Consider the following 144,179-nt stretch of genomic DNA (forward strand, 5'->3'; position numbering starts at 1 on the left):
TGCCACTGTCTCCTTTCCTTATGAAGCTAGGCTTCACAAAAATTTAGGGAGATTCGAGCCCACACGAAGGCTTATCAGCAGTTATTCTCCAGAGAACTACACGCAACTGGAACAGGGAAAGGGGACAGAGACACTGGTGCGCAAAGCACCGACGCCACACACCATACGTCTGTAGAGTATAGCTGTAGACAGACTCATGCAAGGAAATGGAACAGCTCCGTGATCAGCAGTTGCAAAACAAAGTTTTGAATAGCACGGAGTAGAAAAAATGGATATTAAGCTGTGGCTGATTCTGGAGGGCACTTGCGAGACACACACAAGGTAAAAGTAAAGGTGAAGTTACATTGATGACAAGCAAACGGATTAAAGTAATTAAATAAAAAAAACTCACTGAGGATGCAACTATGGTGAAACATGTTTGAGTGATAAAATAAAACAATAATTTGTGTACTTGAAGAAAAAGGGACCCACCCTTCATTCTTTATTATTTAACGTATGATTTTAAGTGTTAGGAAATAGATTCTGAAAACGTTTCAGTTTTTAAATCCGGTCAATACGAATTAATGAAAATCAAATATTTGTGGCCCCTGGATGCCGTTACGTACGTAAATTTCCACTGGGACTGGATGACCGGGACAGTATTTCATCCGTTTTGTATTACGGATAAGTTATTGCTATTTTCCTTCAGCTACATAACTGCTGACATTTAGAGCTTATGTTTTTTGCCACAAATAATTAAAACGGTGTAAGCTACGATTGCAGTGTTCAGCAGAGTTTCAGGGAGCAATATATGGTACGAATAAATTAGAATAGTTTTGAAGGGCCATGTCATGGACTACGCGGCCCCTCCCGCCCGACGTTCCAGTCCTTCCTCGGGCATGGGTTAAAATCAAATGGCTCTGAGCACTATGGGACTTAACATCTGAGGTCATCAGTCCCATCGACTTAGAACTACTTAAACCTAACTAACCTAAGGAGATCACACACATCCATGCACGAAGTAGGATTCGAACCTGCGACCGTAGTGGTCGCGCGTTTCCGGGCTGAAGCGCCTAGAACCGCTAGGGCATGGGTGTGTGTGCTGATCTTAGCATAAGTTAGTTTAAGTAGTGTGTACGTCTATGGACCGATGACCTCAGCAGTTTCGTCCCTTAGGTATTCACACACATTTGAACATTTAGAAGAGTTTTAAATTTAATTTCATTTATTTACGAATGTTTGTCTCACTACTGATTACAATATACTAGGCTATACGCTTTAGACGTATGGGTATAGTCCTGTTGGGAAATTCCTTATACAGAAAATAGTCGGAAATATATTCCACTGCCCACATCTCGTGGTCGTGCGGTAGCGTTCTCGCTTCCCACGCACGGGTTCCCGGGTTCGATTCCCGGCGGGGTCAGGGATTTTCTCTGCCTCGTGATGGCTGGGTGTTGTGTGCTGTCCTTAGGTTAGTTAGGTTTAAGTAGTTCTAAGTTCTAGGGGACTGATGACCATAGATGTTAAGTCCCATAGTGCTCAGAGCCATTTGAACCATTTATATTCCACTATCGCCCTCCACGTTAGTTACAAAATAGTTGAATAAAATGTCCTTCACCCAGTTCTGGCTTCTGCTAGTAACTATCAAATGAACCGTACAAGTACACAGTCCTGTCCTCCTGTCCTTCTATGAAAGTACACTTAAGAATTTGTGTATTCGTTTTTCTGTGAGTTGTGGTTCCTGCACTTGGCAGGGCAGGTGTTTCCAGTATCTGGTTACGTCACTTGCAGACCAGAGACACCACAGATTTTCGGAAGCGACCAGCTAAGGGCAGAATATCGGTGGAGGCGGATTTCCGGAACCACCAAGGACACTTAACAGTCCTCCCTAGGGGAAGCCAGCAGAGACTGCGCAGCAAACGCTGCCTCAGGAGAGACAGGAACAAGCAAGGTTCAGTCATCAGAATTTCATACAGTCAAAGATTAAAAAGTAATAGCAAAAGTAAACAGAGCGGGAGAGGGAGGAGGGAAAAGGGCAGCCTTTAATTGGCTGGTGCCTCTTAAGAAGTGCTGACGTAACAGAACGTGCAACGTGTAAAGTGCACAGGATTCTCGCTCAGTTCTCTAGTAGTGGTGGAGAAGCTCACTTCTAGTGGAGACTTCGTTGTATTGACTTCTTAAGTAGACTTGCTGTGCTGAAAGGAGACTGGTACACCGTCTTGTGAGTCGGCAGCTAAAACTCGCTTCTACCCATAACTCATTAAACACATTTATGTTTCTGTTATACTTGTGAAGTAATTGAGGAGAGAAATACTAGGAGCCGCATATGTTAAAAGCAGAGTTTATTAGATGTCTTGGCATTTGCTCTGTAAGGACTTTAATAACGTGTATGTAATAATGTACTTAATCACGCATTTTACTGAAGTGTTTACACTCCTAGGGACCAGATTAATACGTGTTGCAATGTAATTTTCATATTTTCAGCCAACTTCCTCTCGCTGCCTGTCGGTCGTTGAGTATAGGTCCGACATAGATACAAGCAGATGAAATAAGGATATTCTCATACAAGTAACGTTCGTTTACGAAATAATAGGTTTTTATTTAAAAATTCACCGAAACACCCTGTTCTTAATTCTGAATAATCGTATGCTTTACTTCAAATACATTACCTATACAGAAATTTGTTGATTGTGTAGCAAAACAGTAGCATTGGTATCTTCCCCTAAATACACTCCTGGAAATGGAAAAAAGAACACATTGACACCGGTGTGTCAGACCCACCATACTTGCTCCGGACACTGCGAGAGGGCTGTACAAGCAATTATCACACGCACGGCACAGCGGACACACCAGGAACCGCGGTGTTGGCCGTCGAATGGCGCTAGCTGCGCAGCATTTGTGCACCGCCGCCGTCAGTGTCAGCCAGTTTGCCGTGGCATACGGAGCTCCATCGCAGTCTTTAACACTGGTAGCATGCCGCGACAGCGTGGACGTGAACCGTATGAGCAGTTGACGGACTTTGAGCGAGGGCGTATAGTGGGCATGCGGGAGGCCGGGTGGACGTACCGCCGAATTGCTCAACACGTGGGGCGTGAGGTCTCCACAGTACGTCGATGTTGTCGCCAGTGGTCGGCGAAAGGTGCACGTGCCCGTCGACCTGGGACCGGACCGCAGCGACGCACGGATGCACGCCAAGACCGTAGGATCCTACGCAGTGCCGTAGGGGACCGCACCGCCACTTCCCAGCAAATTAGGGACACTGTTGCTCCTGGGGTATCGGCGAGGACCATTCGCAACCGTCTCCATGAAGCTGGGCTACGGTCCCGCACACCGTAAGGCCGTCTCCCGCTCACGCCCCAACATCGTGCAGCCCGCCTCCAGTGGTGTCGCGACAGGCGTGAATGGAGGGACGAATGGAGACGTGTCGTCTTCAGCGATGAGAGTCGCTTCTGCCTTGGTGCCAATGATGGTCGTATGCGTGTTTGGCGCCGTGCAGGTGAGCGCCACAATCAGGACTGCATACGACCGAGGCACACAGGGCCAACACCCGGCATCATGGTGTGGGGAGCGATCTCCTACACTGGCCGTACACCACTGGTGATCGTCGAGGGGACACTGAATAGTGCACGGTACATCCAAACCGTCATCGAACCCATCGTTCTACCATTCCTAGACCGGCAAGGGAAGTTGCTGTTCCAACAGGACAATGCACGTCCGCATGTATCCCGTGCCACCCAACGTGCTCTAGAAGGTGTAAGTCAACTACCCTGGCCAGCAAGATCTCCGGATCTGTCCCCCATTGAGCATGTTTGGGACTGGATGAAGCGTCGTCTCACGTGGTCTGCACGTCCAGCACGAACGCTGGTCCAACTGAGGCGCCAGGTGGAAATGGCATGGCAAGCCGTTCCACAGGACTACATCCAGCATCTCTACGATCGTCTCCATGGGAGAATAGCAGCCTGCATTGCTGCGAAAGGTGGATATACACTGTACTAGTGCCGACATTGTGCATGCTCTGTTGCCTGTGTCTATGTGCCTGTGGTTCTGTCAGTGTGATCATGTGATGTATCTGACCCGAGGAATGTGTCAATAAGGTTTCCCCTTCCTGGGACAATGAATTCACGGTGTTCTTATTTCAATTTCCAGGAGTGTATGAGCTTCGTCACACCCATGTAAAAGTCTGTTGGGAACCAGTTACAATTATCTGACCGATGCAGTCGTTACAGTGCAGTATTTTCAGGTGTGTATGAACAGGTGGTCCGGGGAGGGAGTTTTGTCTTTGTGTTGGTTCCTATTTCACCTAGTAACATAACGTAAAAAGTTTTTGGTTTCGCCAGAACCAGCAGCCATTTCTATGGTCATTCGAACTTCTTGTAGCTATGTTGGAGTATTTAAGCTAGGTTTGAACGACGACCTCGAACTGACGATAGCGCAAATTGTGCGAATCGGTTAGATCCTTTTGCAAAAGATTTTAATTCTTCTGACATTAAAGCTCAACTAATGAGGCCCATTTGTATGAGCTCTGTTCAGATAATAGTCGAGGGGCATGAAAGCGAAACATTGATTGAGAAGGAAGTGAGACAGAGTTATAACTGATCTGCGATATTATTCAATCTGTACATTGAGCAAGCGGTACAGGGAAAAAAATGGAGTGGGAATTAAAATCCATGGAGAAGAAACAAAAACTTTGAGGTTTTCCGACGACATTGTAATTCTGTCAGAGACAGCAAAGGACCTGGAAGAGCAATTGAACGAACGGAATGGACAGTGTCTTAAAAGGAGGATATAAGATGAACATCAACAAACCCAAATGAGGATAATGGAATGTAGTCGAATTAAATCAGGTGATGCTGAGGAAATCATATTAGGAAATGAGACACTTAAAGTAGTAGATATTTTTTGCTATTTGGAGATCAAAGTAACTGATGATGACCGAAGTAGAGAGGTTATAAAATGTAGACTGGAAATGGCAAGGGAAGCGTTTCTGCGAAAGAGAAATTTGTTAACATCGAGTATAGGTTTAAGTGACTGGAAGTCTTTTCTGAAAGTATTTGTATGGAGTGTAGCCATATGGACGATAAATAGTTTAGACAAGAAGAGAATAGAAGGTTTCGAAATGTGGTGCTACAGAAAAATGCTGAAAATTAGATGGGTAGATCACGTAACTAGTGAGGAGGTACTGAATATAATAGGGTAGAAGAGGAAGTTGTTACACTTCACTAGAAGAAAGGATCGGTTGCTAGGACTCGTTCTGAGGCATCAAGGGATCACCAATTTAGTATTGGAGGGCAGCGTGGAGGGTAAAAATTGTGGAGGTGGATCAAGAGATGAATACGCTGTTGCAGTAGTTATTCGGAGATGAGGAGGCTTGTACATGACAGAGTAGCGTAGAGAGCTGCATGAAACCAGTCTCTGGACTGAAGACCACAACAAAGATAGTTCGGATTTTAAGTGTAATAACAATCACCATCAAAATAACTTAGTACTGAGGCAAGACTGATGAATTTTTGTCCACCGGTGTACCAGACCTTGCCTTACGATAAATTTTTATCGTTTAGAAAAAATATTGCTTCACATGCATTTTACTTGCAAAAAAACACATTTTTCCTGAGAGTTTTTTGCGAGTGCCATTTCTGTACTTAAAATTTGTAGGAGTCAGTTCACGCTTTCCACGAAGGTAGATAAATAGGTAAAGCCAAAATAATTCTTTTTTATCCACTTACCTTTATCCGTTGTCAGGGTACGATAGTTTAAAGTCGAGCTATATGTAGCACGTGAAATTTGTTATTGTGTGAGTTGAGTGCGCGGAAACCGTTGAAAGTGTATCAAACAAAAACAAAAATGCAGACTTACGATATAATTAAGAACTGTATTTCAAAAATCTAGATTTGTTCAGATTTTTCCTGCACAAAGCACTTTTAAATGAGTTTTTACGCAGGCCAATTCTGTGTCTCAAGCTTGGAGGAATCGGTACAAATTTTATAAGAAGGTACACATACACATGTAACTAATGACGGCCACTATACAGGGCTATTACAAATGATTGAAGCGATTTCACAAATTCACTGTAGCTCCATTCATTGACATATGGTCACGACACATTACAGATACGTAGAAAAACTCATAAAGTTTTGTTCGGCTGAAGCCGCACTTCAGGTTTCTGCCGCCAGAGCACTCGAGAGCGCAGTGAGACAAAATGGCGACAGGAGCTGCGAAAGCGTATGTCGTGCCTGAAATGCACTCACGTCAGTCAGTCATAACAGTGCAACGACACTTCAGGACGAAGTTCAACAAATATCCACCAACTGCTAACTCCATTCGGCGGTCGTATGCGCAGTTTAAAGCTTCTGGATGCCTCTGTAAGGGGAAATCAAACGGGTCGGCCTGCAATGAGCGAAGAAACGGTTGAACGCGTGCGGCCAAGTTTCACGCGTAGCCCGCGGAAGTCGACGAATAAAGCAAGCAGGGAGCTAAACGTACCACAGTATGGTGCTCCACCGCACTTCCATCATGATGTTCGGCATTTCTTAAACAGGAGATTGGAAAACCGATGGATCGGTCGTGGTGGAGATCATGATCAGCAATTCATGTCATGGCCTCCACGCTCTCCCGACTTAACCCCATGCGATTTCTTTCTGTGGGGTTATGTGAAAGAGTCAGTGTTTAAACATCCTCTACCAAGAAACATGCCAGAACTGCGAGCTCGCATCAACGATGCTTTCGAAGTCATTGATGGGGACATGCGGCGCCGAGTGTGGGAGGAACTTGATTATCGGCTTGATGTCTGCCGTATCACTAAAGGGGCACATATCGAACATTTGAGAATGCCTAAAAAAACTTTTTGAGTTTTTGTATGTGTGTGCAAAGCATTGTGAAAATATCTCAAATAATAAAGTTATTGTAGAGCTGTGAAATCGCTTCAATCATTTGTAATAACCCTGTATAGCTGCCTGAAATTGCAAGGCACGTAAATCCTGTTCCACGCGAATTCCAGGTGCTGACACGATTTAAAATGATTTACATGAAAATAAAAAAAATGTGTTCTCACCGTAAGTATAAGAGCCTTTTGCAAATATCTTTAATCGTTCGTGTTTCACTTGGGGAAAAAACGCGCGTTTGAACATGAAACTGTATTTCGTTGAAACACATTTCCTTTAAACTCTGCGTTTGGGTGTTAATTTAAAAAACTGGTTATAACAGTTCATTACAATTTCGTTGTTTATACGTTAAAGTTTTTATGCACCAGTGACTTAAAGATAGAAAAATATTAGGATATACAAAACAATGCATGTACCAAACCAGCCCTGCTTCAGTAGAAGCACTTCAGTGGTGTTGTGCTTGATTTGTTACCGGTGTGTTCCAACATCACTTGAGTATTACTTGAATGCTGCTTAAACTCAAATGGGACTCTCTGAAAGGAAAACGTTGTTGTTTTCGAGGAACGCTATATATATAGTATATAAAGAATTTGTATTTGAAGTTGACTGCAGATCGATTCTACTGCCGCCAACATACATTTCCCGTAAGGACCGCGAAGAGAAGATACGAGAAAATGGGGCGCAAATGGAGGCATATAGACAGTGGATTTCCCCTCCCTCTTTTTGCGAGTGGTATAGGAAACGAACTGACCAGTAGTGATATGGACTACCCTCCGCCGCGCACCATGCAGTGGCTTTCAGAGTATATATGCAGATGTAGGTATTATTTGGTCGAGCATTTAAGGCTTCATCGATGGCCATGCAGAAAATTAACCTCACACCAGAATCGCTGTAAAAAATAATTTTCACAAGAAAGTTCAACTTAAAACTTCCTGGCAGATTAAAACTGTGTGCCGGACCGAGAGTCGAACTCGGCACCTTTGCCTTTCGCGGGCAAGGTTCGCAGGAGAGCTTCTGTAAAGTTTGGAAGGTAGGAGACCAGGTACTGCCAGAAGTAAAGCTATGAGGACGGGGCGTGAGTCGTGCTTGGGTAGCTCACAGCCAGCCGGCACGGTAGCTCAGCGTGTTGGGTCACAGGGTTTAGCGACCCTCTGTAATACAAAAACTGAGTGAACGGATCAAAACCTGAACGGGTGTCATAGGACGTCCGCCACAAACAAATTCAATAGCCGGCACGGTAGCTCAGCGTGTTCGGTCACAGGGTTTAGCGACCCTCTGTAATACAAAAACTGAGTGAACGGATCAAAACCTGAACGGGTGTCATAGGACGTCCGCCACAAACAAATTCAATAGCCGGCACGGTAGCTCAGCGTGTTCGGTCAGAGAGCCGGTTGGCCTCTGTAATAAAAACAAACTGAGTGGAAGGATCAACCACCGAACTTGAACAGGATGTCTTGCGACGTCCGCAACGACCAAACACAACGATCAATAACGAACAAAATGCAAAAAAAAAAAAACAACAAACAATATAGAACAAAATGAGATAAAAAAAAGAAAGAGGTAGAGCACTTGCCCGCAAAAGGCATAGGTCCCGAGTTCGAGTTCTCGGTCCGGCACACAGTTTTAATCTGCCAGGAAGTATCATATCAGCTCACACTCCGCTGCAGAGAGAAAATCTCATTCAAGGTCAACTTATTTTAATTGTTACAAACCATTCACCAGCCAAGTTCGCATAAAGTATTTATTTATTTCTTTAAGACAACCGGTTTCAACAGACTTTGATGGCATCTGCAGGTCTTAAAGATCTTTTTGTTTTAAAACTTGTTCGGTTTACGCTGAACCTCACGCACAAGATGTCAAATGGATAAAAATCTTGTGCATGAGTTTCGGCGTGAAATGAACACGTTTTACAACAAAAAGGTTTTTAAGAGCTGAACGTGACAGTAAAGTCTGTTAGAACCGGTTGTCTTAAATAAAGAAATATTTTATGCTGTCTTGGCTTCCGAACGGTTTTCAAGAATTAAAACAGATCGGCCTTCTGTACTCTGAGAATGAGCATATTCTAACTCATTTGCAATTAACAGAAATTGTTTTACTACGTTATTGCAAAATTTCGTGCCAAAATAGTTTTTCTAACACCGGTTGCTTAATTGTAAATTTTTATTATTTCATTCTTTAAATAAGTAAAGACAAGAATTTTAAGATGGGAGATAATAAGAAGATGGAGGCTTTTTGATAGTTTATTATTTGTTGCGCGAATTGTTCATCGTTCACGTAGTCCATGGTTCAATACAGGGCCACGTTTTCTCCTCTTTCATTTCAGATGCAACATTCCATTTACCACATCACTCAGAAAATTTTCAATTTTCAAATCGACATGTAAGTTAGTTTTAACCACTGATCGGTTGAGTTCTGTGTAAGAAGGGCATGTTTTGAGCCATCTGTTTGTTGATCAACAGATTTAAACCTTAACTAGTTATATGATCAAATGAATATGTCAGTTATCAAATTTATTAAAATGTCAATTGGTTCCATTTTTGTCTTAGACACTTCTTTCTGCTGAACGTCAGATCTTCGTATGTTGAAGAGCCAGCCTACCCTAGTGCATTGTTGCCTGAACTTCGTGATTCATTATAAAGATGCTTTCGCATTTTATAATAGCGGAATGAAAATTTGACTTTGTATTATTTCATACTATTACATCACGTGGTTGGTCACCTGGCTCTTATGGGTTATTTTGCAACTTCTTTTCAGAAGCACAATAATTGTACATGTATAAAATGCATGTTTGATCATTACCTGTTTTTATTTTAAACCCAATCAACAACCGGTTTCAGTTTTGGACCATCTTCACGGATACTATCCCAAGGTACAAATAATTTTATGTAGTATATAGGAAATGTTAACAGTTCATTTTCAAAGAAGTGCAAAATAACATCAACACGTACAGAATTAAAATGGTTTAAGGCAACACATTACATTTTTTATTCCTTAAATAATGTGTAGAGCATGTCATGAAGATCAACATACGACACAGGACTGTGTCCTAGATTGGTATTCGTGACATGCTCTACACATGATTTAAGTAATGACAAATGTAACGTGGTGGCTTAAACCATTTTAATTCAGTAAGTATTCAAGTTATTTTGCACTTCTTTGAAAAATATCTGTTAACATTTCCTATATATTAGATATAATTTTTGTATCTTTCGATAGTATTGTTCAAGACTGAAACCGGTTGACACTTGGGTTTAAAAAAAAAGAACAGGTGATGGTCAAGCATGCATTTCATACGCTACACGATGGCTTTTGATATTCACCTTCCACAATTGTTTCAAATAATTATACGGTGTCATGCTGCTGCTAAATTGGCGAAAGTGCTATGCCGTCCAAACCCCATTTGACGAATAGCTTTTTGTTTCTAACAGTAGTGTTTCGATACGGAGAGTTTCGCACAATTTCCTAAGTTTCGAAGATGCTGCTTAATATGAACCAAGTGGCAACATATTTTTCTTGAATAACCGTTCTATTTTTTTTCCATTGTCTGTTTACCTATGTAATACAGTCATGTCGTAAGTTTATCTACGTAATGTAAACTATTTACGTACATTAATATCATAAATTTCACGGAATAAAAATATTTCGTTCTGACTCGTACTTACGTTTGCTGCTATTTTGTGCACTGTTCTGAAAATTACTGTTTGTTTTTCTCATATTTGTGTATGCAACCTCATCGCATAAGAATAAAATGTGTGTAAATTTAAAACAAAAGTAAGAAACCATGAAATATTAAACAAAATAAAAAATTAAAAGTAACAAAATTACAAATATAGCAAAAAACCAAAAAATGAAAAGAAATTAAAAAAAATAGGAAACTAAACAAAACGCTTCAAGCGTGTATGCGTCCTTGACGTGGTTGGGAGGCTTGTGTGGTCTGAAGACGCAGCACGCTATATTGGACAACTTGAAACACGCCAGTTAGCCACAGAGGAGCAACACTAACATTGCCCAACTCAAGCAACATAGTTCGATAGACAATAAAAAAAACCTATACCGGATCAGTCGTCTCCAAATCAATAAATATCTACATCGGATATCAAGCTACGGAAGCTTAATGTCAAAAATATGCTAGAGTAAAAGTTGGCAACCAGAATGAAAAATGCTCCTATCATAGCACAAAAAAGGTGAATATGTCCTGGGCAGTGTTAGGGATAGAACGTAAGGGAATTAGTTTTCCGACGTGTCTGGCAGCTTCAAAGACATTTAAATCAAATCATCTTTACATATACGCCCTTTCCCACTAGTTCAATCTGCTTCCCCAACCCAGTCAGCTCTCTTAACTGCGAGGTGGTGGCACCCATGCATCTCGTAACTTACAGCTAAAGTCTCTGATCCTGTGCCCAAAGTCCAGAGGATTCGGCAGCCATGGTAAACAGTGTGTAATGTTTTGTGGCTGAAGAGCTTAGATGCAAGAGTTAAAAAGAGTTTTTCTGTGGGGATGAAATTCTTGGCAGTGGATTTGTTCTTTGGGGGGGGGGGGGCTGCTGAAACATTCTCCCTCCCTCCCCCCCCTCTAATCTCAATATCACCCCTATTACATGTATGGTGAGGGGTGTAACAATAGATGGACATAAGCGTATCTGTTTCAAGAGAGTGGGATGCATCTACAATAGGAATTATTCGAAATTGGGGGTGCTTCTGTTATACGAAATATCCCAAACGGAGGATGCGTGCATTCAAAACTTTAAAGACACGTTTTCTCATTCTGCACGACATGACAGGTGCCATGTTTGATGACATGATGGCGTGTGTGTCATATTGTACGATATGGCAGCATGTATCATCTTACTTTACATGCCACCATACATTGTGCCACAAGACAAGGGTACTAATCACAACAAGAAAAAAAGCGCATGTACTTCAAGATGTTTTGGCTTAAATTTCTCCGAATTGCCAGATAAATCGGAAAGCTAATATTCTTCTTACATATTCCTAACACTGCCCGGGACATATTCGCCTTTTTCTGCTGTATAGGAGTATATTTCATTATGGCCACTATTTCACTCATTTCGCTGGTGCTGCAACAATGATGACTGATGTTTTGCGACATTTTGGCGGGCAGCGCTTTTTCAAGTTCTGGGGATGCGAAGGCACCTGGGAGCTGCTGCTGCAGTGTGCTGAAGCCGGCCGGAGTGGCCGTGCGGTTATAGGCGCTACAATCTGCAACCGCGTGACCGCTACGGTCGCAGGTTCGAATCCTGCCTCGGGCATGGATGTGTGTGATGTCCATAGGTTAGTTAGGTTTAAGTAGTTCTAAGTTCTAGGGGACTGATGACCACAGTAGTTAAGTCCCATAGTGCTCAGAGCCATTTAAACCATTTTGCAGTGTGTTGATTGCGGACCTGGTGGCGTTTCCACGTTACAGCTTTCCCGATCCACCAGCTCTCGTTCGTCTGTGCTCTCCCTTCCCAATAGTGTAGTACCTTTTCGCTTTTTTTTTCTTGAAACATTACAAAATAATCGAGTGGTAGTAAACATCTCTATTACAAAAATATTCAGATGACTGTTTCAATCATAAATAACAATCTACTATACCCACAATACGTTATATATTATCATTTGGTAGCTCGTTGCTCAGTACCAAGACAGTTAAAGCAATGTTATTGAAATTAGGGCGTTACAGGATCTTTGTCCCTTTATCATACTTCTGTCCTCTATGTGTGGGTAATGTGTCCCGAAAGACTTGCAAAATGTTATTCCTCGTTCCAGGACTAATGTTTTCTACATTGGATTTTTTTCAGTTCAAAGCGTCATAAATTTGAAATTAGGGAAAACAGGTAAGGGTGGGTATTATACCTAATTGCTCGATGTGGAACAGATTCACACTCCCAAATAAATCGCAAACTAATTACTGTGTTTTGACAGCTGCTGTAGGGAAACTGGCAAGCGGCGGAAAGAGAATATGGTCAGAGGAGAAGGCTACGCACTGTGGTATTAAGGCGATATTTCACGGCAAACAGCCAGCGCAGAAATGAATTATGTGTCTGCTCAGGAGCAGGGATATCAGGACGCATTTACACATCCCATTCGTGCCCTCTGCTATTCCTGATCAGAATATTCGTTCTTCCGACGACAGCTGCTAAAATATCGCAACATTCGTGATTTAGAAATGTGCCATGAAAACGTGTTCCATCTCGTGCACAAAATAATCGGTGTCAGTTTCGTTCTATAAATCTCCTGCCAGCTATTCTGTGACCTGATAGCATTTCTAAGGTTTGTCCACGATGCCAACCGCCTCAGATATATTTCTACCATTTTCTATCTTTATAAGAGATGAAATCTGTTGTGCTGGCTATATACTTAAAACAGCCAGTTTACTATAACTTTTCAAACAGCCATACACACCTTGATATCAGATCCAGTTATAAATTATTATCCTTACGTACCACGAACTGGTATTGTAATTTAGGTCGTATTTATCACTGGAATCATTTCCGTAAAGTACCCCTAGAACGTAAAACTACTTAAACCTAACTAAACGAAGGACATCACACTCATCCATGCCCGAGGCAGGATTCGAACCTGCGACCGTAGCAGTCGCGCGGATCCGGACTGAAGCTCCTAGAACCGCTCGGCCACCACGGCCGGCCATAAAGTACATTATCTTACAATTTTTCATCTGTTGTATTATTCCCTCTATTGAAATTTCCGTATTATATTTACTATAATTTCATTATCGCGTGTTTTATGTTGACCTGCTGTAATTTGTGATCTTCATCTTTCAAAAAGCTAAGCCTTGTGTCTATGGCTTCAGCACTCTCTCTTCTTAAATTTTCCTGTAGGTGATACGCATGAGATATCCAAATACACCATTACTGCGAAAGCTTCCCGTTGTTTCCCAGATACCCATGCGGTTGTCCTTGGTGCCCCATTCTCCTTCAGAGATACCGTAGTTTGTGATCCCAAGGGCATGTGAGTATCACGCCTCTACAACACTCTTTCGCCCTCCGAGTAGACAGTTGGGACTTGACAGCTGTTGACCCATTCAATAGACACTCGGTTCCCATCTACATTTTCTGTCTGAAGCATTACAAAAGGACTCGTAGGTTGGGCTTTTGCCATCAGTGAGGATGAAATCGTAAGGCATTCCTCATGCATCTCCAGTGCCTTTGGTGAGAAATTTCTGATCATATGTCTACACTTTTCTTGTGAGGTCATAGTGAGTCTCTGTAAGACAGCCTTCTTTGGCGAGAAGGCCGAAGAATGACAACTGTGATTTTAGTGCCTGCCAGAACGTTAGTTTTGGTCCTATTTCTTATCTTGCCTTACCCGTCTCATGTTTCGACTGCTTATTTTTAGTATATTTAGTGTTTATTATACGGAAGGTTTTCCTCTGCTCTGCGTTTCCGATACATAGTCACTATCTGGGTGCCACGTTTGTCTACACGCTGAGCTCACATTCATAGCATATATTTTACATACATTTTTGCAGACAACATCGACACTAGTCTTCAATGGTATGATACGCAATGCGTGGCCCGTAGGAAATATTTCTTCATGATTTTAATTTGTGTTAGGAGCGTCTTCGGTCTAACACTTTTGTTTATGTACGTACCTCTGACGTTACTGAACGCGAGATAGTAGCGAACATGACATGTTATTATCGTGAAGGTAAATGCTTTTACAGTGGAATAAACTTAATATATTCCATTAGTTATACGTATTTAGAGTTTTTTTTTTTTACTAAAGTTATCTTACTTGTCGCGCGTGTGTAAGCTGTGATGTCGTCCGAAGAGCGAGATGCGGTACCTCTCAACGCAACCGCAAGAGAAGGTAGCCGCTAGAAGGTACGTCAAAGAATAAACCAGACGCGTGTAGCCACGCCCAGAAACGTTTCGCTACGCTGCCGTATAGGCTCGCCTACTTACGGCCGAGCGCGACACACGACCGCTCTGCCCAAGTCCGGGACCATCGTGTGAGAAGACGTCACGGTATTCTAGTAGACCAGTTAATGGGATCAATTTTTTGAGCAGCACTAAACGTGAAAGTTATTGTAAAATCTGTTCTAAGTGAGAGAATTGTATTCCGTCTGTATCAAGTGATACGTTAATGTTCGGAGAAAAGTTGTAAACACTCAAGACATTCCTGTGGAAATGAATTGTATGCAGATAAGTAATTCATCTTATCTGTTTTGTAAGAAAGCGAACTATATTTTTTGTGTTGTAGTATCTATTCGGTCTCCTCACGGAGAACACCAAAGAACCCACTGTTGTAGCAATGACTGTCTTGTAGAACATAAACTGTGGGAGTTCTCACAGGGAAGTAATTAGTGCGTTTCATTGAGGGAGCTGTAGGAAATGCTTTCACTGCAGGTGTGGGGGAGCTGAGACCCTCTCTAGGAGCTACGAAATATATGGGAGAAGTAGACCGATAGCATGACGTAAGAGCAAGAAAGGAGGATCTGTGTTCAAATGGTTCTGAGCACTACGGGACTTCACATCTGTGGTCATCAGTCCCCTAGAACATAGAACTACTTAAACCTAACTAACCTAAGGACATCACACACATCCATGCCCGAGGCAGGATTCGAACCTGCGACCGTTCACCTCAACACATTGACATCTAACTAAATTATTTAACAGTTACATTGCAAACCCATACACAGTCCCTCATACACTTACACTAGGAATAACTTATCTGAAGCCTAAAGCTCAAGCAGACACAGCAAACCCAGCAAAATATCGCCCCATAACATGCCTACCAACAATATACAAAATATTAACTTCAGTCATTACACAGAAATTAGTGACACATACAACACAGAACAAAATTATAAATGAAGAACAAAAAGACTGTTGCAAAGGAGCACGAGGATGTAAAGAGCAACTGATAATAGATGCAGAGGTGACATATCAAACTAAAACTAAACAAAGGTCGCTACACTATGCATACATTGATTACCAAAAAGCTTTTGATAGTGTACCCAATCATGGTTACTACAAATATTGGAAATGTACAATGTAGATCCTAAATTGATACAGTTCCTAAAGATAGTAATGAAAAATTGGAAAACGACACTTAATATCCAAACAAATTCAAATAATATCACATCACAGCCAATACAGATTAAGCGTGGAATATACCAAGGAGACTCATTAAGTCCTTTCTGGTTCTGCCTTGCTCTGAACGCACTATCCAACATGCTAAATAATACAAATTATGTATACAATATTACTGGAATATACCAACACAAAATCAGACATTTGCTATACATGGATGATCTAAAACTACTGGCAGCAACAAATCAACAACTCAATCAATTACTAAAGATAACGGAAGTATTCAGCAATGATATAAATATGGCTTTTGGAACAGACAAATGTAAGAAAAATAGCATAGTCAAGGGAAAACATACTAAACAAGAATATTACATATTGGATATCCACAGCGACTGCATAGAAGCGATGGAAAAAACAGATGCCTATAAATATCTAGGATACAGACAAAAAATAGTAATAGATAATACAAATATTGAAGGAGAACTAAAAGAAAAATATAGACAAAGACTAACAAAAACATTGAAAACAGAATTGACAGCAAGAAACAAGACAAAAGCTATAAATACCTATGCTATACCAATATTGACCTACTCATTTGGAGTAGTGAAATGGAGTAACACAGACCTAGAAGCACTCAATACACTTACACGATCACAATGCCACAAATATAGAATACATCACATACATTCAGCAACAGAGAAATTCACATTAAGCAGAAAGGAAGGAGGAAGGGGATTTATCGACATAAAAAGCCTACATTATGGACAGGTAGACAATTTAAGAAAATTCTTTCTAGAACGAGCAGAAACTAGCGAAACACACAAAGAAATCACTCATATAAATACATCAGCTACACCATTGCAATTTCATAACCACTTCTACAACCCTTTATATCACATAACATCAACAGATACAAAGAAAGTAAATTGGAAAAAGAAAACACTACATGGCAAGCACCCATATCATCTAACACAGCCACACATAGATCAAGACACATCCAACACATGGCTAAGAAAAAACAATATATACAGTGAGATGGAAGGATTCATGACTGCAATAATGGATCAAACAATAAACACCAGATGTTACAGAAAGCATATTATTAAAGATCCCAATACCACAACAGAAAAATGCAGACTTTGCAAACAACAAATAAAAACGGTAGATCACATCACAAGTGGATGTACAATACTAGCAAATACAGAATACCCCAGAAGACATGACAATGTAGCAGAACTAATACATCAACATCTTGCCATTCAACATAAACTAATAAAACAACACGTTCGCACATACAAGTATGCACCACAAAATGTACTGGAGAATGATGAATACAAATTATACTGGAACAGGACCATTATAACCGATAAAACAACACCACATAACAAACATAACATCTTACTCACCAATAAAAAGAAGAAATTAACACAACTAATCGAAATATCCATAGCCAATACAACAAATCTACAGAAGAAAACAGGAGAAAAAATTGAAAAATACATGCAACTGGCTGAGGAAGTCAAGGACATATGGCATCAAGATAAAGTTGGCATTATACCAATTATATTATCAAGTCATACCACACAATATCTACCAGTACATCAACGCAATACAGCTACATCCAAACGTATATATACAACTACAGAAATCTGTAATTATTGATACATGTTCAATCACCCAAAAGTTCCTAAATGCAATGTAACATATACCACACAGTTAAAAGGAAGTCACGCTTGATCAAGGTCCACGTCACTTTCCATTTTTAACCAGACATAACGCCTGAGAAAGGATTATAGTAGTAATAATAATAATAATAATAATAATAATTTAATTTATATACATATTATATAATCAGTTAAAAGTAATAGGAGAAAATATTTGAAATACTGCAATATTGTTCTCCGTCTTTGACGTGTGACTGGAAATTATTTCTGAGGTCACTCCAGAAAGCCATGGAGAACATACTGACCATAGTTCCCAGTCTGCAAGTCCACATTCTTGTCCAGACCACTGAAAGATATATTTCTATTCTCTATGTGCTCAGCTGGATCAGGGCTATGATTATAAATGAAGATTTTGAGTTCTAATTGATAGATATATCTGGTAATGTTTCACACGCCCAACATTGTAATATTCAGTATGTTAATATTGACAATAAATCTCTGTATCTTAAACAGCACTACCAACAATTTAGAGGCGACCTCTACGGTAAGTTCCTATTAAATTGTCTTTCGCCCTGACTTCTGATAATCAAAATAACTGCTCGCCACAGAACAGGAAAATAATTGTCACCAGTTGCGACGCGGATTTTGTTAACATTACAGGAGGCACACTAACAGTTACTTCGGCGAAATCTAACGATGTAGGATGGTGTACAGTCCTCACTTTCTATTATTACTGAAAATAAGAGTTAGTAACAGCCTGTCTCTGATGTCGTCCGAGGCAGCGAGCACTCCGTGGTTTGACTGAGGCTAATCGTACAGTGGCTGGGTGCGAACTGAAGCCTAGTCTTGCCTCTGGGGCCGTATTTATACGAGGGTTGGACCTTAAATACAGCAACTATTTATTCACAACCGATACAAAAGAGTTACATGTTTGCACCTGTTACTGTCCTTCAAAGTATTCACGAGCGTCGTGTATAACCCGTTGCCAGAGATGTACGAGGGCAGTTCAATAAGTAATGCAACACATTTTTTTCTCGGTCAATTTTGGTTGAAAAAACCGGAAATTTCTTGTGGAATATTTTCGAACATTCCCGCTTCGTCTCGTATAGTTTCATTGACTTCCGACAGGTGGCAGCGCTGTACGGAGCTGTTAAAATGGCGTCTGTAACGGATGTGCGTTGCAAACAACGGGCAGTGATCGAGTTTGGAAAACCAGGGCATCTCAGATATTCATAGGCGCTTGCAGAATGTCTACGGTGATCTGGCAGTGGACAAAAGCACGGTGAGTCGTTGGGCAAAGCGTGTGTCATCATCGCCGCAAGGTCAAGCAAGACTGTCTGATCTCCCGCGTGCGGGCCGGCCGTGCACAGCTGTGACTCCTCCAATGGCGGAGCGTGCGAACACACTCGTTCGAGATGATCGACGGATCACCGTCAAACAACTCAGTGCTCAACTTGACATCTCTGTTGGTAGTGCTGTCACAATTGTTCACCAGTTGGGATATTCAAAGGTTTGTTCCCGCTGGGTCCCTCGTTGTCTAACCGAACACCATAAAGAGCAAAGGCGAACCATCTGTGTGGAATTGCTTGCTCGTCATGTGGCTGAGGGTGACAATTTCTTGTCAAAGATTGTTACAGGCGATGAAACATGGGTTCATCACTTCGAACCTGAAACAAAACGGCAATCAATGGAGTGGCGCCACACCCACTCACCTACCAAGAAAAAGTTTAAAGCCATACCCTCAGCCGGTAAAGTCATGGTTACAGTCTTCTGGGACGCTGAAGGGGTTATTCTGTTCGATGTCCTTCCCCATGGTCAAACGATCAACTCTGAAGTGTATTGTGCTACTCTTCAGAAATTGAAGAAACGACTTCAGCGTGTTCGTAGGCACAAAAATCTGAACGAACTTCTCCTTCTTCATGACAACACAAGACCTCACACAAGTCTTCGCACCCGAGAGGAGCTCACAAAACTTCAGTGGACTGTTATTCCTGATGCACCCTACAGCCCCGATCTCGCACCATTGGATTTCCATATGTTTGGCCCAATGAAGGACGCAATCCGTGGGAGGCACTACGCGGATGGTGAAGAAGTTATTGATGCAGTACGACGTTGGCTCCGACATCTACCAGTGGAATGGTACCGTGCAGGCATACAGGCCCTCATTTCAAGGTGGCGTAAGGCCGTAGCATTGAATGGAGATTACGTTGAAAAATAGTGTTGTGTAGCTAAAAGATTGGGGAATAACCTGGTGTATTTCAATGCTGAATAAAACAACCCCTGTTTCAGAAAAAAAATGTGTTGCATTACTTATTGAACTGCCCTCGTAAAAGGCGTAGTATACCGTTAAAAGAGCCTGTTCTGTTGATGGTGCGAATGGAGCGGTCTACTGTCTGCCGAATCTCTGGAACAGTTCTGAAGCGAATGCCTCTAAGTGGTTCCTTCATCATCAGGATTAAATCAAAGTCACAAGGACTTAAGTCCAGCGAGTATGGTGGATGGTACAGTACTTCCCAGTCCCAACGACCGAACAGAGCAGCCACACCTTGCGCTGTATGCTCCCGAGCATTGTCGTGCAAAATGATGGATGAGTTGCGCAGAAAGTGTCGCCGCTTCTTTCGCAAAGCATTATGGGTCGCCCCAAAAGTCGAAAGTGCGTCAGAGCCCAAGTATGGTGAAAGTTATGGTGATTCTCGTGTACGACTGTGATGGTGTTATCCTAACGCACTACCACCACGTTCCTCCACGGCAGACCGTCAGTGCTCAGTATAACTGTTCGTTTTTAGAGCATCACCTGCGACCAGCTATGCGAAAGAGGCGGCGACACTTTCTGCGCAACTCATCCATCATTTTGCACGACAATGCGCGGGCATATGTAGCGCAACCTGTAGCTGCTCTGTTCGGTAGATGGGACTGGGAAGTACTGTACCATCCACCATACTCGCCGGACGTAAGTCCTTGTGACTTTGATTTGATTCCGAAGATGAAGGAACCACTTGGTGGCATTCACTTCAGAAATGTTCCAGAGATTCGACAGGCAGTAGACCACTCCAATCGCACCATCAACAGAACAGGCTCTGCTAACGGTTTACTACGCCTTCTACATCGCTGGCAATGGGTTCTATACGATGCTGGTGACTACTTTGAAGGACAGTTACAGGTGCAGACATGTAACTGTTTTGTATCGGTTGTGAATAAAGAGTAGCCACTATTTATTTTCCAACCCCCGTATATGTAGCGCAGCGGGCGGACAAGGGAACACCTGCTGTCATCCGCTCTATGCCCACGGTAGCAGCCTCTAAACGGCCGCTTTCTCGAACACAATACATATTACAACAGCGTTGTGTATTTAATTTTTGTATGCATGTGGGTAAGTCTGTTAAAATCACAGAAAAAGTTTTAGCACGCCTGCACTTAAATTTTGCCGTCTAGAATTTTCAGTCAGGCCTGGAAACTAGTTAATGCTCTATTATTTAATAGGTTTCATTATGTGCTGTAATCAAAACTTTCTGGCATTAATGTAACAGATAGTAAAACTACTTCAAATAAGGACTTTTTAGTTCCAAATGTAGTTTTTGCAAATTATTCGAAGACTATTAGAGGTAGCTCAATGGGGTTACATAATTAATGTTTTTATATTGAACCGAAGCTTCAAACAAATTTTCATATTTCTAATTCTGATATTTAACACATTCAATTTTTCTTAATAACGCGGATTTTGACTAAAATATTTCTTTAATCACGTTGAGACTTGTACCAGTTAATTTTGACATACATCTGCACAATGTGAACTGTTTTTGGGTTTCTTGATTTATTACTTACCGTCACTTATTTTTTCTTAAAACGATGTACTTAGAGAAAAATATTGACCTGATAATTTGGAGACTTGACAGTTTGCAAATTAATATACTAAAGCACATGCTAACAAAATTTGGAAAAGCAACTTGAACTTTGAATTCCATTCTTAAATTAGGGTGCAATACTCGTGTGCTACGCACACACGCGTTGTGGTGACGTGACGCTACCAGTAGTGAACTGGGTTAATCCCGGTAGACTCACTCGCCTTTGTATCTTTCAAATAATACAGCGCTTGTTTCGCCACATTACGGTCATGTGAATGTACAGGCTGCTACTACAGAACTACGTAAATGGATGTGGATACTGTCTTTCTAGTAGAAGTGGCACTCATTATAGAGGTACCGAACATCTGAAACCAAATAGTGTAGATAAAGGTTTTAAACTGTCATCTGTTGAACTAACAAAGCTAGATGTGATTCACGGAGAAGTGACGAATGATTGTCGTAACGACTCCAAGTTAGGAAATGTCACAGACTAAAGTGCCGGGTCCCAGGCTGGGCCAGAGTTGTCCAGAAGCAGCGGTACAGAGGGACTCCACAGTGGCGGCCGTGTGATGGTTCCGGAAGGTACGTCCCTCTTATCCTGTCGATGGAACTAAAGCTCAAATTTCCGGACTCGCTGTGACATTCCGCAGAAAATCCAAGATGCATATTGCATTTTGTCTGCACTCTGGTCTATGACGCGCACAATCTGACAAAACTACGACAATACGCCAACCATAGAAATGTGACACGGCCTTTTAAGATTACCTCCAAAAATCCCATAAATGGTACGTCGGAAAATTCAAGCAGATGTTTCATAAAAAGATTTCATTACAGAAGCAACTGCAGAAAGACAAAGTAACATTTAAACAAGACATAAATTCGAAGAAAAAAGCCTAATTTCTCATTATATAGCACTACCGCACCCACAAGTGACGTAGGTTATCTATTATAATGGTAATTAAATTTATTCCAGCTCCGCCCTGTCCCTATGATGTCTGATTGAAATGCTTACCATATAAGACAGTAAACGAAGCAATGGATACTGCTTCGGATCTGTGCCTGATGGTGTGGTAGCTTTCACTTTCGTAGTGATGGAAACAACTACTAACCGTTGCGTACTACCAGCGTCGCCATTCAAGCTTTAACAACCAGACGGTAATATTGGAATGTGATACTATGAATGTTTTAGTAGGTATTACGAAAATGCTCCATGATTTCGAATGGGAATCACTGCAGGAATGAAGACGTTCTTTTCGCTAAGCATTAATAAGATATTTTAGAGAACCGGCATTGGTGACATACTCAAGACCGGACCGACTGCCACTAGCGTACATCTCGTGAAGACAGTATAAGAGAAATCAGGGATCGCAGAGAAGCATACAGACAGTCCTTCTCCCCTTGCACCATTTGCATGGTACAAGGTAGACACCACCATGCTCCATATGGTAGCTTATGATGCATGTTGCAAGTGCTACTGTGAGAGGAATTCGTGGTGGGCTGCATCAAATAAAAAAAAAGTGTATGTATGTAGAAGGAAATGTAGAAATGATATAGGTAATCCGCATTAACGTAGACGTAGTTCATAGCTGTGATGGTGCTTTCGATTATTACTAAAGCCCAAATGAATCTCCTCCATGGCATAATAATGCCCTCAGAGGTCTGCGTCTTGTTGCACTGTGCGTGTTTCGAGCTTGCGATCGCCTGGATGGCAGCATATCAACACAACAGTCGACATGGTGCACCAAGAAAGGTAATTCATCCAATTAGGCAACAGTTTCTGTTGACCCATAATCCAGACTCGATGTTTCGATGGCCAATGCTGTCGTAACTGACGATGAAGTTTGGCTACTTGGAAACATGGAGCGGTCAACTGCTGCAGAGGCCGATGTTCAACGGTGTGCACTGAAACACTTGTGGCAATATTGGCTCATACTCAGCCCTCAGCTCGTTCACAGATCACCGCCTGTCCTTTGCGGGGTGGGTGAGTCATGTACCTGCACGTCACGCCATGGGCCTGCACGACGGATACCTTAGAGCCAGTTCGTGGTTTCACAGTTCTTCAACCACAATCCATGAGAGACTACGACAAAAGTAAACGAACAGTCCACCGTCTTTTCATTTTCCGACATACTTGCTCCCAGGGGTTTGGCCATAAAAATATGTCCTCTGCTAAAGTCATTTATCTCTTTGCACTTCCCGATTTACGACTCTTATCGTCGCTAAAGAAATTCCTCAATCCTCTGCTCGGTTTGTGTAATTTCCTTACCACATCACGTTTCCACCACGCCACCAGGTGGCACAAAATTTCGTGGTTGTTGGTGGCCGTAATGTTTTGTACTAACCGTGTACACTGAGGTGCCCTAAGTCATGGGATACCTTCTAATATCGTGTCAGATCTCCTTTTTCCCAGTATAACGAAGCAAACCCACATACCAAGGACTCAGCAACCCGTTGGAAGCCCGCTGAAAAAAAAATTTTGAGCTCTGATGCCTCTATAGCTGTCCATAATTCCGAAAGTGTTGCCGACGCAAGATTGTGTGCAAGTACTGACCTCTCGATTATGTCATGAATCTTTGATAGGGCTCATTTTGGGGGACATGGGTGGCCAGATCATTCACTCGAACTCTCCCGAGCATTCGTCAAACCAATTTCGAACAATTGTGACCCTGTGATATCGTTGTTTAGGAACAGGAAGTACACGAATGCAAATGGTCTCCAAGTAGCCAGATATAACCATTTCCATTCAATGATAGGTTCAGGTGGACAAACGTTTCCTGTCAATGATAGGTTCAGGTGGGCCAGTCTGTTCCATGTAAAGACAGCCCACACCATCATAGAGCAACCACCTGCTAGCACAGTACCTTGTTGACAAATTGGGTCCATGGCTTCGTGCGGTCTGCGCCATTCTCAGACCCTGTCATCAGCTCTTACGAACTGAAATCGAGACTCATCTGACCAGGCCACGATTTTCCAGTCGTCTAGGGCCGAACCAATATGCTCACGAGCCCAGGAGAGGCGCTGCAGGCGATGTCGAGATGTTAGCAAAGGCACCGGCGTCGGTCGTTTGTCGCCGTAGCGCATTAACGCCAAATTTCGCCGCATTGTCCTAATGGATACGCTAGTCGTACGTCCCACATTGATTTCTGCGGTATTTCACGCAGTGTTGCTTATCTGATAGCACCGACAATTCTACGCAACGCCGCTGGACTCAGTCGCTAAGTGAAGGCCGTCGGTCATTACGTTGTCTGTGGTATTCTCGGAATACTCTTCACTCTATGGATCTTGGAATATGGAATTTCCTAAGGATTTCCAAAATGGAATGTTCCATGCGTCCAGATCCAATACCAATTCACGTTCAAAGTCTGCTAATTCCCGTAGTGCGGCCTTAATGAAGTTGTAAACATTTTTCCATTAATGACCGAATACAAATGACAGCTCCGCTAACGCACTGCCCTTTTATTCCTTATGTAAGCGATACTGTCGCCATAAGTATTGTGCTTATAGCTATACCATGTCTTTTGTCACAACTGTATTTTACGAAATTGTCAATACTAATGAAAAGTTTTTTATAGGTACAAGACTGCAGTTATAGGTGTCCAGGGGCACGAAAAGAAACAATAGTTGAGAAGCGAGTGAAACAAGATTGTGGCTTATCTCCAATGTTTCACAGGCCGCCCCCCCCCCCCCCCCCCCCATATAATAACTTTATTGGGTTACTGGACACTTTTCAAGAAGCTCTCGATAAGTCAGTTGTTTCCCGTAGACACTGTGAGATGCAGTTGTATGTACTGGACTTATCTTGGTATACCCTAATTTTGTTTTACAGTGACGCTTCAGTTTCAGAATTTTAGAACGAAATTAACGTTATTAGTTTAGAGTATAATGTTTCGCATGGGCACCAAGGTTTCTGATTTTATTTTTTCGTGAATAACACATTGTCTATAGATGGATTCGCTACCACGTTGGTTCACATTTTATCAAGTTTTTTCAATCTCACTGCTTTAGATAAATTAAATGAGCATCTAAGGCGGTTCTGGAGTTATAAATTTCCCCATTATTTGTGGACTGTGTTATACGGTCAGCCACATTGCCGTGTGATGCTGCGATAGTTCAAATGTTTCAAATGGCTCTGAGCACTACGGGACTTAACATCTGAGGTCCTCAGTCCCCTAGAACTAAGAACTACTTAAACATAACTAACCTAAGGACATCACACAAATCCACGCCCGAGGCAGGATCCGAACCTGCGACCATAGCGGTCACGCGGCTCCAGACTGAAGTGCCTAGAACCGCACGGCCACACCGGCCGGCTGCTGCGATGACGTCTTCTGCTTTAGTAGTCTATCGTAAGTGTTCACGAATTCACTGTCTGCAATGCGTTTTATTTTCATTTAGATTTTAATTTTGATGCTAAATTGTCGAGTTTCAAACTTAATGTGTTTGTCAGTGGTCTAACCAGTGTGCGGACATTTGTCACACCGGACATTTGCCACGATTTTACCTGCTCCGAAGGGTCTCCCCCCCCCCCCCTCCTGCTCACCCGCCCGCCCGCCCAGTTTGCTTTCGAAGTTCCTAACGTGACCATCAGTATGGAAGTTATTACAACGAACAATGGCAGGCCTCCTGCTCATTACAAAGGTTACGCGTATCTTAAACAGAGGGAATCTAAAGAAGGTGTTGTTACATGTATGTGCTTACGCCGAAAAGCGGATCATTGCAAGGGAAAGCTGCTTTCGAGGAACGGAGAAGTGTTGAACATATTAGAACATCTGTGTGGACCTCCTGACGACGCAGCTCTGAAAGTGAGAAAGCAAGTGGAAAGGGCGAAGAGAAGGTCTCGAGAAGAAACTACACAGTTATCGGAGATATACGTGGTTGAAATGGGAAATGTAATTCAGAATCTATGAAGAGAACCATGCGTCGTCGATTGAGTCAAGCGCGGGGGAACCAATAAGAGCCTAAGAACTCTTATGAAATTGATCTTCATGTGATCTTCATGAAGATCTATTAAAATGGGAGATGGCAGTAGTTTTCTTCTGGAAGACGATACATTAGAGGGTAGAATAATGATTTTTAGTGGAAGCAAAGGAAAAGAAAGTTTAAAAACATGTTCCCAATTTTTTATGAAGGAACATTTAAGAGCTGCAGCAAGCAGTTCGCACAAATCTACACCGTACACGTAGACTCAGGAGGCCCGATTAAAGAAACAAACATTCTTCCTACTGTTTTCGCGCTGCTCCCTAATAAGAAGAAAGACACATATGGTTTTTTTTCGGTTTCGTCTGATAAAACAGGCAGTCCCTGTGTGGTTTCCTAAACAAGTAAAGGTCGACGTTGAGGCAGCTGCGATATCGGCCATTCGTCAAGTTTTTCCCACAATTGAAATAAATGGATTCTACTTCCATATGAAGAAGCGTTTATGGAGAAGAATCCGAGTTCTCGGTCTAACTGAGGAGTACCGCCAGAACGAGAATTCAAGATTTCATGTCAGCATATGCGCAGCGCTGGCGTTCGTAAAACCGGAGGACGTATGCAATGGATGGATTGAGATTCATGCAGAAGCTCCTGATAACGGAAGGTTCTCTCAATTTTTTGACTACTTTGTGAATAACTGGCTAGAGGATGAGGATATCGCAATAGAAATGTGTGCCTGTTACCGAAAAAGGCACCGAACGACGAATGCTGTTGAAGGGTGGCACAACACAATAAATAGTATTATTGGAAACCCTCACCCTAGAATCAACTAGTTGGTGAAGTGCTTGAAAAAGGAAGCAGAGCTCACAAACTGCATGTACATGAAATTGGAAATGAATCTTGAAGGTAAGAAGAGGAAGAAGAAGTACTTGAAGCTGGACGACAGGATAGAGAGAATCGTAAAGAATTATGAAGAGACTGGCAACATTAGACCTTGCTTGAAATCCATTGCCCATATTCAGAAACTGAACTAAAATACGTTAAAAATAATGTATTAAAAACTATAAAGGCCACTGAGTCATCTCAGATTACTGAGTTAAAATTATTAAAAAATTGAAGCAGCATTATCGGAGCTATATTAAGTTGTAATTGTAAATAGAGTGTATATTAGTTCAGCGTGTTTAGGCTGATTTTACACACGCCAGAATGGTAAATGGTCATTTTAGTCACGTTAAGATAACTTTTTTCTACCTTCCAATATTATGGCCATACTATTAAATAATTGTGAGTTCTAAAATTATTTTCTGGAGCTTCAGAGTCGCAACTATCACCTAAAATATCGTGGTTTGTTAAACTGATAGTATACGCTTTTGTAAAAGAAAATGGGAACTGAACCTTTGAATTGCACCTAAAATTAACATCCCAAAAATTATCTGATCCTAAGGTTGACAATTTTGGCACCTCAGATACTTTATATTTAAGTTTAGCTGCAAACATTTAGAGTAAATGTAAATCTACTTAAGTACATTTAGATATAGTCCTTTAAAAATTAAAATTTCTTACTAAATCGTTGACTATCTTTAAATAGGCCAGTAAAAGCAAGGAGCTTACTACTGAAAATTAATTGTTACTGAAGAACATCAGAAACAAATGTATTAGACCTACTTTTCTTATACATTAGAGACTTCTTGAAAGGATATTTGATCATTTCCTCTTTCACTGACAGTCCAGGCACCTCAGCAACATTAGTTATTTCATAGTGTAATTTGAGTTGCTTTGCAATACCAGGGATATCTACTTCTAAATTATGTTTGCAGCTGTTCTCATTTCGAATTCTGGAATATTTACTTCGTCTTCTCTGGTGAAGGAATTTCGGAAAATGCATTTAGTAACTTCACTTTAGTGGCACTGACATCAGTAACATTACCGTCGCCTTTCCGCTGGTTTTCTTAACATGGGACCAAAATCTCTTTGGATTTTTCGCCACATTTCTAGGGCGAGTTTCGTTGTGGAAACTATTAAATGCATCTCGCATTGTAATCCTGACCAAATTTACAGCCTCAGTAAAACTTCACTAATCTTGGATATTTTGCGTTCGTGTAAATTATACATGCCTTTTTCGGTGCTCCTGCAGCAGCTTTCTGTCGTGTTTTGTGTACCATGGGGGATCAGTTCCGTCTCTTATTAATTTATTTGGTTTGAATATCTCGAGTGCTGTCGATACTATTTCTTTGAACGTAAGCCACAAATGGTCTTCATTTACATAGTTTGGAAGGATTGGGGACTATCTCTTAGAAAGACGTCAACTTAATTTTTAGCTGCTTTTATAAATAGATATATTTCGCGTTTAGTTTTGGTGAATTTCTTCATTACGGAAGTGAGTCTCGCTTACGACTGTGTGTTCACTAATCCCTGTATCCGTCGTAATGCTCAGGATTATTTGTGGCTAAGAGGTCACGTGTGTTTTCGTAACCATTTACAATTTGAATGGCCTCTTTAACTAATTGTTAAAAATAATTTTTAAAAAAGCATTTAGAACAATTACGGAAGTTGTTTTCTATTTACAATAGGGTATGAAAATGTATTTTTGTCAACATACGGAAGGTAAATTGAAGTCACTGCCAGCTGTAATTGTATGAGTAGGGTACCTATTTGTGATGAGCTCAAGTTTTCTTTGAACTGTTCAGCAACTGTTTCATCTGAGACAGAGGGTCGGTAAAAGGAACCAGTTATTAATTTATTCCGGTTGCCGAATATAACCTCTGCTCATACTAAGTCACAGGAACTGTCTGCTTCAATGTCTATTGTGAACTTGAACACACATTACATTATTTTTCCTTAAGTTGTCCTTGTTGTTTCTGTTGTAGTGCAGATAATTACAATTACGGCTTTTCCCTCCAGAACATACGATGCTTTCTCTGTGACCCTGTAAATACCAGAGCTAAATAATGTAGAACAACAACGTACGTTACAAGCGTAGCATTCTGTATTACTTCATTTCCTTATTTCTGACATTTTAAAGTTGTACTTCGACTTTAGATGACATGTCAATTATAGATGTTCTTATCTCTATTTAGTGAACGTGTTTTCAGTTATGTTTTGAACTTTGTCCCACTACACTTTATTAACTAATGTTTTAAGAGAGTAAATTAATATGGAGTATGTCGTTCTTCTTTTAAAACATTCACATACCCATTTATTCTTTCCTTATTGTCTTTTGGGTATGCAATTGTAGTAATTAAAGTAAGTACAAATGCAGTGGTCAAAGAGAAATGAATAGCGTACATTCGAATTATCGTTACATCGTTCCTTTCTTCTTGCTCCCATGGCGATAGACTGTTTCTATCGCAATCAGTAAGCGTGAAAGGAAGCTACCGTACAGACAGATGGATCTATATTTATACTTGGCAGAACTAATCACATATTGACATAATCGTCGGTATTGCTTTCGTTTACCAAAAGTTATAAATATTTCGATTTCGAAAAAAAAGCTCTGTATTTGGCCAATATGTCGAAGAAGAAGGTCCCTTACGTAGTGGTTGTATCGAGTAAGATGTGGAGACGGCGGTTTGAAAGCGGACAGAAGAAGTACGAGGAAGGGCGTCCCCTACCTGAGGGATCGCTACCTGGCGAAGGGGCAAGTATGGCAAATGACCGGCATTCGTCTAACCCGTATTCATTAGATAACGGTGAATTGGCTATTTGTATTCACTATGGAATTGTGCTGAATTTCTTCATTAAGTGAATACCTACTCGTATTGTTGAATTTTATCTCTTTTCCTTTTTATTTTAACGTATTTCATGTTATTCTTACGTGATTACTTTCTGAGGACAGAAGTTTTCATCTAGTCACTTCGAGCGCTGTAGCTTTTAGCATTAGATTTTTCTCTTTCTCGTACATGGAACGACTACCTGTACATTAAACGAAATTTTGCCTTAGGTCTTTTAGCGATTCATTAGATGATTATTTCTGCTTGCCCAAAAGCTCACCAGATTATGCTGGAGCGTACTATAGCTTTCGGTAATCGATTGTTCCTTTTCTTTGAGACCGATGACCATGCAGTTTGTCGCCCCCCCCCCCCCTCTTTTAAACCAAGCAACCAACATTTCCTTTGAAGCAGCATGTGCAGCGGGCTTCCGATAACATTTTATTTTTGTTAATTTAACGAAATTTCGCGGGTTTCATATCTTCATATTGTACTGACTTTCTTACCTGCCCACTCTGCAGTAGTTTCAGTAGATACAGTGCTGCCGAATTTTCTGTCTTGCAAACTCTATTTTTGCATGGGAGATCGAGTGATTGATTCTGCATTTAATCTTTTCCCTTAAGAATGAAAGTGTTTTCTTCTCCACTCCCACATTGCAGTGCAATGGTCTCAGCTTCCGTTTGAAATAAACGAGAGTACATTACCCATAATTGTATGTTTCTGGTTCATCTTATGCCGATCGCAGAACATTGCCTTGTGTAGAGTATTGACTGCCTTAAATCGTTTTCGGTTTCTGTTGACACTAAAATAAATTAGAGTTATGAAATTCTTACACAAACACGAGTTGTTCTAACTTGCAAGCCTCATCCCATATTGATCCAACCAGATGATATTAATGTATAGAGTACTTGGCTCAAATTTAAAGATAAAAAGTCGTCTTTTAGCCTAAATTACATCCGGATGTTGATAAAGCTTGTGTTATGGAAAACTGAATTTTTCCCCCACAAGATGAATGGATATATAAAAGTGTCTGAAATGTTAGCTCCGAAATAAAGTTGAATTAAATGAGAATAAGGAATGAACATGTTTCACTAAGCCATGGAGCTCAGGGTAAATTAAATTCTGTAACCAGCAACAAACAGTTGTCTTTCAACACATCAAGGATAATGTTGTTGTTGCCGTCTTCAGTCCTGAGACTGGTTTGATGCAGCTCTCCAAGCTACTCTATCCTGTGCAAACTTCTTCATCTCCCAGTACCTACTCAACCTACATCCTTCTGAATCTGTTTACTGTATTCATCTCTTGGTCTCCCTCTACGATTTGTACCCTCCACGCTCCCCTCCAATACTAAATTGGTGATCCCTTGATGCCTCAGAATATGTCCTACACCGATCCATTCTTCTAGTCAAGCTACGCCACAAACTTCTCCCCAATCCTATTCAGTACCTCATCCTATTCAGTACCTCATTAATAACAGCTACACGTAACGTTCCTTACAGCATTGGTTGGTTTCACACCCTACCAAGTGCGATAACTTGTGCACTGCGCTCTGTCTTAGCGATTGCTTTAGCAGTTTTTTTTTGTGCTCTTCGTGAGCTGGTTAACATTGTGGTGCTGTTGTTTTTTGTACTCGTATTTTTATACGCAAGTGACATACGGCTGTAAATAGGAATATGAAGAAAGGTAGGAAGATATTTCTGATTAGGAAGAGCGACAAGAAACAGATTTCAGACTACCTTGGTGGTCAACACGAAAACATCATTTCCAACGCTGACAATTCTGAGCATTCGGACAAAGTTCAAGAGTACCGTGTACTATGCTTCAGACAGGTATGTGCCGAACAAAGTTACGAGGGATGGGAAATACCAGCCGTGGCTCGTCGAAAGCAAAGAGAGCTTCACTGCAAGTTTAAACGTAGCCAAAATCTCACAGACAAACAAAACTTGAACAAAGCCAAAATTAGCGCAAGGACAGCCATCCGTGAAGGGTCGAAAGAAATCGAAAGTAAAATACTATCGACCGAGGTGACAGAATATCCTAGGAAGTTTTTGTCATATGTTAAATCAGTAACAGGATCGAAGCCATCTATCCGCTCTCTAACCACAGTGGCAACAAAACGGAGGGTGACAGAGAGAAGGTCGAAATGGTAAACATCTTTTTCCAAAACTGTTTTACCGAGGAAGATCACACTGCCATTCCCCCTTTAAATCGTCGCAGGACCGCCTAAATGTCAGATATCGAAGTAAGTGACAGTGGGGTAGAAGACCAACTGAAATCAATAGGCTGAGAAAAGACCGCTGTGCCAGACAGGATACCACTACGATTCTAAATAAAGTATGTAAAAGAACTTGTCCCAGTTGTAGAAATATCAGTTACGTGATCTACCTATCTAATCTTCAGCATTCTTCGGTAGCACCACGTTTCGATAGCTTCTATTCTCTTCTTGTCCAAACTATTTATCGTCTATGTTTCACTTCCATACATGGCTACACTCCATACAAACTTTCAGAAACGACTTCCTGACGCTTAAATCTATACTCGATGTTAACAAATTTCTCTTCTTCAGAAACGCTTTCCTTGCCATTGCCAGTCAACATTTTATATCCTCTCTACTTCGACCATCATCAGTTATTTTGCCCCCCAAATAGCAAAACTCCTTTACTACTTTAAGTGTCTCATTTCCTAATCTAATTCCCTCAGCATCACCCGATTTAATTCGACTGCATTCCATTATCCTCGTTTTGCTTTTGTTGATGTTCATCTTATATGTTCCTTTCAAGACACTATCCATTCCGTTCAGCTGCTCTTCCAAGTCCTCTGCTGTCTCTGAGAGAATTACAATGTCATCGGCGAACTCAAAGTTTTTATTTCTTCTCCATGGATTTTAAGAATGGTTCAAATGGCTCTGAGCGCCATGGGACTTAACATCTGTGGTCATCAGTCCCGTAGAACGTAGAACTACTTAAACCTAACTAACATAAGGACATCACACAAATCCATGCCCGAGGCAGGACTCGAACCTGCGACCGTAGCGGTCACGCGGTTCCAGACTGAAACGCCTAGAACCGCACGGCCACAACGTCCGGCTGGATTTTAATACTTGCTCCGAATTTTTCTTTTGTTTCCTTCACTGCTTGCTCAATAAACAGATTGAATTACACCAGGGAGAGGCTACAACCCTGTCTCACTCCCTTCCCAACCACTGCTTCCCTTTCGTGTCTCTCGACTCTTATAACTGCCATCTGGTTTCTAAACACATTGTAAATAGCCTTTCGTTCCCCGTATTTTACCCCTGCCACCTTCAGAATTTGAAAGAGAGTATTCCAGTCAACATTGTCAAAAGCTTTCTTTTCCTATCCTTATTGTATTTTCTAAGATAAGTCGTAAGGTCAGTATTGCCTCACGTGTTCCAATATTTCTACGGAATCCACTCTGATCTTTCCCGACGTCGGTTTCTACTAGTTTTTCCATTTGTCTGTAAAGAATTCGCGTTAGTATTTTGCAGCTGTGTCTTATTAAACTGATAGTTCGGTAATTTTCGCATCTGTCAACACCTGCTTTCTTTGGAATTGGAATTATTATATTCTTCTGGAAGTCTGAGGGCATTTCGCCTGCCTCATATATCTTCCTCACCAGATGGTAGAGTTTTGTCAGGACTGGCTCTCCCAAGGCTGTCAGTAGGTCTAATGGAATGTTGTCTACTGCCGGCGAATTGTTTCGACTCAGGTCTTTCAGTGCTCTGTCAAACTCTTCACGCAGCATCTTATCTCCTATTTCATCTTGATCCACATCCTCTTACATTTCCATAATAGTGTCCTCAAGTAAATCGCCCTTGTATAGACCCTTTATATACTCCTTCCACATTTCTGCTTTCCCTTGTTTCCTTAGAACTGGGTTTCCATCTGAACTCTTGATATTCATACAAGTGGTTCTCTTTTCTCCAAAGGTCTCTTAATTGTCCTGTAGACAGTATCTATCTAACCCCTACTGAGATAAGCCTCTACATCCTTAGATTTTTCCTCTATCCATCCCTGCTTAGCCATTTTGCACTTCCTGTCGATCGCATTTGTGAGACGTAAGTATTCCTTTTTGCCTGCTTTTTATATTTTCTCCTTTCATCAATTAAATTCAATATTTCTTCTGTTACACAAGGATTTCAATTAGCCCTCGTCTTTTTACCTACTTGATCCTCTGCTGCCTTCACTAAATCATCCCTCAAAGCTACCCGTTTTTCTTGTGTTGTATTTCTTTCCCCATTCTTGTCAATTGTCCCCTTACGCACTTCCTGAAACTCTGTACAGCCTCTGGTTTAGTCAGTTTATCCAGGTCCCATCTCCTTATATTCCCACCTTTTTGCAGTTTCTTCAGTTTTAATCTACAGTTCATAACCAATAGATTGTGGTCAGAGTCCTCAACTGCCCCTGTAAATGTCCTACAACTTAAAACCTGGTTCCTAAATCTCTGTCTTACCATTATATAATCTATCTGAAACCTGTCAGTATCTCCAGGCTTCTTCCATGTATACAACCTTCTTTTATGATTTTTGAACCAAGTGTTAGCTATGATTAAGTTGTGTTCTGTGCAAAATTCTACCAGGCAGTTTCCTCTTTCATTTCTTCCCCCCAATTCATATTCACCTACTACGTTTCCTTTTCTCCCTTTTCCTACTATCGAATTCCAATCACCCACGACTATTAAATTTTCATCTCCCTTCACTATGTGGATAATTTCTTTTATTTCATCATACATTTCTTCAACTTCTTCGTCATCTACAGAGCTAGTTGGCATATAAACTTGTACCACTGTAGTAGGTGTGGGCTTCGTGTCTATCTTGGCCACAATAAGTCGTTCACTATGCTGTTTGTTGTAGCTTACCCGGACTCCTATTTTTTTATTCATTATTAAATCTACTCCGGCATTACCCCTATTTGATGTCGTATTTATAACCCTGTATTCGCCTGAGCAAAGGTCGTATTTTTCCTGCCACCGAACTTCACTAATTCCCACAATATCTAACTGTAACCTATCCATTTCCCTTTTTAAATTTTCTAACCTACCCAACTGAACGCAAAAGTTTGAGTCTCGTAGACACTTGGAGATCAATGACGTTGCAAGCATTTGTCTGTTACCTAACCAAGAGCCGTTCCTGGATAGCTCAGCAGAAAAGAGCAATCCTAGCTATAGACGAGGACCCGGATTCGAATCTTGGTCTATCAGAAAGTTGGAATCTATTCGCGTGTTCGAATAAAAAAAAAAGAGAACTGAGTAGTGTGGTATTCTTTTCGATTATATCTGAACTATGCAATGGAAAAGTATCTCCATTATAGAACTAAGTTTTTCGTATGCATGGATTCATTTGAAATTTAGAAAATATTCAAATGCCGTTTTTTTTCATTTGTTGAGAAGTCTATCGCTGTATGTGTAGTGTATGAGTGAGAAGTAAATGAGCTGATCTGTACTAAAATATACTCTGTCACTTAAGATACTTGATGAACATGAAATGTGACTGAATAGATCGTTCAGTGAATAAATGAATGAAAAGGATTCGGCAGTTTTCTGAAGGAAAGAGCACAATAGTTGGTCTGTTGTGCCCTGTCTCGTCTGTCTGGGTTGCTTACAAATTAGAGTCGTGTTGACACACGTGGCTCTTGTGCTACGTCACGAGACGAGGATTTGTGTAGCACTCACGCAACAAAAGGCTGCTTGGGCCGCCTTTGAAATCCGTACGAAGCCGGAAAGAGAGTAGCGAACATGCGGCCGGTGGCTTGTCTCTGTCACTTCGCAGAGCAGCCCCACACAAAGCAAGATGCTCGATAAGAAGCGGCAGAGCAAACACGAAATGATATATTGTGCCCTCGACCTCTTAAAGCGGCCGCCCTGCGTCCGTTGCTCACTCCATAGCCCGCCAGCATGGCGCTGCCAAGAGGGAAAGGTAAGATTGTCGAACTGTTTTTGCACCGCTTAATTAACAGGTTAATTATGTGTATTTTTGTGAATTCGATGACGCACTGAGTAACTGACAGTGCCCGTATGAGACAGTGAGTGATGCTCCATCCAGTGAACAGCAAATGCTCCTCATAGCAACTGCAGTTACGTAAGAGAATATTATCAATAGGCCGACGTATTATACACCACACTCCCATACACTAGGGACTTAGTGTGGAACTAACGTGCACGATCTATGACTTGTACACAAAAACGTGTTATGTAAGCCTGAAATTACGCTCCTGGAAATTGAAATAAGAACACCGTGAATTCATTGTCCCAGGAAGGGGAAACTTTATTGACACATTCCTGGGGTCAGATACATCACATGATCACACTGACAGAACCACAGGCACATAGACACAGGCAACAGAGCATGCACAATGTCGGCACTAGTACAGTGTATATCCACCTTTCGCAGCAATGCAGGCTGCTATTCTCCCATGGAGACGATCGTAGAGATGCTGGATGTAGTCCTGTGGAACGGCTTGCCATGCCATTTCCACCTGGCGCCTCAGTTGGACCAGCGTTCGTGCTGGACGTGCAGACCGTGTGAGACGACGCTTCATCCAGTCCCAAACATGCTCAATGGGGGACAGATCCGGAGATCTTGCTGGCCAGGGTAGTTGACTTACACCTTCTAGAGCACGTTGGGTGGCACGGGATACATGCGGACGTGCATTGTCCTGTTGGAACAGCAAGTTCCCTTGCCGGTCTAGGAATGGTAGAACGATGGGTTCGATGACGGTTTGGATGTACCGTGCACTATTCAGTGTCCCCTCGACGATCACCAGTGGTGTACGGCCAGTGTAGGAGATCGCTCCCCACACCATGATGCGGGTGTTGGCCCTGTGTGCCTCGGTCGTATGCAGTCCTGATTGTGGCGCTCATCTGCACGGCGCCAAACACGCATACGACCATCATTGGCACCAAGGCAGAAGCGACTCTCATCGCTGAAGACGACACGTCTCCATTCGTCCCTCCATTCACGCCTGTCGCGACACCACTGGAGACGGGCTGCATGATGTTGGGGCGTGAGCGGAAGACGGCCTAACGGTGTGCGGGACCGTAGCCCAGCTTCATGGAGACGGTTGCGAATGGTCCTCGCCGATACCCCAGGAGCAACAGTGTCCCTAATTTGCTGGGAAGTGGCGGTGCGGTCCCCTACGGCACTGCGTAGGATCCTGCGGTGTTGGCGTCCATCCGTGCGTCACTGCGGTCCGGTCCCAGGTCGACGGGCACGTGCACCTTCCGCCGACCACTGGCGACAAGATCGATGTACTGTGGAGACCTCACGCCCCACGTGTTGAGCAATTCGGCGGTACGTCCACCCGGCCTCCCGCATGCCCACTATACGCCCTCGTTCAAAGTCCGTCAGCTGCACATACGGTTCACGTCCACGCTGTCGCGGCATGCTACCAGTGTTAAAGACTGCGATGGAGCTCCGTATGCCACGGCAAACTGGCTGACACTGACGGCGGCGGTGCACAAATGCTGCGCAGCTAGCGCCATTCGACGGCCAACACCGCGGTTCCTCGTGTGTCCGCTGTGCCGTGCGTGTGATCATTGCTTGTACAGCCCTCTAGCAGTGTCCGGAGCAAGTATGGTGGGTCTGACACACCGGTGTCAATGTGTTCTTTTTTCCATTTCCAGGAGTGTATAAAAGAAATATGAGATTGCCTAATAACGCAGAAAATTTTACCTTCAGAAAAAGTGTTCTTGGAACTTATATACGCATTTTTTGTGTGTAAGGCAATGGCGGAGGAAACCTATTCCGAAATATCGGCTCTATAGTGTTCGATTTGTTCCTGTTGCATGATTATCTGGGATAGACAAGATAATGAAGTCCTCCACATGTTAGTAAATACAACCCTGGTGTGAGTACTTTTTTACTATTCCTAGGATCGTAACCATATCTGAAACGTAATTATGGGGGTAGATAGGTGCTTTTGAGTTGATTAATTTGATGTCACCTTGCAAGCTTACTACCTACCACGTGATACTGAAACTGGGACCCAGACCAGGGTAACAAAATCAAGTCGGAGTTCTCCGCTTCTCGTTTTAATAGACGCCAAATGCGGCTGCCCTTACGTGGGACCTCGTATGTCACTACCTCGTGTAATACCTGCATGATGTGACATTTACTGTGTTTGCCTAACTTTCCCGCGCTTCAGGCTGCATCGTACTCTTTGCACCAGCCCAAGGACTGCGTCGGTCTTAAAGCGCGTGATAATAACTGGGTCAGAGGCTTTAGATAGGAGCACAGATATAGAGCTGTAAGCCGTAAGCAGCTACTCTTCTCCGTACGTTAAAGTGACACTTTTGCGATACGACGAGGTTTGAACGATTTCCAGAAAGGAGAAACCAGGACCTGGCTCCTGCCTGAATTGGGGAACCGCAGACGGCTAGGCTGCGACTGCCATCACAGCGCTCCTCCACTGGGCATGCGCACTCGGCACACTGCGGGCCGATGGCTGAAAACGTTATGAGCCAGACTCGTGACGTCATCCAGTGGCATCACTGTTCTTAAGTCACAATTCGCGTTAATGGCCCGTATTTCCCACGGTTAAATGGTTTACAAAACCAAACAGTTTGATCCTGGCCAATCAGCATCAACTGTAATGTAGCGACCTATAACAGAAGCCATCTAACCCGCCTTCGTATCACTGTCCCAATTCACTCATCGCTCGGCGTGCGCCGTGACACTGAATAAACAAACACTACCTTAAATTTCACTACAACCGTCAAGTTATTTCCTTACACTTTCAAAATTAACTGCGTGAATAGTAATCAAAAAAATCCTGTAACAGAATTTATGACAATGAACTTGCTCAACATACTACGTCCCACTCATAAACAAAACTTTATACTGATTGCACTAAATAACTGCCAAAGATATGTGCGTGGTGAGGGAGGGCAAAAGAAAAAGACACTCTCACAACTTCAAAGATACCACAATTCATTTCTTATAATAACACTATAGGTAAAAGATCCATACTGGGAGTGGTTCATTGCGACGTATCTGTATTTAATTTTATAAATATTACTTAATGATTTGTGATTTAATGAACTGATAAGATAAATTAATGAAAAGAAATTTCATTTTAAATCGTTGCTTCTCATAATGGCGTTTACTTCATGTTATGGGTGGTCTATAATAATACATTACACGCAAAAGTGTAACAATGGTCTAATTACACTAGAAAGTTTAATTTGCTGTTACGTTGTTGTTGTTCGCCTAGGACATCATGTATAGTTCCCGTAATGCTCTACTAATACTGTTGACTTTTTCCAGTTTGTTCAGTTGGTATTACTGTAATCCATACAACAACAAATAATACTTATTATCAAATGTATTTACATCTAAATTATGTCATCAAAAGTATCCGGACACGTGGCTGAAAATGACTTACACGTTTGAGGCGCCCTCCATCGGTAATGCTGGAATTCAGTATAGCATTGGCACACCATTAGCCTTGATGACTTCTTCCATTCTCGCAGGCATACGTTCAATCAGGTTCTGGAAGGTTGCTTGGGGAATGGCAACCCATCCTTCACGCAGTGCTGCACTGAGGAGAGGTATCGATGGCGATCGGTGAGGCCGGGCACGGTCGGCGTTCCACAACATCCTAAAGATTTTCTATAGGATTCAGGTCAGGGCTGTCTGCAGGCCAGACCATTACATGGATGCTATTGTCGTGTAACCACTCAGCCACAGGTCGTGCATTATGAACAGGTGCTCGTTCGTGCTGAAAGATGCAATCGCCACCCCCTAATTGCTGTTCAGCAGTGGGAAACAAGAAGGTGCTTAAAACATCTATGTAGGCCTGTGCTGTGATAGTGCCACGCAATACAACAAGGGGTCCATGAAAAACAGGACCACACAATACTACCGCCTACCAATTTTACTGTTGACTCTACACACGGTGGCAGATGACGTTCACCTTGCATTGGCCATATCCACACCCTGCCATCGGATCGCTACACTGTGTACCGTGATTCATAACTCCACACAACGTTTTTCTAATCGTCCAATGTTTACGCTCCTTGCATCAAGCGAGGCGTTGTTTGGCATTTACCGGCGATCGGTGAGGCCTGGCACGAAGTCGGCGTTCCACAACATCCCAAAGATTTTCTATAGGATTGAGGTCAGGGCTGTGTGCAGGCCAGACCATTACATGAAATCCAAGTTTTCTCTCCTCTCGCATAACTGTCTCAGTACTTGCAGTGGATCCTGAGGCAGTTTGGAATTCCTGTGTGATGGTCTGGATAGATGTCTGCCTACATTGATGTTTTAAGCACCTTCTTGTTTCCCACTGCTAAACAGCAATTAGGGGGTGGCGATTATGAGCAGCATCTCGACTATGAAATCCAAGTTTTCTCTCCTCTCGCTTAACTGTCTCAGTACTTGCAGTGGATCCTGATGCAGTTTGGAATTCCTGTGTGATGGTCTGGATAGATGTCTGAATATTACACATTACGACCCTCTTCAACTGACGGCTCTCTCTGTAAGTCCACAGACGAGGTCAGCCTATATGCTTTTGTGCTGTACGTGTCCCTTCGCGTTTGCACTTAATTTTCGCCTTGGAAACAGTGGACCTAGGCATGTTTAAGAAAGTGGAAATCTCACCTACAGACACCAAATCACCTGACCACGTTCGAAGTCCGTGAGTTCAGCGGAGCGTCCCATTCTGCTCCCTCACGATGTCTAATGACTACTGAGGTCGCTGATATGGAGTAGCTGGCAGTAGGTGGGAGCACAATGCACCTAGTATGAAATACGTATGTTTTATTTTTTTGGGGGGGGGGTCCGGATTCTTTTGGTCATATAGCGTACTTAGAAATCGCGTTTGGTCTTTTGACTTTTGTATTTCCAGCTAAAACATTGAAACTGGTTGCTTGATATATCTGTGACGTCACGAGTCACTATTTTTATCTTCTCGGATGTTGTGAATCATGTACATTTCCGCCAATATCTCGTTGACAAGTAAACATATTAGAAAATTGTTTACACGAGTTACAAGAGCTCCAGAATCAGCTTCTGCTGAAGAGAAAAATTTGATTTTGTCTTGGATGGATTGAGGAGTGAAAGAAATCGGTTTCTAGAGAAATCTATTCCCTTTAAAGTACCGACATCGTGTTAACCATTAACTCTGATGTCTGAGCACTATTGTTAAGTTATTGCGCCTGAACTGGGACCATGAGGAACTTCAGCCGAATAACCCTCTACAAGGTAATTACGTATCTACATGTTTTAAAATTATAAGGGATTGCGCATCGCAGGATTAAAACAAAGGCTATTTCAGAATGAGATTTTCACTCTGCTGCGGAGAGTGCGCTGATATGAAACTTCCTGGCAGATTAAAACTGTATACCGGACCGAGACTCGAACTCGGGACCTTTGCCTTTCGCGGGCAAGTGCTGTACCAACTGAGCTACCCAAGCACGACTCACGCCCCCTCCCCACAGCTTTACTCCTGCCAGTACCTCGCCTCCTACCTTCCAAACTTTACAGAAGCTCTCCTACGAACCTTGCAGAACTAGCACTCCTGAAAGCAAGGACATTGCGGAGACATGGCTTAGAGCACTTGCCCGCGAAAGGCAAAGGTCCCGAGTTCGAGTCTCGGTCCGGCACACAGTTTTAATCTGCCAGGAATTTTCAAAGGCTCTTTCATTTTACATTTTTTTGGTGCTGGGCCCCTGTCGGCAGCCAATGTAACCTGCACATAAACACGACCATAGGTGTCAAGTATAGATTTACTAAGTAGAGAGTAATGTGGAAATGCTTCGCGTGTGAATTTTGAACAGTGCAGCGACTAGAATTCCGTCACTGAATGAGTGAGTGGGTTCCCTTAAAAGAGTGGTGCCAAAGAGTGGTGCCCTGCGACGTCAACGTCGGACTAGGAGAAGCTTCAAAGAGCAAGGTCCCGAGACTTGCGGGAAAAGGTCAATGCTCAGAATTTCATGTGACATGTAAGGTAGTTTAATGATTCACATTGCCTTTAACTTTCGCCATAACACTGCCCAGAACCACTGTAGACGTGTCACACGATGGGAAGATCGTGACGGCGCCCCTGTATCCACACCTCACCACTGGTCTCGACGCCCCTCGATGGTCCATCGTTGAAATGAAGCGGTTTTCTTATAGCTGGCTAAGGAAAACATTTCACAGATACCATATAACACAACAATGCAGCGAATAATACATTTTTCGCCTAATTAGTTATGTAACCTTATAGTAATTGTGACGTAATTTTTGTTATATGTACCTTTTATATTATATTTTGTCATAGTATTAGATGTGAAAGAATTCAAACGAACTAATTAGTTAATAAAATTTTAATTATGATGTAGTAAAATCGCTGGCCTAGTCAGGGAAATTTACTATTATATAGAGTCAAAGAACACGTTTCAAGTAAGGAGTATTGTCACTGGGCGCGTAAGCGTGGAGTCGGGCACAAGTAGTAGGCGGAGAGAGTTGCTGGCGGACAAGTGGTCAAGTGGAGACGCGGTGCACGTGATTCTAAGGAACAGACAACAAGAATTTTTCGTGTATGGCCAGGCGTATTATGTGGTTGTAAAGGGGCACAGCACAATGTCATCAATAGGATTTAATATTAACGAAGAGTACTGTGGGCGCAAACTTGTTAATGCAGCGACGATAAAGAAGAGCCGGCTGCCGTACACTGTCAACGAGTAATGGCTCACATCGCACCAGCAGAAACTCATCAAATGAAGATCCGACCCGTTTCATTTTTAGATTGTACAATTCTAGCAGGCGTAGTAGTTATAAATAAATAAAGAACAGACTGTTTACTGCAGCAACATTTATAGTGTAAATTACTTTTAACCTAACAGGTCCTATCCAGTCACCATTACTGATTCCAAAAATACCACCAGTGAAAGAACAGTAAAATACTGAAAGTGGTGAGCTTATTTAATTGCGATAATTAAGATAAGGAGGTGCAATTTGGAAAACTGACAACTATTAAAGACTGTCATTTCACAGCAGTGCTGCGCCACGAATAAGTACAGGCGTGGAATCGGGGACTTCTTGTAAATTTCGCACAGCTGTGACGGAAAGTTAGCAGTTAAGGGACTGATTGTCACATCGGATGGAAGACGTGGGGAATGTTGATATTCAGTAAACGATTATGCAAGACAGGTTTACAATACCACGCGCATGTACGGCCCGGTGGGCACGGTGTACAGGTGTGAAGTAATCAGGGCATTACAAGGCACTGACATGCTGTGGAGGCCCAATACGTTGCTGTTACAACAGCGCCTCGTAACCCGTGTGTAGAGGCCGAAGAGGGCTGAGGAAAGCCGACGCAATTATTAAAGAGCACTCCAATTGTCCCCTCCGGGTAACTACGGCAGAGGCATTGGGAGAAGACGTATAAATAAGAGAACCCAGAGGCTCAAAGGGGGTAGTCGTGTCACCATTCTGTCTGCGTGTGTAACCAGAGAGAACGACGATTGGCTAAGCTGACGGCCAACCACGACGACCTTCTAGTGATGGATATCGACGGGCAAACAGCCCGCTGAAGCAACCTCCGACCTCCGCACCACAAACGCGCCATAGCTGTGGCGGGGCGCGTCGCAACTTGGAGCTGCACTGGTGTCAGGAGCGAGAGGGCTGCTATCATCCGCTCACAGGGTGGCATCGTCCGGCGGACTGCAAGCTACCGTCCGCAGGAGCGGGACCGGGGTTTGATCTCGTGGCCCCCAGGGTGCACAGCTGTCAGCGTTACTGGCCGAGCTGCCCTGGACAGTCGGTCGGAGCTGCTAAGGCTATCGGATGTTTCCCTTCTGTGCTCTACATGGGCTCCAAGAGCTGATCTTGAGGGGCAACCATCTGTTTTTGGGCCACCGGCTCAGACAACGCGCGGCAGCCACTCAGCCACGGCGCTACGTCTGCAAGGCTGGGCGGCCGGACGCCGACGCAGCAGATTCCGGAATCGGCTCTGGCGCTGACCCATGCACGCACGCCGCGCGTCCTCTCATGGCGACTAGCGGAAGATCCACTGGATACCTTCACAGCAATAGTGAATGACCCACTTGCCGGTGTTTCTCTGCACGCTTCAGTGTGATGCACCCCTTTCTCCCAAACCATACCTGTCAGTCTTTCTGATATATTACAACCCCTGGGCTCGGGGTACTGAACGTTTTTTAAATAGAACAAATAGTTGAAGAATAACAACGGACAGCAAATTAGTAAAAGCATAATTTAAATGAACGTTGCAAAAAATATTACTTCAGAATAATGCAGTTCGTGTTTTGTTCAGTACACTGCAAACTGTGCTCATATTTGCAGAGAACGTAACAGTGAAGCGTAAGATTACTTACTCTTCGATTAGTAAGACATCATAAACTTTCCAGAAATAACTTGTTGTAGTAGAAAAATACACTCCTGGAAATTGAAATAAGAACACCGTGAATTCATTGTCCCAGGAAGGAGAAACTTTATTGACACATTCCTGGGGTCAGATACATCACATGATCACACTGACAGAACCACAGGCACATAGACACAGGCAACAGAGCATGCACAATGTCGCCACTAGTACAGTGTATATCCACCTTTCGCAGCAATGCAGGCTGCTATTCTCCCATGGAGACGATCGTAGAGATGCTGGATGTAGTCCTGTGGAACGGCTTGCCATGCCATTTCCACCTGGCGCCTCAGTTAAATCAGCGTTCGTGCTGGACGTGCAGACCGCGTGAGACGACGCTTCATCCAGTCCCAAACATGCTCAATGGGGGACAGATCCGGAGATCTTGCTGGCCAGGGTAGTTGAATTACACCTTCTAGAGCACGTTGGGTGGCACGGGATACATGCGGACGTGCATTGTCCTGTTGGAACAGCAAGTTCCCTTGCCGGTCTAGGAATGGTAGAACGATGGGTTCGATGACGGTTTGGATGTACCGTGCACTATTCAGTGTCCCCTCGACGATCACCAGTGGTGTATGGCCAGTGTAGGAGATCGCTCCCCACACCATGATGCCGGGTGTTGGCCCTGTGTGCCTCGGTCGTATGCAGTCCTGATTGTAGCGCTCACCTGCACGGCGCCAAACACGCATACGACCATCATTGGCACCAAGGGAGAAGCGACTCTCATCGCTGAAGACGACACGTCTCCATTCGTCCCTCCATTCACGCCTGTCGCGACACCACTGGAGGCAGGCTGCACGATGTTGGGGCGTGAGCGGAAGACGGCCTAACGGTGTGCGGGACCGTAGCCCAGCTTCATGGAGACGGTTGCGAATGGTCCTCGCCGATACCCCAGGAGCAACAGTGTCCCTAATTTGCTGGGAAGTGGCGGTGCGGTCCCCTACGGCACTGCGTAGGATCCTACGGTCTTGGCGTGCATCCGTGCGTCGCTGCGGTCCGGTCCCAGGTCGACGGGCACGTGCACCTTCCGCCGACCACTGGCGACAACATCGATGTACTGTGGAGACCTCACGCCCCACGTGTAGAGCAATTCGGCGGTACGTCCACCCGGCGTCCCGCATGCCCACTATACGCCCTCGCTCAAAGTCCGTCAACTGCACATACGGTTCACGTCCACGCTGTCGCGGCATGCTACCAGTGTTAAAGACTGCGATGGAGTTCCGTATGCCACGGAAAACTGGCTGACACTGACGGCGGCGGTGCACAAATGCTGCGCAGCTAGCGCCATTCGACGGCCAACACCGCGGTTCCTGGTGTGTCCGCTGTGCCGTGCGTGTGATCATTGCTTGTACAGCCCTCTCGCAGTGTCCGGAGCAAGTATGGTGGGTCAGACACACCGGTGTCAATGTGTTCTTTTTTCCATTTCCAGAAGTGTAGTACTCATGAGCATCTGCATTCCTTACATCAGTAGCAATTAGCATTGCAACGAGTAATGCAAAGTTATTCATTAAGCGAATTGATTTGCAAACATCTTTTATGTGCATGAGCTCAGTACCAATTATTCTGGTGGATTTGTGATTAACTTTAATTCATGGTATTAAAAATTTTACATCCGAGCGTGAGGTAGTGCTTCTGGTTCTGTTCTCGCTTGATTACAATTCAATGATAGTTCGCTGTTACAGTTTGTAAACAATTAATAGTCATACGGTAAATTTTGCTAACACTGTGAGATGTCGACCGTTCTTAAGTAATTGGTAATAAAAAATTATAGCGCAATCATTTATTTATTCCAAATTTTACTACTTCCTATTTTAATTTCCTTCTATCATTATCGTATGAAAGTAGACGCGCGATAGGTATTTGGTTCTAACTGTATCTGCCCTCACCTGGAAATTCAATTATACAGGGTGTGGCATCGTTCGTAGTAGGATATTAAAAACACACCATCAGGCAGTAGCTGTAATTTGTTTATTACCTCTTATGTCAATTAGTAATTAAAGGTATGTCATTTACTAAGGTTTAAGTTGTCGTCGATTGCGTGGATTACGTTTTGAATATCACTCCTGTCAGATGATGCCCCCTCTGCACAACACATTCATCTAGGCGTTTTGGAAGCTTTCCATAACACGGCGTCACGTATTCCCTGGAACATTGCCGATGGCAGTTCTGATGCGATCCCTCAACTCAGGAATCTGACACAACGTGTTCGGAACACTTCTTGCTTCAGGTAGCCCCAAAGGAAAGAGTCTGCAGGTGAAAGGTCAGGTGAGCGAGGCGGCCAGGAAATGTCACAAAAACGGGAAATTACTTTACGGGAAATGTCTGTCGCAAGAGATCCATGCAAATTCTGGCCACCATTCCTGAACTGAAGGATCGCAACTGCCGTCGGCAATGTCCCAGGGAATACCTTTTGCTGAGTTATGGAAAGCTTCCAGCGCCGCCTACATTAATGTGTTGTGCAGAGGGGCATCATTTGACAGGAGTCATATTCAAAAGGTAATCCACGCAAGGGACAACAACTTACATATTAGTAAATGGCATACCTTTAACGATTAATTGACATAAGAGGTATTAAATAAATTACAGGTACTTCCTAATGGTGTTTTTTTAATACCCTAGTATGAACGCTGCCGCACCCTGTACTTCGGAATGCATGTGTTTCCTAAACAACAGGGAACATTAGGTGGAGGTGACACTCAAAAATCTTCACTAACCGGAACTGTAGATCCGTTAAAGCTGCCGTTTAGGAGGTGGCATGAAGAGCGTCAATGGAACCACCTGTTGCCTTCTGACGATCATTTACACTTATTTCGCCGTCGTAAACGACGGTTTGCAGCGCGATGTGCCACAGGCCGATGTTCGTGATGACCTCTGACGTTGCTTACATCCCTGAACGATTTACCACTGCTCTAAGGACATGGTGGGGTTGCAACACCATTGAATGTGATCTGAGCCCTTTGCAGAATAGCACTACCACAATTTTTGCTCTGGTGAACAGGGAGTAAACATTAGCAATCTTTCAAAACCACTCGACGAAGTAGCAAAGGATGTTTACGCTTTTTGAGCCCTCCTGTTTCGCTCTCTCCTGTGCCATTATCGCTGGGGACACTGACAAATGCACGCATACACTCTGGTGGCCAGAGTAACGGAATACCTCCTAATATCGTGTCGGACCTCCTTTTGCCTGGCGTAGTGCAGCAGCGCCACGTCGCACGGGCTCAACAAGTCGCTGGGAGTCTCCTGCATAAAATTCGGAAGGACGACGGTTCAATCCCGGGTCCGGCCATCCTGATTTAGGTTTTCCGTGATTTCCCTAAATCACTCCAGGCAAATGCTGGGATGGTTCCTCTAAAAGGGCACGGCCGACTTCCTTCCCCATCCTTCCCTAATCCGATGAGACCGATGACCACGCTATCTGGTCTCCTTCCCCAAACAACCAACCAAAATCCTGCATAAATACTGAGTCGCGGGGCCTCCATAGACTTCCATAATTTCCGAAGTATTGCCGGTGGACGATTTTGAGCACGAACTGACCTCCCGATTATGTCCCAAAAATGTTTGGGAGCATTCATGTCGGGCGATTTGCGTTGAGCCAGATCATTCGCTCGAATTGTCTAGAGTTTTCTTCAGACCAATCACAAGCAATTACGGCCCGGTAGTACGGCGCATTGTCATCCATAAAATGGTTTCCAAGTAGCCCAATATAACCGTTTCCAGTCAATGATCAGTTCATTTGAACCAGGCGACCCAGTCCATTCCATGTAAACAGAGCCCACACCATTACTGAACCACCACCAGCCTGCACAGTGCCTCGTCGACAACTTTGCTCCGTGGCTTCGTGCCACAATCGATTCCTGCCATCAGCTCTTACCAACTGAAATCCGGACTCCTTTGAGCACTTTAAAAATGAATCTGTACAGAGAAAACCATTGACAGAATCCTCGGCGCCTGAGGCTAGGTATCACGTTTGACACATACCAGTTTCTGCATGCCCGCAGGCAAGCACTTGAGCAGCCACGAAGTGCCGCTCACCTGCTGGGTGGCAATGGGGTTGCCTGCCTGCAGGCTCCTAGAAGTCTGTCAGTGGTTGTCTCTGTGCAAGTACATATTGAAAGCACTCCACAAGATTGTATGTTGAAAGGGCGTTGCCGAAATGGAGGAGGTGGGAACTTGGTGGAACCCTCTGCATTTTGTTCATGCATGTCTATGTTCATGCTACAGGGGGCTCAGTACATGTAAACACCCTTTGCTGCCTCACATCACGTTCAAATTTCGTCGAATTGTTTTGAATACTCTGTATATCAAAGCAGAAATAGTGGTCCTGATACACTCCAAAGGATGAGGTCATGTTCAGTTGGGCTGGAGCCACATATGTCCTCTGAAAAGGATTCATTCGTCTGGGGAGCGTCGGCAGTGTAAAAGATTATCAACTTGAGTTTTCGACCGCGGAAATAAGTGAAAACGAACGCCCCTGGGGGACAGATGATTTTATGCCAACTCCTGAGGCCTTTTCTTGTCGATTCTGAGTGGCAATGGGTCTGAAACGTTTCCCTTATCCACCTATAAGATGACCGCGTGATTTCAACGCTCGGCGTCGCCGTTCTGACCTCCATCAGGAGGAGTCAAGAGAAGTTGTGGGATGCAGTTTAACGTAGACGGGATGACCTTCCCATCATGTGAACCGTCCACGATAGCGCTGGGCAGATTTGTGGTGCAATTTGGTGTCACTGTGTCATTAAACCCTCGTTAACCTAGCATGACAACGGAGCTCTGGGCTTCTCTTCACATGTGTCGACAACTTGCTATTTGAAACATCGTCGAGCCCCAGAAGACGTCAAAGGGAGCAACAGGGTTATAGGCACCTTACAGTAAGTTTCCTGACTTGTACGTCACAGTGGGTAAAATGAAGGTTTCCAAACCAGTGACCATTTAATTCTTTTGTACAATGTAGTTACAGGCGGAATCTCCTCATTAATCGTTATATCTGTTTCTCCACGATGGGGTCGTTACGACTGTTACATTACATCTTTGAAAGAAGGATGAATAAATGATCTAATGATTATTAGAGTAGCTACACCAAATAGCTGCTTACTATAAGTAATGTTTATTTACGACAGACTGTTTCAGCTTAATCGTCATTTTCAAGTACTTGCGATTACAATTTTGGTGAGAACAGGTACGGATGCCAATGTGAATCACATTTATGTAGCTGTGTTATACTCACGTCTAGACTAAAGTGACGTACATATTGTGTAGTTAGTGGACTGCTTTAATAAGATGATAAATTATGTCAAGATGTCGAAAATAAAATGTTAATTACGACGTGATAGCAGTTTGACAGTTCCACTACCGAGCTAGGTGGCGCAGTGGCTAGCACACTAGATTCGCATTCGAGAGGACGACGTTTCCCGTGATTTTCCCAAATCGCTACAGGCAAATGCAGGAATGGTTCCTTTGAAACGACACGGCCGACTTCTTTCCCCGTCCTTCCCTAATCGGATGAGACCGATGACCTCGGTGTCTGGTCTCCCCCCCTCCCCCCTTCCAAAAAAGAAAAAACAACCCAACCGAACACTTCCACTTTTACGACGTAATATGTTCACAAAGATTGTGCGGATGAACAGCGATATTATTTTATTAACTAAAATTTATTACGTTTATCTTTGGTTGTTGCATTTGTCACCTTCGATTTATACATTTTCCTGTTCTATAAGTTCCATACAATTTTTATGGTAGTAATTGTGTCTAAATTCTGTATGTTAGTTTATTATTCTTTGTGGTTATTTTCTCGTGTACATATAAATTTCTGGTTCCTCAAGAAAGTTCATTGCAAAAGCCTTTGGTATTCTGTGCAGAATCTGTAGTGCATTTCGATCTTATCAACAGTACGATTTTCGTTTTTCAAGTGCAGAAAGAAGCCGAATGATTATATTCGCTCTCTCTAGTGTGTTATTTATATCTAACGTTAAAATTTATTCCTGGTTGGCCAATGTAAAAGCTATTACAGCTCCCACATGCGATTTTATATGTACCTGGTATGTACAATTTGGTTGAGAGTAGACCAATATGAGTTAAAGAATTTCTCTTCCAGAGAATTTAAGAATTTAGGAAAATGTCGGCTAATGTGCCTGTTACACTATTACCTACGGCTTCTTCATTTGCTACCGTATACATTTTGTTGTTAATTTCATAATAATTTTGTGCTATTACTATTTCCCAAAGGTTTATAATTTCTACTGCTCCAGCCATGGATATCCTCCTATATTGTAACAGGTTATTTTTTGTTATTTGGATTGTTTCCTGTACTGGCACATTGGTGAATATCAGAAGACCGAGATGAAACATAAGTTTCAACCACAGAGCGGTTCTACGTTTTTTAAGGTTCGATACTCTGAGACAAAGCACATACAGTTACCAGAGTGGGATACAACTTCTGCTTAACAAGGGAAAAAGGTACTATGTACACAACGATTTCCTGAAAGAGCTTATATTTCCAGTACTGGTAAGGTAAAAGAAAGTACTGTCGTATGGCTTGAATGGCTTGGAGGCCCTGGGGCCAGGTTCAGCCACCTACTTGGAAAGGCATTTCCTATCTTTTGTGCACACTAGCACCTGTCCTTCGCGAATGGTAAAATCAGTTTATGAAATGAATCTGTTATATGTGTTATGATGCTAAGTTTACGTTGTATGATGATGAGAGAAGGGGTAAGGTGAAACCCAATACGAGCACATACCCTTCTCCTTTCGAATAGCACCAAGGGGTGAGCCTAGGTCAACGAACCCATCAAGCGGTCGGATCGTCGTCAACAGTGTCACATGCCCTCCCTCCATGTCACACTGCGGAGAGGTTTGGTACTTAATCCAGAACACTGGCGCCAAGTCCGGCGATGAGGAAATTTACGCAATCACTTCTCCTCCCCTGTGGCGCAAAGACATAGCGAAAATTGACAACAGCGTGTCACCCAGCCAGGCAGTCACCCATTCAAGTTCAGGCCACGGCCGTCGTTGCTAAACTTTGGTCATCTAACGAGAACCAGTGTATGCCACGAGGCAAGACCGCTGACTGTCGATGAAGTCTGGATAGCTACGGTTAGCGGCTTACACATTCTAGGGAACAATTAGTGGTACGTCTGACTCATAGAACAGACAGCAAGTGGCCACTTGGTACTCCAGGTGCCCAGATGTCCAGCACGTACGTAAAGAACCTGTAATATACGTCTGTTTCTTAAACGCAGTGCTGATTTCTGTGTCAATGAGTGCAGCCTACTGTGAATGCTGTATTTCCTGGATTGTTTTAGAAAACGTAAAGAGGATTAGAGCCTAACACGGAGGTCGATGTCATTAGTGCTGAATCGCTGCTGTTCTTCTTCTTCCGTCACTTCCTTCAACGGTCTCAGAATGATGAGGAATACGAAATAGGAGGAACAAGATGTTTGTAACTTAAGTCATTACAGGTTTAACTAAATTTTCCTGAGATTATTGCAGTGAGTCTGACCTGAAGGTTACTGTGTGGTCGAAACCCGAAACGCAAGAATACAAGTGACTGAGTGGAAAATATATATATATATATATATATATATATATATATATATATATATATATATATATATATATATATATATATATATATATATATATATATATAATGATATAGCAGTCACATTCATCTCCAAGCGACAGAGGTATCACATTTCATGAAACCTGCCTGTCGATTCCGGTAGCGAATATTCTCTTTCACAAAAGTGGTCAGAAAGCGTGAGTAGTATTTCATAAAATGGCTTATGCAGTAGTAAGCATATATAAGCCATTGACGACCCAGATAAGGAAGAATGCAAAGTTATACGCGGATTAATACACACCTGGAAATTGAAATAAGAACACCGTGAATTCATTGTCCCAGGAAGGGGAAACTTTATTGACACATTCCTGGGGTCAGATACATCACATGATCACACTGACAGAACCACAGGCACATAGACACAGGCAACAGAGCATGCACAATGTCGGCACTAGTACAGTGTATATCCACCTTTCGCAGCAATGCAGGCTGCTATTCTCCCATGGAGACAATCGTAGAGATGCTGGATGTAGTCCTGTGGAACGGCTTGCCATGCCATTTCAACCTGGCGCCTCAGTTGGACCAGCGTTCGTGCTGGACGTGCAGACCGCGTGAGACGACGCTTCATCCAGTCCCAAACATGCTCAATGGGGGACAGATCCGGAGATCTTGCTGGCCAGGGTACTTGACTTACACCTTCTAGAGCACGTTGGGTGGCACGGGATACATGCGGACGTGCATTGTCCTGTTGGAACAGCAAGTTCCCTTGCCGGTCTAGGAATGGTAGAACGATGGGTTCGATGACGGTTTGGATGTACCGTGCACTATTCAGTGTCCCCTCGACGATCACCAGTGGTGTACGGCCAGTGTAGGAGATCGCTCCCCACACCATGATGCCAGGTGTTGGCCCTGTGTGTCTCGGTCGTATGCAGTCCTGATTGTGGCGCTCACCTGCACGGCGCCAAACACGCATACGACCATCATTGGCACCAAGGCAGAAGCGACTCTCATCGCTGAAGACGACACGTCTCCATTCGTCCCTCCATTCACGCCTGTCGCGACACCACTGGAGGCGGGCTGCACGATGTTGGGGCGTGAGCGGAAGACGGCCTAACGGTGTGCGGGACCGTAGCCCAGCTTCATGGAGACGGTTGCGAATGGTCCTCGCCGATACCCCAGGAGCAACAGTGTCCCTAATTTGCTGGGAAGTGGCGGTGCGGTCCCCTACGGCACTGCGTTGGATCCTACGGTCTTGGCGTGGATCCGTGCGTCGCTGCAGTGCGGTCCCAGGTCGACGGGCACGTCCACCTTCCGCCGACCACTGGCGACAACATCGATGTACTGTGGAGACCTCACGCCCCACGTGTTGAGCAATTCGGCGGTACGTCCACCCGGCCTCCCGCATGCCCACTATACGCCCTCGCTCAAAGTCCGTCAACTACACATACGGTTCACGTCCACTCTGTCGCGGCATGCTACCAGTGTTAAAGACTGCGATGGAGCTTCGTATGCCACGGCAAACTGGCTGACACTGACGGCGGCGGTGCACAAATGCTGCGCAGCTAGCGCCATTCGACGGCCAACACCGCGGTTCCTGGTGTGTCCGCTGTGCCGTGCGTGTGATCATTACTTGTACAGCCCTCTCGCAGTGTCCGGAGCAAGTATGGTGGGTCTGACACACCGGTGTCAATGTGTGCTTTTTTCCATTTCCTGGAGTGTATATTGTTATTCATTTCAGATACGGATATAACTCAGTAAAAATTAATAGTAGAGGAAGTTTAATGCTGTGTTACAGGAGATAAACGAGAAATACATTTAGATCCTCTTCTGGTTAACAGGAAAATAAACTAGTTCACAAGCTGCTTTTATTTTCAAACTAAACTGAAATATAAAAAAATAGTTCATTTTCAGAAAGAAATGTAGTTACTGCTTCTAAAACGTTGCTACCCTGCATAGTGATATTTTAGAAATCCACTATATACAGGATGATAATATGTACGTTATCAGGAGAAAAAAAACTGGCGTTCTACGGATCGGAGCGTGGAATGTCAGACCCCTTAATCGGGCAGGTAGGTTAGAAAATTTAAAAAGGGAAATGGATAGGTTAAAGTTAGATATAGTGGGAATTAGTGAAGTTCGGTGGCAGGAGGAACAAGACTTTTGGTCAGGTGATTACAGGGTTATAAATACAAAATCAAATAGGGGTAATGCAGGAGTAGGTTCAATAATGAATAAAAAAATAGGAGTGCGGGTTAGCTACTACAAACAGCATAGTGAACGCATTATTGTGGCCAAGATAGACACAAAGCTCATGCCTACTACAGTAGTACAAGTTTATATGCCAACTAGCTCTGCAGATGATGAAGAAATAGATGAAATGTATGACGAGATAAAAGATATTATTCAGGTAGTGAAGGGAGACGAAAATGTAATAGTGATGGGTGACTGGAATTCGTCAGTAGGAAAAGGGAGAGAAGGAAACATAGTAGGTGAATATGAATTGGGGGGAAGGAATGAAAGAGGAAGCCGCCTTGTAGAATTTTGCACAGAGCATAACTTAATCATAGCTAACACTTGGTTCAAGAATCATGAAAGGAGGCTGTATACATGGAAGAAGCCTGGAGTTACTGACAGGTTTCAGATAGATTATATAATGGTAAGACAGAGATTTAGGAACCAGGATTTAAATTGTAAGACATTTCCTGGGGCAGATGTGGATTCTGACCACAATCTATTGGTTATGAACTGCAGATTGAAACTGAAGAAACTGCAAAAAGGTGGGAATTTAAGGATATGGGACCTGGATAAACTGAAAGAACCAGAGGTTGTAAAGAGTTTCAGGGAGAGCATAAGGGAACAATTGACAGGAATGGGGGAAAGAAATACAGTAGAAGAAGAATGGGTAGCTCTGAGGGATGAAGTAGCGAAGGCAGCAGAGGATCAAGTAGGTAAAATGACGAGGGCTAATAGAAATCCTTGGGTAACAGAAGAAATATTGAATTTAATTGATGAAAGGAGAAAATATAAAAATGCAGTAAATGCAGCAGGCAAAAAGGAATACAAACGTCTCAAAAATGAGATCGACAGGAAGTGCAAAATGGCTAAGCAGGGATGGGTAGAGGACAAATGTAAGGATGTGGAGGCTTGTCTCACTAGGGGTAAGATAGATACTGCCTACAGGAAAATTAAAGAGACCTTTGGAGAGAAGAGAACCACTTGTATGAATATCAAGAGCTCAGATGGCAAGCCAGTTCTAAGCAAAGAAGGGAAGGCAGAAAGGTGGAAGGAGTATATAGAGGGTTTATACAAGGGCGATGTACTTGAGGACAATATTATGGAAATGGAAGAGGATGTAGATGAAGATGAAATGGGAGATAAGATACTGCGTGAAGAGTTAGACAGAGCACTGAAAGACCTGAGTCGAAACAAGGCCCCGGGAGTAGACAACATTCCATTTGAACTACTGATGGCCTCGGGAGAGCCAGTCATGACAAAACTCTACCATCTGGTGAGCACGATGTATGAGACAGGCGAAATACCCTCAGACTTCAAGAAGAATATAATAATTCCAATCCCAAAGAAAGCAGGTGTTGACAGATGTGAAAATTACCGAACTATCAGTTTAATAAGTCACAGCTGCAAAATACTAACGCGAATTCTTTATAGACGAATGGAAATACTGGTAGAAGCCGACCTCGGGGAAGATCAGTTTGGATTCCGTAGAAATGTTGGAACACGTGAGGCAATACTGACCTTACGACTTATCTTAGAAGAAAGATTAAGAAAAGGCAAACCTACGTTTCTAGCATTTGTAGACTTAGAGAAAGCTTTTGACAATGTTAACTGGAATACTCTCATTCAAATTCTGAAGGTGGCAGGAGTAAAATACAGGGAGCGAAAGGCTATTTACAGTTTGTACAGAAACCAGATGGCAGTTATTAGAATCGAGGGGCATGAAAGGGAAGCAGTGGTTGGGAAAGGAGTAAGACAGGGTTGTAGCCTCTCCCCGATGTTATTGAATCTGTATATTGAGCAAGCAGTAAAGGAAACAAAAGAAAAATTCGGAGTAGGTATTAAAATTCATGGAGAAGAAGTAAAAACTTTGAGGTTCGCCGATGACATTGTAATTCTGTCAGAGACAGCAAAGGACTTGGAAGAGCAGTTGAACGGAATGGACCGTGTCTTGAAAGGAGGATATAAGATGAACATCAACAAAAGCAAAACGAGGATAATGGAATGTAGTCAAATTAAGTCGGGTGATGCTGAGGGAATTAGATTAGGAAATGAGACACTTAAAGTAGTACAGGAGTTTTGCTATTTAGGGAGTACAATAACCGATGATGGTCGAAGTAGAGAGAATATAAAATGTAGACTGGCAATGGCAAGGAAAGCGTGTCTCAAGAAGAGGAATTTGTTAACATCGAGTATAGATTTAAGTGTCAGGAAGTCGTTTCTGAAAGTATTTGTATGGAGTGTAGCCATGTATGGAAGTGAAACATGGACGATAACTAGTTTGGACAAGAAGAGAATAGAAGCTTTCGAAATGTGGTGCTACAGAAGAATGCTGAAGATAAGGTGGGTAGATCACGTAACTAATGAGAAGGTATTGAATAGGATTGGGGAGAAGAGAAGTTTGTGGCACAACGTGACTAGAAGAAGGGATCGGTTGATAGGACATGCTTTGAGGCATCAGGGGATCACAAATTTAGCATTGGAGGGCAGTGTGGAGGGTAAAAATCTTAGAGGGAGACCAAGAGATGAATACACTAAGCAGATTCAGAAGGATGTAGGTTGCAGTAGATACTGGGAGATGAAGAAGCTTGTACAGGATAGAGTAGCATGGAGAGCTGCATCAAACCAGTCTCAGGACTGAAGACCACAACAACAACAATATGTACGATAAAATATATACATCGTTTCTTGTACTAGAATTATACACGGATGTGTTTACTCTATTTACTGAAGTGCCACTGTATTACCCAACCAGATATGTAATCCTTTACCGAACTGAAATCACGAGTGAGCGGACCGAAAAAAGGAAACCGAAAGAAACTTATATTAACGCCGGGAATCTCGAGATAAATCTGCTGAAGTTACAACTGAATTCATTCTCAGCTGCATTAACACATTTCTATTGCTTTGTTGCAGGATGCCTGTCATGCACCACTGTGCTATGGTACATCACTTTCGTGGGCTGTGGAGTCAACTACATGATCAGGAGCAACATCAACATCGCGATTGTCGCGATGGTGAAGAAACGCCCGTCAGACGGGAGTGCAGTGGCTAGCGAGTGTTACCATTCTGATTTCAACTTGACCGGGAACTACTCCCTCAACGACAGCCTTTCTCACGTTGAACTGATGGACGTTGATGATGAGGTAACTGTATTATGAGAAGTAATCAGAAATCATGACGAAATATTTAAATACCAAATTCTCTAAATTTAGCTTCAATCTGTTGTCCACGTCCTCAAAATATGTAAATCCAGACTGCAATAATTAATCAGTCCAGTCTCAAAAATCTGTACAGCCTAACTGAATACATTGTTTTCTAGTCTAGGCTCGTTTCTGAGTGCGAACAACCGGGGTAGACGGACATTTTGCAATTCTGCAATCCGTAAAGCATTCATGTCAGACGGTACTTCCCATTGCATCATAGTCTGAGGACTTCTACCTGCCCGTTCGTCTACGCAGAAAGGAAAAGATGACTACTTAAATGCGCATGTGTGTGTGTTGTATGTGGTTGTATTATGGTCCAGATTCCTCAGAACGTGTTCTTCGAGTTTTATGAGAAGTATTTCTGGGACAAATGGGGTGGTCAGTTGTTTGCTGACAGGTTCAATGGTGTCAAAGTGCCAGCAAAGAGTAACATGTGATGCTTAGTCCGAAAATCGCATCAGACAGGATCTGTTTTGAATAAGTCAAAAAACATTTCGTAACATACCCGCATGCCAGAAAATGTGGCTGCAGTTCACCAGAAAACCGAACAGAGTCGTAGAAAATCAACCCAACGCCTGTCGCAAGCGGTCGGCATACCACATCGATCATGTAGACGAATTCTCCATCTGGACCTGCACATGTACCCGTACTGAACGTTATTGTACATCCATTAAAACCAGCAGATGCTCCTCGGCACCACCAATTTTGTGAGTCAGTGTTCACTGAGATAACAATGAATGACTTGGGCATGAACTCTTCCCTAAGTCTGAGGAAGCCTGCTCGGACCTGAGTGATTATGTCAACTCACAGAATCAAAACGTCTGGGTAGTGGAGTATCTGCGTAACTTCCACGAAACGCAATTACATGATCGGAGCATTGGAGTTTGGTGTGCAATGTCTGCACGCTGAGTTATTGGTCCTATCTTCAGTCATCAGACTCTGACTTTGGCGTGTTATGTTGCCATCATTTTGAAACCATTTGTGGCAGCATTAACGGAGGAGGAAAATCTACAGCTACTTCCAGCAGAATGGTGAAACTTCCCACACAGCCGACCTAGCCGTGGAGCACATTTACACAATCTTCACGCCTGCCAGAATAGTTTGCAGAGCCCTAGCTGGATACGCAGGTTACCTGACCTGTCACTATGCATTTACTCTGTGTGATGAGCCCTCAAGACTAAGGCGAATCGCAGCAACCTTCACAGTCATCCAAAAATGCAGTAGTACATTTCGGATTAGATTGCAGCAATTCCAGCAGTCCGGTTTCGATCCGCCTTCAGCAACTGGCTGACCGTGGCTCAAAAAAGTGCCAACAGATGAATGGTGGTCACCTTCAACATCTGCTACAGTCAGGCTAGTATTGTATTTCTTTTTCTCAGCTGTGGTTCTTTGCACCCTCGAACTCTGTTCTCTGGGCTGCTTTCATTTACCCCATCTGCGTGATTAGCATATTTGTGCCATGTCAAATGACACGCTTATTTTTCCGGCCTCTAGAGAGTCATTTTGAGCATAGCAGAGCCCTGGAGACGCCAGAGGGTGGACTGGGTAGTCACGTGACTCTTACGGGTGCCGTTATGGCAGACCTAATAGCAAGCATGGAGGACAAAGTTTCCAGTCAGTTACAACAAGTGGAACCAGAAACGTCTCCTGGAGGCCAGCACCATCGCTGTGGTGGAAGTGGTGGACAAACCTGCACACGTTGCCTGGGGCCGGTTTGGTGCAGTAGCCGAGGCGTCCGTAATGATGGGTTGTGCCTGAAGATGTTGGAGTTGTCAGTCGCTCCACAAAGACTAACAGGCGAGTTCGGATCAGAGTTGCGAGCGAAGGCTTGAGAATCTGATTTGCTGCCGTTCTGTCAACAGGACGCCACTACGGGCTGTGTGGTGCTTAGTCACTGTGTAAAGGCAACTGGTGGCGTGGTTGGTGTCTTTTCGCGGCTGGACAGCCAGTAGTCCCAGTCGAGGCAGAGAAAGGGTCTTCAGCTTGTCAATGCGAGCACTGTCTGAGAGCTCTTGAGCTAACGGTTGTGTGCTTGTCACTTTTGTAGCTGACACAGTGTACTGTACAGATGGTGCAATGAGTGTATTGGCCATTGACTACATTGTGTACAGAAGTCTGTGGTTGTCGTGTGACCAGTTGTGGTTTTTATCGATGATTCACATGAGTCTTCGTATGTGTGGGAGAGCAGTTCAGTTCAACTTCACGCAGTGAGTGTGATTAATTGTATTATCCACAAGTGTTTGTTTAAACAGTGACCATAGGCGTGACTGAGTTGTTGACATAATTCTACTGACAATTCACTTTATTACTCGTTTAATATGAACAGTCAATTGTTTGTGTTATTGTATAAGGATTTATACAGTTGTGTGTAACTTGTTGCGGTAGCTATCTGTGGATGATAGAAGCAGTGGTAGTAACAGCAGACCTTCGCCTAGTGGTGCGCTACGATCTTAGTTAATCTAAAAGATATTTTGCCATCTTACGTTTTACTATTGAAGTTGTCTCAGATATAGCAACTGACTATGGCTGAGGCCAGTTATGTATATTAGGGCAAAGGTTGGATATTATTGTCCTATTTAATCTGATACGTTATTGTACATATTTTGTCGAACCCTGTTTACAAGGGAATGGTCCAATCCAACAAGTCGAAACATGCTCAGAAATTTTTTGTATAGGAATGAAGCATCGAAAGAAAGACTCTGCTCAAGTTTTAGCTGCCAAGACGTGTGGTAAGTAATATATAAAAAAGGTTGAAAGTTAACAAATTCGTACGTCGCCAGGCGACTGGGTAAATGTACACCCCTACAAAATATGCACCCCTACCGGAGCTGTAGCACACTCTGTATGAGAAACATGGCAGGCACATATCATTTGATCACGGCGCATTAGTAAACAGATAATACGACCCAGCGCGACAGAAATTTGTAAAGCGGCATTAATATCCATAATAATTACCAGTTCCTTTTACATTAGCGTAAGGGGTAACAATGGAGATAAAAGCGAAAAAGTATTCACTGTACTTAAGGCTCAATTTTAAGCAGTGTGCTAATCCGTTTGTGCTTCGTAAAATTTGTCCGTGAGCTGTATAAATGTAAAAAAAAGACCTACACGAAGTAATATGTTCGCACCACAAACAAACTCGCGAACTGTGAAAGAAAAACTAACTATAACATTTTCTGTTCAGCGTGGCCCCAAGTCCCATTACCACCATTATCCCGTTACCCCCATTCATAACCGTCACAAACGCCTAAACTTAAATGAATATCATGAACAACATCTGTTTAGAGGAGTTTTCTTGAGATATGAAATATATAGAGTTGCTCCTGAGGGTCACAGAATCGTTACTGAGGGACATCTACAAGAATGGATCCTCGGAATCGAAATTGAGACGAACTCTTCTGCGACCTGTTTAAGTAGATTCAAGAAATCACAGAGTATATGAAGTCGCCAATCCACGAGCGAACCGGCGCAAGGCGCCTCACACCGCACGGCTACCGTGCGGCGGCCGATCGAACGCTAGGCAGAAAGTCCTGTACAAACTGCTGTCATAAGCAATTCTTCGTGCTACAAAAACGAGTAACCTCAACAATTTTCAAAAACTGCTTACAGTGCGTATTACCGGCTAAAATTTGGCCACTGCATTTTTTGTTCTTGTATTTTTCTTGCATGGAAACATTTCTATGTGGGAAATATCCAGTTGGGACCAATCCCTTGTTAGCACATTTTGGGCTGCAGAAATATTTTTCCTCTTAAAAGAGTATTTATATTCTAATCATGTTAAATAAATTAACTGTTAAATTGATCCACACACGTCCACAACCTAAAGCTCCAACCCAACTCCTACTGAATCCTATACCACAACAGCTAAGTAGCAATTTTCCTCCCGAACATTTCTTAAATCAAGTGTGTGATTTGCGAGTTACACTCGATCGACGGCTATTGCTGGGGAATGCTGCAGTCGCAAATTGCCAACATACACAGGAAAACCACATAACCAGCACACCTAACGTGATGAAGGCGCTGTATCTCGGGCTGTTGGTTTTAGCATCTACATCTACATCAACATCAGCTGCCTCATCCCAAGTGAGACCGGCTTAAAGTTATTGCTGCTAGTTTACGCTCGCCATTCTGGGAGCTCTTGTAAACAGTGTATTCATAGTTTGCAGGTGTCACTTGTAGCCATGAAATGCAGATGGAGCATACTGCAGTCACGTATTGCACACTGAGGTGCATGTATGTATGCACGTTTCTGAGGTTTGAGCAGCACTATGGAGATCAACTCAGAGTATTACACGTCGGATGCCAAGGTTCGTTTGACGACAGCCTTCCTCATCTTCTTCATACACCATCCTAACGAGTGGAGGGTGGCGGGAGGCGGAGGGTTTTTGAATTCGTAGTCATAATGAACGTCTAGAGACTAAGCTGATCGTATGAGGACTGTTTCATATTCTCTTGGTTACCATAGCCCTCCTAGTTGCGTCCATGAATGCTGCGCCCAGTTACGCTATTTTGTATTCAGTATACCTACGGCCTATAGCTTTTAGGCTACGAAAATCAGCTATGGGTGATACCTGAAGCTTTGTCACTCACGATAGTGATTGAATATGCAAACAAAATCGTGTGGATTATGCTAACAACCATCGTCAGTGTGTACATGCAGTAAGCCACAAACGAGTCTTCGAGCCATGTTGAGAAACCAAACGATGATCATAAGTCGTTTTGCTGCATTGACGATTGGCAACATGGAGCACACTGCTCAACTGCAGTGAGAAAGCAGGTTTACCTTCACAGCCATTAGACAGGTAGCTGTACACAGCGAATTCCTTTGCTCAACAGTATTTTAAAAGCGTTTAACAATGAAACACCCACATGCTCTCTCTCTCTCTCTCTCTCTCTCTCTCTCTCTCTCTCTCTCTCACACACACACACACACACACAACACACACATACACACACACACACACACACACACACACACACACGTACATACATACAATCTTTGCAAGTCACAAGATTGTGACGAAACGTCATTTGAGCACTGTATTATGTTGTTATTTTGAAAACTTTGTTTGAACCAATTTCTGTCATGTTTTTCAGATAAGATTTGACTGGGATGAACATCAGCAAAGCGTTGTCATGGGAGCATTTTTCTGGCTCTACTGGGCAACGCAGGTGCCTGCAGGAATGATGGCTCAATACTTCGGCTCGAAGAAAGTGTTTGGTATCGGCAACCTTATGGTTTCCCTAACAACACTGCTGATACCACTTTCTGCATCACTTGACTACAGAGCTCTGGTAGCCCTGAGGGCTTTCCAAGGAGTTTGTGGGGTGAGTACAGCATTTATAAGAAATAGTCTTAATGCAGATGGCTAATTATACTCTGTCTGCTGATTATACAGGATGTTTTGATGAATGTAGACAGACGTTCATATGGACATATGACTAGTAATGCATTCCAAGGGATTTGCAGCAGCTCGGAAGTCGTCGTGTGACTGGGGCCTCCCGTCGGGTAGACCGTTCGCCGGGTGCAAGTCTTTCGATTTGACGCCACTTCGGCGACTTGCGCGTCGATGGGGATGAAATGATGATGATTAGGACAACACAACACCCAGTCCCTGAGCGGAGAAAATCTCCGACCCAGCCGGGAATCGAACCCCGGCCCTTAGGATTGACATTATGTTGCGCTGACCACTCAGCTACCGGGGGCGGACACTTGGAAATTAATGTAAGAGATCTCTGACAGAGTAGATTTCAGTGACTGAAAGTACACATGAAGAAACATCAAGTAAGTAGGAATGTTGTGTTTGTACCAGTTTTTTTAACTTCACACTAAACGGGGTAGTGAGCTGCAGCAGCATCATATTGCAGTGACATTACCCTTCGTACCACAAAAGCCACATCTTCCAGCAGTGGAGGCAGTATCTCCCACAAGAAAATGCAGATACGCCTCGCATGTGAGGTGTTACGGAAGGATGGCTGGTCCCATGATGAAGCCACCAATAATCCTTGCCCAAACATTGAAGCTGAACTTTTGCCGATGGTTCACTGCCATTATTCCACAGGGATTCTTCTTAGCTCCCAGCATCATCGTAGCCTATGCGATGGACCAGTGACAAAATCATCGCCTCAGAGCTATGTCTGTAAGTAATGAGTCCTGCATGCATCGTACGTGATATGAATATTGGCAACTGTTCTGTAGAATGTTCCATACAGTTGTCTGGATTAATCCGTGGTGGCTGGCCCCCTGTCTGGAGCTGATACCAGGGTCAGTGTCAGTGATCATATTATCTCCAAGTTTCCATGGAACAAATAACAAGAGAGATGGTGCAGTGGTGAGTACGCATTCTATAGGATGGCAGTCCAAATCCCTTGGACATCAAGATTTAGGTATTCTGTGAGTTCCCTAAATCACTCCAGACAAATACCAAGTTGCTTCCATTTAAAAGCGCACAGCTGACTTCCTTCCACATCCTTCCGTTTTATGAGCTTGTGCTCCATCTCTAATAACCTCATTTTCGATGGGACACTAAAATCCAATTTTCTCCTCCTCCCATGAAACGCATTTCCGGCCATATATCCCTATGACCTGTTTGCTCAGAGATAGTTTCTTGCAGTTTGTTCCCATTTAGCAAAATCAACCCGTATATGTACTCTAAATGAACAACCTGTGTTCTAACTATAAATATAGACTTTGAAAAGAAATATTATTTTATTTTTATACTACACTCCTGGAAATGGAAAAAAGAACACATTCACACCGGTGTGTTAGACCCACCATACTTGCTCCGGACACTGCGAGAGGGCTGTACAAGCAATGATCACACGCACGGCACAGCGGACACACCAGGAACCGCGGTGTTGGCCGTCGAATGGCGCTAGCTGCGCAGCATTTGTGCACCGCCGTCAGTGTCAGCCAGTTTGCCGTGGCATACGGAGCTCCATCGCAGTCTTTAACACTGGTAGCATGCCGCGACAGCGTGGACGTGAACCGTATGTGCAGTTGACGGACTTTGAGCGAGGGCGTATAGTGGGCATGCGGGAGGCCGGGTGGACGTACCGCCGAATTGCTCAACACGTGGGGCGTGAGGTCTCCACAGTACATCGATGTTGTCGCCAGTGGTCGGCGGAAGAAGCACGTGCCCGTCGACCTGGGACCGGACCGCAGCGACGCACGGATGCACGCCAAGACCGTAGGATCCTACGCAGTGCCGTAGGGGACCGCACCGCCACTTCCCAGCAAATTAGGGACACTGTTGCTCCTGGGGTATCGGCGAGGACCATTCGCAACCGTCTCCATGAAGCTGGGCTACGGTCCCGCACACCGTTAGGCCGTCTTCCGCTCACGCCCCAACATCGTGCAGCCCGCCTCCAGTGGTGTCGCGACAGGCGTGAATGGAGGGACGAATGGAGACATGTCGTCTTCAGCGATGAGAGTCGTTTTTGCCTTGGTGCCAACGGTGGTCGTATGCGTGTTTGGCGCCGTGCAGGTGAGCGCCACAATCAGGACTGCATACAACCGAGGCACACAGGGCCAACACCCGGCATCATGGTGTGGGGAGCGATCTCCTACACTGGCCGGACACCACTGGTGATCGTCGAGGGGACACTGAATAGTGCACGGTACATCCAAACCGTCATCGAACCCATCGTTCTACCATTCCTAGACCGGCAAGGGAACTTGCTGTTCCAACAGGACAATGCACGTCCGCATGTATCCCGTGCCACCCAACGTGCTCTAGAAGGTGTAAGTCAACTACTCTGGCCAGCAAGATCTCCGGATCTGTCCCCCATTGAGCATGTTTGGGACTGGAAGAAATGTCGTCTCACGCGGTCTGCACGTCCAGCACGAACGCTGGTCCAACTGAGGCGCCAGGTGGAAATGGCATGGCAAGCCGTTCCACAGGACTACATCCAGCATCTCTACGATCGTCTCCATGGGAGAATAGCAGCCTGCATTGCTGCGAAAGGTGGATATACACTGTACTAGTGCCGACATTGTGCATGCTCTGTTGCCTGTGTCTATGTGCCTGTGGTTCTGTCAGTGTGATCATGTGATGTATCTGACCCCAGGAATGTGTCAATAAAGTTTCCCCTTCCTGGGACAATGAATTCACGGTGTTCTTATTTCAATTTCCAGGAGTGTAGATACATTCAGTAAACAGAAAAGAAATATAAAGTTCGTAGTGGAATATGAAAACAATCGAAGCATCAATTTTCTAAACCTTAACATCAAGAAATAAAACAATTCACAAAACTTCAAAGTTCATAGAAAGACAACTGCAACAAATACCACGCCATGATGGACATGTATGCAGAGCATTAGTTAACATAATCATCAGTATACCAAGGTTTGGTGAGCTCAGAACCGTCAAATGGTTACAATCGCACACGAACTGACAGCTTTACTCAAAAAAGAAAAACTATATTAAACCAACTTTCATGCAGAAAATGGAAAGGAAATACACTACTGGCATTCCTTTCACAGGCAAACTCTCCTACCATATAGCAAACATTTTCTGTCCACATAACTTTAACTGTGCCTTCACAACACATAACAGACTACTAAACACACACACACACACACACACACACACACACACACACACACAATAGCCGGCTGCGGTGGTCTAGCGGTTCTGGCGCTGCAGTCCGGAACCGCGGGACTGCTACGGTCGCAGGTTCGAATCCTGCCTCGGGCATGGGTGTGTGTGATGTCCTTAGGTTAGTTATGTTTAAGTAGTTCTAAGTTCTAGGGGACTTATGACCTAAGATGTTGAGTTCCATAGTGCTCAGAGCCACTTGAACCAACACACACAATATTAACACACATCAAATCAACATTCACAACCAGTAATTTACAAAATAATATGTAGTACGTCCAAAGCCCTCTATGTAGGCCGAACCTGGCGAGAATACCAAGAAAGACACATGCCTGCTACACTAACAACCATAATAAATCAGCAAAAGCCACCCACACAAAAATTACATGCCACACATTCCATGACAGTGCACGTGATCTTTAAATATGACATAAATGGCCAAGGAGCAACAAATGGATTTATATGTTGAACTGGAAATATTCATTCACAGCACAGTGCATGGAGATAAGTTACTAAATGATAGACTTGAAAATGATGATATTAACTTCTTTAACAACTCCTCCACTGTTGAATGCGTATTTCATTAAAAAAATCTCCATTGCATACTACTGTATTAACAGTAGAAACTTTTTAGTTTGACTTTTAAGACTATTCGTATTAATGTAAACAAATGATTGTGAAAGTGCTAAGTTTTTATGTACTTATTACTGTGCTCTTTGTGCCAGACAGCGAAATTACCAACAAAAATGTAAGTAAGTGCACTAACAAGATGATCAGTCATGCTTATTACATAACGTACACATTATAGGATTTTTATCTCCCTGAAGAGGTGTCTTTTTGTACATATAATCTCAAAAAATGGTTGGTTCAAATGGCTCTGAGCACTATCGGACTTAACTTCTGAGGTCATCAGTCTCCTAGGACTTAGAACTACGTAAAGCTAACTAACCTAAGGACATCACACACATCCATGCCCGAGGCAGGATTAGAACCTGCGACCGTAGCGGTCGCGCGGTTCCAGACTGTAGCGCCTAGAACCGCTCGGCCACTCCAGCCGGCACACATAACCTCACTGGCACACATAGATAAGAAATTGACTTCACACTAATTTCAACGTAAAAGGAACTGATGATGGCAGCATGCTTCCGAAGCGCGTCCTGCTAATAAAAGATTAGCAACAAATAGCCTTTGCTGTATATATTATTTCATAACAATCTTACATAACTCAAATAACATCCATAATAAAGTGAATAAATTTAAGTGTAATATAATTTTATGTTTTTCACAAAAACAATATTTACGAGGGTCATTCTAAAAATAAAGAGCAGTTGTTATTCCAGAAAGTTTTATTCAAGATAATTCAACAAAACATTTTGCAACATATTTTGATATCTTAACTGTTTCCTACGTAGTGCCGTTCACATTAAAACATTTGTCGTAGTATTCCACCAGCACTCCTAAACTTTTTGCTTAGCATTTACCGCTAAATTCTCAAACCAGTTAGTAATATCCTCTTTCAGTTCGCGTAATGCTTTACATACAAAAATCCATCAACTTGAAAAATTCGTGATAATTGCTCGAGGATACGTTAGGCTATAGGGCGAAAGTTTCAAAAGTTTCCAAATTAAACCGTTGAAGCAAATCATTTGTGAACGCACCGGAACGTGGGTGAGTATTGTGGTGAATAAATGTAACGCCGCTCTACAACAATTCACTACCTTCGTTTTCAGGACACCCTTGTTGTGGTGAAGAGCCTGACAGTATGTAGGCTGTTGCATTTATGGTTGATGGACTAGGACGCACTGTGGCCATAATTTTTTTGGTTTTCACAATTCATCTGGCACTTTAAGGTTTCTACCCCAAATGATGGCATTCGATGGCCTGGCACCTTTTTTATGGTCTTAGATTGCGAAATCTAGAACACGTCATCAGTAACGCAGTGGTTCAAAGACTCCCAGACGTTCTTGCCATATCCAGTGAGAAAAATCAAACATTCGTTATTTCTTTCGTTCATCTGTCGAAAGTCGAGGAACCCACGCGACTCACACTTTTCTATGCTCCTCCACCAACAATCTGATACAGAACCTATTGCGGAGATTCAGGAAAACACAAGCCCTGTATGTCAACAATGAAACGTCTACTCTGCCGAAATTTTTCCTTAATCCTTCAATTTGTCAGTCACAGCTGAAGGTCGGCCTGATGGTTCTTCATCAAGAATATTCGTTCCACTACCATTCAACATCACACACCACAATCCAACCGAAATCTAATTCACCATATTTACCTCTAACCTTTGATTACCTGCTGTCTTCTTTTCAATTTATAAACTGTATTACACTAAGAATTTCACATCTAGATGGATTATTAACTTTGCCACATAATGTAAGATCGTGCGAATTATTAGTGCATCATCGTTCCTGGTCGCTGTTAGCTATACAGGCGGCCAAGATTGGGAAGATCTGTGACATGGCTACTGAGAACTGTGCTGCTCGCCAGAAAAACGAGCTTTACTTTTAAAATGGCCCTCGTAGATGGTTATAGGCTCTATAAACCATTTTGTTCCTTAAGAAAGTTCCTGACGAGAAATAGCACATGTAATTTTGTGTCGTTAGGGCTTCTGCTTTCCATCTCTCAGCTACATTACCTCGAGATGGATACCAACCAATGAAAGGGGGAAATTTATGAGCGCATTCATGGGTAAGAGCAAATTTGACTATTTTAGTATTTGGTATGAAGTGTGTGCAAAACTGTTCTTCTCATTATTTATACTGTTGAGTACGTTACGTTATAAACTGTAAATGTATTGCTTTTCTGCTTCTTTACATTCGGTATAACATTATTATATGCTAACATGGTGTGAGGAAATTACTTTGAACAAATTACAGGGAAGCATATATATTCAGGGTGTATGCAAAAACATTTGTTTGTATTTAAATAGCTGTTAAAGCTTATAACTGTATTTTTACAACATTGAACACAGCAGCACAAACATTTTCACGCATCTTGTTGCAGTTGAGTGTGGGCACATTTTGTAGCTCGACATGTATCGAAAAGGTACTCCACGTCTCGCCACGTGTTCATATGCACGAGAGGCATTATGGCCTCAACTGTACTGTCGATCAGTTGTATGAGGTCTACCAGATCTCGAACCCTTGCTCAGTTAACGATGTTGCTGATAAGCCCTTAAGCGTCGAAACCCAACGGAACTGAACAGAATACCTAGAGATCCAGGCGACGAAACACAGCCTACCGATCCAAAGCTTAGGTAACGTCTCATGGATACGTGTTGTAACATACACATGACACTGGGGAGGGGAGGGGGGGGGGGCACCTGTGGATCTGCGTAACTCGCCAACATGTCGAGATCGGCGTGCCCTAAACAAATCCTGCTTTTGAAAGTCCAACCACACATTAATTTTATAGTATGGCCCTTTCGTACTCAATCACTTCACCGGGTGTTTCCCTTCCACATATTCAACAGTTATAACCGTTAACTTTGCAACAGACATGAAAGACCTGAACACCACTGCGTTGAGGTAATCGTTGTTTTCTTCAGTATGATGATCACATTGTCTGTAGTGGTCCTCAGGCTTAATGTGATGAAAAGCTGAAGTTTGTAAGCATCCAACCAGAGATATTTGTGCACAATGTCCTGCACCGTCGAAAGGAGGACGGTTAGTTCCTCTACTAGCCTGTCTAATGGATTTACGCGGGCTTGTAGTGAATGGTTCGCACACACGTTCAACAAACAGTCTTTTCATTCACAAGCGTCTTAGAATGTTTTAGAGAATTTTTAATCAAACTTGTACTTTCTCCAAAAGTTTTCCCCACTGATAGTGAATTTACATGTTGCAGTATCCGCGTTCTGTTCCATTCTTGTACGCACACGCTGCACCTTTGGTTGTGGCGTCCATATGTTGACAGTCAGGAATATGCATTCCGGCTGCACAGTAAATATTTGGACGCTTACTCGCCCATGCGCCATACGACTACAACTTAGCGCTGTTCATAAAATGGTGAGGATGACACTTTTTACTGATTGCGTATTCATCCAACAACGAAAAATGTCGAATTTTTTTCGTTGTAACACTCTGCATAGTACACTGAAGAACCATAGAAACTAGTACACCTGCCTAATATCGTGTAGGGCCTCCATTAGCACGCAGAAATGCCATAACCAGACGTGGCATGGACTCGACTAATGTGCTGGAGTGAAGACACCATGAATCCTGCAAGACTGTCCATAAATCCGTAAGATAATGAGGGGTTGGGGATCTCTTGAACAGCACGTTGCAAGGGATCCCAGATGTCCTCAATAATGTTCATATTTGTGGAGTTTGGTGGCCAGAGGAAGCTTCTAAACGGGGAAGAGTGTTATAGAGCCTCTGTGTAGCAATTCTGGTCGTTTGGGGTGTCGCATTGTCCTGCTGGAATTGCCTAAGTCCGTCGCAATGCACAATGGACATGAATGGATGCAGCTGATCAGATAGGATACTCACGTACGTGTCTCCTGTCAGAGTCGTATCTAGACGTGTGAGAAATCCCATATCACTCCCACTGCACATGTCCCACACCATTACAGAGACTCCATCAGCTTGAACAGTCCCGTGCTGACATGCAGGGCCCATGGATTAATGAGGTTGTCTCCATACACACACGTCCATCCGCTCGATTCAGTTTGAAACGAGACTCTTCGGACCGGCCAACATGTTTCCAGTCATCAACAGCCCAATGTCGGTGTTGACGGGCGCAGACGAGGCGCAAAGCTTTGTGTCCAGCAATCATCACTGGTACACAGTGGGTCTTTGGCTCCGGAAGCCCATATCGATGATGTTTCGTTGCATGGTTGGCACTCTGACACTTTTTAATGGCCCAGCACTGAAATCTCCAGCAATTTGCGGAGGGGTTGCACTTCTGACACCTTGAACGATTCACTTCAGTCGTCGTTCTTGCAGAATCTTTTTCCGGCTGCAGCGATGTCGGAGATCTGATGTTTTACCGGATTCCTAATACGCACGGTACACTCCCGAAATGGTCGTACGGGAAAATCCCCACTTCATTTCTACCTAGGAGATGCTGTGTCCCATCGCTCGTGCGCCGAATATAACACCACATTCAAACTCACTAAAGTCTCGATAAACTGCCGTTGTAGCAGCAGTAACCGAACTAACAACTGCGCCCGACACTTGTTGTCTTACATTAGCTTTGCCGACCGCTGTGCCGTCTTCTGCCTGTTTACATGTCTCTGTAATTGAATGCACATTCTTACTGTTGTGGGTGGCAGGAGAGCCAACACCGTGTTACTAGAGGAAGCCGAAAGGCACGCGTTTTAGCTCACGCAGGCTGGCGTGAGGTCTGGCACAGGACAAGGTAATTAGAATTTAGAAAATATCGGACGTAGCTGGTGGAATACTTAACTTTAATCCATAAATGGTGAACGTCGCTCTTGGCGGTACAATATGCACAGTATCAATAGTAACTGGTAATGGCGCCTTGCTAGGTCGTAGCAAATGACGTAGCTGAAGGCTATGCTAACTATCGTCTCGGCAAATGAGAGCGTATTTTGGCAGTGAACCATCGCTAGCAAAGTCGGTTGTACAACTGGGGCGAGTGCTAGGAAGTCTCTCTAGACCTGCCGTGTGGCGGCGCTCGGTCTGCAATCACTGATAGTGGCGACACGCGGTTCCGACGTATACTAATGGACCGCGGCCGATTTAAAGGCTATCACCTAGCAAGTGTAGTGTCTGGCGGTGACACCACATTCCTCCCCCGCAAATCGGCGTACGGTTGTGGCATAAGGCTTCCGCCCGCCGTGGGGAGGACCCCATGTTGACGTATGCGACGAGGTGGGGAGCCTAACAACAGGCGAGGCTGTGCCACCCGCACCCTGCCATTCGGACCGCGGGGAGCTAGGGAACGCCTGAAAACCTGCTCCAGGGTGCACGCCAACATGCGGTGTATGCGCCCGCAGAGAGACAGGAAGGGGCCGAAGGGGCGAATACGACATATGATCCGGAGCGGGCATGAGTTCCATGTCGGAGGACAACTGGTCACGGGAAGCGATCGGCGGCGCGTGACCCTGGGAGGCGCCCGGTGGTTGCAGCGACGCGTCCACTGCGGGCGTCGCCGGCGGGAGAACAGGCGGCGGCGGCGGCGGCGGCGGCGGCGGCGACGGTGGCGGCGGCGGCGGAGCGTCGCCATGGGGCAAAATGGAAGGCAGCGTCGGTAACACCTGGGGCCGAGGCGAGCCAGTATATGGGTCCCCAGGGCGCTGACCTGACGGCAAAGTCGCTGAAAGCAGACGGAGAGCGGCAGATTCCGTGCGACGTCAGAGGCGCAGCTGATTGAGATGCCGACGCACCTCACCAAAGGCCCCCAAAACCAGATACATAGCGCGGCCGAGGCAGCGAAGAATGCGCCCTTCGAGCCAACGCCGTGAACCTCGATAGTGGCGGTAATATACTACGTCGCCTGGGGCAAAAGCAGGTGTCTGCCGCTGCACAGGAACCTGATGCGGCGGATGTTGCAAAGACATCAAGGTTCGATGAGGGCGACCGTGGAGCAACTCAGCCGGCGAGCGACCATCCCGGGGCTGAGAGCGATACGAGGACAAAAAGAGCAATAACGCGTCCTTCCGAGAATGCGACTCTTTCAACTTCAACATCTGTGACTTGAAAGTCCTGACCAATCGTTCAGTGGTATCGTTCAACTGTGGCAAAAACGGCGCGGACGTCAGATGTTGAATACCATTGGCCTTGCAGAATGACTGAAATTCTGCGGACATGAATTGTGGGCCATTGTCGGAAACAATAGTCTGTGGAAGACCTTCAATACAAAAGATAGCAGATAACGCTTGGATGGTGGCAGATGACGTCGTGGAAGACATCCGGACAACAAAAGGCAAATTACTGAATGAATGAACCTACCACAACCAACCATCGAGCATTCCAGAATGGACCAGCAAAATCGATGTGTAAGCGTTGCCAAGGGGAAGTGGCTTTTGGCCATGCAAAGAATGTCCGCGGTGGTGCTGATTGTTGTTCGCCACACACTATGCAAGAGGAGCACATGTTCGTAATCGCGGCATCGATTCCGAACCAAGTACAGTGCTGACGAGCAAGTTGTTTCGTTCTCACTATACCCCAATGTCCTTGGTGGAGAAGCTGTAAGACAGAGGACTGTAACGAACGTGGGACCACGACCCTGGACTGATCATTATCAGAACGCAACTGCAAAACAACACGTCGTACAAAAAGTCTCTCCTGGTGAGCAAAAAATCGGCGAACCAACGGATCCCCGATCCGTGACTTTGACAAGACCCATTGCGTAGCAACAAAATGCAGAACGGTAGCAAGGACAGGGTCGGCAGCTGTGGCTGTAGCTACACGACGAAAATCAATCGGAAACGATTCGACCACGTCATCGGTTTCCGAATCAATGAACATGCAAGCAAGTTCGGAGGAATCGAAGGCTCTATCCTCACCAACATGCAAACGGGACAACGCATCGGCATTTCCATGCTTAGCAGTGGACCGATACAAGATATCGTAGCGGTACTGCGAGAGGAAAATAGACCAGCGAATGAATTTCTGCGCTGTACGTGGAGGTACAGGCTTGGTCGTATGAAAAAGCGATGTCAAAGGTTTTTGGTCTGTGATGATAGTAAAGTGACGACCATACAAGAAAAAATGAAAGTTTGTAACACCAAACGCGAGAGCCAACGCTTCTTTCTCGATCTGTGAATAATTTCTTCGCGCAGACGAGAGCAATTTGGACGCAAAGGCAATAGGGCGATCGTGCGATCCATCTTTGTGCGCAAGCACAGCACCGATCCCAAAATCCGATGCATCCACCATAACAAAAGGGGCTTCTGGGGATCGAATGGCGTAAGGCAAGTATTGGAAAGCAACGCTGATTTCCACTGGCGAAAGGCGCGTTCGCATGCCGTCGTCCAGACGAACGGAACACCTTTACGGCGTAAGCGATGAAGCGGAGCTGAAATGGAAGAGGCATGCGGCACATATCTGTGATAATAGTTAATTTTTCCCAGTACAGTCTGTAGCTGCTTCAAATTCTGCGGCGAAGGCAAATCTTGTATGGCATGGAGGTGCTCGGGACTGGGATGTATGCCTTGGGCATTGAGTACATGTCCCAGGTAGGGCAAGTCACGAGCAAAAAACACAGATTTGTCCTTCCGCAAGCGAAGACCATTTTGTCGCAAGACCTGAAATAATTTTCTGAGATTGGCTAAATGTTCTTCTTCCGTCTTTCCGGAGATCACAATATCGTCCAGGTAGTTTGCTGCAGTAGGGACCGACGCACAAACAGTTTGTAGATGTTGGTGAAACAATGCAGGGGCGGATGCACACCCGAATGGCAGTCGTTTGAATCGATGCAAACCAAGATGCGTATTAACCACCAAAACGCGCTGGGGTTCTTCGTCCACCGGTATTTGCAAGCACGCATCTGCTACGTCCAACTTCGAAAAATATTTACCCGGGCACAGTTTGTCAAAATGATCTTCCGGGTGGGGTAAAAGAAAAGTTGCAATCACTAGTTGTGGATTCACTATTGCCTTGAAGTCCACACAAAGTCTCAATTGTCCTAAAGGTATTGGCAAAATGACTAAGAGTGATGCCCAGAGAGAAGCCTGCACACGTTCAATTACTGCTTGTGATTCCAAATCGTGTAATGTTTTTGCGACCTCATCACGCAATGCGTGGGGAACATTGCGCGCTCTGAAAAATTTCGGTCGCGCGTTTACTTTCAGTTCCAAATGTGCTTTATAGTTCTTAGTGCAACCGAGGCCCGGTGCAAAAATGTCTGCAAATTCTTCACATAGACGAGAAACACTGTCGGAAGGCACAGTCTGGTTCACTGATATGACCTGATTTACTATAGACAAGTTAAACAACTGAAATAAATCAAAACCAAACAAGTTCACTGCAGAAGAAGAACGAAGGACGTAAAATGACACAAGTTTTGTTTGTCCCTTGTATGTTGCAAGAAGGCTGCACTGTCCTAACACAGGGATCTCTTGACCTGAATAGCTAGTTAACTTAACAGTTGCGGCACGCAACGGAGGTGTGCCCAGCAGTTTGTAAGTGTCTTGATTGATCAGTGAAACTGCAAGCCCCGGTATCGAGCTGGAATGGTATCACTTTGCCGTTAATGTCCAAGTCCACAAAAAGTTTATTGTCCTACTGACGACAAGAGCGACTGTCTCGTGCAACGTGAACTGAACTGACACTGGTGCAAAATCACTTGCGACTTGATGGGAGTTCCGGCGATGTTGACGCACACTATTTGTGGGATGAACACAGTCACTGTTAGAGAGAGTGGCACCGGGTGGAGTGGAATGGATTATATGAATTTCCATGGGCGAAGTTTCGCAAGCCTGAGTATCCTTGGTTCGATTCCGATTCCGGCGCAAAGCAAAGGACCTGGAATGATTATGAATGTCCGATCTGAGCTTTTTCTGGCAAACACGTTGAACATGTCCTTTTTTATTGCAGCAAAAGCAAATAGCTTGGCGTGACGGGCAATTCTCACGCGAATGTCTAGTAGCACACCACGGGCATGATTTTAGCACTGCATTTGCTTGCCGGCGCAGTACACGTGGCTGAGAGCCTGGTGGCAGCGGCTCGGCCAGGCGTGAGGGCTGGTTACTGTTCCATGCAGCTCGCCCGGCGGGCCGGTTAACCTGACACACGGGTGGCGAAGTTGCAAATGATTCCTGAGCAAAGTCAAGGGTGTCCTGCCGATCCAATATGTCTATCACTTGTCGAAGAGAGGGATTGACTAGTTTCAAAATCTGTTCCCTTATACGAACATCAGAAACGTTCTGTGCAATTGCATCACGTACCATAGTATCTGAATAAGGGAGTCCACATTGACACTCAAAAGCACAATCCCTCGTAAGGCCTTGCAAGGTTCCAACCCACTCCCGATTTGTCTGACCTGCCATACGTTTTGTACGAAAGAAGGTATACCGGTTGGCAACTACGTTGATTGAGTCTTGAAATATGCATCTAATGCAGACAAAATTTCGTCGTAGGACAGAGTTGCTACGTCGCGTCGGGGAAATAATTTGACTATCACACGGTACGTTTGTACGCCGACGGAAGACAACAAAAATGGCTGCCGCTCGTTACCTTGAATTCTGTAGGCGGCGAGACGAAATCCAAATTGGCGTGACCACTCCGTCCAGCTTTCCAGTGCAGCATGAAAAGGACGAAAAGTTGGTGCAACTGCGTGTTGTGGCTACGTTAGCGGTGGAGCGGCGGCTGCCCCATTGGTTTGCATCGCACGTTCACCCTGGACGAGCTGTCCAAGGGCATCCAGTAATGCCTGCGTCTGCTGATTCTGTAAGCGATAAAATTCAGACAGTACATTTGGAAATGGTGGCGAAGCCATTACACAAGTAAATCAGGGCAGTATAGTTAAGAACGCGGTATTGCCTCGTCGCCAATGTTGTGATTGGCAGGAGAGCCAACACTGTGTCACTAGAGGAAGCCGAAAGGCACGCATTTTAGCTCACACCGGCTGGCGTGAGGTCTGGAACAGGACAAGGAAATTAGAATTTAGAAAAAACGGTCGTAGCTGGTGGAATACTTAACTTTAACTTTAACGTCGCTCTTGACGGTACATTATGCACAGTATCAATAGTAACTGGTAATGGCGCCTTGCTAGGTCGTAGCAAATGACGTAGCTGAAGGCTATGCTAACTATTGTCTCGGCAAATGAGAGCGTATTTTGTTAGTGAACCATCGCTAGCAAAGTCGATTGTACAACTGGGGCGAGTGCTAGGAAGTCTCTCTAGACCTGCCGTGTGGAGGCGCTCGGTCTCCAATCACTGATAGTGGCTACACGCGGATCCGACGTATACTAACGGACCGCGGCCGATTTTAAGGCTACCACCTAGCAAGTGTTGTGTCTGGCGGTGACACCACACTTACACCGGCTTCTTTGGCGGTTCAGAGTATTAACTAATACACCAGCACCTTATGACCACGACCGACTACGACGATAACGCCACCTGCTGGCGCTGCGAGCACGTGACGTGGAAAAATAAGTGTGTAGGAAGGTAAGCGGAGGTGAATGGAGAGAAAGGATTCTCGCGAGGATACTGCCCGAAAACGAAAAAATCCACCGACCCAGGTGACTTGCACCGAGGACAGATTTTTACGCTCTTGGCCTGGGAGGCACCTCGAAAAAGGCGAAGTAGGTCGTCTGTTCTCATGATACTGTCGTGAGCGTTTGTGAAAGTGGTTGAAGGACTGTGAAACGACGTGTAGGCGGCAACGTTTCCAACATTCACGCCTCATCACAGCACATGGTGGTCTGAGGCTTGCCCCTTCTGTGATTCAGTATAGACATTGATCTGTTGTATAGCTGACGACATGGTTCAATGCCATTGCAGGAAAAAGTGTTTCAGAGTACATTGTTCAGCGCACATCTGTGTCATACGTTACAGGAAGTCACTGTGTACCAGATGGCGTAGCTAGTTAAAGATTAGAACACTCCTCAATTGATATAAAAACACCCACAAATGATGAAAAGACCATCGTCAATGATAAAAGCCATGTCTGAAATGAAAGAATAGAATTAGGAACCAGAACTGATCTTTAATTAAAAAACAGTGAAACAGTAATTCAAATGAAAAATGGAAGGGGTCCACCCAATTTTAAAATTATCTCATCCAGAGTGTTGAGATGTTACATCTTTGTGAGTCTGAGCCATTTAGTACAGGCACTACACCTGCTTCCGTCAAAGGGCAGTTACTAATTGTTTTCAGTGTGTTAAGTAGTGATTAAACTCCACTGGGATGGAGAAGTTACGTTCCACTAAGAAATTTTAGGATAGTATTATGTTTAAGTGTGTTTGTCGTTTGTATTTCGTTTGTTTGATAGAGAGTTAAGCATGCTGTTACCGAAGCTGTCGGAGGCTATCCTGAGTATATGTTACAGACTTCAGCAGTCCACTTATGTGAGTATGGAGTAAACAATGTTAACGTGATTGGGAAAAACGGCTGCAATGGGAGCAGACCAGATAGATACACAGGAGAACACAAAGATCAGGGAAAAGTAACAAACGTTTGATAAACAGAGTAAATACAGAGTATCAAAAAAATTTGCATCACCTCGGTTCCGAGAGTTCCGGAAACTGTACAGAAAACTGGAATAGAGATCAACATAAAACTCTTTTCCTCCCTTTTTGTTGCACATGAAAACCACACATTCCACGTGGTACCACCATACAGCGAGATCTTCAGAGGTGGTGGTCCAGATCGCTGTACACACTCCTACTTCCAATACCAAGTAGCACGTTGATGCATGCCCGTATTCGTCATGGCATACTATCCACTAGTACATCAAGGCACATGTCGTCGAGATTGTCCCTCTCGTCAACGACGATTCGGCGTAGATCCCTCTAGTGGTTGGTGAGTCACGTCGTCCATAAACAACCTTTTTCAATCTATCCCAGGCATGTTCGATAGGGTTTATGTCTGGAGAACATGCTGGCCACTCTAGTCGAGTGATGTCGTTATCCTGACGGAAGTCATTCTCAATTTGTGCACGATGTGGGCGCGAATTGTCGTCCATGAAGACGAATTCCTCGCCAATATGCTGCCAATATGGTTCCACTATCGGTCGGACAATGGCATTCACCTATCGTACAGCCGTTACGGAGCCTTCCATGACCACCAATGGCGTACGTCGGCCTCACATAAATCCATCCCAAAACAACAGGGAACCTCCACCTTGCTGCACTCGCTGGACAGTGTGTCTACGGAGTTCAGCCTGACCGGGTTGCCTCCAAGCACTTCTATGTCTGGATGAAGGCATATGTGACACTAATCGACGAGGAGGACGTGATGAGAGTCCTGAGTGGTCCATTCGGCATGTTGTTGAGCCCATCTCGTACCACGCTGCATGGTGTCGTGGTTGTAATGATGGACCTCGCCATGGACGTCGGGAGTGTAGTTGCTCATCATGCAGCCTATTGCGCACAGTTTGAGTCGTGACAGGACGTCCTGTGGTGGCGAAAAAGCATTATTCAACGTCGTGGTGTTTCTTTCAGCATTCCTCCGAGCCATAATTCGTAGGTAGCGGTTATCCACTGCAGTAGTAGCCCTTGGGGGGTGTGAGCGAGGCATATCATCGACAGTTCCTCTCTCTCTCTGTATCTCCTCCATGTCCGAACGACATTGCTTTGGTTCATTACGAGACGCCTGGACACTTCCCTTGTTGAGAGCCCTTCCTGGCACAAAGTAACAATGCGGATGATATCGAACTGACCGTCTAGGCACGGTTGAACAGCAGACAAAACATTCCTAGTGGAATGACTGGATCCGATCGGCTGTCGGACCCCCTCCGTCTAATAGGCGCTGCTCATGCATGGTTGTTTACATCTTTGGGGGGTTAGTGACATCTCTGACCTGTCAAAGCGACTGTGGTTGTGATACAATATCCACAGTCAACGTCTGTCTTCAGGAGGTCTGGGAACTGGGGTGTTGCCAAACTTTTTTTTTGATGTGTGTATATATATATATGACCTAGTGGAAAACGTCGGAAGCTCCTTGATGCATTTTTGAGGTGTTGTTGCCGATATATACAATTTATAACACTACAGAATTTTAGAGGCCTGCAGGATAATCAGCAGAGTATCGTTACCTGTTACAAGCAGTGGCTATTTAAATTCGACATAGCAAACGTAACATGTTAGTCATAAACTGGTAATTCCACGGTTGTAGAACTAGCACTGGAAGCAGTCATACCTACAAAATATATAGCAGTAAACGTACAGAGTGATCTTGTTTTCAACGACCACAGTAAACATTTGAAGGTGCGGCAGATGCTAGAATGATATTCAGTGAAAGAATCCTTGGAAAACATCGTCCAACCCCATAAGGCAATAGCTTACACATTCGAGCAACACTCGAATGTCTGCGGGTTGACAGGGAATGTCACAAACAGAGATACACGTTTCGTTACAGGTTCATTTCGTTAGCAAAAATCGTAACCCAGATGCTCAATCATCTCCGGTGGGAAAAAGTACAAGAGAGGCGTTCTACTGTTGAAACTGCCATAGCGTAGAATGTATCCCTCACGAAAAAGCCACGAAGGTAAACGTAGAAATATTCGAAGATTCGAGTTTACGTGGAGGCTTGCCATCAATCGTTTTTTCCGCGGATGTAGGTGTAGGCCAAGTAAAAGCAATACCCTTAATACGCATCACTGATGAAGACAAGTATGTTTTCTTGAGGTTTTCCTGTTGCATTTTCCATTTTTCAGATTCAACATTATAAAAATCGTTATGAGATGATATTTTCGGTTGTAATCTCAGTGAAAAGGAAATAAATATGCTTATAATGAGGATTTTTCTTTACGTGTTGTAATATTGTGTGGCTGTGTTCGCATGATTTGTCGACGACTTTGTTTACTACCTCTTTCCAAAAATATTGCAGGCAGTTCCGTGGGTGCCGCACTGACCTTTCCTCTCTGTGGAATGATCATCCACTTTCTCAACTGGCAGGCAGTGTTTTATATCACTGGTGCAATCGGGATACTGTGGTTTATCGCTTGGTGGTATCTTGTGTACGATAACCCAGTCGATCATCCTAGGATAAGTGAGTCAGAGCTCCAGCACATACAAAATGCCATTGGCGACACTGTTTCGGAAGAGAAGGTGAGTATTAATGATGGATAAAAATTAATATCAGGAATGACTACTGTTCACTTTTGTTAGACTTGAGTCTAACGCACATATGGGTTTGATATGTCTGTATGAAAAATGTGTATATGTGATGTTATGAACTAACCTGTGGAAATTAACGTATAATATCTGTTACTACTCACTTCGTTCCATAAATCCCATGAGTGCTTTCAGTGAGCTGTAATTAATCAAATTTATAAATGTTCTGAATTAAGATCTCCCGTACTACTATCTGATCGTTCAGGCTACCGTCCGGAAATGCCGCACGCACTGCAATACGGTTTCCATTTATACATTCATACTCATGCATGTGGAAGGTATGTATACGTAACTAAGAACTGGTGTGCCAGAAAAATTATATGTTAATTAGCGACAAAGCCCAGTTCGCACGGGTAGCACTGCCTATTGCCACAAGATTGTTTTGACAAAGGGGTAATAAATTACATACACAAACATTCCGTGTGTATCAGTCTGTTTATCGGTGAAAACCGTATCAGAATCCCCATAGTAGTTACATAGATTATCGTTCTTATATAGGCAGACAAGCGTAGGGGGGGGGGGGATACTTTAATTTATAATACGTGTAGATTCAAGCAATGACGGTAACCTACTTCCGCTAACATCTTCATCTCAGTGTAGAATTTGCAATCTACGTCCTCAATTATTTGTTGAATATATTCCAATCTCTGACTTCCTCCACAGTTTTGCCCTTCACAGCTCTCTCTCTAGTACCAGGTAAATCATTCCCTGACGTCGTCTCACATGTCCCACCAACCATTATTTTAATTTCACGGAATTTCACAGAGGGTTCCTTTTACTTTCCTATATATTGAGTCAGTCCTCCGACAGTCAGTTCTATTTCGATTTCTTCACATGTTTAATGTAACCATTTCGTCTTAGCTTCCCTGCTCTTCCTGTTTATTTCATTCCTCAGCGACTTGTGTGTCTGCATTCCTGAATTTCCCTAAACATTTTTTTTCTTCTGTCATTCAACAACTGAAATATTTCTTCTGTTACCTATGGTTTCTTCGCAATTTCTTTCTTTGTACCTATGTTTTCCTTTCCAATTTCATTGTTTGCTCTTTTTAGAGATGTCCATTCCTCTTCAACTGTACTGCCTACTGAGCTATTCTTTATTGATGTATGCATAGCCTTAGAGAACATAAAGCGTATCTCGTCATTACTTAGTACTTCCGTATCTCAGTTCTTTGCGTGTTGATTCTTCCTGGCTAGTCTCGTAAGCTTCAACCGGCTCTTCATCAGCACTACATTGTGATCTGATTCTGCATCTGCTCTTGGATACGCCTTAAAATCCGGAATCTGGTTTCGGTATCTGTGTCTGACCATGAAGTAATCAAACTGAAATCTTACCGCATCACCCGGCGTTTTCCAACTATACCACCTTCTCTTCTGATTGTTGGACAGAGTATGGGCTATTACTAGCTGGAATTTATTACAGCACGCAATTAGTCTTCCTCCTCTCTCATTCCCTCTTCAAGCCGATATTCTCCTATAACTTTTTCCTCTACTCCTTCCTCTACAGCTGCATTCCAGTCCCCCATGACTATTAGATTTTCATCTCCCTTTACGGGTGGTATTACCCGATCAATATCCTCATATACTTCCTCTATCTCTTCATCGTCAGCTTGCGAAATCGGCATGTACACCTGAATCATCGTTCTCAGTTTGGTATCGATTCTGATAAGAGCAACCCTATTGCTGAACTGTTCACTGTAACACACTCTGCACTCTACCTTCCTATTCGTAACGAATTCTACTCGCGTTATGCCATTTTTACAATTTTCCGTTGCTGTTGATATTAGTCTATACTCATCTCACCAGAAAACCTTATCTTCTTTCCATTTCACTTCACTGACCCCTACTATATCTAGATTGAGCCCTTACATTTCCCTTTTCATATTTTCTAGCTTCCCTACTACATTCAAGCTTTGACATTCAACGCACCGACTCGTGAAACATCCTTTCGTTGGTAATTTAATCTTTTTCTCAAGGTCGCCTCCCCCTTGGCAGTTCCATCCGGGAGATGCGAATGGGGGACTACTCCAGAGTCTTTTCTTTTACAGGCCACATGTCCTGTGATTACATGTTCTGTGTCTTTAATGCAGCGGTTTCCGTTGCATTCTACATCCTCATACCACTGATCATTGTTGATCCGTCTGCCTTCAGGGGCAGTTTCCCAACGCGAGGACAAGAGAGTGCCCGAAACCTATGTCCACTCCTCCGCCCTCTTTGTCAAGGCAGAATGAAGGTGGCTTTTCATGCCGGAAGTCTTCGGCCGCCAACGTTGATTAGTAATCAGAATTCAAGACGTGGAGCGTTTCGAACGTGGCACCGAGAACTTTTTGATTACTGACCAAAGACGCTACCCCTAGACCTGTAAAATATTCTGACCACCCATTCACACCAAAGATAGTCTGTTCACATAGATAATTACGGATACTAATTTACTTTAAACTGAGTACAAGAAAATGGGGAACTCTTAATTAAGAAGCACTGGTACAGTATTTATATGTACATCAAATAAATAACTCATGTACATTATTATTATAAATTTATTTATTCAACTTACTGCTTCAGTGGCGGTGGTTGTTCCACATTAACATGGTTACATATAGGTACAAAGATTTTCTGCAAATTAATGTTTTTCTGATTGTAAAGAAATTGGAATGGCACAGGGGATTATTAGAGATTGTCACCGTATGATTAATTTAAATAACGTTAGTTGCACCTCGTATCATTTTCTTCAAATTATAGTGCATTTTACGTAAGTAATCATAATGTCCATCCACACAGCGACTGCGAAAAGTTCTGAAAATTTGCCCCATTATATATTTTTTCTTTTTTTTTCTTACAAATTTCAATGATGCCATCTAGGTTGACTCACGTTTGTGTTGGAATTACAACAAAAATAATTTTATGAATATGTTTTCGGCCTACTGAAAAATTAGTGCATGAAAAGAGCCGTTTCTACTTAAGGCCATAGAAACTTGCTTTTTTCCGAATATACTCCTGTCCGAAAAGTGATTCTCGTAACTGGAGTCGAAGGTTTTTGTTGCAGTTCTTGCGTGATATTTCCATAAGACTTTCATTTTCTGAAACAATTATTTACTTCTAACCAATAAGTCAAATTCAATTCTTACGACTTTAGCTTGAATGATATTTTTTCATACAAATTTCATCCCCTATTTTGCCCACTTTGGAACTGAATCTTCAGAAACACTGAAACTAATAATTTATATTTCCGACCGAGAAGCCAAATACATATATTCATATATTTCGCTTCAAAAATGCTTTCATCATGAAATACTTCCATAACAACTTCTATCCTTTATTTCACCCCCTTAGGGTTTGAAGTTTCAAAAACACTGAAGCATATCCTTTTTTTTAATTTCTAAGGTAGGAACCATGTATAAGTTTTCACATATTCAGCTTTAAAAATGCTTTCATAGCGAACAATATTCATATAACTTTTCATACCTATTTCACCCCCTTGGTGGGTGATTCACTGCAAGTATTTCCAGTAAGATATTACACAAACTCTCCGTTTGATAACAGCCTCTGTTTTACGAGAAAGTGCGTCCGAGTTTTTTCAGGTGTAACGTCTTCCTCTGAAGCCCCATATTGAGGATTAGATCCTACATATCTGTCAAACTGCTATATTTCACATACTATTCCAAACGTCCCAGACATTTCCTATGTAGAGAATATCAGGTGATTTAAGAGGCCAGTCGTGGCGCGAAAATGTGCTTGTGTGTTCATCAAATCATGAACATGCGCATACAGCACTGTAAAGATAGCTGTCATCACCGTGGAAGGCAGGAGAGTTCACAGCAAACGCATCATGAAGGTATAGTAGAAGGGATAGTACTTGGCCACCGAGATTCTAGAAATAAACATCCCAGTTTGTGTTCACAGTAGCCTGAATATGTGGGTGCATTTCACGGTAAAATAAAAAAAAAAGAAACCAAAAATCACCTCTGGCCTAAACTACATGCTCTACAACCGGAAGTTTAAGTTTACAATTGGCTCAGTCGTACTCTCAGCGCCTGGTAACATTCGAAAAATAGGAAAATTATCACTAGTGGGACTATAGTACATGTGTGTATAATCGGCTGATGTCCTTTTTCTGTACTGTTTGGCCCCATGAAGAGGCGCAGCTTTCACAGCCGTTGTGAGAAACGTCTACTGCATGCATTTCCCTTCGCACTGTCAGACCGCATACTGGTTCAGGTGAAATATGAAATAACTACCGGCAGTAATTCTTACAGGACTTGAGCTAATTGTCACTGACAAGGTATGAAATCTCACTTTCGTCTCTGTAAGTTGGAATCGTCGTATGACCGGTGTTCTCAGGCCAGGTTACATGGCTTCAAGTTGTACACCATTACTCTTAGAAACGTTTGTCTGCATTGATGTACTAACACATAAGGCAACTGCATTCACCATATGGTCATGGGCAATGCGTAACATAATACTCCTACGTGTCGTTCTGTCATATATCCACATCTAGTCATTTTACCATGTTGATTCCATACAATCGATGGCATATGCTCCTAGAAGTGACAAGATCAAGCAGGGTACAACAGTGGTCAGACCACTGCATTTGCATTCGAGAGCACGACGGATTAAATCCGGGTCCAGCCGTCCTGATTTAGATTGTCCGTGATTTCCCTAAACCGCTCAGGAAAATGTCTGGATAGTTCCTTTGGAAGGGCACGGCCGCTTTCCTTCCCCATCCTTTCATAATCCGAGCTTGTGCTCAGTCAATAAAGACTTCATTGTCGACGGGACGCTAAACACTAATCTCCTCCTCCTCGTAGATATGACCTGCAGTAATTGTTCAGCACCATTTATCCTTTCTCCACGAAAGCTCGCATTTTTCATAAAGAAGATCTTCAGCTTCGTTAGCGATCCAGAAAAAACAGGCGATAACTAATTTGATACACATATTTAGATCCTGTAATACTGCTCATCTACTTTAGATTACAAACAATGTTGTTCGCCTGTAAACACATCCCATTGCATACATTATCTCAACAGCTTCTTTTGCTCTTCATTTCCAATCATTAACTTGTTAACACTGTACAGAAAGCTAATATGTGAGTGAAACTATTAGTTCAGTAAGGAGGCAAGAAATATCTTTCATTCTGAAAATAAGAGAAGATACGATAAAGATTTTCAGTTATTCTTCATCGTCAAATGATGAATCACCAGCTATGGCTTCCCATGAGTCTTCCTATCAAAAAGCGTAGTCGGCAAAAAAAAAAAGAAAATTAGAATTAAAATTGCAGATAAGATTCAGACACATGGGCTTTTGGTTGAATACGTTAACTTTTTTACGTATTTCTGAGGTGGAAAAGCTTAAATTCAGAATCGACATTTAAAATAACATAGATTTGTAAATTACAGTAACTTCTCTCAGACTTCACAGATCACTACAGTGCTATCATTGGGTGATATGCAACACACAGTAATAGTTTTCAGCACAGAATGACTCCATTTTATTGCAAGTAAAGACTAATGTATGTTTCGATCATTATTCCTCGCATTTGAATATATAATTGATACACATTTCCTTTTCAGCTTCCTATCCCATGGTTTAAAATCCTTACGAGCTGGCCACTGATTGTGAACCTTTTGCTTGCATGGGGCTGTATTTGGGGAATGTTCACTATTTTAACCCAAGCACCTACATATTTCCGCAAGGTGCATGGATGGAGTGTGCAGAAGGTAATAATATAAACATTATTCCTTCTCTATTTTATGTTATGTAAATGTTCCTTATTATTTAATGGTCCCACATTATGAAGAAGTACATACACAGTTCAGAGCTTCTGTAAATAAATATAGATCGGTTTCTGTGTTGCAAAACACATTGTATATAATGTTGAATTAACAGATCTAAACAAATGAACCATACTCCTCTGTACAGCAAAAATATCAGACACTGCATTCCAAAAAATCAAATTTTGAATCTCGTTAAGCATTTACAAAGGAATCTCTGTCAGGTCTTAGCAAATTTCTCGCAGTGCATTGGGAGTGCATTAACTGAAAAACAGTCACTGAATTTGGATCTCATCTGAAAACTGTGTGGATGAAAACGTAATGAAACTTAAAGCAAACGTCTGTGGAACATTAATTTCCTGATACGCCGTAATGGACGTTACTGAACCATTCACAAATAATTTGAGGATTATGGTTCATCTGCTCACTAAAATTTCTATTGATTCCAGGTACTCCAAATACTTTAATTCCCATAGGATTCTAAAACTCTTTATGACCAATTGCGGTTATTTCTGTATTTCCTCAGATGAGTAACAAGAATGGCAATAATTGGTCTGATTTCTTCTAAAGTGTATTTAGATGTGAATAATGAGAAAGTAACTTATCCAGAATTTAACAAACATTGGAGAAAAATACTTTATAATTACTTGTATCCGTTCTGTGTAGACTAGATACAGTAAAGTAATAACGACTTACAACTTGTGACATAAAAGAGGAATTAATTTTGTCTCTTTACATAGCAACCAAGTATTGCTGCGGTATGTAAATTAATGCAAATTTCATAAAGTGAATGAGCAGTACACATTTCTGTCAAGTTTAACAGTTAAAGACCAGATGTAAAACTGGTCCCTTTCGCTAGTTCTCTTTGCTTTATTTTATTGCTCGCGTAACAACTAATATATGAGATAAAATATGTTGCTAGGAAAAGAGCCCCGAAATACCTTTTAGGGATGCAGTGCTGTGACTTTCTTTGGATCATTAATTTTCAACAAAACAAAATATATTATGTTCTTATTATTCGGGATCTGGCTGTCTATTAAAGGAACATTTTTTCGCTACTGTAACTCGCCATAAAGTTCAACACACCTTCCTTACTTTACAGTTATTGAAAAGGTTAATGAAAATTACTTCGTTATCAATACTGATGTTACAATACGCAATGATTGTTCAAAATCAAAATTTTGCAATGGATTTTTGTTAAAAGTAAAACACCACTAAGTACCACGATTAACATGAGAACATGAGACTTTTATCATAGAAAAAGATGTTTTTACTATAATGTTTGCCAGACCAAAACTACGCACAGCACGATTTCTTTTATGTAATGAAGGTAATTCATTTTTTTGCACTGTTGATAATTTATCATCCGCAGCCCGCGTCAACCTGTAGAACACGTCACAAAACCTGCTTCTCTGCTCCGCAATTCCGAAAGCTGAAAGAAATAATTTTAGTTCACTATTACTTGTCCGCTTCTTTGCGGTATGATTGGTTTCATTTAATGGAATTTGAATGCGCCGCGGCAGCGGCTCGTTCGCTCGTAGCGCAGCTCTGCACCACGAATAACATTTAAATAGCTGAAAACGTCTTAAAAGGATGGGATAAAATACCAGGCAAGCTTATTACAAATCATAACGCAAGTTTTCGCTATGTAACTCTATTCAAGGCTTTTAAACAGATTAAATTATTACACACCTTTACAATGAGTACGTAATGCCGTACGTCTCTCAATCTTGACAAAAGAATGCTACGAAAGCGTACAATATAACGTCACAGGCTCTACCTACTCACGTAACTCCAAGAAGACGACAGAGAAATTAATGTTCGGTCACTATTATTTATACTTGTCACATATTCTCATCTTTGTTTCAGATTTAATAAGTATCGTTTGTGGCGGTTTCAGTACTCGCCGACACAGATATTATCTTTAATCAGTACATAATTCTATACAAGAACAAAACATGACACATAGTGCTTTCTCTTTATTATATAAGGTTCACACAATCGTTGTCCACGCAATTACAATCATCCAGTTCAATTATTCTTTTCTTCTTTTCTTACCACAAATAATACGTGTTTTCAGAATGAGGTTTTCACTCTGCAGCGGAGTGTGCGCTAATATGAAACTTTGCCTTTTGCGGGCAAATGCTGTACCAGGAGAGCTCCTGTTAATTTTGGAAGGTAGGAGACGAGGTACTGGCAGAAGTAAAGCTGTGAGGACGGGGCGTGAGTCGTGCTTGGGTAGCTCAGTGGTAGATCACTTGCCCGCGAAAAGTCCCGAGTTCGAGTCTCGGTCTGGCACACAGTTTTAATCTGCCAGGAAGTTTCAATATTTGTTTTGCTAAAAGACGTTACATCCCCTCACTTTCACAGCAACTTCTCATTCAACAGACCAATCTGAGTTCTCTGCACAGACTCTTTTAAAACTTAAACTTCCTACTGTAGCTCAATATTCTCCCATACCCCACCAAGGCTCCCTTAAACAGCTGTTGTTATAATATCACTGGGTAAAGGGCAGAGCAGGGATGGTGACTTTGCTTGGCTAACAGGCTGTTATTGAACTGAAGTGTGTTATTTCGTCCATCTGCAACGCTTTTCGAAATACATTTTCATTAATTTGAATCTGTGTACTGGCCATGAATATTGAAAAATTGTTTTACACCACATGTTTCTAAGTTTAATCAAATGTACCAGTTGTAAGATACCACGAAACTTCATTGTCTGAGTTCAGTTCTTTTTCTAGTATATTATACTAACGTAACTAAGAGTTCTGCAGACCAAATACATTTTTAAAAGTAAGTTCTTGTACATTCATATTGATGAAGCTTAGCAGAATGTTCAACATCATATGGACTATGGATTATACAGGCTAAAGAGGATATGAATGCAAAATACCCCAGCACCTTATTATCATGTAAACTAATAATATACAGTTTGAGTGTTGGTGATAAAGAAGTAATTAGCAAAATGCTAGCCAAGAGGCCAGGGGTTACTCTGCAACATTACGAACATTACTGTGTTCATAAAAATGTTTCTAAGACACCTTCAAAAAACAAGCTCAAGAAGCTGAAAATTACGCAGAATGGTCGTAATTTCTAATTTAGAAACTTAAATTCAAATTTTGGAAATTAGGTCATTGTACTCGTTCACATATTTTAACAGTTTCCTCAATGTTATGTGTTTGGTTACCTGCCATTTCATTCCTTTAATCGTTGAAGGTATCCCTAAAATTGAATTTGTTCAACATTTGTCATATTGCCTCCTGAAAACTTGATGTTTTATTTTCAGCCATCACAGAAGACGTTAATAGCTCTTTCATTTTCCCCAGATGTGTCTGAGTCTTCGGTTGGACCAGTAAAAGTTTCCTTAAGATTTAAGAAAGAAATTTGACAGATTTTCTTAAATTATGTACCTGCATATTTTATATTTCCTTAGGTTGGATTTTTCTCTGGTCTTCCCCATGTTTGTAGAACGAGTTTCGCCATCATAGTTGGTTATGGTTGTGACCACTTGTTGTCGAGTGGAAAGCTATCAGTTACAGCAGTTCGAAAGTTGGCGGGTTTTATAAGTAAGTAAATCTACCCTTTTATGTTATTTACAAGACAAATAATGTATTGATTTTGTTAAATGTTGTTTTTTAGGCTACTGTTGTTGATAATATAAAAAACTGATGGCACAAATGGTATTCAGAAAATCTTAAATAATTTTGTTTTATGCTATTTAATTGCCCTGTTTGTACCATAATCAAGGAGAATCTAAAGGTACGTGGAGTCATTTTATTCAGTTGACATGAGGTCACACAGTATCATAATACAAACTTTTGAAGTTGTCAGAGTAATAAGAATGTGAATGATCGAACGCTGTAATGATATGTTTATAATTATCACTATTTTTATTAGTATTATTGTTATAAAATGTAAATTAATAATTAACAAATATTAATGAAGAGAAGGCTTATTAGGAAGAACATTACAGAATTCTGGAATTATTTTGAAAACAATGACGAAATCAAATTTGTTTGTGCAAACAAAATCTTATGAACATATTCTTCTCATTTCTTAGAATGAAAAGAATAATGTAACATTTTTCACTATATGCCTCAGAATGAATGAATATTTTAAGCTACAAAATAAACTAACTGCAATTTGTTTATTTTAACTCTCTAAAATTTTGTAACAGCTGCAGTTGATTAATACAAGAGCTGGCCACATTTATTGTTAAACAATGTGCATTTTATACCATTTTTATTACATTTTATGTTAAGAAGTGATGTTTTTTCAATGTACTTAGCTTACTCATGTTTTTGTTGGCAGCAAATATTCTGCAAGGCATATTCATGCTAGGGTTGGCCTTCTCCGGCTGTAACTCAGTCATGGCCACTATTTGCCTGACAGCAGCTCTTACTGTGAGTGGAGCTGAAACAGTAGGTTCTTTAGCTACATACATTGATCTCAGTCCCAATTTTGCTGGTAAGTTCAGCATTTGGAAATGGCAGTGTAGTTTGGTGCTACAACAAGTATTATTTATTTATACATCAGTTTCCATAGGTCCTATCATAAATTAGAATCTTTACAGTCTTAATATGTGATAACAGAGGAAAGAAGCTATCGACACTAATTGTAGAATGTATTATGTATATTTGAGCTGGTATGTTCTCGTTTCTGCCTGCTCTAACTGGAAAGGACTAAACACCAGTAGCAAGGCAGATACTTTGTAAATATATGTTCTTCCACAATTCTAATAACTGTTGAGCTAGTGCTTCTTTTCCACATACTTCCTACTCAGTTTTTTGAACAGTAGCAGTTACTTTTCATAGTGAATTTCTATCTTCAGGCATCCTCAGTAGTTGACCAGGTGTTGAAATTTCTGTACAGATATTTAAGCTTTCCAATTCATGATAGTATTGTTAAATTACACCTTTCTTGCAGATGCATGCATGTTGTATGTGGACAGGGGCCATGACTTTATGACATTGTGCCAGTGAAAATAATTGTCTTCTCTACTTTATCAAAACATATCTTCATTATAGAACTAGTAACTACAAGCAGTACACAACACTATGTAAGTGATTCAGTAGTTGTATGTTTTTTGTTCACACTGTAATTGATTGGCAATATGGCATTATAAGACTCAACTCACCTGCGACTGCACAAACAGATTTTCTGTGGGTAATAAGCGACCTACTATTCCAGGATAAATAGAGACTTGTCATATACCATTGTTTTACAACCAAAACTGAAATTCTGAATTACTCCTGAAGGCCTTTACCAATATTGGCAACCATGATATAAAACAAGAAATAATAAATAAATAAAATAAATGGTAAAAATACAAAATTGATCATGTGTGGTAATAATGTTCCCCATAATGAGTTGTCTACACTTTTCCTCAGAGATCTTATTTATTATAACCAAACAAGTAAATACGAATGGTAGCCTCATATCTAATAAATTGATAAATTAAATGAATACTAATTTAAAGTAGCAAAGCAAAATATGTTTACATAGAAAAAGCAAAGCATTTACAGAATGTGGCAATTGCAGAATAAATGCATAAGGCTGTGCATTAATTCACAAATAAATAATAAGTCCTCGTTAAATCAAAATTTTTTGAATGTACAGAATCAGTCGCCGAAAGCGACTTGAAATGCAGTGCTTACGATACACTTACTAATTTTTCGTATTGATTCAGTCCTAATGTTATTAAGTAATATCATGTCTGGCTTTGGATGTGCACAGTAAAAGAAACTGATAATTACTTTATGTAGTATATAACATCACGTTTTTGTCTGAAAATAACTTATTGTCGAAGTTAGCTAATCACATGATTTAAATAAATGACGTTTACATCTTGGCCTACAACGGACCGTTTTTTTTTTTTGCGTACAAAGTATTTTGAGGCCTTTGGTCCCAACAGAAACCAAATTTTAATATAAGTAAATAAATATTATATCTGTCTACTTATTTTAAACTACTCTGCTGGCTCATCTTTATAGCACAGCAGATGGTACTGGCTGCTTGCCATGAGTGTTTGGTCACCTGTACCCATGGCCAGGTGACGGCATTTAACTTGCTACAACATGCCCAGCCAAATATTGCCCGAATGTTTACAGTAATCCACATGGAGTTCAAGGACAGACACCAGACGTTATCCTTACTGAATAATTATGTTTAATGCATGCTTAGTACCTGTGTGGGACAGTCACTGAATTTTATCTATCTGACATCAGTGAATGGAAGTACGAATTTATGTACACCACAAGTGTAGTAAAATTCAAAATTTTGGTAAAAATATGAGATTTCCTATTCATGCTCTCATCAGTATGCACCACCAGTAGTTTTCAACAATTATTTTTATATAAATCTCAAGGACTCATGAATAATACCATTAAATATTTCATTTATCCCCCTTTTGTCATTGCAGCTTTATTGGGTTTGATTATCATCACTGCATTTTATTATCATCATTGCATCTTCAGAAAAAGCACTGATTCTGCTTTGTCTGTGTAAGATGGAAGATCATTTATGTGCAAGAACAACAGGCGTTATCCCAGAATAGAACCCTATGCAACGCCAGTATTTATTTGTCCTCAGTCGTAAGTGTGAGAATTGAAGGAGCTAAAATGAATCTTTATCTTCTACCAGCTGTATATGGAATGAAGTTATTCATCTTGGTGCACTGCTATAAAGGAAGGGTAGTAGCAAAACGACCAAAACCAGAAACACAAGAGAAGGTTTCTTAGATACATTTTAATATTATATTCACTATCCGATCGAAAGTATCCAGACACCTCTGTGTAATGCGTAATTGACCATAAGGTGTCGCGAGAGGAGGACCCACCAGCATAAAAGGAAGCTGGGAGTAAAGTGTTGTGGGTAGAGAAGCGACAACAGCAGAATTTTTCGATTGGGAGAAGTCAGTGGCTTCGAACATAGATTAGTTATTGGATATCACATGAGTAACAGACACTTCAGAGATAATTAAACTTTCTAAATCTCTCGAAGTCTACTGTTGGTGATGTGACTGGGAATCACGCTAGATCCAAAGTGCTACCAGCCATCCAGTTTGCACTATGAACGTGAGCACTTTCGTAGGGAGTTAAGAAAATGGGGTGGAGGGGGGTACAACGCCAGGCAGCGCCTCGGAAGCCACACAGTCCTGCATTCAGTGCTAAGCGACACTTGAGGTGATGTAAAGAGCGGCACCACTGGGCAGTGGGTGCCTGGAAATGAGTAATTTGGGGTGATGAGACATACTATACACTGTGGTAATCCGATGGAAAAGGCTAAGCCCTGGAAAATCATGGAGGACGTGATGTTACAGTATGGGGCTGGATTATTTTTTTATATGTGGTCTCCCTATTGCGCTTAAGAAAACGTTAAATACACAGGAACTCAACACATTTTACAGCGTTAGGCACTGCATACAGTAGAGGAGCAGTCTGTAGACAATGACTGAATCAGCATGACAGTGCACCTTCTCAAAGCTTCATCCGCGAGGCGATGGTTTGTGGATAATAACATTCCCGAAATGGACTGGTCTGCCCACAGTCCCGACCTAAACCCAATGGAATATATTCAGAATGACTTAGAACGTCGAATTCGTTCCAGATCCCAGGGTGCAACATCACTACCTTCTCTGGTTTTGGCTCTTGAGAAAGAATGGCTGTGATTCCTCCACAGATATGCACACACCTCATTGAAAGTGGCTCCACAGATTTCAGGCTGCCATAAAGACGAGGGGTGTAGATGTGTGGTAGTAATGTCCACTAACAGGTGACCAGATTAAGCTAAAGAGCGGTTCAGTTAGCTGCTGCACACAATTTTGTTACTATTCACCAACAACTTATTGGCTTCCCATGAATTATTCAGAGAAATACTTCATTAGATAATATTGAGGATAATTATCAAAAATAAGCTAGCATTTTTTCTCCAGCTAAATGTGTTTTTTGTGTTATTTAGAGTAAAATCTGCAGGTGCTCTTTCACTACCTGCTTAACAGAGAACACCCACATTTACACTGTAGCCAAAGTATCAGAAAGTATTTACTTCCTCATGTTTTCTTAACATCACGTTTTCAGTAAATTATCTAAATAGCTTTGAGGAAATAATAATCTGATGTTAAAGTATCGCTGATTATAGGGAAGAATGACACAGGGCAAAAAAGTTAAGATTTGTGGAAGTACTGTGTGATTATGATATATAAGTGCAAGAAAAGCTGGATTTCAACAGATATAAGGCAGTTCCCAGTGTTTTGTACAGATACCTTATAGGCTATATTTCAAAATATAACCTAGACGACATCTGATTATTTCTATTTCTAAGATTAATGTTTCGATGCATCTGTAAGTAGAATTAACGTTTCGTACTTGACTGAAATATGAGCTTCATCGCATATCATAGTCAATTGGTGGTTTTCTATGAATAGGCGCGAAGAAAAAGATCACACTCAAAATTAAAATTGGTTTAGTGTGGGACTGAAGTTGAGAACATCGATGTTCAAGTGCAAAACTCGATTTTTGTTTCCAAATTGTAGATTTCTGACCATTGTAAATAAACATTCGTTTTGTGGGGCTGTTATTAGTATACTTACCTTGTTAAAATGTGGGTAAGAGAGATGTAAAGTTATAAAAATACATTGAATGTGATACTTATTTTCCATTTTTGAGTTTCAAGGGAAATGATAACAGAACCTATTAAAAAGAGTGTAGAGAGAATATCCAGATAGAATCTTCGGCTGATTAATGGAATTTACACTATTGAAATTATGAGTAAGTTCTTTTCAGCCTTGTCTTTTGCCTTATATGTGCTACTCCAACATAGTTTGCAGAAGAGCTTTTGTAGAGCCTGAGGCATAGTATAGGGATAACAGTAGACTGCATCTGTGAAGCAAACTATGAATTGTGTCTGAATAGCTCAACATTATTGTTATTTGTGTTAGAGCATTACAACAATAGACAATTTCAAACTGATCATAAATTAATAAAATGATTTTACACAGGAATACATTTTATTAGCGCTGAAAGTGCAATAATATATTACAGTTAATGTATTCATTCATCTCATGGAATGGGTCGACAACTGACTATCCATAGATCATCAGTTTAATCTGATGTTCTTGAAGATCCCATACAACAATTTGCAGTTTATGAAATAGTTTGTGCCCAGTAAATTCGTAGTTCTAAAAGGATCTCCTGAATTCATTCATTTCTTGAGCTGTAGCTAATGATGTATTCTCAGTGCTTTAATCCTGGAAACCTCTCCTTTACATTAATTAAAACTTTGTACAATTTGAGTTTATTGTATTTGTGCCCTTATAAGTTGTGAACAGAAGTTTGCAATACGTTTTACAGGAAGACCGAAGAATTAACCTGTTCTCCTCTTCTGTAGCGACAGGATATCATCATCATAACTAGTTTTGCCCCACAAGATACTAGAGTACCATACTGTAAAAAGCTATGAAGAAAATTAAAAATACTCATATCTTGAACGCTCTTCAGGCATATGTCATTAGATGTATTAATAATAATACAGTAACATACCAGTAATAAATTTCGTTCCGACATTAACTTGTCCACCAAATGATCAGCAATTTTTAAACTAAGGACCGTTTGTAGTTTTATTTTAAAAAGCAAAAATCCATTCGCTTTATGCGGACAAGATGCATTGACAGTTCTATCACCGAGACAGTTTTCCTGACTATTAAGTTTGTTACTACTGTGAAGGAAGATTATCAGCTGCGTATAATACTGTACTGGATCCTATAAATAGTTCTCTAGATACAATTTTAAAACATGTAGGCTGTAGTCTCTAATACAATAGAAGTCCACCTTGTGTAGATGTATCATTTCATTTACACAATCAAAAACTTTGCTTTTATCATAATTTGACCTGAGTAAAGGCTGGAACCTTTAAAAACATAGTCTATAGCATCCACAACATCCACTTTTCTTAAAACCATACTGTGCTTCATTAATTACTCCCAGACTTTCGAAATAAATACGACTGAATGTAAATGCTGCCATCCAACATTTCAGAAGAAGCTGGAACTTAGGAAAATGATCTCAATCTTGATGGAGAGTCTTTATCTGCTTTCATATAATCAGAAATCCTCTAGACAGTTTATTGAAAGGCATTGTTAAGTTTCCTCCTGAGCTATTGCTTACTCATTGTAACACTCCCAGGAGTACAAATGGGTGGAGTACCTTTAAACTGGTTGTCGTTTCGACCGTGCGCCCTGTCCACACCACGTACCTGATAATCCCGCGGCGGTCGTATTGTTCTGCTCCACACTACTGCTGGCTTACCTGAAATTATTTATCGAATTATGCAAGCGGGTTTATGGGAGTCACTCAACGTTAAAACACAACACTGTTCGACGTCTGGTACTAACAACTATATTCTGAGACGATTAAAGGAAAATCGCAGGTTGGACTGTTTACATTCTAATTCAGAAGTGTTATCCCAATTAATGGATGATTAACAGTCCAGAATATCATTCAGACAAGCATGCGTGTAACTGACATGACGCGGGTGATTGTCGATGATGCGGAACGCGATGATCGCACGAAGGTTGTTACGCTCGTCACGCATACACAGATATATGGTACCAGTCCTCCTTGACACTAGTAATGATATTTTCACACTGTTCGTAAAGTTAGTGTTTCAGTTCTCAGTTCTCATTTGTACGAGCGTGCGCGTAACCGTCGCGGCGCGGCTGATTGTTGATAATGCGGAAACGCGATGACCGAACGCACGTTCTCAAGCTCCCTACGAATCACTGGCACTTGATTGCACTCTTTTAAGGTAACTAATTTCTACTGATTCACATCTGTTCATTCTGGGAGACCTAACACGGCGCGGATGACTGATACTGTACTGCCCGACACGCAGCGAGAGGATACACAAATACGTTATCAGCAGCACTGCTCATTTTTAAATTACTTCCTGACGCACTTTCCTCTGAATTATTTACTTATTTTATCACTTTACCGTAATAGCACTTGTAGCAACACTTCAACTTCAGTGCTAACAATGCCTGTCACATGCAGAGCTACACACAACACAACACAACAGTTCCGTGTCCTGCGCTCGACTCGACAGACGCGGCTGCCCGCAAAGATACTCCGCAACTAAGCCAGCGATATGACAGTACGCTTACATCGTATTCAGTTTATTTCAACTCTCAGTATGGGACAACTTTAGGTACAGCAAGTTTATGCTTGGTGTATTGACACACAAAAAAAATTTTAACGAATAACTCTGTCAAAACTTGTAGTTACAGGCATCAAAACGTCGAAATATTATTTAATTATTTAAGGGTAGACACAGCAGTTAAAAAAAAGCACATGACGTGGTAGCGTAAAATTTAAAAACAGGAATTTTAATAAGAACAGTATTAGGCATCCTCGACCCTACTGTTAGCTTGTGTAAGTCATTGCGTGTACTTGCTTTCATTGTTAAAAAGCAACTTCCAGATCTTTTCATGGTGGGAACAGACACATCAAAGGAACATTAGTTTTCATTATTATGTTGATCGATCGATAAATGTGTCAGCATCTAGGTGATATATCCACATACCTGTAGGCATCCTGGAAGCTCGAAAACTGTACAAAACGTCCAATGGGAACTGTGTGCCAAAACAGTAAACGTATCTGCAGTGAGATGAGATCAAGGAAAGGAGAAAGGACCCTTTATTGCTTTTGGACGTAAAATAATTAAAAAATGTAACTCTGCCAGTGGATACGTAAGGATAAGACTGAAAAAGAGCAAGTGATTGTATACACACATATGACAAATAAAGTTTACCATAGCTAGAAAGCATTATTTTACTACTGGAGATAGTTTCAGTTTAAAGGCTCAAGAGGTACTCTGTCATATATGACTCGTAAACAGGTAATCTAACGTAACAAACAATAAAAATGAAGAAAGACTTGTAAAAGGGTTGAGAAAAGTTGTTTGCTGTAGCAACAAAATCATACGACTTAAAAGCAACACGATGTACAATAAAACAATTGTCAGTTTATAAAATAGCACCATGACCACTTTTCAATATCGGATAATGCTAACGCATATTGGCACAAGTACAAATTTTGAGACTATATTTTGTTTAAATGTTTTTTTTCCATTTCTGTAAGCAAAACATAAACTTGTTATATCATTGATCAGTTTTTTCGTAAACATCACTTTAAATTCGCCAGTAAGATCGAAATTAATTCATTGTACAGATTTCAGTAAACACGTGAAAGTCACAAGTGAGATAGAAACTTTACGATGTGTTTCCAGAAATTTATTGCTGTCGTACGCCACTCCAAGAAAATTTTGGGAAAATACCACCAGACCCACACCTATCTTTGCAATACTTAAATCATAGATAATACAAACAATTACTTTTTTAAGTTTTAAAGTGTATCTGATTTCACATTGTCAGATACTTTTAAAGTATTTAATATAGTTAGATTGATTAAACTATGTAGATCCTCAGAAGATGCAAATATATATATATTAGTTGATGAGCTGGAACTGTTTTAGTGTGTCAGAAAGCGTGTAAAATGCATTCCACAAAATTTTTTTCTGAATTTTGACAGTATATCTGAGAACTTGTTCTGCAAAGTTTCATTCATGTAATTTCACGTCGGTGTCTCCTTCTGAAATTTTGCTTTGTTTTTCTTCCAATAGGTGTACTCATGGGCATTGGTAACATGATTTGTGTGACTCCAGGATTTCTGTCCGCTGCAGTTGTTGGTGCATTGACATACAAAAATGTGAGTTATATAATTCTGGCTAACATTTGATAACTCCAGGTAGCTGACATTTAATGATGTTTTTGAAACTTAGCTTTCGCTGTTTAGTAAACGTGTGTCCACATTGTAATGTGTTTGACAATTTCACAGCTAAGGGGAAAATATGTATAATGCAAATCGTAATTCGTTTCTTTAACTGTGCAGTGTAAATGAATTAAGATAGTATCAGTGTTCGATGTTCATTTCTGAGAAACCAGTCACCGTGTTTCGAGATTTCAGTTTAATATATGTTAGTGTTCAGAATTAAGAAAACCAACCCACACTTGTACACACACACACAAAACACACACACACACACACACACACACACACACAAACACACACATACATACAGATCTTTCATTAATTGTAGAACTCATTAACATCTTTAGATAACGTATCAGTTTTTCGCCTTTTTGTAATTCAGTTGATTAGTACCAATGCCCAGACGAAGTCTCTACTGAACGTGTGTTTTATTTTATTTTTAAGTGCCCTTTTTGATCAACCAATTCTGCTCTCTACTCCTTCACTGCCTTGCATGAAAATATACATTTAGCCTTGTGTTGTGAGGAATTTCTACCCTGCCTTCCTGGAGAAGGGCAATGAACATCCGTTACATTTCGTGTGATAATATCGGGATGGACATACTAAAAATCTGGTCAGAAGGAACTCCGACACATTCCTGTGTGGCGTACGTTACATGGGAGGCGTACGGAGGTAGAGAAACCAGCTTTATCTCCAAATTTTTAGGCGAGAAGTTTCGACACCTCTTCTTAGCTCTTGAAAGAAAATTGTAGAAGGATTTGGTATCCGTAGTTTAACAAGGACGCCAGAAGTATTCCAACGCCCTTTTCCCTGTTCTGATAGGGATACACATAGATCGTGACAATGGACTAGTCAGATAAGATTGCAGGGAGTGCAGGCGAGAAGCGGTGTCTTTCGTTGGCCGAAAGGTAGATAGCAGTGGGGATTCATAGTGGACAGGTAGACATCCATGGGGAACAAAAGTACCGGATGTTTTTGGATGGTGGAGAGCCATTATAATGTTGTAAAATATAGATGAGTCGTTGTTTGAAGATGCAGAGTTCAGTCACCTAGAAGTGGGAATTATGAGAAAGGTCGAAGGTATATATTGGGGTTTGTATAAATCAAATCTGTGTAGGACACAACAGAAGTATTATGGAAGACTTCAGAGACTGCTCTGCAGAGCTGCTCCAGTCTGCAAGCTGAAATGGTAGGAAAAAATATAAGTGGGGTTAGAGAGGAGTTTAGGCAACAATGGAATCTGTTAGCGACAAGGCATTGCCAACATCCCATCCAATCTGAGAATTCATTTCCTTAATGTACTGAGTCCACACCATGGTGATCATTTTTACCCACCTGTTTTCCCACTGAAAAAAAAAAATCATACGGGACAGAATTGCTTAGCAGTTCAGCATAATTTTGTAGTCGAAATTTAATGTCAGAAAGATAACAGCAATAAAAGTGTTATCTTGCTTTGCAACTTGTTCGCAGTCCTATTGTAATCGTGGTTAGTAGTATCAATATGAAAGGTGGAAACATGGTTTAAAGACCAAGTAGTCGTCTCCATAAGAACTGTTTCCCCAAGAAAGTAGTTAAATCTAACTATAAGAAACCATGCAAAAATCTTGGCTTACTAAAGGAATAAAAATATCTTGTCACCACAAACGGGAACTGTATCTAACAACAAGAAAGAGTAATGGCCCAGAAACAGCCAAATATTTTAAAAACTACTCTGCTACATTAAGAAAGGTTATTAAAAAGTCCAGAAGCACGTGCATCATGGCTGAGATTAATACCTCTGATAACAAAATCAAAACAATTTGGAATATTATTACAAGGGAGATAGGGCAACCACGAGTACAGGATGATGTCATCACCATCAAAGCGAATGTTAACTTGATAAACAACATGTCAGAAGTCGAAAACGTTTAGAATAATCATTTTTTAAATGTAGAGAAAATAGGATCTAAATGTTCGTTAGAAGAAGCAAGGCAGTTAATGGAAGAGGCCTTACCCACACCATTTGATACAATTGATATTCCACCCACCTCTCCTGCTGAAATTAGGAAGATAATAAACTGTCTCACATGGAATTGATGGCATTTCCAGCAGGATAATAAAAGCTTGTTCCCAAGAAATAAGTGAGATTCTTAGCCACATATGTAATAGCTCTCTGAAGCAGGGTATGTTCCCAGATAGACTGATATATGCCATTGTTCAACCACTGCATAGAAAAGGAGATACTTCTGATCTCAACAACTACTGCGCAATCTCTCTTCTGACTGCCTTATCCAAAATTTTTGATATATAGTATATTGTAGAGTAGCTTCACACCTTTGTCAAAATAAAGTGTTAACAAAATGTCACATTGGTTTCCAGAAGGGTTTTTCAACGGAAAATGCTATATATACTTTCACTAATGAAATATTAAATGCTCTGAGTAACCAGAAGTCACCCATTGGAATTTTTTATGATCTATGAAATGCTTTTGATTGTGTAAATCATGGAATACTTCTAGATAAGCTCAAATACTCTTGTATGAATGGGACAGTACTCCAATGGTTTGAATCATACCTAACTGAAAGAGAGCAGAGAGCTGAAATAAGCAGTTCACATAATATGCAAAAACTGGTGATTTCTCAAACTGGGGTACAATCAAGAATGGGGTGCCGCAAGGTTCGGTCTTGGGTCCTCTTCTGTTCTTAATATATACTAATCACTTGCCATTCTATATTCACGAAGATGCAAAGCTGGTACTTTTTGGCGATGATACAAGTGTAGCTATCACACCCAACAGACAAGAATTAACTGCTGAAATTGTAAAAGATGTTTTTCAGAAAACCATTAAGTGGTTCTCTGCAAATGGGCTCTCATTAAACTTTGACAAAACACAGTATCAGTATATACAGTTCCACACAGTAAATGGTTCAAATGGTTCAAATGGCTCTGAGCACTATGGGACTTAACTTCTGAGGTCATCAGTCCCCTAGAACTTAGAACTTCTTAAACCTAACGAACCTAAGGACATCACACACATCCATGCCCGAACCAGGATTCGAACCTGCGACCATAGCGGTCGCGCGCTTCCCGACTGTAGTGCCTAGAACCGCTCGGGCACCCCGGCTGGCACAGTAAATGGAATGACACCATTAATGAATATAGACTTCGATCAGCAATCGGTAGCTAAGGTAGAATATTCTAAATTTCTAGGTGTATGCATTGATGAGGGGTTAAACTGGAAAAAACACACTGAGGATCTGCTGAAAAGTTTGAGTTCAGCTACTTAGGCTATTAGCGTCATTGCAAATTATGGCTATATACATCTGAGTAAATTAGCTTACCACGCCTATTTTCATTCTCTGCTTTCTTATGGTATCATATTCTGGGGTAACTCATCATTGAGTAAAAGAGTGTTCTTTGCACAAAAGCGTGTAATCAGAATACTTGCTGGAGCTCATCCAAGATCATCCTACAGACACTTATTTAAAGAGCTAGAGATCTTCCTGTAGCCTCAATATATATATATATATATATATATATATATATATATATATATATATTCACTAATGAAATTTGTTATTAACAATCCGAACGAATTCAAAAGGAACAGCAGTGTACATGGTTACAACACTAGGAGAAGGGATGATCTTCATTACTCAAGGTGAAATCTAACTTTGGCTCGGAAGGGGGTAAATTATGCTCCCACAAAAGTCTTTGCTCACTTATCTAATAGCACCAAAAGTCTGACAGATAGCCATATAGCATTTAAAAGGAAATTAAAAGAATTTCTTAATGGCAACTCCTTCGACTCATTAGATAAATTTTTGTATATAGTAAGTGGGTAATTTCCCCAAACCCCCCAAAAAAATTAAAAATATTCAGTGTCATGTAATATTTTGTGTAATGTAGTATCTTGTATAGACACCTTTTATTAATCTGACACGTTCCACACCATTATGAAGTGTCATATTCATGATCTATGGAACACGTACTAATCTAATCTAATCTAATAAGGCTACCGACTCATACATTGCTGCGCGCCGCATTGGTTTGAGAGTAATCTCTGTTACTTTCAGGGCTTAGATGATTCACGCTTTAGTTAGAGCCCATTGTTGCCACTGCTCTTACGCTGACCACCGGTTAGAACCAGAAACAGACAGAATATCTGGTATCATGAGTTTCTATTGTGGTCTTGTGGGACAAGAGCTACCAGCTGCTACTAGTTTATCGGTCATTATCGAATATAATCCTCAGATATCTTCGAAGGTTTGTATACCAGTAGTCATATGAAATGAACAAGCACCTTATAACACCGTAAAATTAGAGTTGAATATTCGTACTAAATGACAGTAAATTTGTTCCTCCACTCTTACCATCAGTGATTCCATACGTAAAAAACTTTGAGTGAGCAATGAGATATCCCGAAATAGGTCACGGAAGTGAGATGTATTATTTACGAAGAAGTATACCTCACTTATTTGAAAGACAACGCGTACATTTTGGCGAAGTCTTTTACCTTCTGTTTTTTTTCCTTCCTGTTGCAGGAATTTAATATCATTTTATGTGAAGTCAATGAACAACTTATATTTTGTAATGTTTCCCGGTAGTGAATAGAGTTACAGTTGTCCAGGTACTAATTCAAAGGCTTTAGGGTTCCTCACAGGCTGTGGGAAGCTACTGCACAACTACTAAAACACACAATAAAAAAAAGTGAAATTTAGTGAGCGAAATTTATCCAAATTTGGATTCGTAGTTAATCTGAATTCGTAAGGCTAGCCTCATGTCGCTACAGTGTGCACCACTAAGGGCAGTAGTATCAGAGCATGTCATGCATGGGAACCGTAGTACTTCTGTTTGTTCAATATTAAGCACACTTTTATATAGAATTGAACTCATTAAATAATAGTTACTGACTCTCCTGGAAATACACAATAGGAAAACCGTCTCGAGATGCACACTTGTGGGCTGACACAATACTGTGGAAGTATGTTGAAGAAATCAACACTAGTAAAGGAGAATACATCTAAGCTCGACAGAAAAAGAGTTTGAATACAAAATACGCTTTCTCTGCGCCCATTTGCCGTCGGTTCATTCACTGAAAATGAAGCTGTCGTCTGATTAGTGACCGAAGATACTACCAACAATTAGCAGGCAGGAACGTTCTGTGATAACCAAATGTCGAAGTAGCTAACAATATACACACATCAAAAAAAGTTTTGCATGACCTTGGTTCCAAGAATACCGGAACCTGTACAGAAAATTGGTATAGCGATCAACATAAACATCATTTCCTCCCCTTTTAGTGCTCATGAAAACCAGACATTGCATGTTGTACCACCATATAGCGAGTACTTCAGAGGTGTTGGTCCAGATTGCTGTACACACCAGCACCTCTACTAACCAATAAGACGTTCTCTTGGAAGTTCATCAAGGCACTGTTGGTCCAGATTGTTCCAAAATGGTTCAAATGGCTCTGAGCACTATGGGACTTAACATCTGTGGTCATCAGTCCCCTAGAACTTAGAACTACTTAAACCTAACTAACCTAAGGACATCACACACATCCATGTCCGAGGCAGGATTCGAACCTGCGACCGTAGCAGTCGCGCGGTTCCGGACTGAGCGCCTAGAACCGCTAGACCACCGCGGCCGGCAGATTGTTCCACTCCTCTACGGCTTTTCGGCGTAGATCCCTCGGGGTGGTTGGTCGGTCATGTCGCCCATAAACAGCCGTTTTCAATCTATCCCAGGCATGTTCGACAGGGTTTATGTCGGGAGAACATGGTGGCCACTCTAGTCGAGCGATACCGTTGTCCTGAAGGAAGTCATTCTCCAGATGAGCACGATGGGGGCGCCAATTGTGGTCCATGAAGACGAGTGCCTTGCCAGTATGCTGCCGATATGGTTGCGCTATCGATCGGAGGATGGCATTCACGTATCGTATAGCCCTTACGGCGCCTTCTATGACCACCAGCGGCATACGTCGCCTCACATAATACCGCCCCAAAACAGCAGGGAATGTCCACTTTGCTACATTCGCTGGACAGAGTGTCTAAGGCATTCAGCCTGACCGGGCTGCCTCCAAACATGTCTCCGACGATTGTATGGTTGAAGGCATATTCGACACTTATCGGTGAAAACGTGATGCCAATCCTGAGGGGTCCATTCGGCATGTTGTTGGGTTCATCTGTACCAAGCTGCATGGCATCGTGGTTGCAAAGATGGACCTCGCAATGGACGTCGAGAGTGAGGTTGCGCATCACGCAGCCTATTGCGCACAGTTTGAGTCGTAACACGACGTCCTGTGACTGCACAAAAGTATTTTTCAACGTGGTGCCGTTGCTGTCAGGATTCCTCCGAGCCATAATCCGTAGGTACCTGTCAACCACTGAAGTAGTAGCCCTTGGGCGGCCTGAGCGATGCATGTCATGGACAGTTCCTCTCTCTCTGTATCTCCTCCATATCCAAACAACATCGCTTTGGTTCACTCCAAGACGCTTGGACACTTCCCTAGTTAAGAGCCCTTCCTGACACGAAGTAACAATGCGGACCCGATAGAACTGCGGTATTGACGGTCTAGGCATGGTTGGACTACAGACAACACGAGCCGTATACCTCATTCCTGACGGAATGACTGGAACTGATCGGCTGTCGGTCCCCCTTTCGTCTAGTTGGGGCTGCTCATGCATGGTTTTTTACATCTTTGGGCGGTTTTACTGACATCTCTGAACCGTCAAAGGACTGTGTCTGTCACAGTCAACATCTATCTTCAGGAGTTCTGGGAACTGGGGTGATGCAGAACTATTTTTGATGTATGAAGTTCAAATTGCAGTCCAGGAGAAAACCCTGTAATCCAGGGTTGTCGTCAATGGATACACCGGCGAGGTTGCTGTAAATATTGGATGGTTCCAACAGGCGAGGCTGTGACGAACTAATCCTCGGCAACCCTTAAATCTGCCGCGGATGTTTTTGCACAAAACCTGATGCCTCAGGGTACTTACTTCCAAGCCGCGCCTAGTGACATGCTAACTGTGGACATAATTTATCGACTGATCCGCTGATACGTCCTACAGGTTTGCAATGGGAACCCTATGTGCATTTTGCGTCCTGGAGTTCACTGAATGTGATTTGGCTGCAATAAACAGTGAGTCAGTTGTAATAAATAGTTCAGTGAAGAATTCATGACAGTTGTAATGGACAAAACAACTCGGCGAAGTTGTTTACATGTTTACTGTGTAAAATTAGGCTTCGGCGTGAGTGTCATAGCAGGTGAGCATGAGTAAGACATTCATAAGGAGGCTAACGAATCAGTGAAATGCAAGGAGCGTTAGCTATGCGCCATCAACTTGATGGCAAATTTCTGCAGTATTGGATTAGATGTGCTACCTTTTCAGACACTTTACTCTCTCTCTTTGCATAATAAACTGAGCTAACTCACTGTGAAATGGAGTTACGTGAATGAATGCGTATTCATTTCTCCGATACTGTTCGATTCTGAGCAGCTATGAGGAGGGGCAATCAAACAAGTAATGTCAGGAGTAAGAACATTCTGTTAGTTTGTTGCACCCAATCGGACAGAAAAGTTGAACGATTGTACAATTAGTTAAAGCTTGGATAGACTATTTAGCCATTGATGCATGTACGGTGTTATTTAGCCGCTGATATGAGTATGTTTTCTACTGTGTCTTGTAATTTCTGCACATTTATAATGCGAAATGTTTAAGATAGTATGAATCTATATAAGTTATAAATTAAAGTACTCCACTGTGTTTTCCTGCCTGCCCGCACAGGCAGCTAGTTTCGCTAATAGGCATAATGATTCACGGGGGATGTTTGTGTATATGCGTATAATTTATTACCACTATGACAGAAAACTCATCCATTCTTAGATACTGCTAGTCATGAGAACCCATGACCGATCACTGGTAACATTATATTTGTTTAATCTTGAGGGTAAGGAAGACATATTTTAAGGAGACTATAGTGGAAAGTCTAGGATGGAATACAAACAACAAAACGAGTTCATAGGTCACAGTATTGATATTGTCACTCTGCACTTGCATGAGTAAGTGTATGTTTTGTCATTTTATTTGTAATTGAGAATTATAAAAAAACGCCAGAAAAGAAAACATTTTATACAGCTAGCACAGATTTCCCCCCCCCCCCTATGAACCATGGACAATACCGTTGGTGGGGCGTCTTGCGTGCCTCAGCGATACAGATAGCCGTGCCGTAGGTGCAACCACAACGGAGGGGTATCTGTTGAGAGACCAGACAAACGTGTGGTTCCTGAAGAGAGGCAGCAGCCTTTTCAGTAGTTGCAAGGGCAACAGTCAGGATAATTAACTGATCTGGCCTTGCAACACTAACCAACACGGCCTTGCTGTGCTGGTACTGCGAACGGCTGAAACCAAGGGGAAACTACGGCCGTAATTTTTTCCCGAGGGCATGCAGCTTTACTGTATGATTAAATGATGATGGCGTCCTCTTGGGTAAAATATTCTGGAGGTAAAATAGTCCCCCATTCGGATCTCCGGGCGGGGGCTACTCAAGAGGATGTCGTTATCAGGAGACAGAAAACTGGCGTTCTACGGATCGGAGCGTGGAATGCCAGATCCCTTAATCGGGCAGGTAGGTTAGAGAATTTAAAAAGGGAAATGGATAGGTTAAAGTTAGATATAGTGGGAATTAGTGAAGTTCGGTGGAAGGAGGAACAAGACTTCTGGTCAGGTGAATACAGGGTCATAAAAACAAAATCAAATAGGGGTAATGCAGGAGTATGTTTAATAATGAATATGAAAATAGGAATGCTGATAAGCTACTACAAACAGCATAGTGAACGCATTATTGTGGCCAAGATAGATACAAAACCCACGCCTACTACAGTAGTACAAGTTTATATGACAAAGAGCTCTGCAGATGACGAAGAAATTGAAGAAAAGTATGATGAAATAAAAGAAATTATTCAGATTGTGAAGGTAGACGAAAATTTAATAGTCATTGGTGACTGGAATTCGGCAGTAGGAAAAGAGAGAGAAGGAAACGTAGTAGGCGAATATGGACTGGGGGTAAGAAATGAAAGAGGAAGCCTCCTGGTAGAATTTTGCAAAGAGCACAACTTAATCATAGCTAACACTTGGTTCAAGAATCATAAAAGAAGGTTGTATACATGGAAGAACCCTGGAGATACTAAAAGGTATCAGATAGATTATATGATGGTAAGACAGAGATTTAGGAACCAGGTTTTAAATTGTAAGACATTTCCAGGGGCAGATGTGGATTCTGACCACAATCTATTGGTTATGACCTGTAGATTAAAACTGAAGAAACTGCAAAAAGGTGGGAATTTAAGGAGATGGGACCTGGATAAACTGACTAAACCAGAGGTAGTACAGACTTTCAGGGAGAGCATAAGGGAACAATTGACAGTAATGGGGGAAAGAAATACAGTAGAAGAATAATGGGGAGCTTTGGGGGATAAAGTAGTGAAGGCAGCATAGAATCAAGTAGGTAAAAAGACGAGGGCTGGTAGAAATCCTTGGGTGACAGAACAAATACTGAATTTAATTGATGAAAGGAGAAAATATAAAAATGCAGTAAATGAAGCAGGCAATAAGTAATACAAACGCCTCAAAAATGAGATCGACAGGAAGTGCAAAATGGCTAAGCAGGCATGGCTAGAGGACAAATGAAAGGATGTAGAGGCTTATCTCACTAGGGGTAAGATAGATACAGCCTACACGAAAATTAGAGACCTTCAGAGAAAAGAGAACCGCTGGTATGAATATCAAAAGCTCAGATGGAAACCCAGTTCTAAGCAAAGAAGGGAAAGCAGAAAGGTGGAAGGAGTATATAGAGGGTCTATACAAGGGCGATGTACTTAGGGTCAATATTATGGAAATGGAAGAGGATGCAGATGAAGATGAAATGGGAGCTATAATACTGCGTGAAGAGTTTGACAGAGCACCGAAAGACCTGAGTCGAAACAAGGCCCCGGGAGTAGACAACATTCCATTAGAACTACTGACAGCCTTGGGAGAGCCAGTCTTGAGGAAACTCTACCATCTGGTGAGCAAGATGTACGAAACAAGCGAAATACCCTCAGACTTCAAGAAGAATATAATAATTCCAATCCCAAAGAAAGTAAGTGTTACCGAACTGTGAGTTTAATAAGTCACGGCTGCAAAATACTAACGCGGGTTCGTTACAGACGAATGGAAAAACTAGTGGAATCCGACCTCGGGGAAGATCAGTTTGGATTCCGTAGAAATGTTGGCACATGTGAGGCAATACTGACCCTACGACTTATCTTAGAAGCTAGATTAAGGAAAGGCAAACCTACATTTCTAGCATTTGTAGACATAGAGAAAGCTTTTGACAATGTTGGCTGGAATACACTCATTCAAATTCTGAAGGTGGCAGGGGTAAAATACAGGGAGCGAAAGGCTATTTACAATTTGTACAGAAACCAAATGGCAGTTATAAGAGTGGAGGGACATGAAAGGGAAGCTGTGGTTGGGAAGGGAGTGAGACAGGGGTGTAGCCTGTCCCCGATATTATTCAATCTGTAAATTGAGCAAGCAGTAAAGGAAACAAAAGAAAAATTCGGAGTAGGTATTAAAACCCATGGAGAAGAAATAAAAACTATGAGGTTCGCTGATGACATTGGAATTCTGTCAGAGACAGCAAAGGACTTGGAAGAGCAGTTAAATGGAATGGATAGTGTCTTGAAAGGAGGGTATAAGATGAACATCAACAAAAGCAAAACTAGGGTAATGAAATGTAGTCGAATTAAGTAGGGTGATGTTGAGGGAATTAGATTAGGAAATGAGACACTTAAAGTAGTAAAGGAGTTTTGCTACTTGGGGAGCAAAATAACTGATGATGGTCGAAATAGAGAGGATATAAAATATAGACTGGCAATGGCAAAGAAAGCGTTTCTGAAGAAGAGAAATTTGTTAACATCGAGTATAGATTTAAGTGGCAGGAAGTCGGTTCTGAAAGTACTTGTATGGAGTGTAGCCATGTATGGAAATGAAACGTGGATGATAAATACACTCCTGGAAATTGAAATAAGAACACCGTGAATTCATTGTCCCAGGAAGGGGAAACTTTATTGACACATTCCTGGGGTCAGATACATCACATGATCACACTGACAGAACCACAGGCACATAGACACAGGCAACAGAGCATGAACAATGTCGGCACTAGTACAGTGTATATCCACCTTTCGCAGCAATGCAGGCTGCTATTATCCCATGGAGACGATCGTAGAGATGCTGAATGTAGTCCTGTGGAACGGCTTGCCATGCCATTTCCACCTGGCGCCTCAGTTGGACCAGCGTTCGTGCTGGACGTGCAGACCGCGTGAGACGACGCTTCATCCAGTCCCAAACATGCTCAATGGGGGACAGATCCGGAGATCTTGCTGGCCAGGGTAGTTGACTTACACCTTCTAGAGCACGTCGGGTGGCACGGGATACATGCGGACGTGCATTGTCCTGTTGGAACAGCAAGTTCCCTTGCCGGTCTAGGAATGGTAGAACGATGGGTTCGATGACGGTTTGGATGTACCGTGCACTATTCAGTGTCCCCTCGACGATCACCAGTGGTGTACGGCCAGTGTAGGAGATCGCTCCCCACACCATGATGCCGGGTGTTGGCCCTGTGTGCCTCGGTCGTATGCAGTCCTGATTGTGGCGCTCACCTGCACGGCGCCAAACACGCATACGACCATCATTGGCACCAAGGCAGAAGCGACTCTCATCGCTGAAGACGACACGTCTCCATTCGTCCCTCCATTCACGCCTGTCGCGACACCACTGGAGGCGGGCTGCACGATGTTGGGGCGTGAGCGGAAGACGGCCTAACGGTGTGCGGGACCGTAGCCCAGCTTCATGGAGACGGTTGCGAATGGTCCTCGCCGATACCCCAGGAGCAACAGTGTCCCTAATTTGCTGGGAAGTGGCGGTGCGGTCCCCTACGGCACTGCGTAGGATCCTACGGTCTTGGCGTGCATCCGTGCGTCGCTGCTGTCCGGTCCCAGGTCGACGGGCACGTGCACCTTCCGCCGACCACTGGCGACAACATCGATGTACTGTGGAGACCTCACGCCCCACGTGTTGAGCAATTCGGCGGTACGTCCACCCGGCCTCCCGCATGCCCACTATACGCCCTCGCTCAAAGTCCGTCAACTGCACATACGGTTCACGTCCACGCTGTCGCGGCATGCTACCAGTGTTAAAGACTGCGATGGAGCTCCGTATGCCACGGCAAACTGGCTGACACTGACGGCGGCGGTGCACAAATGCTGCGCAGCTAGCGCCATTCGACGGCCAACACCGCGGTTCTTGGTGTGTCCGCTGTGCCGTGCGTGTGATCATTGCTTGTACAGCCCTCTCGCAGTGTCCGGAGCAAGTATGGTGGGTCTGACACACCGGTGTCAATGTGTTCTTTTTTCCATTTCCAGGAGTGTAGTTTAGACAAGAAGAGAATAGAAGCTTTCGAAATGTGGTGCTACAGTCGAATGCTGAAGTTTAGATGGGTAGATAACATAACTAATGAGGAGGTATGGAATAGAACTGGGGAGAAGAGGAGTTTTTGACACAACTTGACTAGAAGAAGGGATCGATTGGTACGACATGTTCTGAGGCATCAAGGGATCACCAATTTAGTATTGGAGGGCAGCGTGGAGGGTAAAAATCGTAGAGGGAGACCAAGAGATGAATACACTAAGTATATTCAGAGATGTAGGTTGCAGTAGGTACTGGGAGATGAAGAAGCTTGCACAGGATAGAGTAGCATGGACAGCTGCATCAAACCAGTCTCAGGACTTAAGGCCACAACAACAACAACAACAACAACAACAACAACAACAACAGCACAGATCACGGAGAGAGGGTTGTCAAGAGCAGATTAAGAATATGAGTGAAACCAATGGTACATGATACATTTTGGATGACTACTTCATTCTAAAAATTTCACTGTTACTGCTCCATATTATTATACTGTTTTAAAATGAAAAGTGCCCTAAGAACAATTTTCGGAAGTTAGAGACAAACAACCCACATTAGTTTCCTGTTTCTCTTGTCAATAAGCCATATGCCAAAAGTATTTAACTTGAGGTTTGTGAAACCTTACAGTCAGCTCTAACTTTTAAAATATTTATGATACTGGAACATCCTGCATGAATACCAAAAAGTTATCATCACAGACGACATTTGTTCGCATACATCAAGTGCTAAGCAACAACAAGAAAATTAAAAGAGTGAGAGCTTAAATCAAGCCATCAAAATTGTATTACACATGACAGTGAAATCCTGCTTGTCCCCCTTTGCCCCCCCCCCTCCCTGCTTCTTCCCCTTTACAGTCCCAGTGTGAAAGTTCACGTTCCCTGCATCTAGAGAACTCTTGATGTCAATCCGTCATTAACCAGTATTACCGAATCCGAGTTCGATACTGGTAACGTGTTTGCCTACCAGGCCGCGGGCCTGCATTCGTTTCTCGGCTGGGTTGGAGATTTTCTCCGCACGTCGACTGGGTGTTGTGTTGTCCTCATCATCGTCTCATCATCACCAACGTGCAAGTCGCCTAATGTGGCGTCACCTGAAATAAGAGTTACAGCACAGCGACCAAACTACCCTGAATGGCTCACGATCATTGCATTGCAAATTGAACAACTAAACCAAAGCTACAACCACGACCTAAACCACTTCTGATTTTATGCTGACAACGAAAACCATTCTGATATCCATTCCCATTCCTCCCCGAGTGGGATTCTTCTGTCCATTTAAACTGTGTTTGTTCTGCATCACACCACAATAACCGCGACAAAAGGCTCGTGTACTTGTAGAAGACTTTGCGAAAGACTTGTTCCATGTATCTTCCCACTGCTTTCAGTTGCACCGTTTTCACCTACACGTTCTACCCCATAAAGCGATTATGCAGTTAGTTATGTCAGTTACCATATTTACTGCAATCACTGAGCATATCTTATACGGACATCACGACTAACTAGCCGAACACTGGTGTGAATAGCCACTACCAGACTATGGCCAGAAATGGGTTGAAGCATTTATGTACAATGCATGCTACTCTCCTCGCTGTTGTTGATGTAACTAGTTGTTTCAGACATCAAGCAATTAGGATCTTCTCCTCCAAAGGGCAGTTTCTGTTAATTGAGTATTTGGAAACTATCCACCCAACACAACTATACTGTTAGACCTACTAACTTGTCCTTCACGTACCTCTCTGTATCCCCAGTCCTCTTCCCACGCCCTTGTTCTCAGCATAATCTCTCTGTCCACTAATTAACGTCATACTTTAGCTTGACCCCTACTTTAATTTTTAGTTCCACTATCTCACTCTATCCTGTTTGGTGTCGGGAAGGTAATGAATCAAAAGTGAAAAGCAAACATGGCAAGTAATAATTTTGAATTTTCCATTTACCAACATTTATTAAATTTAATCAACCAGTCCCCAGAAAGTCATCAAGTAGGATATGTTCTGTTAGTAAGGTTTGTGTCCTATTAACCAGTACTGGTATTAATCACATTTATGATCCACACATTTTCTGGAAAATACTGGTTTTACTTAGCTTTGAAATTTTCTCCATCTACTGTAATCAAATGTGAAAGTAACACTCATGCCTCTTCCATTTCGTAGAAGGTATGTGAAGAAACTCTACATATGCTTTCCTCCATTTGAACTGGAAACAATCTCATTTCACTATTTTAACTATTTCACAATATGGACGTATGGGTTTGGGAGTGATGTAGTAAATTATTTAATTATTTTTAAATAAAAGGTTTTCGTCGTTTCACGCCGTACAACGAATTATTTAACAACATTCAGCTGTATATTTTGGTCCATTTCTCATTACAATAAAAATTTTTAATGAGAATAATTGAGGAGTAAGAAAGACCACTCACTGAACAGTAGATTTGTTGACTCGTGGATAGGAACTAGAGCAACATGGTACCTGTGAATTGAATGACGACGTTTGTTGGTATCGGGAAACAAACCGACGCTTTTCGTGGACACTGGGAGTCCTATAAAAGATCTGATAAGCTTCATTTGTTTGGGCTGAATCCAACTACATATTGAAAAAACGAAGTTGCCCATATATGCATAAACACTACAGAAAATGCCCATGACGACTCTTAGGGGAGACACCCTGTATATTTCCTGAGAGCAGAGCACGTATATGTAAATGTGGTTTTGTGGTAACATTTCAAAACATCTTAGGATTATTTTCTTAAATACTTTTAGACTGTTCCTGACGTTATAATTCGTGCAACAAACTTCATTTAGAATTTTATGAAATTAAATTTTAGCTAACGTAAACAATATTTTGTTGCAGCAATCGTCTGAACAGTGGAAGAAAATTTTCCTTATATCAGCAGGCATCCTTTTACCTCCTGGCTTCCTACATCTTCTCAGATCGTCATCTGAAGTACAAGAGTGGAATTTCCCGAAGTCATCGGCAAAAAAATTGAAACATGATATCTCTGCAAAGGACGAGGAAGCTCAGCAACATCTGACATCAGAACATGAAACTGAAAATCATCAGGATACAGAAGAGAAACAAAACTATATACTGTGAGAAGGATTTAGATGAGGAAGTTCAGTATTATAAGTATGTTGAAATATTTTTACAATTTTTATATACGTTGACCAGAGATGATTAACAGATACCGTTTGTATTGAAGCACCTTTAGAAAATAAAAATTCCACTAAAATTAATTTTGTAAATTATAATTTATTCATTCACGCACACATTATGATGTGTAGTTCCCTTCACCATGCAGAGCCTTTATAGATGTGGGATAAAGTTGAAAAGTACTTGTTTTTTTACGATTTACAGTCGCATATGTCGTTATAGATGTCTGAGGCTATCAACGACAAAGCTTAAAAAGAGTTAACAGTTGACAGCTCCTGGCCTGTATATCAGTGTCTTCGCTCATCAGACATCCCTGCCATTTGTTACAACTTTAAATCGTTCGTCAACCCTCACCACAATGAACGTACCGAGTTCTAACCACAGAAAATGAAGCATTTAACCCAGGATTTATGATGATGAGGTCTTAACGCAACGTAAAGCGCTCTGATTTGTACTACCGGCCACAACTGTGTGGGACTGGGAAACTGGTAATTTTAAAGAAGCATTTCAAAATACGATATTTATTAACATTCTCTTGTCCATTTGATATGGAATTTTACAATGAACGAATGGAAATTTACTTCATCTAATTGTCCCATATACGTTTGCAGCTGAGGGAAAAAAAATGGTAGAAAGATCATCGTAGTGTGTGCTCTGTGCACTGAGTAAGTGAAAACTACATTGGATGGAAGGTTAATAATGCAAATACGAGAATTTCTCCGTTAAAGGAAACTACGATAAAAGGAAAGCGAACACTGATTCTTTAGTAATGAACGCTACACAGCACGTACGAGGCAAATTGAGGGAGGCAAGTTAAAGCTCCGCTAGTTAACGTTTCATTAGTTAGTAACAGGATGGACTATTTCGAGTCTAAGTAGTTCTGAAAGAACGAACTAGATACTCACACGAGCTGAGACAACGATGCTAAATCGCCTCATAACTTAGCTATTATCCAAAGGAGGAAAGATGAATATACTGATGAAGTCACTCGTCGCTATCCACACTTACATTACTTGATTCTAACCGTTTCGGATTGCTGGCTGCTACTGCTTCTGACGGGATCAACGTCTGTGGTCTTCCATCACTCGTCTACAGCGTCTGACATAAATACATTTTGTGCAGCAACTCAAAGTTTATATGAGAACTTCAGCATTGAATTAAATCCCATATACTCCCAGCTTCTATCAGACCATACACAACAATACATTTTTCCTTCATAACCTTATAATTTCTCAACGCGATCTGACTGAACTTCATAATTACTTAAATATCTGACTGCACTTTCAATATACCTCAAAGCTATCTGCTTTCACTCCAGCTATCAAGACGGCACTGCCAGCAAATTTTTCGCAGTCTACACCGACCATTCCTTTATCACGCTTTTCTGCGCGATGGTACAGACCAAGCAGATGCTGAGAAAAGCGCGTAAGAATAACCTTGATTCTGCCGCCTTTGCGCCCAGAGAATGCTACCAAAAGCTTCTAGAAACCTCATCCGAGAAATTAGACGAGCCAATGGAACCCCTTGCCTGTAAATTTGGTATTATTTTCCTTTTCGACATCGGCGCACTCTGACTGAGTCACATAGGCCACACAGGAATGTGCTGTTTAGAGCTCCTAATTTTTTTTTTAATAGCATGACCAACCCGATGATGTATCACGAAATATAACGGAATCTGCCTGCGCTCCCTTATCAAGGCTCAGTAGTAAAATACGTCCAAAACCTTGAGCTGAACTTACGTAGTCATGCAGAGTTCGGGTTTTGCAAATCACAAGGCCACTTAAAAATTAAAAATGAAACTGATGTTGTACGGACACTGCCTCTTTGCATCCGTATTACTCCACAGAATCGCGAACAGGCAAAAGCACAATATGACAATAAGTTAAATTAATCGATCGCAGATTTGCTGAAAGAGGCAAGAAAACAACGGACATGAAACCATCACTGTATGTTTCCTCGTAAAATACACTATCAAGCAATAATACCAGTGGTTTATGTCTTTCATGGCCAATATTTTTTAGAGCAGATCAGATTTTTCTACGTAGCTTCTTTCCACCCATTACCAAAAATCCGTCTAAATAATTCATCCTCTTCAGTCCCCGCGTCCACCCAGTTCGATGTTACTTCTCTATTTTTCTTTATGTACAGTTACAGTTTCTTCTACATCGCAACCATCTGTCCAGTATGCTGGACATTTTAGTTGTGCCCCGATTTTTTTTTTCTCAGTGGCATTTGGTTTCTGAAGTTGGCTCCACTGAGACGTTCCACTCACTGAGCCATAGTGGCACAGAGAAGTGGCCTGTTTTTTTCCATTTCATTGACTTGGGGCTTGTGATCTCGTGGACTGTGAACAGAAAGGACCAGCAGGCAATAGGTGCTAGCAAGCAATCAGTCTTGGACCTGATGGGTTACATTTATATTTGTGAAACCTTGTTCAGTTGCAACTGCAGCATGAAAGGACATTTACTCTTCAGCCTCTTAATCTGAATTTCATTGAATCTCATAAAGCAGCTCTTAACAGACACATAAAAATAATTCTAGACAGAGATGTTAGGAAAAGTGAGATTGGACATGTGCCCCTCTGCTCAATCACATTCAAAAATAAATGGATGAGATGGCGAAACAGTGTCTGTCAAGCTAAAGCCTAGGTAATGTGCTTAGAATTCCAAGTATATCTGTGTATCACTAATGAGAAAAATTGTTTCTTTAATTAACACAACTGAAAAGTGATCGCAGTATTCTACCAAATTTCGGTCATTGCTTTTCTTGTGTCATACTTTTTAATACTCTGCAAGTAATATATCTAAATGTTAAATAAATATTACAGAAGATAAATTTGTCTTATAAGTTTCATGGTCAAGTATCATGGATAGTCGCTTTGAGTCCCAGTGTCCAGCCAGGAGGACATAGGAAAATCTCTGTGTGGATAAGACGTAACAAAAATTTACCATTAGAATGCCTATTTATGACGTCCATATGATACACTCTTATGAAAATATAATTGAAATAATAGAAATATTTTGCTTATGATTGAAGAGGTTGAAATGAGACTCGATGTGATAGGCCACACACAAATATCCACTTCTTTTCACCATATCAGTATATAAACAGGTAATCGAGTACATTTCTCTCTCTGCATAGTCGTTTGTTTACCCACATAAGCACTGTCATGCGAATGGGCAATGCCTTAGTAACTTACTTAATAAGAAGGAACGATTTACAGTTTTAAATGAAAAACTATAATACCACAATAAGAATGTATCATTCACAATGAATGCCAGTACAATTCAGAAACATGCAGGGTCTAAAATTATGTAAGAGTAATAGCAACAGCCAAACTCATTGTTAGCAACATCAATCAGCTTGATGATGCATGCAGGTTTGCATGCAGAACCTGAGGAATCTCTAACAGTGATAAAAGTTCAACTCTTTCCAATCAGGAAGATTGGTTCTACAAATTCATTGTGAAAGAACAGATGATACTGCACGAAGTGAGAGCATCAGAATAACATATCATATATTACACCTGGATCGAAATGCTGGCACCCACCGAATTTTTATAGTGGCACGACTTCACCAAATAATCCACCATAATTTGGTATAGTACTGTAGACAAGATCTCCCTCCATACAATAATTAATATGATCCTATCACAGTTCTGCAAATCTAAAAATGTACTGGAAGCACAAAACAGTTAGTATTTGTATAGACTTTCCACATCTGAATCTTACAGATATCTCTTTATACAGCTATGTTCTTTAACCACAACTTCATTTGTGATTTTGCTATCAACAATAAGTTTGAGAGTAACAGAGATGTACACAGTTACAGAACCAGAAGGAAAAATGATCTACATTACCATTTAATGAATATAACTTTGGCATAGAAAGGGGTACAGTGCAGCTATAAAAACGATGACAATCTGCACGTGAAAGTAAAATGTGTGACTGTTATCGGAAGTGTTCTGAAGTTAAAATGTTTCTCCTTAACAGTTCCTTCTATACCATTGAGGAATTCTTGTGTAGAGGCAGTAACTTTAAAGGAAAAATCCTGAATGCCTACAAAACCATTCCTGAACCACGGAGTTCCTCTCTTCGTCCACAACAAATCGGGGGCCACGAATGTCTTTCTTCAGAGTTCCAAAAATATGGGTATCGTAAGGGAGAGGCTGGGATTCAATGCAGGATGTGTAGAGTCTCCCCATAGAAACTAGAGCAGCATACTCAAAACAACTTCGCCAACATTTGGACCTACCACATGTCGCTTTAATTCCTTTACTTCAGTAGGTGATATATACAAAGACACTGTAGTTTTTCATAGTACTGTTCCTCAGCTTAGAAAATCTTAGATTTGACATTTTGTAGCACGTGAAACTGCAGAGCAATTTATTTTTAATTATACGACCGGCTTCGGCTAGATACCTGTAGTAAGAGAGGACAATTTTCATGCAAAACGATGTTTAGAAATTTTTGAACAACACCAGGAATACTTAAAATGTTTTCAAGCCGCGCGGGATTAGCCGAGCGGTCTGGGGCGCTGCAGTCATGGACTGTGCGGCTGATCCCGGCGGAGGTTCGAGTCCTCCTTCGGGCATGGGCGTGTGTGTTTGTCCTTAGCATAATTTAGGTTAAGTAGAGTGTAAACTTAGTGAGTGATGACCTTAGCAGTTAAGACCCATAAGATTTCACACACATTTGAACATTTTTTGGACTTAAAATGTTTGTTAATAGCAGGTGTTACATATAGTCTATGTATCACAAAACAAATGTCAAAATATGTTTAGAAATTACATTTTGTCATGGAAAAGTAGATGCACGGAGTGTCAGTTACACAATTATCCAACGAATATATAAAATAAAACGGCAAGGAAAATATCAGACCCAGAACCTAATCACCATCAATCAGGAATAAATAAATTACAGTGTAGCTATCTGCAGCAATTTTACACTGGGGAAAAGGATATAAAACCATATACTCGGTATGAGGAACATTTTAACACCCAAAAAAGCAACCCATCGACATTTGCTACACATTTACGGTAAAGAAAAGCATGATATATACAGAAATGGAAACAGTGTTACTGTTCTATACGAAGCAGAGAATGGAAGATACCGTATATTGATGTCATGGAAGAAACAGAAATGTTTTCACATCATGCTGAAGATCCAAATTTCGTTTTCAATGTAATACTTGAATTTGGAAAGACAATTAAATATTGAGAACTCCCTTGATATTCTATTACAAAGACTGTGCTAGCTGTTATGGCACATGTTTTCCAGTAGAGGTGTAGTAAGAGGAGCTGTTAGAACCTCACACAGTTGAAGCCGATGCGGGCGCATGTTAGTTGTCACAAACATAAGCTTCTCGTGGATGTGTTTGTATTATTAATATCAGCTTGATCCTTTATGGGTGTCCGAATCGTTCCGATTATAGTGTGAGGTGTAAAGGTATCGCGTTTCATTCGTAATAATCTCGCTCAAGCCATATTCCCTTTAACGTACATAAATTTTTGATGCACCGTTTCCAGTTATTGTAGCGTTGCTCTTGGGGGGGGGGGGCAGAAAGAAAAAGAATTGTTATTTTATATTTTTTTTGAAAAAATGTCGAAGAAGTGAATATTTTGGTGGGCCACTTGGCAACAGAATCCGGGATTGATTACACTATTATAATAACATAAGTTGAACATTAAATACCTGAATAAAAGAAACATAATCATTTCTGTGCATTTTTATATTCGCGATGTAGTCATACCCGGAATAACACTAAGGGACCAGAAGATTTATAGACTTTAAAAGAAATGCACCACTACACAACTAAAAAAAAGTTGGCTCAGAATTAATAGGAAAACGATAATGTTCCTTCTGCCTCATGCTGCGTTCGGCCCATCAGCGTGATCGTAATTTCTGGTGATGAACTAACACAAAATAATTATCAATTTAGTAAATGAGGAGATGGACATCATCAAGGTTAATTTACTAAAATAATCACACTTATCTTTAACACACTTTTTTTAATGCTACGTACCTTTCCATATTAAATTACAATAGATGACCATTGTGGTTGAATACTTTATACGTAACAGTCAAAATGTCCTCTTGATGCTGTCTGTTCTTAATCAGTTACAAGAAACTACATGTTTTATGATTGGAAAAAATAACAAATAGCATATTCACTCAATATTTTCACATGAAATATAAAATACCATTGCGGAACGCAGCAACTCCGCGTCCGCCTTTCATGGAATACAAACAGTAAAAGGTGACGCGCCAAATGCCTTACTTGTCTTGAAACAACAAAATTTCTTTTTTATATCGTTGATCGATACATGTACATAGAGATTCACAGGCAGCGCGCAAGAACGGCAGAGATAAAGAATAATAGATTCTGTCGCTGCTATGCGATGGTTCATTTCTTTTACTTTACAATTGTTCGATAACTTTAAGCCATCAGGCGTTTACTATTGAGCGTATATTAATGCCTGTGAGGCGAAAATTACTAATATTATATTATGATAGCTGTTTTATTCTTGTAATTGGTAGATTTTGTATCAGTCCAATTCGAAATGCTTTCTAGGTGAATGCTGCGAGACTGGAAACCGAACAAACACAGCGAAATATGTTCTCAAAATTTTCAGGAAGGGAACATAGATCGAACATCTGTGTCGTCAATACGTATTTACGAAAATGTTGTATTACAGAACTAGCCTCTTTACAAGATGTAATTCTCTTCTTGGTTTCTCTAAACGTATAACAAAAATAAAGCTACGTTAACTAAGCCAAGAGCGCCGTATTGCTGAATGAAATATGCATTTAAGACCAGAAAAACGTCTGACGATTTCTTCCTGGCACTGTTTTATTCCCAAAAGCTCTATAACATTTACTGTTTAAAACAACTATTTTTTTGTACACGGCAGGAATTAAGGAGAAGAAGCATTCGTAAACAGTAATCTGCTTATGTTTTGGGTCAGCTAATGTGGCGGCACCAACTTCAGAGCAACGTTCAGCATGACCCTCTTGCCCTTATTACACCTCCACGTCCTTGTCGTTTTATTTTATATATTCTTTGGATTGCTGTGCAATTGATACTGCGCCCATCTACCTTTGTATAACAAAATATTTTTTGTAAATACCATATTTTGAGTGTTGTATTTCTAATTATTGCTTGTGTTTTAGTACACATTATGACATCTCTAAATCTCTCCTGTTTCCTTAATTTTGTGTAGCAGGTACTGGTGAACGGTATATGACCGAAACCGGTCTTAGAATTAAGAATAAACTGTTCATTAGCTCATATTTTACCACATATCATCTTTAATATTCGAAAACATTTGCCTCTGAACTCCGTACACTGGCGCCGTTTCAGTTTCTCTCTCTCTCTCTCTCTCTCTCTCTCTGCCATTACCCTGTGGGTACTATTGGATGAGCTAGTGACGATGAACTTACGGGGTGACTGCTTTAACACACGTACTAGGGGGTAATGTAATGACGGCAAATTTACAGGTCATTATCCCGAAATTTTATCGGGTGGGGCATGATGATTAATTTACGGGAGTGACTACCAACACTCCGCATCTGCATACCAAAGGGAGGGGGCGGCAACCTACATACTACCGTGCATACTAATGGGTGGATGGGGAGGGGGGGGGGGCGGTACAACGCTTATCATTCTACACTGCATCTGTCTGCATATATATATACTCCGTAAGCAACCGTGTGGAGCATGGCGGAGGGTACCTTGAACCACTACTAGTCACTTCCTTTCGTGTTCCATTTGCAAATGGAGCGGCGGGAAACCGACTGCCTAAGTGCCACCGCACGAACTCTAATTTCTCTTATCTTCACGGTCCTTATGCGAAATGTACGTTGATGGCAATAGAATCTTCCTGCAATCTGCTTCAAAGGCAGGTTTCCTACTTCTTTCAATAGTATCTCCAGAAAAACAAAAGTTGTATTCTACCCGGGGATTCCCATTCATGAAGCATCTCCGTATTACTCACATGTTGAGCAAACCTATCGTTAACAAGTCTAGCGGGCCGCCTCTGAATTGCTTCAATATCTTCCTCCAATCAGACCTGGTGGGGATCGAGTAGTACTCAAGAATGGGTCACAACCGCGTTCAGTGTTGTATACACGGTACTTGTACAGATGTTCCCCGCTTTCTTAAAAATCTCCCAATAAATCGAAGCCGATCATTCGCCCTCCCTGTTACGGCCTTTACATCTCATATTTGTTGACTCTCTCTCTCTCTCTCTCTCTCTCTCTCTCTCTCTCTCATACACACACACACACACACACACACACACACACACACACACACACACACACACACGAAATCGATTCATAGGTTGGCAACACTCACAACGTGAACGAAAACAAACGATTAGGCATAAACACTGTAGCAGTGGTGAATGAGAAACAGTTAAGGAAGTCAGTTATAAATAGTGCAGGGCTGGAAATAACACAAAATGCCAAAAACTGCAGATGTGAAACGAAGGCTGTCGACAGCAACCACTGCTAGCAAGAGGCGAAGGTGCCGACTATGTGAAGAAATACCGTAAGTAGCTTACATACCAACTTGATAAAGTAAACGCTGCTTTTAACCTAAAAGAATCCAAAAATAAATATACAAATGTGTGTATCCAATTTACAGAATACCACAGAAGATAACTTGTAAATAAAAGCGAAACGCATTTGGTGTAATTCTTTTTAATTACAATGCAGTAAACTCAAGACCGATTACCTATAATAACAGAAAACTACTGTTGTTCATGACTTCAGACTTGTGTAGGGTACATAATAATTTGTAACTGATTGTTGTTAGGCGCCATACTAAAAAATAATTAGTAATTTTCTTTCAGCTTATCTTCGAGACATGCCGCCGGTTAGAACACTAAACTTTCTTTGAGATACCACGAGCTACGAGGCGCCTACGAATAATTCAGTACATTTCACATTCAGATTCTCTCAGGGCTGCGAGATAACATCCCACGCAGATAGGACTGGTCAGAGGTTACTAGTTCTAGTATAAGATTTCATCTGCATCTTATATTGGTATTGGAGACGAAACCACGATCTAGAGTTACGGGTTTTATTACTTCACGTTCAACTGACCTACGAAATATTATCTGGTGCTATAAGCCCATGAGTTTTAACTATATTTTGGGATATATTGAGGACTATCTGGGATAATTCAAGAGAGAGGCGGTTAATTATTTATAATCCCGTAACCATCCTGAGTACAGAGCTAGATTGCTGATTGAAATATTATCTGGTGCTATAAGCCCATGAGTTTTAACTATATTTTGGGATATATTGAGGACTATCTGGGATAATTCAAGAGAGAGGCGGTTAATTATTTATAATCCCGTAACCATCCTGAGTACAGAGCTAGATTGCTGATTGCTGATCAGCGTCGGGCTCATAGTAATGTTGCGTTATTAATCATGGAGAGAAAGAGTGTATTATTACCTAACAGGACTGTAACCATAGTATAATTAGAGGTATTTCTCTTTTGTTGTGACGTCACTTTATTAAACATATTCACACTTTCGAGTCATAGTGCTTAGGGAGTTAACTCTGATTCACATTACAAATCTAATTTCAAAGACAATATATAATTAATTGATAACTCGCACATCTAACCTCTCTGGCAAAGAAAGAACTACTACTACTAATATTCAAATAATTATTATTACTATTTTTTTATTTTATTAACTAAATTACATTACAGCCTCACTAAAACTTAAGTGGCATTGAATTTCTCTTTCTGGACAAACTGGCGTACAATATGATTAACATACCGCTAAGGTAGCAATCACCCAGTTTGTTACATTGAAACAATGATTGTTCAGTGTAATGAAAACATTCACAGCAATCGTACCCGATTCTGCTTGTGAGTGGAATAATGGTGATAACGCAATGGCTCACAGTTACTCAAGTACAACCGTAAGTGGAAATGACATCTCCCAGACAATTGATAAAACTTGTAGAACTGTTCCTCAAGAAGTTTAAAAGTAAAACTCTTCTATAATCAAATATGAGAGGGAAATTTTCAAGACAATATTCCCGTGGATACCAAAAAATTCATCTGGAGTTACTTTCGTTGTACGATTCTCATACTGCAATGCACTTCCCCTGACAACTGTTGTTATAAAATTCCTTCTTGTGCTAAGTGGAGTGCTTTCTGCAAAAATTTCCTTTCCGGCGAAATAAAACTCTTAGTTATCGGACGTTGCGACTGAAATGCTAAGTTTCAGTACTGAAAAGCGAGGGCTATAAATGGGCAGAACCACGTCTGCACTTTAGTACCCTGTTATAGTCCCTAGTAATCTCTGCTCGTAAAACCGATAGTAGAGAAAATCAAATGTTCATACAGTGCTGGAGAAGTTCGCAGCACTGATCCACAAACTCTATTGCACTGGCGATAGCCATCGTCTGGAGACGTAAATCCAACCCCCTCCAACTCTCTCGGAGAAATGACGAACCCAGATACATCAGTGATTCCATTCCGGTAGCGAACATACAATGAGTAACGAAAATTATTTGCTACTGTTGCTATTTCACTTTTGTCTCTGCTTCTTTCGTGTGTCTAGTTTGACAGTCACATAACCTACTAGATCCGACGATGCACCGAAATCTACGCATGGATCCTACGCTTTTTGTCTACCGAAGACGTGTGATTTCCGTGCCAGTGTTGAATATACTATGGCGATAAGACATGAGCGACAGCTAACTTCCCTTGATGTGTTTGTTACAAGCAATATTGAGAAGCTCGGACACAGCTTGTATCGAAAACTGCCACACAGACTGAGATCTGCACAAAATGTCACAGCATCATGGTCGATACGCTACTAACGGCCACTAGACGAGATGGTCACCCGCAGCAGCTCGTAAGTGAGATGCAACAACTAGACAGCATTCTGAGGAGCCATGGCCACTTCAACAGTTGGATAAGGTATATCATGAAACCTGACACGCGGCTAAGTGAGACATCGGAAGATGAAATGTCGGGTACGATCTTTCCGCCGTACATACTCATGGAGACGTACAGATTGCGCAGACACAATATAAAAACTATTTACGAACTGATCGAGAAGGTGGAAAAGTGTCTCGAAAGAATATGCAGGGGATCCACTTACAATGTCGGTGATGTACCGCACACTGTGAACATGTACAGGCGTAAAGTCTGTGCTGGGATGACTGGAAGATCCGTTAATAATTGGATCGCGAACGCAAACGGTATTGTAGTTTGGAACTTGTGGAGAAATCAATAGGCCTAATGGCGGAGTATGTGAGAACAACCACACAGTAAAATTCGCTGCCACATTGATTCTAGATGTACAGAAGATCTTCCATATCCGTATGTTTAGGGAAGCCTTTGAAATTTAGAAAAGTGACAATAGTTTTAGCAAGGATGAAGAAATCCTCATGGTGAACTGAGCCTGGACTTCTATACTGCACTGCACGACTGTTGCAGTAGAAAGTGGACAACCACAGCGGTAATGAACACGGATAAGCTCTCAGACGTTGGTGCATCGGGTACGCACAACCACCGGCAGCATGCACAACTCCAGTCCGTCAACAGCAACAGAGGATTAATCTTTGACAATGCCAGCCACTCGTGCTGGTGAAAAGAAAGTTAAAACGAACATCGGCCGAAGATCCCAAAACAGAAGTCAAAACCGTCAATAAGTGGCACCGAAAGCCTCAACAATTGTGTAAGGACGTTTAAGGTCCAAATTAGCGGCGTTATCACAAGTAATTTCTGGAGACATTTACCACAGTGCTCCGCTATCTGCAGCAATAGAAAATTGCTGCAACCTATCTGTTAAACAAAAATAGGAAAAAAAGTTAAATAAATCCCAAATTTTCTTATGTTGCAGACCTAGGTAGTGTCTCTACGCTAATAAATATCTTGTTATTAGTCTTAATTAGGTCGGCAGATTTATTTATTAGTTAAATACCCAGATTTATCGCGTCCAGTAATTATTTTCATGTGGAAACTGGGAGGCGGAGTGTTTTGCGTAGCGGAAGTGGAGACACATTAGGAGGTCCCATTGGTGTGCTGTTGGCGAGAGTAGTCCAACCTCCTAGATGTAAAATGCCGACTTACTTAAATTTAGTTACACAGTGATACCAACGTTGTTCTAGTCACTATGCTCGACTGAAGTAGCAGGAATATTACGCAGTCTTTGGGAAATGCTTGCTTCCTCATTTTCACAGACGAAATTTTTTGGAAATCACGTACCTGCTCGAGTAAAAAGAAATTGCCCTGTACTATTCCCAACTTATCTAAATGCAGGAAGAGGTGCAGAGGGTCGACGCTTTGCGCAGGTGTGTTGTGCAGTGTCTGTCTACTGTGTTCATCACGAGAATAAACAAGATGTAAACATTATACCATGTATTCTTCTGCGTTTGCTGGATTCTCAATGGAATTCGGCCCACGTGGAGCGGAAGCCAAGTTATACCGAGTACAGTGAAATACGGTAATAAAGATTTACTTTACGCCGTGAGTTAAACGAACATCTACTCATCAATAACGCCTTACCGACGAATTACGCACAACAGCAGTGGTCAGCCAGCTGGTCCACCGAACCTACCGTGATCTCGCAGTTGAGATGTAAACAGACGCATCAGAGATAGAAGATAGCTTCGAATATCATTTAACTTTTAAAGAGAATGAAATATTATTCCGGGAAACTCCAGCAATAACGCGATCTTCTTAGGGGAAAAGCAAGACATGCTTCCGTGAGCTATGTATGCCGTAAAAGCGCAATGCAGGGATTTTACCGTGTAGTTAAATATAAATGTAATGAAGTTCGGATAGAAGAAATAAAAACTTTGACGTCTGTCGATGACATTGTAATTCTGTTAGAGACAGCAAAGGTTTTAAAAGAGCAGTTGAACGGAATTGACACTAAACGAACACTGTTTTTGGCCCTGTTTCACAATTTTAACGTCAATGTTATTGCACAACCTAGATATAGCGTTATAAGCCCATTTTCAAGTACATTACTGATTCCCAAGGATGATGATGCACATATAAACATGATGACAAAGCAAAGATAATCAGCTCAATTTCTTCAGGTATCGATCCATAGCTTAATGTGTAATTACGTCAATGACCATTCTTAACAAAATACATACATTATTACACAATTCCACAATTACCTCTCGCTTCCCACGCCCGGGTTCCCGGGTTCGATTCCCGGCGGGGTCAGGGATTTTCTCTGCCTCGTGATGGCTGGGTGTTGTGTGCTGTCCTTAGGTTAGTTCGGTTTAAGTAGTTCTAAGTTCTAGGGGACTTATGACCACAGCAGTTGAGTCCCATAGTGCTCAGAGCCATTTGAACCATTTGAGCCACAATTACCGTACAATGGCAGGATGAAAGTTATGCATCAGCCAAGAACTTTTTAACTCCGATGGACTGGGGCCTAAGTTTTGCTTCTATCAGGGGGTTGTGATCTTATATAAAAGAAGTGAATAATTGAACTGGGTTTGCTAGTTTAATAATAGATATTGTGATTTACACACTTTTTGCGATAGCTGGTTGTTTGTCTTTTGTATGAAGAAGAAACTACCTATTGTCTGAGGGACATATAAAATCAATGAGAAACCCTTTGCCTTCAAGATGTTACTTATGCTATTTGATGTTTTCCCTATAAAAGGTAATCTGCACCATTTCTTTTCCAGTTTGTGCGTGTTTTTTAACTAGACTTTTATGATGCTGGGGTCAAATTCATTATTTGTCCCGCAGACAATAGGTAGTTTCTTCTTCAAAGCAAAAGACAAACAACCAGCTATCACAAGAAGTGCGGTTTATAAAATCACATGCTGTGAGTGTCAGTCTTGCTACATTGGACAGACAGGGAGGTCAATCTGTACCAGGTTTAAAGAACACCCCAGAAGCTAGAGATTGAAGAAGCCTGATGCAGCCTTTGCAGAACATTGCATGAACAATAACCACAAACAGAATAGATGTACAAGTCCTGCAAACAGAGAAAAGGTGTCCAAACTCAACAAATTAGAAATTTTAGTAATTAGCGGACAGGTGTGTATATCCCCATATCTATTATTCAACGAGCAAACCCAATTGAATTATTCACTTCTTTTAGATGAGATCACAGCCCCCAGATAGAAACAAAACTTTGGGTCCCAGTCCATAGGAGTTAAAAAGGTCTTGGGTGATGCATAACTTTAGTCCTGACATTGTGCAGCAATTGTCGAATTGTGTAATAACACATGTAGTTTGTTAAACAATGGTCATTGACCTAATTGCACATTAAACTATGGATCGATACCTTAAGAAGTTGAGATGATTATCTTTGGCATGTCATAATGTTTATCTGTGCATTACCACCTTTGGAAAATGGGCTTATAACCCGAAACCTCGGTTGTGCAATAACATTAACAATACAATTGTGAAACAAGGCCAAAAACGGTGTTCGTTCAGTTAATTAACAATATTTCACCAAGAACCCACAGTTGATTCGATTAAAAAGGAATGGACACTGTTTTTTTTTAAAAAAAGGATATAAAATGAACATCAACAAAAGTAAACCAAGGAAAGTGGAATGTAGTTGAATCAAATCAAGTGATGATGAGGGGATCAGATTAATAAATGGGACATTTAAAGTAGTATGTGAGTTTTACTATTTGGACAGCAAAATAAATGTTGATGGCCGAAGTGGAGTGGATGTTAAAGGTAGATTGGCAATGGGAAGATAAACATTTCTGAAGAAGAGAAACCTGTCGTCATCGAATATAGATTTAAGTTTCAGGCATTATTTCTGAAGGTATTTGTCTGGAGTGTAGCCATGTATAAAAGTGAAATACGGAAGATAAGCAGTTAAGATAAAAAGAGAACGTGTAGCTACAGAAGAATGCTGAAGATTAGATGGGTCGACTACGTATCTAATGAGGAAGTACTGAATAGAACTGGGGAGACAAGAAATTTGTGGCACAACTTGACCAAAAGAAGGGGTTGGTTGATAGGACACTCAGTGGATGGTTGTTAAAATCGTAGATGCAGACCAAGAGATGAATACACTAATTTTCTACACAAAGCAGATTCAGAAAGATGTAGGTTTCAGTAGTTATTCGGAAATGAGGAGGCTCACACAGGATGTAGTAGCATCGAGAGCTGGATTAATCCAGTATTCTGACTGAATATCACAATAACAACAACAGCTAAATATTAAAGGCACTGAAGGTATTACTTACAGTCATTCGTCCAGTAACCTCTATATCCCATTCTGAGAAATACATTTCAGTACTTTAACTCATCTGCTTCGTTGATAACGAGTCTATCAACATCAAAATCCACCAAGTGCCACTATTTCTCCTCTTCTTTTGACGAAGCCTACCGTTCTGTCACATCTGTGGTATAAAACAATTGACATAGTCCTAATAATGAATATTTGGTTTCTAATGTTTTCATGGATATTTAGTTCTTTATACTTTATAATAAGTCGTTAGTTAAGAATTTATATTTCCATTGGAAACTGGAATTTCGCGTACAATATGTAATTAGAAACAAAAACATATGCATTTTTCATAAAAATGATGAGTAGTTATGTGTTAATTAATAAAAATTTGGTGAATTTGGCATGTAGAAGATGTAACTATTCCAAATTGAACGGAAGAAGTTAAAGACCAAAGCAAGATTTGAACCACGTATTAGTTGCCTATGCTACAACGCCTCCGATTCAGCTAAAGTTTTGAAGACGTTTCACACTGTGACGAAAGTCATGGGACGCCGTTATACACACATACAGATGGAGGCGGTGTCGCGTACACAAGGTACAAAAGGACAGTGCATTGGCCGAGCTGTTATTTGCACTCAGGTGATACCTGTGGAGAGGTTCCTGACGTGATTATGGCCGCAAGGCGGGAATTAACAGACTTTGAACGCGGAATGGTAGCCAGAGCTAGGAGTATGGGACGTTCCATTTCGGAAATCGTTAAGGAATTTAATATTCTGAGATCCAATATTCTGTGCCGAGTGTGCCAAATTTCAGGCATTGTCCTCTCACTACGGACAACGCAGGGGCCGACGGCCTTCACTTAACGATGGTGAGCAACGGAGTTTGCATAGTGCTGTAAGTGATAACAGACAAGCAACACTGCCTGAAGTAGCCACAGAAAGCAATGTGCTATGTACGACGAACGTCTCCTTTAGGACCCGTCAAATTTGGCGTTAACAGTCTACGGTAGCAGACGACCGACGCCAGTGTCTTTGCTACCAGCGCGACATCGCCTGCATCGCCGCTCCTGGGCTCGTGATCAAATCGGTTGGACCCTAGACAACTGGAAAACAGTGGTCTGTTTAAATGAGTCCAGATTTCAGTTGGCAGGAGCTGATGGTCGGGTTCGAATGTGGCGCACACTCCACGAAGCCATGAACCTAAGTCGTCAACAAGGCTATCTGTAAGTTGGTGGTGGCTCCGTGATATTGTAGTCTGTGTTTACATGGAATTAACTGAGTCCTTTGCTCCAACTGAACCGATCGTTGCCTGGTAATGGTTCTGTTCAGCTACTTCACGACTATTTTCAGCCATTCACGAACTTAATGTTCCCAAACAAAGATGGAACTTTGTGGATGAAAATACGCCAGTGTTCGCGATTGGTTTGAACAATATTCTGGATAATTCGAAGCGAATGATTTGGCCACACAGATCGTCCCGCATGAATTCCATCGAACAGTATTTCTTTTGAGTCCATAGATGTATCACAGCACTGCACTGAACAGATATTTTAATGTTGTGGAAGGGCAGTTGAATTTAGTGAAACTAAACTCGTTGTTCCCAGAACGAGATTTTTCACTCTGCAGCGGTGTGTGCGCTGATATGAAACTTCCTGGCCTTATGTCACATAAGCTTCGGCTGAAGGCCATATACTGAACATAGATAAACTCAAGGTTTACGGCCTGGATAACAAAATTAAGATAGAAAGGAAAATTCTCAAATTTTCAAATGAGTTTCCAAATTTTAATTTAAGACGGCAGAAAACCTTATCTTAAAATATTTCACAACAGAACAGTGACGCTCAGAAGTGTTCCAAGGGTCGGCCTGGGGAGGAAACTCTAACATAAGTTTAGGTGAGACAGGCAGCCGAGCACAATACTAAATAATCGGATGGCAACACGACCTAGGGACAGGTGAAGAACCAACCAACAACTTAATCAATTCCCTTCCACCCGACCAATGGCACGACAACCGAAAATATCAGCGAGGACGAACATAACAATAGCACTACGTCTAGACACCTGGCGGTTAAATACTGTCAAGGTACAATGACCAGTCAAAAAAATGAACAACACCAAGGCTGTAGAACTACACACCATGCCGGACAGCATCAACACGGTGAGGAAAACACACTGCCGGAAAGCTACACTAACGACCAGGGCAGGGAACCGGAATGTTAACGACCTCACGGCAGAAGATACCGCTGGTACACTTCACTAATAAGTTACAATCAATTTAATAGTTAAACAGCATACAGGAAGACAGCTGCACAATTTTTCTGACTCCAGCACACCACACGTTGGTGCTTGCAGGATCAAAAAAATGGTTCAAATGGCTCTGAGCACTATGGGACTCAACTGCTGTGGTCATAAGTCCCCTAGAACTTAGAACTACTTAAACCTAACTAACCTAAGGATATCACACACATCAATGCCCGAGGCAGGATTCGAACCTGCGACCGTAGCGGTCGTGCGGTTCCAGACTGTAGCGCCTTTAACCGCTCGCCCACTACGGCCGGCGCTTGCAGGATCAGCCCAGGTAGCATCAACTGGCAATGAACAAAGAGATGTCACAGCAGTTGAGGTTTCATAACAGGTTAACTGATTACCTAACTCCAGTATCCAGGTTCGGTGAGCGACGTACTTAGTGGCTCTCGCATCTCCGACACAACTCCAGTGCATAGGCAGCAAAATATAACTGCTCAGTCGAAATTGCACAACCTAGACACAGTTGCACGAAAACACTTCCACAAGAACTCGAAAAATCCTAAAAGCAATCACTGTGGAACAACAAGGACGAATCGCAAGTCGAGACACACAGAGAACCTATAAGCGGTCGGCGACCAAATACACGTCGTCCGATGACAGGACCAACCGAACGACCAACCAAGGTCGTCCATACTCAAGTCGTGTGTGTTGGCAACGGTCGGGCGAGTCTTGGCTGTCAGGACCTCACTGCAGCTCCAGCCTGACTCCTTGATGTCCGTTCGGAACTCAGAGACACGACGACCCGGACACACTGGCTGGGACCAAACCATGTAGAGGGAACACTTGCCCATTGGCCACCCGACATTTCGGCGCAAGGAAGTGCAAGTAGACTGTTTAGGTTTTTATATTGGTAACGGCACGTAGCGCCCTATATGAAAATCACTGGCTGTGCTGTGTGCAGTCTGTGGCTGGGTGGCATTGTTGTAATAATCGCTATTGTAGTGTTGGGCTGTTGGCTGTTAGAGCGTAGCGCTGCGCAGTTGGAGGTGAGCCGCCAGCAGTGGTGGATGTGGGGAAGTGAGATGGCGGATTTTTGGACGTGTGTCCATCAGAGACAGTAAATTTTTAAGACTGTATGTCATGAACTGCTACATATATTATGACTTTTGAACACTATTAAGGTAAATACATTGTTTGTTCTCTATCAAAATCTTTCATTTGCTAACTATGCCTATCAGTAGTTAGTGCCTTCAGTAGTTTGAATCTTTTATGTAGCTGGCAGTAGTGGTGCTCGCTGTATTGCAGTAGTTCGAATAACGAAGATTTTTGTGAGGTAAATGATTCATGAAAGGTATAGGTTAATGTTAGTCAGAGCCATTCTTTTGTAGGGATTATTGAAAGTCAAATTGCGTTGCGCTAAAAAATATTGTATGTCAGTTTAGTGTTGATCAGAATAGGTAAAGGACGAAACGTCTGAGTACGTTCAGTTTTGCTCAGTTGTTTGAAAATCAAATAATGTAAGAGATTATCAGCACAGTAGTTCAATAATTTTTCTAAGGGGACGTTACAGAACGAACCGACCCACGTCTGGCAAGATGACCAACTGACGAGGCCCAGAAACGGTCAAAAGACCAAATACATGTCGCGCGATAAGACGACCGAAGGCACGACCAACCAACGGTCGTTCCCGCTCCAGTGTCCTTCCATTGGACAGTATATGTGTATCGCCAGCTGTCGGCGAGTACTGGCTGTTCGCACCTGACTGGCACTCCGTCCGGACTCAGCTGCCAACAGACCACGACCCGGAAATAATAGCGGTCGCTCCAGAGATAGTACGAAAGTGCACTTATCAATAAGCGCTGCTGTTGCCACTCACGGGCAAGCAAACTAGTACCCTGCTGCTGCCACTGACGGGCAAGCAAACCAGCAACTTAGTGACTCCAGTAAATCGAATAAAAAAAAGGAGACGGCAGCACCGCGAAGACAAGCTGTCAACCAATAAACGGCACGAACGCAAGCCGTGCATGGCTCAGTGTGCAGCATACTGCTGCATCCACTTTCAGTAAGTTACCACAAGAATTCAAAAATCTTAGCATTAATCCACGCACTTGCAAATCGACACTGAAGAGTTTCCTCAAGGCTCACTCCTTCTATTCTGTTCAGGAGTTCCTTGAAAATTTAAGCTGTTTCTTATGTTACATTGTTGACTGCGTTTACTTAAACTTACAGCTTGACTAGTTTTTGGGTTCATAAAGATTTTGTTTTATCTGCTATTACTTTTATGTTCTAATTTCATGTACTGACACCTTCCATGACTTTGGGGATATGCTCCTCAATTTGGTCGTAAGCAATTAGACGGGTGAACAAAAATAAAAGTAAATTTATGGGACATAATCGATAGGCCAGTTGGTGCAAAAACTCCTGCACCGGAACAGTTTATCAATTCTGGGTGGCTATAGAGGCTGAAGTTGTTGACGTAGTAGTAAGAGACATTCAATTTGGGTTTAGGAAAGGTAAAGGCAACCAGAGAGCAAGATCCGACGTTGCGGTTGATAATGGAAGCAAGACTAAAGAACGATGTATAAACTGTCATAGGATTTGTTTACATGGAAAAAGCGTTCGCCAATGTCAAATGGTGAAAGATGTTCAAAATTATGAGGAAAATTGGGATAAGCTACAGGAAAAGACAGGTACAATGCAAAATGTATAAAAGCCAAAAGAGAATAAAAAGAGCAGAGGCCAGGGCTATTGTCCTTCATCCTTACTGTTCCACCTATACCTCGAAGATGCAATTAGAGAAATAAAAGAAAGGTTCATGAGTGAAATTAAAATCCAAGATGAAAGCATACCAGTGACACGATTCACTGATGACATTGCTATCCATAGTGGAAGTAAATAAGAACTACACTAACTGGTGAATGGAATGAACAGTTTCATGAGGAGAGAATATGGACTGAGAATATATCGAAGAAAGAAGAAAGTAATCAGAACTAGCAGAAACAAGGACGGCGAGAATCTTACCGCCAGGACTGGTGATCACGAAGTAGGCGAAGTCAAGGAAAATAGGCAGCAAAATAACTCATGACGGGTGGTACAAGGATGATATAATAAGCAAATTAACATTGGCAAAGAGGGAATTCCTGATCAAGGGAAGTCTACTAGCATCAAAAATAGGCCTTCATTTGAGGAAGAAATTTCTGGAAATGCATTTTTGCAGCAGATTCATTTGAGGGAGAAATTTCTGGAAATACATGTTTGCAGCAGAGAGTTGTTTGGTAGTAAAGGTGGACTGCTGGGAGACCAAAAAAGAAGAGAAACGAGGCATTTGAAACGTGATGCTGCAGAAGAATGTTAAAAATTAGATTGACTGATAAGGTAACAAATGAAGAGGTTGTGTGCAGAAAAGAAGAGGAAAGGAGTAAATGGAAAACACTGACAAGAAGAAGGATAAGGATGGTAGAACATCTGTTGAGACATAAAGGAATAACTTCCACGGCACTAAAGAGAGTATTAGAGGGTAAAAATTGTAGAGGAACACAAAAATTGGGGTACAGCTAGCAAATAATTGAGGATGTAGCCTACAACTGCTACTCTGAGATAAATAATTTGGCGCAGGAAAGGAATTCGTGAGTGACGACTGTTGAGTTGCTGCGCTAGGCCGGGAGAAAGAGGACCGATATGATATTAGGGAGTATCTCACGACTTTTGTCACCTCAGTCTAGCTCTAGTGCATACAGTTCGTTGGAAAACTTCAAAGCCGATTGTTTCTGTAGCCTGTGAAAAACATTAAGAACAATCCGTATATCACCAGTTTGTCGATGTTCCACCCTCGTGTTTTACTATGGGACAGGAAGCAACGTGAACCATTTTCACACTACATACTAACAACGCGAAAATCAGAGAAAAAACAGTACAGAGATTGGAACTGCACACGATTTTTGAAATAAAAGCTACACAGCGTGATCATAAAAACGGCTGATGGCTGTTAATGTGTTAGCATGTTTTAAAGTTTAATTTACCATAACAAAATGATAAGATATCTAATACATCGTTAGGAACTACTTCCAAGGGCGTAACGACGCTTATGTACGTATGCTACGGCTGCTGATCATTCGTCGCATTTGTGTTTGTTTACATCAGGGTTATTCATTTGACGGACAAAGTATAGTATGCCCATCAAAGGCGTCACGCCGCAATTGTCAGTTCTGGTCGCGCTGTGAGCACTTTAAGATGTCCTGAACAATAGAGTCTTCCGCCAAGCGTTAAGAGCGTGCTGTCATTATATTTCTTCATGCCAGGGGGTGCAATGAAGCCGAAATTTACCGGCGAGTGAGTAAAGTGTAGGGGGAAATTTTCACAAGTGGCAGCAAAGCGCGGCGATGATGCAGTAACTTTGTTGTAGCAGGACGTACAAAAAATTGTTCAAATGTGTGTGAAATGTTATGGGGCTTAACTGCTACGGTCATCAGTCCCTAAGCTTACACACTAGTTACCGTAAATTATCCTAAGGACAAACACCCACACCTATGCCCGAGGGAGGACTCGAACGTCCGCCAGGACCAGCCGCACAGTCCATGACTGCAGCGCCTGAGACCGCTCGGCTAATCCCGCGCAGGACGAGCAGATGTCCAAGGTGCAGGCGGTCAGGGAAGGAAGCGATCTTGTTCAGCAAGTCAGTAAGTGACTCAGGCGATTCAAGAAAAACGTAGGTTCAGTTTCTACCTCGGGATGATTAATCATCCATAACATTAAGGTTAGCTTTTTATACCATAGTGAGTAAGAGACTTTAGTATCGCGAACACAGTGTGAAAAGGATTCCCGTGACAATATCTTCAATTTTTGTAGTCCTGTCTTCTTCGGTTGCGTGTAATATTACGGTATATTGATAATTTTTACTTTTGGACCGTTTAACTACAACTGAATGAAACAATTTTCGTACCATACGTGTTTCGGTTTTATTATTTGCAAGGCATCTTCAGTGGCCTGGAATACGTACAAATGTTTACTATTAGTTTATATCTTGGGGCAATGTAAGATTACAAACAGTTCTGGTGATTGGTTTTTTCAGTGCCGTAGTAATATTTTATATTCTACTTACAGGTTGCGTGGACGATTTTTTACATGTTATGTTTCTGTTCCACTTTTTGGTGCTGTTCCTCTTCTTACAAATGCCACGTGGGGGTTTCGTTTTGCACATTTCACAGGACTAGGAACTCAACATTTGTTTTGATGCAGTGTTTTGGTTTGTGTTACCAACTCTCGGATGCTATTGTCAAAGGTTGAATGTTTCTGCCAGTTTTCGAGTGAAATTTTCAAGATACCTGTGATCTGTCTGCGTATGCGTGTGTGTGTATGTGTGTGTGTGTGTGTGTGTGTGTGTGTATTTTTACACACACACACACACACACACACACACACACACACACACACACACACACACACACACAAGCTCAACAAAACAAATACTATTTCACACATAAACATAAAAATACACGCAAGTGTCACAGGAAAGGAGACAGGGGCCCATTTCTAAAATGAAGAAACAAGAAGTAAATCCAAATAGTGGATGCATATTCATTTCTCGAGAAAATGAAAGAAGTGAAAGGGGCCTGCTCCATCAGAAAGTGACTGGCTACCGTGTTCTTGGACAGAAAATGAATGTTGTTGGTAGAATTCGTGGAACGTGGCTCAACCATCTCTGCGGCCTTATACAGAGTCACTCTTTAGCGTCTGCTGAGAGCCAAGAGGCGTGCTGTCATCAGGCATTACCCTTCCAAGACAATGGTGGACCGCAAACTGCAGCGCAACATAGACGCTCTAGCTGCGTTTTCTGTGGGATGTGTTTGCTCAGGCACCACACAGCCCGGAATTGTGTGTCTCTGATTTTCACCTCTTTGCTCATTTAAAACGCTGGCTAGGACGACAGCATTTTGACACAGTCAACGAGGTGCAGCTTAGGCTAGGCAGTTGGCGAAAGCGCCAGCGGTTGCTTTCTATGGCAAGAGTATTGGAAAGTTGGTACCAGGTTACGACAAATGTCTACGCCTGAGCGGCGATTATGTAGAGAAGTAGCAGGAAAGTGTAGATAAATGTTGCAAACAAAACATTTTATGTCGGCTACTGTGGGAGTCAGCACCGACACAAACAAGGAAGAAGAGAAGCTGTGACAGCCAGCAGCCTGAACCCAAAATTCAAATTAATAGGGCAGTCTATTTCTAAAAAGAAAATAAACGTAGCTTCTTGTTATGATGCGGCTTCAGGTGCTTCTAGTGCCTGCTACATGCAGTTATGTTTGTACACTATTACTACATGGGAGAACTCAGGCTGAGAGTCTTCTTCCTGTTACACAATACCACTGCTCTCGAAAACTGCGACCGAACTAGTCCTGACCAGCGATGATCGGCTGGTTAAGTCAGCGTTGACAGGGGCCGCTGAACTCTGTTTTCCTGAAATTGTGACGCTCCCCGTTTCGCTGAGCTGCGCCTGGTCAGTGCGCAGTCGATGCATTTGGACCAAATAAAGAAACTCTGCTTACCGTTTCCTGATGTTGCTGAACTAAAATCTACAACTTCTTCTGAACACAACATTCACTCCGTTCAATTACTCTACCAAGTCAGTTTCCTTCTCTGCCAGAATTTCAATGTCATCGACAATCCTCATATTTTTAATTCTTTCTCTTTCTTCCCCCTAAACTTCAGTTCCCTTTCAAAATGTCCCCTTCTTCTTCTCCTCAGTTTCGCTACTATACATAAAGAAATACTTCTTTGTGTGATACAACCGTGTCTCACTCCTTAACTGCGGTCTCCATCTCGTATCCATCAAATCTTATACCTGCAGGGTGGTTTCTGTAAAAGTTATAGGTAACCCTTCGTTCCCTGTACTTCCTCCCCGCTACCTTCAGAATTTAAAGAACGTAGTTTATACATTACGTATTTATAAATCTTCATGTCCGTTACTACGGGAACTCGATCCTTTAGCGTGAGAATAGGCACAGTGGTAAGGCACTGGATTTGTTTTACCGTGATTACTATCACTTAGGTCAAAGGCCAGGAATGGTGCCTCTGGAAAGGAATCGGCCTATTTTTTTAAGTAATTACGCAAACATACCTTTCACTACGAAAGAAGAAATTCTGAACTTATTATATGAACAGTACATAACCCAACAATGTGCCTGAACAGAATGCCAAGTTTGAAGATGGAACGAGAGAAGGAAGCCTAAGGTTTCAGGCTAAACAGAGACGGAAAGCAAACTCAGAATGGAAACGGATGTTTTTTGTTTCTTCGTCAGTGTACCGATTGGTTTCATGCGCTCGGTACGATTTCCTCACATCAACTAAGAGTAGAATATACATCCATCTTCTTCAATAAATTATTATAGGTTTACTGAACTACCACCTTTGAAATTTTGAAGGCAAGTCGGGATCAAATACAGAAAGCCAAACGATTTTTAGAGCAGCAATTGTACTAGTCAAAGAATGGGAAGCTTTGGTTCAGAAGGGAGTGAGGCAGGGTTGTAGTCTATCTAATGTTAATCACTTGTACAATGATCAAGTAGTCAATGAAACCAAGGAATAATTCGAAATGAGAATTAAAGTTCAGGGAGAAGAAACAAAAACTTGAAGTGTGCCACTAACACTGTAATTATACCAGAGATGACAAAGGACTAGAAAGAGTAGTTGAACGAAAGGTATTTTGTCTTGGAAAGAAGTAAGATGAAAAGCAAGAAAGTAAAAAAAGTGGTATTGATATGTAATCGCAATAAATCGCGATTCTGAGAGAAATGGATTAGGAAATTACACACTAAAATTAGTTGATGAGTTTGCTTTTGGCACCAAACGAATGATGGATGAAGTAGAGAGGATATAAAACGCAGATTGACAACAGCGAGATGAACATTTCTGAAAAAGAGAAATTTGTTAACACCGGATCGGTAAGCATGCGACAGCATGCGTACGTAAAATGTTCCAAACCTCCGCACATAAAAACGGGATTTTCCAGTGCTCATACCTCGGTTTCTTTTGGTGATGATAAAGTAGGGTCAAGGACTATGGATAGTTCTTGCGTTGGGAATCATCTATATACGGAACAGAAGGATTTGCTTAGTGTCAATTCATACACTACTAAATAAAAGTATGAGCAGTACACACTTCCTCTTGCTTATGCTAATGAGGCAAATCAGCTGGTTCTTTTTGCATTTGACGTAATCTAAGAGGGACTAACGGCAAGTATGGAGCGATTCTTCGGAAAATCCCACAAAAAGGAGATTTTTACTACATTCGCCGTCACCAGCCGAGTATACCGAGACGGCTAGATACAGCAAAGGGCTTAAATTTTTACAATATACAGTATTACTAAAATACCTGTCTCGAGCAACCTTGAAAATTTACTTTATTTCTTAATCCATTTCTAAAATACGGGGGTTCGAAGTTACCTTCCTTCTTCGTGTAAAACCGGGTATGAGACGAAATCTAAGCCGGCTGGTGTGGCCGAGTGGTTCTGTCTGGAACCCCGCTGCCGCTACAGTCGCAGTTTCGAATCCTGCCCCGGGCATGGATGTGTGTGATGTCCATAGGTTAGCTAGGTTTAAGTAGTTCTAAGTTATAGGGGACTGATAACCTCAGATGTTAAGTCCCATAGCGCTTAGAGCCATTTGAACCATTTTTGAACGAAATCTAAATAATAAGTAACAGCAGCAAATTACTCAAATTTTAACAGTATCCTGTCAAGGCATTTATCTTTTTTCAAAATTCTTTTAACCACGAAAGTTCAGCCTCAGATTGCGAGGCGGCTATGCAGAGCAAAGGACATTATTTTTTACGGTATATTACTAAGATCTCGATCTCGAACTATCTTTAAAATTTTTTTCGTATCTGTATCCGTCTTCGATAAACAGAGGTTCAAAATTAACCTCCTATTACACGTAAAATATACACTTAAAATCCGGTGTGAGGTGAAAGCGTAGTTTTTAAAATTACGTAGCACGGAGAAATATTCTGTAAAATGTTTCCGTTACCATCTGGTAATGCCATGTTGTAGTACTGTAGGACATACAAAATTTGTTTGCCTGTAAAATCCAGTATGATGTGTAAAACCAGTTCTGCGATATTCCAATTTCACATAAATAAACTACCTAAATTTTACCGACCACTACATTTTTTTCAGATGAAATACATGCCCTGCTGCAGCAAGGAAAAGAAGGGAACCAGTGGAAAGCGCTCCTGTCGGAGCAGAAAGAATGCTAATATGATTCTGCTTATATAAAAGACCCTGTGAAGTGGGGAACCAAATGCCTCATTCTACCTTTCTCAGCACGTTTAAAAATGTTCCCAAAAATTTTGGCATGTTAACATATTCGTGCTTTTTCTATACTGAGAGAGAGGAAGGCAGTGGAATTGGCAAAGAGACTGAGAAGTAACAAATACTGGAAGACAGGAGACAGTGATGGCAGCGAGAAAGAAAGAGAGGGACACAGGTCGGTGGAATATACACTCCTGGAAATGGAAAAAAGAACACATTGACACCTGTGTGTCAGACCCACCATACTTGCTCCGGACACTGTGAGAGGGCTGTACAAGCAATGATCACACGCACGGCACAGCGGACACACCAGGAACCGCGGTGTTGGCCGTCGAATGGCGCTAGCTGCGCAGCGTTTGTGCACCGCCGCCGTCAGTGTCAGCCAGTTTGCCGTGGCATACGGAGCTCCATCGCAGTCTTTAACACTGGTAGCATGCCGCGACAGCGTGGACGTGAACCGTATGTGCAGTTGACGGACGTTGAGCGAGGGCGTATAGTGGGCATGCGGGAGGCCAGGTGGACATACCGCCGAATTGCTCAACACGTGGGGCATGAGGTCTCCACAGTACATCGATGTTGTCGCCAGTGGTCGGCGGAAGGTGCACGTGCCCGTCGACCTGGAACCGGACCGCAGCGACGCACGGATGCACGCCAAGACCGTAGGATCCTACGCAGTGCCGTAGGGGACCGCACCGCCACTTCCCAGCAAATTAGGGACACTGTTGCTCCTGGGGTATCGGCGAGGACCATTCGCAACCGTCTCCATGAAGCTGGGCTACGGTCCCGCACACCGTTAGGCCGTCTTCCGCTCACGCCCCAACATCGTGCAGCCCGCCTCCAGTGGTGTCGCGACAGGCGTGAATGGAGGGACGAATGGAGACGTGTCGTCTTCAGCGATGAGAGTCGCTTCTGCCTTGGTGCCAATGATGGTCGTATGCGTGTTTGGCGCCGTGCAGGTGAGCGCCACAATCAGGACTGCATACGACCGAGGCACACAGGGCCAACACCCGGCATCATGGTGTGGGGAGCGATCTCCTACACTGGCCGTACACCACTGGTGATCGTCGAGGGGACACTGAATAGTGCACGCTACATCCAAACCGTCATCGAACCCATCGTTCTACCATTCCTAGACCGGCAAGGGAACTTGCTGTTCCAACAGGACAATGCACGTCCGCATGTATCCCGTGCCACCCAACGTGCTCTAGAAGGTGTAAGTCAACTACCCTGGCCAGCAAGATCTCCGGATCTGTCCCCCATTGAGCATGTTTGGGACTGGATGAAGCGTCGTCTCACGCGGTGTGCACGCCCAGCACGAACGCTGGTCCAACTGAGGCACCAGGTGGAAATGGCATGGCAAGCCGTTCCACAGGACTACATCCAGCATCTCTACGATCGTCTCCATGGGAGAATAGCAGCCTGCATTGCTGCGAAAGGTGGATATACACTGTACTAGTGTCGACATTGTGCATGCTCTGTTGCCTGTGTCTATGTGCCTGTGGTTCTGTCAGTGTGATCATGTGATGTATCTGACCCCAGGAATGTGTCAATAAAGTTTCCCCTTCCTGGGACAATGAATTCACGGTGTTCTTATTTCAATTTCCAGGAGTGTAGTTGAGAGTGACAGAACAGTATTAGGAAAACACTGAAGAAGACATTTCCTGGTATAGAAGGAGAGGAAAAAAGATAATGTGGAAGTGGTTGAGAGCTACTAATAATGAGTTGCAGAATTAGTACTCCAAGAGCTGTTATTTTTATAGCTTGTTAATTAGGTAACTAGTTCAAACTCATGTATAGAGTCATCTTCAGGCCCTGTAACAAGAACGACAAAAAGGTTCCAGTGATACATGCATACAACAGGGAACCAAGACCTGCGCCTGGTTTCCACAGAAAACTTCAGGAGCAATGTGTGCTCTTCACGGATGCACCCACGTGATGTGGTCACTTGAACGAGGGTTGCCCAGAAAGTAATTCATAACATTTTTTTTTTCTTAGCTGGAACCAATGCTACGAATGAGAAACGTTACATATGTAGTACGAGGGTAATCCCAAAAGAAACGTCTGCAATTTTTTTTAAAGTACAGAACTCTGTGTGGCAGTTGGTCACACTGTTATGAATAGTGCTCCACGTGCTGTGTGTAGACATGCGCACGCCGCGCTGAGGCGCTCAGTTGGCTTGGCAGCCGTTGTGAATGGAGCTCCAGTTGGATGTTACTGCCAAGTGCGAATTGCGCGCAGTTATTCGGTTTTTGAACGCAAAGGACACTGCACCAATTGAAATACATCGCCAATTGACGGAAGTGTATGTTCAATCGTGCATGGATGTCAAAAATGTTCGAAAGTGGTGTAGAGTGTTGCAGCTGGTCAGACCGAAATTCACGACGAACAAAGGAGCGGGAGACCGTCAATTTCTGAGGAGACA

General features: G+C 42.2%; 1 protein-coding gene across 1 annotated transcript; it reads left to right on the forward strand.

The window, feature by feature from the left end:
• The first annotated feature begins 35,950 nt into the window (after positions 1 to 35,950).
• Positions 35,951 to 115,053, forward strand: LOC126149728 (sialin-like). The gene is made up of 10 exons (XM_049915830.1): positions 35,951 to 35,975; positions 57,131 to 57,360; positions 62,518 to 62,748; positions 68,633 to 68,717; positions 80,491 to 80,711; positions 86,343 to 86,489; positions 89,976 to 90,108; positions 90,854 to 91,009; positions 99,218 to 99,303; positions 114,710 to 115,053. The coding sequence occupies exons 1-10, from the start codon at positions 35,954 to 35,956 to the stop codon at positions 114,950 to 114,952; spliced, it is 1,554 nt and encodes a 517-aa protein (XP_049771787.1). The 5' UTR covers positions 35,951 to 35,953; the 3' UTR covers positions 114,953 to 115,053.
• The last annotated feature ends 29,126 nt before the right edge of the window (positions 115,054 to 144,179 follow it).

The sequence above is a fragment of the Schistocerca cancellata genome, chromosome 2, assembly GCF_023864275.1.
Source record: "Schistocerca cancellata isolate TAMUIC-IGC-003103 chromosome 2, iqSchCanc2.1, whole genome shotgun sequence".
Classification (NCBI taxonomy): domain Eukaryota; kingdom Metazoa; phylum Arthropoda; class Insecta; order Orthoptera; family Acrididae; genus Schistocerca; species Schistocerca cancellata.

Bases quoted from the DNA above. Each gene is read 5' to 3' on its own strand.
- LOC126149728 (XM_049915830.1), top strand. From the start codon at position 35,954: ATGGCGCTGCCAAGAGGGAAAG. The intron at 80,712-86,342 runs GTGAGTATTAAT...TTTCCTTTTCAG, and splicing joins ACACTGTTTCGGAAGAGAAG to CTTCCTATCCCATGGTTTAA. The intron at 99,304-114,709 runs GTGAGTTATATA...ATTTTGTTGCAG, and splicing joins GTGCATTGACATACAAAAAT to CAATCGTCTGAACAGTGGAA.